Source organism: Microtus oregoni, unplaced genomic scaffold (assembly GCF_018167655.1).
Source record: "Microtus oregoni isolate MIOR12 unplaced genomic scaffold, Mior012 000026F_ref0000081, whole genome shotgun sequence".
Classification (NCBI taxonomy): Eukaryota; Metazoa; Chordata; class Mammalia; order Rodentia; family Cricetidae; genus Microtus; species Microtus oregoni.
Window position 1 is genome coordinate 11,080,207 of NW_024543085.1, and position 144,179 is coordinate 11,224,385.

General features: G+C 36.9%; 1 pseudogene; it reads left to right on the plus strand.

Moving 5' to 3' along the window:
* The first annotated feature begins 130,860 nt into the window (after positions 1-130,860).
* LOC121463262 lies at positions 130,861-131,618 on the plus strand (annotated as a pseudogene).
* The last annotated feature ends 12,561 nt before the right edge of the window (positions 131,619-144,179 follow it).

Sequence of the window (144,179 nt, forward strand, 5' to 3'; positions counted from 1 at the left end):
CAGGAGTAGCATAAGCCTTCTGGAACAGTGGAACATTGTTCTTTTTTTGTATTGATTTTTATTGAGCTCTACATTTTTCTCTGCTCTGCTCCCTGCCTCTCCCCGACCCTCTGCAATCCTCCTCCAAGGTCCCCATGCTCCAAATTTACTCAGGAAATCTTGTCTTTTTCTACTTCCCATGTACATTAGATCTATGTAAGTCTCTCTTAGTGCCCTCATTGTTATCAAATAAATAATTTCATTTTTTTGCGGGGCGGGGGGGGGATGTGGTGTTTCGAGACAGGGTTTCTCTGTAGCTTTGGGGCCTATCCTGGTACTAGCTCTTTTAGAACAGGCTGGCCTTGAACTCACAAAAATCCGCCTGCCTCTGCCTCCCAGTGCTGGGATTAAAGGCATGCACCATCACTACCCAGCTGGAACATTGTTCTTTTGCCTTCAATCATGAGCTAGAATGTGTATGGTATTATACTTCTAGTGTTGTACATTTATAGATTATATGCACCATTGCTAGGACTTATCTCATTGTACTAATAGTCATTTTATATACCTGTTGCTCACCATGGCCCCACTACCAACCTAGCACCAAGAGAAGTTACAGGCCTCTCAAATGAGTTGAAGTCATGTATTGATCTTTGTAGTGTCATACGCTAAGTACTGACTTTAGCATGGTGAGTTCAATGCAGTGTAGAATTAATCAGATAGGCCAAAAGATAAAGATATTTTTGGTAAAAAAAATAGTCAAGTTTTAAGTGTAATGCAACTTATTTTGTACACTAGCCATCCATATTTATCTGACCTCTGAGCAAACAAAAACTCAACCTTCAACAAGAATAATAAACTTGCTTTTATCAAGCTAAAATCAGTTTTAGCCCTTTGATGTCAGGCTGAGGGAAGGAAAAAGCTTCTGCATAATAATAAGCACAACATACAACCTAGCTAGATACTTCCTGAATAGCTTGAAAATTAACAATATTTGGCAGTTTTGAATGGGCAAATGCAAGAGTTAGACTTGGGGCACAGAAAAAGAAAATGTCTCCCTGAGAGACTGGCTAACTGGCAGACAGTTGAATTCCTTAGTTCCCGGGCTGATATGAGCTAAAAGAAAATGAAACAAGAAAAAAGATCAGCTACCAAAGAAATAACCCTAAGGTCACTAAGAGCAGGTGGGAAGTTGACCCTTAGGCCACGTTGGGACTAACCAAAGGCTTTTCTGAAAAGCAGTATCAATAAGCAGATAAGCAACATTGGGCCCAGACAGACAACTTTCCAATCCCATCTTCTGGTTGTTTATGATCTCCAGAGAAAGGAGAGCCTGCTATTACAATAGCGATTTCTAATCTTGATCTCAATACCCATTCTTATCACTTCCCTCAAACTGTTTGTCTACTGAAATAACTTCACTATAACAAAAGTCATGTAATTAGTCATTGTGAACTATGGTAATATCTGCTACATCAGAGGGACTCCATGCTTGATACTGTAAATTTAACCAACTACCCAGGGGTAGAGAGGCCTTAGAGGAGATCCCACTATTGTTCTTTTTCTTACACAATATAATGTAACTATTTTCTTAATACTTAACTTAGTACTGATAGATACGTGTAGCTGCATCCTCTCATCAAAGAAGCTTCTTTTTGCAGTAGACAGACTGCTAGAGAGTCCACAACTCACAACAATTCAAAATGCAAAAAGTAAGTGACTACTGTTTCCAGTTCCAACAGGTAAATTTGCAATGCTAAGGCTTAGGGATTATCACAGAAGAGGGGACATAAAACTGTTGTCAGAATCAGAATTCTAGAATGCCTGCCTCCAGATACTAGCTTCTGGACATAATAAGGGTGAGGAGCCTATGAATTTCAACAATATGATTGCCTAGACAAGATTGGCATATTAACTTCATGTGGCAAGCCAACGTGGATCAGGGAAATGTCACAAGAGACCACTCCTAGATGAAGATCTATAGGTAATCATTGGCTGCTAAAGGAGAGAATCAGTCTTCTCCTAGAAGGAACCTCTTGATAATTTTCCAATCCCAAGTGATAAGTCATTAAAAAGAAATGAACACAAGAACAACTCTAAATAGAGTCAGTCAGGTATGTCCATATACATATACAACTGAATATATGTACAATGATAATTATTATAGAAAAAGATGTCATAAACTTGTCAGGAGTCAGGGAGGAAAGGGAGAATCTGAAAGGGAGGGAGATAGGGAGGAAAGAAGAGAGGGAGGTAAGGTGGGAGGGAGGGAGTGGTAGAGATGATGTGAACAGTGTTCAAGAATAAATTCTCAAAAATATTAAATTAAAAAGCATTTTAAATTATCTATGCCATTACATTCCTTAAATTCTTAAGAGTTGAGAAAGTAACAGCCCTTGCTAAGAAATCTGAATCCAAGAACACATGGTAGAAGGGAGAGCTGGCTCCCAAAAGTCGTACTCTGACCTCCACGTGTGCCACGGCATGACACCCCCAAAGTTGGCCAATCAATCCATAAGTTATAAAATAGCCCAAATTATAAAGAATTCATGTTATTAGTCAATTTGAAAAACGATCAATTTTTATATTTCTTCTCTTTCATCTCTTTATGGTTTGTATTTATTTATTTTTTGGTATGGTGAGTTTCAGTCAGATTTCCCTATATTTGTATTTCACTCATAGGTCCTTTACTACCTATCTTCACTACATACAAATGTACTTTTCAATTACACTTTTATTTTATTTATGGTAAGGGGATACAAGTGCCAGGGAATTGGTGGAAGTCAGAAGACAATTTGAAAGAGTTGTTTTTCTATTTCCTTCATTGGGTTTCAAGGAGTGAACCCTTGAAATAAGCATTGGCAACAACCCACCTTACTTGCTGAGCTACCTCCGAAATCCCTAAGAAAAATCTGGGGTTTGACCTTGTTCTTGTGTAATATAACAGCAGGGTATGGGGAGATGGCTCAGCATTGAAGAGGCCTATTGCTCCTTCAGGTTTGGCTCCCAGCATACACATGGTGGCTAACAACAGTGACTCCAGTTCTGGAGGATACCGCACAACCCACTCTGGTCTCAGCGAGCGCCTGCATGCATGCAGTGTGCACAAACACACACTTAAAAGGCAAGCAATAGTTTTTAAAACTTAAAAAGTCTAACAACATTGTTGTGTCCAGTCAAATGAAGTAATAAGGTTTATTATGTAATAGTTCTTCCTAAACTTTTCCCAGTTAAATTCATCTTTCGTAGTTATTTTGTTTGACAAAATTCCGCAAGATAGTAACTACATTTGCCTTATACTACTCTTTTGTTTGGTTTTGTTTTAAGACTTCGTTTCTGTGTATAACCACTCCATCTATCCTAGAACTAGCTTTGTAGACCAGGCTAGCCTTGAACTCACAGAGATTCTCCTGCCTCTGCCTGCTGAGTTCTGGGATTAAAGGCATGTGCCCAGCTTTATATGACTCTTAATATGTCTTTAAAAAGAATAGCATGAGCCGGGCGGTGGTGGCGCACGCCTTTAATCCCAGCACTTGGGAGGCAGAGGCAGGTGGATCTCTGTTAGTTCGAGGCCAGCCTGGTCTACAAGAGCTAGTTCCAGGACAGGAACCAAAAGGCTACGGAGAAACCCTGTCTCAAAAATCCAATGAATAGATAAATAAATAAATAAATAAAATAAAAAGAATAGCATGGTACCCACCCCCTTTTAAAAGCATATTTTAAATCCTACAATACAGCAACATAAACTCTAGTTATCATTTTGTATAGTAGATTTCTAGAACATATTCAACTTGTATAATTAAAACTTCTTACTAATGAACAGCAATTCCCTATTTCCCCTTCCTCTCCAGCAAACACTATTGTTCTACCTTGTTCTGTGTGTTTGACTCTCAAATACATAATAGAAATGGAGCTGTATAATATTTATTCTTTTATGGATAACTTTTATGAAGTTAGACTGAATTAGAAGTTCAACCATGTTATCGCACCTGCCAAGATTTGCCTCTTTCCCTGAAATGAATAATATCTCATATGTATGCCTCTCTTATTTATCAGTTGGTTAACTGGTTGAATGATTGTGCTGCTAGTCATTGTACCCAGAGCCTCTTTCAGGCTGTACACACGCTTTGCTATGAGCAGAATCACCGTCCTATCCTTCCCTCTAATTTAATGACATATATCTCTCAAAGTAACTGGCTTATTTTGTGTGTCTGAATCGTGAGTTTGATTAGCGGTGTTCCTTGTGTGTTATTTAATGTTTGCCTTTTCTATCTCCTCCATTTATTTTTAGTGTCTTCTACAGATTGTTTCAGAGTCTAACTCATGACCTTCAGTGGGACTTCCTCATGGTGGTTGTCTGGAAGATGCTGAAGTCCTGCTCCATAAATTGGGCCTCTGAAACAGAAAGAACTCAGAGCATTTGAAGCTCACTGAGAAATTAACTGTGAAAATGGAGTCCTGAGAGCCTATTTCAAAATATACTCACTGTAAGAAGACATTAGTCCTGCAGGTTTAATTTCTCCTTCATTCATAAGATTTTTCACAGTTCCAGAAAAAAACTGGATTCAGATACCACTACTGTTTTAACAAGTGTCCCACTCACGCTCCTCAGCCACTGCCCGATCTTGTACTTCAAGCATGGATTTGTTCCCTTACATGGTGACTGCAATGGACAGAGGCATTAAAACGTTAGCAGTTTTACTTTACATACTATAGCCTCATTAACATTTACAGACTCTCCTATAAATAGGACACTAGTGATTTTTTGAATTATACACAAGACAACATGTACAAGAAGCCTAGGAGTGGACTACCATTAACTCTGGACAAATGGACAAACTGAAGTACAAAGTTTTAAGACTTGCTTGGTCCTGGGGAAATGGCTCTGTCACTGAAGTTTTGGCCTTGTAGCATGAGAACCTGTGTTTAATTGCTAAAATGATGTGAAGTAAAGTTTTTAAAAAGCCATTCTTAGTGGTTTATACACTTATAATCCCAGACTGAGATAACAATAAAGACAGATTGTTGAGGCTCACTGGCTAGCCAGCACAGCAAGTTCTAAGCCAGTGATAAACTGTCTTTTAAAAAAGGGGGGGGGGGGACGGGGAGGGTAAGGTTGAGATGGCTCATCATGTATAGGTACTTGCTGTCAAGTCTTGTTGTCTGTGCTGATCCCTGATCCCTGAGACCTACATGGTGAAAGGAAAGAGCCTGACTCCATGAAGCTGGCTTCCAATATCCATACCCAACCATAGCTAGTATGTGTGCCCATAAATACACACACACACAATCTCTCTCTCACACACACACACAATCACACACACTGTCTCTCTGTCACACACAGACATGTGCACACACACACACGCTCTCTCTCTCTCATACACACACACTATCTCTCTCACACACACAAGCACACACACACTATCTCTCACACACACAAGCACACACACTATCTTTCTCTTTCTCTCTCACACACACACTATCTCTCTCTCTATCTCTCACACACACACACTATCTCTCTCTCTCTATCTCTCTCTCACACACACAATCACACACACTCTCTCTCACACACACATACACAATCACACACACACACACTATCTATCTCTCTCTCTCTCACACACACACATACATGAATATAAGCAATTTCTTTATGAAAGGAGAAAACGAAAGTGGACATCACTCAGAATTGTCCTCTGCCCACTGTCACGCATGCACACATCTAAAGGTTCCCTAGGTAAACATCGTGGAATCACCATGTTGAGGTTTACACTCACGGACTCCAAATAGTGTTGCCTGTGCTGATGATGGTTTTTAAATTCTGTGTGTGTGAGAATTGCCTTAGTACTTTCTTAGCCACACATTGTCAGGCAGTCCTCACTCCCAGTCTCTAAACCAGTAGTTCTGATTTGCTGCTCACAAAATTGCCTTTCTAAGGGTCATCCGGGATGTGATGATCTGAGACTCCCTTGTGAACCACAGCGACATCGCTGTGAAGATGAGCTTGTGTCACATGTGTGAGTGGGGGAAACTCAGTAGTGGTCTATCTATCTTCATTAGTTTTTACAACTGAACTTACCACAACTATCTATGGTATTATATTGATTATATCATAGTACAAACTCATTCCAAAACTGGGACTTGTTATAACCTGACTGCTAAAATCTTGTCATGAGGAATACTTGAATTCCCTCTCTGACTCACCTATAGAACAGCAATGGAACATTGCACAGGTTGATCTTTTCTGACTCCACTGCCCTCCTGTAAAATAGGGAAGTGATAGTATCAGTACTAGGACTGCTTCAAAGATTAAGGAGATAAAGTATGGGAAATATCTTGAAAGTATTTTAGCACCTTAACACCACATGATAGACCAATATGTGTCATGACCTTAAGAGCCCAGACTGAGTTTTAAACATCTCTTGCCCTTGGTTGGCTTCCAGACAGTACTGAAGTGCAAAAAGTTTTACAAACTTTTCAAAAATTATCAACAAGTTTGCTTTAATAATTTGGTGTGGGTGGAGGCAACTCAGGTTTGAAAAGGGTTTTGAAGATCTATATGCAAGGAAAAAAATTACTAAAAAGTCCTTTAACCTTCCATTGGGTGGGGAAACAGAACCAAAGCACACTTTTGCAGAATCACAGACATGTTTTTGTCACCTGAAATCTTATAATCTACTGCCGCTGCATCTGACCAATGGAAGATCATTACAGTATTTGCGTTTTAAAATGACTTTAAGCAACATGTAAAAAAAATTATTGAATGGTTGGTATCACCAAGAGTTTTAGCATTTTGGCCGACTATGGGCACTTTCCTATGCTGTCTTACTATTAGAATGAAATAATAATGCAGTATTTTTGTGCATTCTGCGCCTCTGAGTTTGTATTACACTGCCCTCTGGAGGAGAGAACATGCCATAGCATATGTATTGTAAATTTAGGAAAAATTTATACTCTAGTGAGACAAATTATACGAATGTATGATTCTTGATGCTAGCATAAAATGCACAATAAAACTACTGTATTTGATTACATTATTTAACTTAAATTATTGAGAATGAATGATTAGCATTCACACCGAGGACTTTTGTTTTAAATGTTTTTGCATATTTTCTTGGTTGCCATTTAAAATAAGTCTAAGTATTTTATGTATCTTATAATAATAATAAGCCAAAGTGTGAATTTGTAACATTTATTTCACTAATGTTGCATTTTGTCATTTTATGGTGAATGTATATTAGATTATCCATTTAGAGAACAATCATTTTTTTAAATTCACTTGTTTTTTCATACATGCTCAAAGATTGATCTTTTACCACAAATATTATTTCAGTTACACAGTGTATACGTCTCTTTTACAATGGACACATGGACATTGATTAGGTTATAAAAATAATCTGCTAGAATACTTCTTCAGGAAATAAATGTATTGAATTTGACTGATAAAATGAAAGTAGGACAGAAAATTGGGAGGTGCATTAGAAACATCTGAATATCATGTCCCTGTTACTCATTAAACATTAATTTCAATGACCATTACAGAAATGGACTTCTTGACACAGAACTTACGAAAATGGCAGTGTACGTGACCTATCTCCTGTACAGTCTGCATTGTTTGCTTGTGAACTTACCGTATCAGGACAATTTATTTTGTGCTTTTTCTTTTGTATTTCAGTCTAGAACTCCTAGATTTCTTTGGTGAGTACCAGTGGGCTAAGAACTAGACTATTGCCAAGAGAGCAATGAAATAATTGAATGAAATAATGAGTAATTAAAACTGTAATGAACAAATCTTTAGGGATTCTTCTGTTTTCCTCCCGTGTTTGCTTAGATTTTTCAACCATTTTTATATGTTCTGATTTCCAGCTAAAATCTCATCTACACAAATGCTGATTTAGGACTTGTGTACTAGCAGAACGACTAAAGATGAGATACCAAAACCAAATAAGTGAAGTGATATTGCTTCTCTATTGTAGGTTTTATAGAGCATTTTTTTAAAGTTTGAAATTATAATTTAATTACGTTTCTCTGTTCCTTTCTTGTATTTCTTCCCTTCAAACCTTCCAAATTACCCCTATCATTCTCCTTCAAATTCTTGGGCTCTTATTAAACTAATTGAAATTGCACACATATATGTATATACATTCCTAAATGTAACCTACTCAATCTGTATGATATAACTTGTATGTGTCTTTTCAGGATAGACCATTTGGCGTTGGGAAACCAATTAATGTGCCCTTCCCTGGGAAGGACCATCTCTTTTCCTCCCAGAATTACTTAGTTGCCTATAGCTTTGGGGTAGGTTTAAGGCCTCAGAGGGTTTCCAAGTGCAGTTTGGCAAGTTCATTGGTGTCTTTCTTGTTCAGCTCACATTTGGGCAGTCATGTTGGTGGTACTTTATGGCTGTAGTGTCTGATATTACTAAGAAACCCAGTCTCACAGCCAGCTCCCTGATCTTCTCTCTGGCTTTCACAAACTTTCAGCCCCTTCTTCCGCAGTGCTAACTGAACTCATAGATTCTATATGCTATCCATTCAAAACTGTGCCACACCATCCATTGTCAAAGCATACAAGCAAACAAGATGTAGAGATACGGGTCACATGGCTAACTAGGAGAAACAACTAAGAGCTTGAGGATGGATTTTTGAATGTCACCTACTATGGGGCTTAAGCTGTAAGAGAAAACAAGGAAAAAGGCAGAAAAGAGAAAGGCAGGGATACTGTTTCTAGTAGTACATTTTTTACTAGAATAAGGAGATATTAAAATGTATGTTAATATATAAACCAATAAATGAAAGTCTACAGAAGTCCTAAAAAAGAAGGATCACAGACTTTTTCGCTTGCTGTGTTTGTTATATGCAGCTGGGTGTAAGCTGTGGTGCTGGTCCCTTTGACTGTAATGTAATTAAAATGTTGAAATGGGTAATGCTTGATTTTAATTACATGACATTATGTTTCTCACCATTACTTCTCTTTCAACTTCAACTTTAAATAGCCTTCTAAAATGTGTATCTCAAGCATCCTACAGAAATTACCATGTTTATCAGAAACAGATACAAAACTGTGTGCCATTTAGATTTAATTTTATATTCCATACAACTATTGCTTGGTCAACTTTGTGGTCACATTTACTGTTTTTATTCTGGTTATAGGCCTTTCATATAAATGTTCATTCTACTGATCCAATTTATCCTAGTATATTTACTATGTGAGGGAATCCTGGGGTCACTATTCGATCATATAAATTAACTTTTGAGTACATTTTAGCCTTCTGAGAACAAAATTCTGAACCTAGCGTCAACTGCAAATTTGCTTCATCCTATTCTGATTATTGGGATAGTTTAATAGGAGTGGTGACGATAATTTTTATAACTGATACTCATGTTTATTACCATAACCTAGCTACATGTGTTTTAGTGCTAATATTTAAATAGTATTTGCCTTCTGACAATTACATGCAAGTGTATAGCATAGCATTTACTGTTTCCTCTTGCTTCCTACTGTCTCTGATCTCTCTCTCTCTCATTTCCTCCTCAACATAAATACCCATCCCACTTTCATGCCTTTGTGTTTGGCTTTGTAGCACACTGATGTGATCCAGGGCTGTCTGTGTGCCAGCTACCCTGAAACTATATCTCAGAGCTGGAAAAGCTCACTGTTTGGTATACAACTAAATTCAAGAAATACATCTCCTTCAGAATCTGTCAGTTGCCAACAATTTAGTAAAAAGTTAGGGCCTCCCAAAACCCTCTTAGATTCATGATTGACATTGACCGATCCAGTTTTGTGTGGTACCAGAGCATGTAACCACTGTTGCTGTTTGTACTTTATTTTCAACAATGTTCCCTGTTCCTTAAGTGGGTAGAGTGTATAAATGTTTTGTTAATGGAAATCTCTTCAATTATCATCTTGGGCAGACAGGGGTCTCTACAATCACTGCTGGTTATGATAAAGAGAAGTTTTCCTGGGTAAAGATGAGAAGAGCCTTTGTCAATGGGTATTAACATAGACACTTAGATTGCTGTGTTTGTTTGTTTTTTAACAGCAATAGTGAGTTCTCTCAAGCAGTCTATGACCTCCCCAGCCATGAGTTTTTCATTGGTTCACAATATCAGGTCTGCTTTCCCCCCTGTTCTAAGGTCCATGGTCAGATATCACCATTCATTTCTTATCTTCTCTAGGAGCCTGCACAAAATCTTTTGCCATCAAGAAAACCAACCAGCAAGGAGAAAAGCCTGTATCTGTATGTTATATCCAAGGTTTATGGTGTCTTTAGAAGGAAGGTCTTATTTTCTAGTTCTGGTGGGCAAGCAAAACCAATGGTAATGGCTTCTAATATTATTTCTTGAACCAAAAGAAGTTGCAGAATGTTTCTGGGTATTATCAAGGTCTGCATGAAGTTTTTCTTTTGCTTAGAATTGTGAATATAATTTAACTTTCTAAGCTTAATTTTTAAAAGAATTTATGTTTATTGTATTTAAATTATGTGTATGTATGTGTGTCTGTGTGTGAGTATGTATACGTGAGTGCAGATGCCCAAGGAGTCCAAAAGAGGATGTTGTATCCCTTGGAACTGGAGTTACAGTAGTTGTGGGTCACCTGACAAGGGTGCTGGAATTAACCTTGTTGCTTTGGAAAAGCAGCACAAGCTCTTAACTGCTGAATCATGTGTCCACTCTCAGAGATTAACTTTTAAAAAAGAATTTCGAAGAGGCGTCTAAACCATCATTTTATTGCATAGCGAATTAGTTTACAAACAGCTGCATATGTGGTAAAATTTTTCTTATTTTTCTAGTATCATAGAGTTCCAAGCAGCTATCTGCATACCAAATCCATTTACATCCTGACATACAAAGACTTTTGACACATGAGTTTTAATTCTAAGTGCATTGATATAATTTCAAGGTGTTTTCTTGTATGACAGCATTTAATTAGCAGTCTTCTATTTCTGACAGCTGATCTTGTCATCTCATTGAAGGTTAGATACGTTCGTATGCGTCTGCCTTCTAGTTCTCTAAACTAAATGTAAAAAACTTTTCATTAGTTGAGTTTTTCTTTATTTTTTTCACTTAATATAGGGTCTTACTATGTAGGCTCAGTGTCTTTGTTAGGGTGTCTATTATTGCAAGGAAACATCATTACCAATAGCCAGTTGGAAAGGAAAGGGTTTATTTGGACTACACTTCCAAATCACTATTCATCAATGAAAAAAGTTAGGACATGCACTCAAAGAAGGCAGAAACCTGGAGGCAGGAGCTGAAGTAGAGACCTTGGAGGAGTGCTGTCTACTGGCTTGCTGTGGCTACTTTTTTTTAAAATAGAACCAGCCCAGGGTGGGCTACTCCCGCAATGGGCTGGGCCTTCTCCTACTAATCATTAATTTTTTTAATGCCCCAAATCTTATGGAGGCATTTTCTTGAGGCTCCCTCCTTTCAGAAAACTTTCTTCTGTCAAGTTGTCGCACAACTATCCAGCACACCCACCCAGCCTGAAATTTGCTACGTAGCTCACAGTGACCTGAAATCACAGTCTTCATGCCTAAGCATCTAGAGTGTTTGCATTATAGCCACATGCCATCGCACCTATCAATTAATTATCATATTAAAGATTGTTATGAAAATACAAATATAAGTAGATTGTACTGAAGTGAGCTTGAAGTGATCTGCATAGAAGATTATTCAATGCATATTTTAAAATCTAAGCCTCTGAAATGAAATGCAGGATTTTCCTTCACAGTATTTTTTTTTCCCGCTGTATTCAAATACTATAGCATCAACAGGTATAGAAAAGAAGAAAAGTGTTGTGGCACCATTTTTAAATTTTATAAATCATAATACAATTTTCTTTTTAGCAGTCAAGCAGATAAGTGTGTCCTTTAAGAACAGAATTATGTATCTACAGACCAGAGTCTGTGGAGAATAAAATTTATGTGAAATTTTGTTGCAGTTCCATACCCTAAATTTGACTGATAGATTAATATCTAAGAAGTTAATTTATTTAATTAATCTTACTTCTTTAATGCTCACATTTGGATCAACCTCAGATTTTTAATAGCTTTGCTAGTACAGTCAGTACAGAGGGCTGGGGCATCCATTACCTGTAGCAATTGTCCATCTCTTAAACTAATGATCTTTAAGGACTTTACTAATTGTCCTCATGAGAGAGTATAACCTACTGCTGCATTATTGTGGATTATGTAATGAACAGTAGGCGTTCCAGTGTACATCAGTTACAACAAGAAAATATTCTAGTTGACCTTGAAAAATAACAGGATGGATTTCATAGAAAAGCTTATGTTTAAGAACTCTAAACTATGACCTTATGCATTTTAGTTTGAAATTATCAATAGTGATTTTAGAAAATATGTATAGAAAATTATCCATAAGTATTTAAAAAACTGTGAATATAATAATTCAATACACAATTGCAACAACATAAATTATATACATGGTTGCTATTTATATGTATATATATTCAGTGCATGTATACTGATTTTCATAAACTTATTTTTTATAAAACTATATAATTTATATTTACAATTATTCCCCCTAATCTTATAAAGTACCCTTTTTTTCTCACTTCCTACTTTTTGTCTAAGATATTTTGTTTACTGTTGTGCCATATATACAAACATAATTAATGCATATATATTTTTTATTTAGCAAAGTAATTGATAGACTACTGTAGTTAGTTCATTCTTCTATAAGTCAAGAAATAGTCTGTTTTAACTAACTTAGTTGTTTTTCTCCTTGAATTTCTAACTTCTCACAACTACTTCTACAAAAGGAGACTTTTCAACAACAGTGCTAAGGAAACTACACATCGCATACAAAATAAATCTCAAACTAAACCAAACAAACAAGAAATGGATGAATCGCCACATCGCACCACATTTTACAAAATTTAGAATGAATCAAATAATCAAATACAAAATTTTAAATTAAAAAAGGTTTTATTATAAAGACTTCATGATATTTAACAATTATTTTTATGACATTAAAAATTAGATAACATAAGAAACAGATAATTGGACTCCCTCAAAACTTGAAATGTTTATTTGCCAAAAAAAAACTTTTAAAAGAACAATAAGACAACTTACAAAAAGTACTTACAAATAATACAGTTGGCGAACTTAGTATCTAGGATACTAATAATTGGAAAAATTCAATGGCAACAAAGACCTTCTTGGATTTTTAAATGGTCCAAGGTCTAAGTAGGCATATCTCCACAGATGGTAGATGACTGTTCAAGAATAAGGGCTAACATTACAGATTCTTAAAAAAATTTAATGGAACCACTATGAGAGATTCCTTCATGGCCACTAAAATGACTATTATCAGACCAAAGAACAAAGGTAACAAGAATTGGTAAGTACAATGGTTAGCATTGCCAATTTCACATAACCTAGACACTCTTGAACGATAGAGCTCTGGTCATGACTGTGGAAGATTTTCTGTAGTGATATTTCATTTGTATTTTAATAAATAAAGCTGGCCTGAAGTTCAGAGAGTGAAAGAGATGCACTAATCAGTCTTATAGAACAGGCAGTGGTAACACACACCCTTAATCCCAGTAACCGCACTAGGTTTTCATAGAAAGTGGACAGTAGCAGGGTAGGCCTTTAATTCCACCATTAGAGAAGAATATAAAATAAGAGGAGACAGCTCTCAGACACAGTCTCATTCTTAGGTTTCCTGGAGACAGGAACACCATTTTGAACTGAGATAGAGCTAAGAGCCAGTGGCTGGTTGTTTTGCTTTTCTGACTTTCAGGTTGAACCCAATATCTGTTTCTGGATTTTTATTCATTGTGTTTAAATTGTCTTCATTAGTAATAGGTGTAGGAAGAGTAAATCACAGTTGTGGTCATGACCTGAGTTGTAGAAGAGAAGAAAACAAACTCAAAACTAGAATGCATGTATTTACTGCTTCCTTCTCTGAGTGCAGAGGTAATTTCACCAGCTGCTTCAAGAACCTTGATTTCTCCTCCAGGATGGATGCTTGTGGTTAAAATAATGCTTTGTCCTTTTTATTCTTTTGTCAGAGTAGTTTTTCCATAGCAAGAAGAAAAGAAACTAAGGTAGCAAGCATACATAGGGAATTGAAACCTTTTTGCAACTTTCACGGGGATTTAAACAAATCAGACAGCAGCTGCTGAAAACAGTATGGCACATTGTCAAGAATTAAGCAGAAGGTTCAATATGCCCTCTCTTTTCTAAAGTGTATACAAAAGAATTGAAGGCATAGACATACACATATTATGCAATGCTCTTAGCAGCTAAGTTATTAATAGAAAAATAGTTACAGCCAAAATGTTCATAGATGGTTGGATGAACACAATGTAGAGTATTCTTGCCACGTTGATTAACTTTGTGTATCACTATGGAGAATGTTTTGGTTGAGATTAATATTAAAGTGATGGACCTTTAATTAGCAGATAATCCTTAATAATGGAGATTGGTTTCATCCAATTAGTCAAAGGACAAAATGAAACAAAAAGACTGGCTTTTTAGATTAAGTGAATTCAGCAGACTCTCTCCCGGCTCTCTTTATGTATGCCACCAGCACACCTGGGAATTCAATTTGGTGTGTATTGAATGTATGAATGTAACTGCTTTGCTGTTATCTTTCTTAAGTTTCAAATCCCCAGCCATCACTAGATTTTGTATCTACATTGTGATCATGTAAGTTAATTCTTTATAATAAATACTTTTTGCATAGAGAATTGTTTTGTCTCTGCAGGACCCTGACCAACAAAAAATATTAGTAAACCTTTAAAAAGGAATGGACTACCTGCTAAAATACAAAAGAACCTTTAAAAACCATTTAAAACAAATCAGTAGCTAGATGCTAGTGGTGTATGCTTTTAGTACCAGTACTCAGGAGGCAGAGGCAGGCAATCTCTGTGAAGGCCAGTCTTGTCTACAAAGTGAGTTCTAGGGCAGTCAAAACTGTTACACAGAGGAACCCAGACTCAAAAAAAAAAAAAGAAAAAGAAAAACATTAGCCCAGACACAAAGATAAATATTGTACTGTATCCTAATGTTATATAAGTTAGCAAGAGTAGTGACACTCATAGTCACATAGTAAAGGAGCAGTCATCTATGACATGGATTAGAGGAGTATGTTACATTGTTTAATTTGTACAAAACTTCAATATGTACAGATATATATATATATATATATATATGCTGGATATGTATATCCTAACAAGTTCTAAAGATAGTTACAGGGTAGTTTAACAATAAGGTGAAAATATATTTAATGTCATTGAACCATACAATAAAAATTATTTAAGTAGTAGTGTACACTTTAATATATATGATGCTGCATTTTGCCTGAGTCATTGAAAAGTCAAAGGAAGGCAATAACTTTCTGTTTCAATGAACTATAAATCTATCTAAAGAAAATCATAGTGGAATAACACATTTTTAAAAGTGTTCTTAGAATCGACAACACCCATTTCCTAATCTGTACTCAAATCCCTACGATTCTGTTTCAAAGATTCAGTTGAAATAATAACAGAAGAAAGGTCTGTTATTAGACTGCATGGATTTGTGCTAGTTGGAATTCTCAAATACAAATCATATTTGGCATGCTCAATGGCCCTTACCTTTGCATGTTGCTAGTCTCTCCACTAGCACCATGAGCAAGACCAAAGTATCACTTGGCCTATAGGTGTTCATGAATGTAACCAGCCATTAGGTATCAGATATCTTTTCTGCTCTGCCAATAAGCTCCTGGGTACTTTTTGTCACCCAAGGCTACAAACATCATACAACAGGCTCTGGTTTCCTTTGTCACTTCCCCACACCCGCTCTGATCTCATTCTTAAGAGTGATTCTCTTGCCAGGCAGTGGTGGTGCACACTTTTTACCTCAGCACTTGAGAGGCAGAGGTAGGTGTACCTCTGTGAGCTGGAAGCCAATCTGGTCTACAAAGCAAGTTCCAGAGCAGCAAGGTCAGTTACACAGGAAAACGCTGTCTTGAAAAAACAAAGACAAAACGAACAACAACAACAAAAGTATTATACTCCTTAGGCATCCACACCACCTTGTCCAGAGAATCCTTACCCACAGTGTTCATAAGGTCATACCCTTACTGTGCTGGTTTGAAAGAAGATGACCTCCAAAGGGAGTGGGATTATTAGGAGGTTTGACCTTGGTGGAGGAACTGTGTGATTGTGGGGGCGAGTTTTGAGGATCCCAATGGTTGGAATATTGGCAAATAAGTCAGTTGACTTCCTGTTGCCTCTGACTCTTAGCTCCAGCACCAAGACTACATGCTGCCATGCTTCCTGCCATGTTAATATTGGACTGAACCTCTGAACTGGAAGCTGGCCCACTCAATTAAATGTTTTCATTTGTAAGAGTTGCTGTGGTCATGGTGTCTCTTCACAGCAATAAAAATCCAAACTAAGACTCTTACTTCAGTCTTTACCTAAATATCATTTTTATCAAAGCCAGTTTTACCTCCCTGTGATAAAGGATAGTGTGTCCTCATCTACTCTGCTAACTTCAGCCTTTTTAATGCTACTGAATTTTCACCATACTCCTAATGCTTAAAAGTCTCTACTCAATTACATAATACACTGCATAATAAATTATTTTATTTAACATATCACAGTATCTCAACACCAAATATCAATACAAGCTCACCAGGGCAGAAGTTTTACCTAACTTCTTCACAGATGTGTCACAGGTATATAAAAAGACCCTGGATATAATACACTTATTATAGTTCATGTTTTTACATATTTAAAATATATATGAGGGAGGAAAGATGGCTCAAAGGTTAAAAGAACTTGTTCTTGTAGAGGACGTGGGCTAAGTTCGCAGATCCCAAATGGGGATTCACAACCATTTGTACATACATGCAGGCAAAACACTCATACACATAGAATAAGTAAATCTTTTAAAAAGTAAATATAAACATAAAATAAAAAGTGTTTTTTAAAGAAAGGTAATTATTTAAGAGTATAGATATGGGGTTGCATTAAGAAAATTATCAGATATTTGACCTTCAATTTGCAACTTTAAAACTATGGATGAAGAAAACTCACCTGTGTTTTTTTTCTCTCTCTCTCTCAAAATAATGTATATTTTCTTCTAAAATACTTTTTGGTAGTCTTTTTTGCAACTGCAGAATTTTCAGCTCAATAATAACATTCTACAGAATAATCCACACATAATTCTCCTGCATATACACAGAACATTTGCTCTCTGAGGCAACTGGATGTAACACCTAGACAAAGTCAAGGCATTGAAGAATTCTGATAAATACAGGAATGAACCAAGTCAAATCCATTTCTTTACAAACCTTTAGCAGTTCTCAAAGATTTAATAGGGCAATGGACAATTTAATAATCCTCTAAGTACCATATGTCACATTTCCCAAACTTAATTTAGAATCTCGTTTGCTTCACTGAGCTCATAAAAGAGTAGTCCTCTAGAGAGATACCTAGACACTTGTATCACTATGCTGAGGGTAAGCATGGCTGCAAACAGCAGCTCAGTACCAGGTACTTGTGCATTGTTGTGTCTTGCATGCCCCTGACTGCATACTTCCTCACTTTCTAATAGCTAAAGAATCCTCAGGAGATCCAAAATGCTGTTGCTGATATATAACAACTAGCTCTCTGCCCAAGACCATGCCAGAGAAGCAGCAGTTGGCAATTGAAATTCCAAGTGTCAGCTCACCAGGAAGAAACTCTCTAATGGGCCAGTCTCATATCAAGGCCACAGGACTGAAGACCCCAGAATGTTTGTTGCTTCTGCTGTGCCTTTACATGTTTGCTGTGGCTCTCTTTCTCTGGTATCTCGTGTGGTGTGAGTGGATGCAGGGAGATATTCACTGCCTGTAACATAGTGTGTTTGTCTCTTGGAAACATCCTGTTCTACTGAGCATCATCTGGGGATTGTCAAGAGGATGACCCCTCCCTAAACTATACTGTCTAACTGATGTGGGAGGGTCTTCTGTTTTGTGTTGATTTCATTGGTTAATAAAGAAACTGCCTTGGCCATTTGATAGGCCAGCCCTTAGGTGGGTGGAGTAGACAGAACAGAATGCTGGGAGGAAGAGGGAAGTGAAGCAATTGCCATACCTCTCTTTTCTGGGTCAGACGCGATGGAGCCAGCCGCCAGGTCAGACATGTTGAATCTTTCCCGGTAAGCCTCGGGTGTAAAGCTAACCATGTGGGAGCCGGGCAGGACAAAAAGCAGACCTGCCCACAGCTCATCACTACATCTAACTGATAATAATAATGATAGTCTATACAGAGATTTTATAAATAAAAGTAAATACATGTATATGTATTACATCAAAGGTCTATGAGTTCCAACTTAGGAGCTGCTCATGTTAAGTCAAGAAGCCAGTCTGGCTCTAATTCTCTTAATAATAAAAAGAGGCAGTCATGTACCAGTAGCTAATACAAAGCTTCAAAATAACTTAAGATTAAGCCAGATGCCTTGCTAATAGTTTTAAGATAAACACTCCCACAAAATAAGCCAAAGTTCACAAGGACACATAGCCAAGCTGTCTGACTCATTAGACTAGGATCAAAAATATAATATAGCCCCATTGTTGCTAGCTCTCCTTGCTAGGTCTGGTTAATAATCAAAGGCAGTGATTAATTCCTTATATCCATTTATGCCCTCAATCTCCTAATGTAAAAAGCTGTTAATGAGTGGATATGTGTCATAAAGATTTAAGGTTGAGCTGACTGATGCTTTTTCATATCTGAAAGTTTAGGTTTGTGATTTCTTTAACATCCCTTACAAGATTACCTTTCCAGATAAGTAATAAAGTAATTATCCCTTTCATTTTTAACTGCAAAATGTAGCCTGCCAGCAAAAGCCCTAACTGACAAGAAATCTTGCTTGCCCACACAGTTAATCTATAACAAATTGCTTGGGTTCTTGGGATAATTTGTTTTTCACCTATGAAAAGTTTCTGCACCCAATAAGCCTCTCTGCTGATGCAATAATCCACATCAGATCAAATCAAACCAAATTAGAAAAAGCCCAAGTTTAATGAATACCAGTGCTCCCAGTTGGCCATCCAGCTCCTTGGAGAGGAAAGAGGGAATAAATACCAGAAAAACCACGTGTTTGTTCTTTGGAGTACAATTTAAACACCCCAGTGGCAGTGGTCTTGAGCATCTCTGGGGAGGGGTCATCATTTCCTCAGAGGTGAAGTCTGGATTGAGGCAACTCCCAGAGGATAAGGCTTGGGATGGAACTCAAACATTCCAACTTCTTTGGATATATGGATGACAGGGGCTGGGGTGAAGCTTGAAGAAAAAAACACACTGTTTTTCTGTTTATTTTGTAATCATTCCCTTGAAAAACAGAATGAAGCCACATTGTAATTCCTATCTTGCCTGAAAAACTTTGTTGGGATATATAAACTGTAGGGAGAAAACCTTATACACTAGAATGAACATGGAAAGAACATAAGAGAACATAGAATAATGAAAGAAGCCATCAAGAGAGTGTGAGAATGTCAGTTTTTTCTAAACCCCCTCAGAAAGAAAATCCTAGTTTTTTCTTAAAACCTTGTGCTTCATAGAGGCTAACACCCCAGACATCAATCAGTAGCTGTTAGTCTCCTAAAGCTGAATTTCAAACTCTGTTGCTCTGATATCCCACCACTCCACACTTCCATTAACCTCAACGTGAGTATATGCATCAGTATAATTCTAATTTGAGGTACCCAACTCATTATATTTACCTTCAATGGGTGACTATAACATCACACTCCTTCTTTCCTGCGTCCATGCTTTCATTCCAGAACAGGGCACTCATCGGAACCCATAACTTTTTCAACAATTGGTGTACACCTGCAACAACTTGAGGACTTCCAAATTTTCTCTAAAAAATGGAAGTAGTGAGTCTTCAGCTGTCACATAAGCAGAGTTACAGCTGGAGAGGAGCAGGAGAGAGTAGAGTCCCTATATGCTATTTCCCGAAATGTGTTCATAAAAACCTTAGAGGGGTGGAAGGCACAGAGGTGTCCATCTGAGAAAGATTATAGTCCCCAGAATCTGTTCAACCGAGGTTTAGAAGTTATGACAATAATGTTACTCAAAATTGGGGACTTGCCATTGATTTTTAATTTATGAGATCTGATGATCATCATCAAAATAAGCTGGGATGGGTTAGGAAGAGAGAGGTTGTAGCTGAGGGGAGCAGCCCCTGCAGAATGACTAGAGAATTAAATGGTTTGGGGAATGTCTGTGCTCCCTTTCCGGGCTCCTGCCACAGTTCAAGAACACACTCACCCCTCTGATGGATCTTCTGGTACAGGATCAGGGCCCCTTGCTGGCCAGGGACCTCACTGACAAAAGGCCTACTTTGCTGCCAGGAGGCTATTGAAACAAAGAAACTCCTGCCCCCCCAGCTGCAATCACCACCTGGTCTCAGCGCCCAAGCAGGCTGAGCTGGGGATCTTAAGGCCCCTAAGAAGGAAGGAAGAAGGGAGGGGATTCCTGGGTGCTGGAATGGGTTAGGAAGAGAGAGGCTGTAGTAGAGGGGAGCAACCCCTGCAGAATGACCAGGGAGTTAAGGGGGTTGGGGAATGTCTGTGCTTTCTTTCCGGGCTCCTGCTGTGGGTCAAGAACACACTCACCCCTCTGATGGATCTTCTGGTACAGGATTTTGCTGGCCAGGGACCTCGTGTTTGTGGGCTCATTTTGTTGTTAATTCATCCAATCCTTCACTGGCATTGGAGCCTACTTCTTTAGGATTTCTTCATATACTGAAGATCAGCTGAGACCTCCATCCTTCCTCAGCAAGGCAGGTCACATCTTGCCTCTTCAGTGGTCTGGGCAGAAATCAAGCAGTAAAAAACAATGACATCTTGAATTTTGTATGCAAATGGATGGAAATAGAAAACACTATCCTGAGTGAGGTATCCCAGACCCAAAAAGAGGAACATGGGATGTACTCACTCATAATAGGTTTCTAGCCATAAATAAAGGACATTGAGCCTATAATTCGTGATCCTGGAGAAGCTAAATAAGAAGGTGAACCCAAAGAAAAACATATAGTTATCCTGCTGGATTGATGGAGGAAGGTCATTGGTTAAATAAAAAGAAACTGCTTGGCCCTCATTGGTTAGAAGATAGGTGGAAGGAGTAAATAGAACAAAATGCTGTGAGGAAGAGGAAGTGAGCTCAGACTCCACAGCTCTCCTCTCAGGAGCAGATGCCTCAGAGAGATGCCATGCTCTGCTCTCCCCGGACAGATGCACGCGATGAAGCAAGCCGCCAGGTTAGACATGCTGAATCTTTCCCGGTAAGACCTGTGCTCACAGATTATTAGAGATGGGTTGATCGGGATGTGAGAATTAGCCTGTAAGGGCTAGAGCTAAAGGGCCAAGCAGTGTTTAAATGAATACAGTTTGTGTGTTGTTATTTCGGGGCATAAGCTAGCCATGTGGGCAGCTGGGGTGCTGGGGACGCAGCCCCGCCACTCTTATTACTACACTGGATATTGGAAGTGGACAAGATTTCCGGGCAAAAATTGGAAACTTGGAGGTGGGGGTGGGATGGCGGTATGGGGAGATGGGGAGAGGAAAGTGAGAAGGAAGACGGGGAGAGCTTGGGGGAATGGGATAGTTGGGATGGAGGAAGGGTGAATATGGGAGCAGGGAGGTATATTAATTAAGAGAGCCATTTTAGGGTTGGCAAGAGATTTGACACTAGAGGAGTTCCCAGGTGTTCATGGAGATGTCCCCAGCTAGTTCCTTGGGCAGCTGAGAATAAGGAACCTGAAATGGCCCGATCTTATAGCCATACTGATGAATATCTTGCATATCACCATAGAAACTTCATCTGGCGATGGATGGAGATGGAGACAGAGACCCACATTGCAGCACCAGACTGAGCTCCCAAGGTCCAAATGAGGAGCAGAAGGAGGGAGAACATGAGCAAGGAAGTCAGGACCATGAGGGGTGCACCCACCCACTGAGACACTAGGGCTGATCTAATGGGAACTCACCAAGGACAACTGGACTGGGACTGAAAAAAACATGTGATCAAATCGGACTCTCTGAACGTGGCGGACAATGAGGGCTGACTGAGAAGCCAAGGACAATGGTACTGGGTTTAGTTCCTGCTGCATGTATTGGCTTTGTGGGTGCCTAGTCTGTTTGGATGCACACCCACCTAGAGCTGAATGGAGGGGGGGGGACTTTAGACTTCCCACAGGGCAGGGAACCCTGACTGCTCTTTGGATCAGAGAGGAAGGGGGAGAGGAGTGGGGGGAGGGGGAGGGAAATTTTTAATAAAAAATAAATAAATAAAAACAAAAAATTAAATTAAAAAATGAATTGAATACTAGGATGCTTACTCTTCTTCAATAATGCTCTCATTAACTCACTTCTGAAAGTACTGTTACTGGGTCTTCTGCCTAGTGAACAGAGATTTGCTTTTCACATTCTGAGTTTGGCAAACAAAAGTATAGGCTAGGCATTTGAATTTGAATTTCAGGTAAATAAAATGTATTATTTTACTGCAAGTATGATCCATGAAACTGCAGTATTAGCCATTATTGATCAGAAATACAATTTAGCTCAGTGTCTTCATCTTATTTAGCAACCTTTTATTTGCCTTTCAGTTTTGTCCACTGATCCTATCTGAGACTCTCAAGTACCTAACTATTGTCACAAATAACCTTTGCCTCTCTAACATCAATTATCCTGAGCCTTCTGTCTTTGATTCATCCAAGTGACAGGCATTTATGAATCCAAGAAAACATTTGATACCTCTTACTACTGGAACTAAATACAGTGCTCTGCTTGAGATGGGACCTGAACTAAACAAAATGGCAGACAGTATTTCTGTTTCTAGGACCTAAAGATAAAGATATTGTCAGACTGCTTGTTGCTTCAGCACATCAATCACTGGTATGAATTGTTGCATAATTAATATGCTTGGCATATATATATATATATATATATCAGAATATTTTACTCATGATCTTCCTACTGAGTCCAGCCTTTTCATTTGTCTCCTGTTAGAGATCACAGAAATGCTGGGTTAAACCTCCTTAATTTCTCCTAATCAGATTTAAATGAGATTGTGTCATCAGAATTTAAAGGTCTCAGCCTGTCATTGCATGTTAGCCCGTGACTCTGAATCAGGTGTTTTGTTCTGTGAATTCTCACAGAACCTCAGATCCTTGTAAAGGTTTAATTATTTTTTGTATTTCCTCAAAGAGAATTATGTAACTATAGCAGTGGATATATTTCTTTGAACTCAGTTCTTTGTTTTATAAGATATGTAAGATCCAAATGTCACATGGTTTATCTATAATCATAGAGACAACAGCAAAATCCAAGAACCTGCATTTTTACATCCAATATTAAATAATTAGACTACCTTAGTTTCATTTTAGAACTAATTTTTTTTTCAAGATTTAATTTATTTTTTTATGAATACAGTGTTTTGCTTGCAAGTATGCTTGTATGCCAGGAGAGAGCACCAGATCTCCTTATAAATGATTTGTGAGCCACCATGTGGTTGCTGGGACTTGAACTCAGAACCTCTGGAAGAGCAGCCAGTGCTCTTAACATCTGAGCCATCTCTCCAGCTCTTACAGTTAGTTTTTACTTGAAGAGAATAACTGATAATTTAATTCATTTTCTAAGCATTTAGATGTGTATTATCTATAATCTCTCTGTTTCTCATCTATCTACCTGTCTATCTATATCTATATCTATCTATCTATCTATCTATCTATCTATCTATCTATCATCTATCTATCTATCTATCTATCTATCTATCCTTATAGCTACTTTCATGTATATTTAGCCACATGACTTTTAATTTTAAAATTTTCAGATTGTATTTTTGTAATATTTTTTGATGTCCCCCAACTCCTTCCAGATCCTCCATACCTGTCTCCCCACACATCTTCATGTTCTTTCTCACTCTTAAAAAAATAAATGAAAATAAAAAAAAAACACTTGAAGGGCAAAACCTAACAAAACAAAACACACACACACACACACACACACAGAGAGAGAGAGAGAGAGAGAGAGAGAGAGAGAGAGAGAGAGAGAGCTAAAGTTGGGGGAAAGAGGTGAGAGACAGGAAGAGAGAGAGAAAAAGTTTTGTTTTAGCCAGCCTTTCTAATTTTTAAAACATATATGCTTACTCATTCTTTAATACTTACAGACAATGTGTTTTGATGGTTTTCACACACCCCTCCCTTGTTTCTAATGGACTATGAACTTATATGATGAATTTGTGTTATTCTGCTTTTGGCAAACAAACACCATGCCATCTAGTGTTCTATCACCTGAACTGCAGTCAGAAATCCTAGGCATAGAAAAATTGACAACCAGTTTGTCTCAGACATATGAGCTGTGTATTCCTCTACCAAAAACAAAAGAAAAACATAAAAGTAATGAAAAAGAGAGACCTCAGTTTGTTCTTTACTTTTACATTTTAATCATACACTGAACACTTAATTTTCCAAATTAAATAGTAAATAGCATCTCCTAGAAGCCAAAATGGAAAAGTCATAAAGTAATGGAGATCATCAAAACACATCGTGCACCTCTAGAATAACTCCTGTCTGGGCAGTAACACAAGACTGATTAGGAGCACAATGAGTTTCTGAAACAGTTTCTGCAGAATTGTTCATAATGTCCGGAGGTTTTCTGCTCAAATTCAGTTACTAGTTCTCTTCCACTTAGGGTACCACGTGTGCACTAAATACAATAAGATGATCAAAGGGGCTGGTTACCTTTCACCTTAAAGTTGACTTCAACTGAATTAACACAGAAACATAAGCTTTCAGTTGGTTAAGATGTCCCAGTAAATTTGCGGTTTCATTGTTTTCAGCTTTTCAGTTATAATATGTAGGCTCTCTCCCAGAGCAAAGCTAGACAAAAACCAAATTCCTCTGATGATCTGTATTTTTCAGTCCAATTTAATTCCAGTAATTATTAGTATATATTAGGCCTTATTTCTAACACATTTTTCTACTATTTTTATCAATATTTTGCTTAGTTGTCTACTTAAGAGATAATGAAAATTAGTTTCATTATCTTCTACTGGTTTAGGAATAATTTTGTTTATTGTTTTTGGCATTCATCTTTCTTGTTCTTAAAGTCTATTTTTGCCATAACAGCCAAACATTAATGTCTATAATCTTAATATATAGGAGTAATTTTTATCAGTTCCTCTCTTTGAAGATAGTAATATTTTAGGCATATGATATACAATTTTCATCATTCTAGTTTATTTTTATTAAATATTATAATTTTCCGTAGGGACAACTGCTTTCCATATCATAATTCTGCACTTGGCATATTCTTCTGTTTGCTTTATTGTACTGTTAAATGTGTCTTTGAGAAAAAAAATTCACAAAGTTTGAAAAATGATACCACTCTCACTCAATTGGCTAATTATTTAGCTGGGTATAAAAGTTCGTTTTGTTTATTAATGTCTCTTGATGCTTTTGGAAACATTCTTCCAAGACTATGGAGCATATGATTTTGTTTCTTTATTTTGTTTTGCCTGTAGTGACCATGTCTCACTCTGCGATTAAGGCTCACCTTGAATTCATGAACCTGTGCCTCATCCTATAAAGAACTGTGATTACCATTGTGGTCTTTCCACATTGTGATCTGCCACACCCACTTTGTAGAAGTTCTCAGGAATTAAAAATAATTAGTGAATGACATTGAATGGTTTGTTACATGAAGATTTGATAGATTTGAGCCAAATTTCTTAGACGTTGACCATTCTAACTTTTCCCAAGCTGCTTCTGTACTGCTCATTGAAATTACCCACTATGATGGGTAATATTGATTGTTGAGTTGAAAACCCACATACTCACCTAGGAGACACATTTCTCCTCATGTCTGCCAGAAACTTTCTAAATTAAATGGATTGAATTTGGAAGCTCTAACCTAAATATGACCAACATTTTCCTTGGGGTTGGATCCTGGACTAAATAAGTAGAAAAGCAAATTGAGTATCAGCATTCAATTCTTTCTGCTTTCTGATCATGGACTCAAAGCCTCAAGGCCCCATAGCCTTGATATTCCTGTCATGATAGATTGTATTCTTGAACTGCAAGTCAAATAAAACTTTAAGTTGCTTCCTTTCAGTTATTTGCTTAAATCAAGAAATAAACTCAGTAGTGCTAACAATACCTTCATAAGTAAGATATATTCTCATTAAGATTTTAGAGTGTATTGTTTGATATTAGTTGTTTCATCTCATAACCATACATAAGTTATATATAACTGAAATTATTTGACAAAAATATGTCATCCCATATTGATACCTTCTATGAATATATATAGGTATAGGTACACACACATCACTGTTTATTCTATTAACATACTGTCAGACACATAGTTGTCATCCATCAAATTAAACGCCCATTCTGTTTTAAAAAATGAATGTAAAAGTAAATCACTCTTTTATCCTGCTTCTCCCAAGTAACTTTCATGTGGAAGTATTTCATTTAGTTACTAAGTGGATCAGATTTACTGAAAGTATCTTTTCATCTTATGACTAGGATTATGGATGCTGCCTTGACTAAGACTTCTGAATGACTGAAATGCATTAATCTAGATACCTGAATGTTTATGAAATTTCTAAGGACTTGAAATTTTAAATTTGGAATTAAAGATTTCCATTCTAAGTTCACAGCGAAAGCCATCCTTTACACACGGAAATGCTTGATCAGAAAAAATAGTATGAAGCAATCACCAAGCAGAATGCAGGTCCAAAACCATAGACAGTTTTCAGTGTGGTAGACTGCAGCCCAAGACACTTGTAGTACTTGAGGACATTGTTGGGTTCTAGGAAACTTTTGAGTTTTAAAGAATTAGTGTAAGAACTTTTTCTTTAAAATGAATTGATAGTCTTTTTATTAGACAGTTTTATGGGATTCTTAACTTTAGCATTCAAGTGAAATTTTAACTCCTTTTTCTTGTATTCTTTTTTTTGGTGGGGGTTGTTCAAAATCTTTATATATATATTTGAAAAAATTTCTGTCTCCTCCTCGCCTCCCATTTCCCTCCCCCCCCCCCCACTCCTCTTTCCCTCCCTCTTCAGTCCAAAGAACAGTCAGGGTTCCCTGCCCTGTGCAAAGTCCAAGGTCTTCCCCCCTCCATCCAGGTCTAGGAAGGTGAGCATCCAAACAGACTAGGTTCCCACAAAGTCAGTACATGCAGTAGGATCAAAACCCAGTGCCATTGTCCTTGGCTTCTCATCAGCCCTCATTGTCCGCCATGTTCAGATAGTCTGGTTTTTATCATAGCAGCATTATTTGTAATAGCCATAACCTGAAAACAACCTAGATGTCCCTCAATCGAAGAATGGATAAAGAAAGTGTGGAATATATACTCATTATGACATCTTGAATTTTGCATGCAAATGGATGGAATTAGAAAACACTATCCTGAGTGAGGTAACCCAGACCCAAAAAGATGAATATGGTATATACTCACTCATAAGTGGATTCTAGCCATAAATAAAGGACATTGAACCTATAATTCGTGATCCTAGAGAAGCTAAATAAAAAGGTGAACCCACAGAAATCCTCCTGGATATTGGAAGTAGACAAGATTGCCGGGCAAAAATTTTCTTGTATTCTTTAACATAACGGTTCACTACAAAAGTCACAAAGGGGTATAAACTTAGCCATCTAACTCTAGAGTGATTACATGGTCCTCAGTAGTGAAAAAAATTACTCAAGTAACCTGCCAGGTTCCGCTGAGTATCAGTGTGTGTGTGTGTGTGTGTGTGTGTGTGTCTGTGTGTGTGTGTGTGTGTGTGTGTGTGTGTACTCTCATCTGTACTTCTTCATGTGTGTATTTGTACCTGCATTTGTAACCGCTGACCCCATTATTTGGGTCTATCAAGTTTTCCATAATATTCACTCTTGGACTATTTGGACACTCCTTCTTAATAAATGGTATCATTTCTAAGTTAGTGACTAAATCACTCGGTTGTGAATGTTTTTGCTTATATGTGGCAATATGAGTGTGTGAGTGAATGGATAAATGGGTAGGTAAACACTTGTTGCACAGATACATTGGAAGTAGTTAGTTTTTATGTAGGTGCATGTGAGTAGCTCCTGAGCAATAAGTAGATATTTTTAAATATTCAGACTTTGACATTAAAATAACCAGGTCTATAGACCCCGTTATATAGTTTCACTTGTGGAGAACCTGAATTAATTTTTATTTTATAAATTTATAGCTTACCTATTTTAATTTATCATAAGTACTACGCATAGCTTTAATCAAAAGTGTAATTTAACTATTTCAAATTTAATGGTTGTTCAATTGCAAATGGTCAGTAAATCTCTCTTTCTTTTATTTTTTTTTCTTTTAGCCTCATAAATAGTCATCTGGCATTAAATATTTGTGATCTAGGCCAGTAACCTTTTTCAATCTCACAGGACCTTTTTTAATTAAACTATATCTTTGTCCCATGTCTGTAATCCGCTCACTGACATTTTCTATACAAGACACCTTGCTGAAAAAGGTCAAGCAGTACAGTTATAAGTGGAAAAGAGATTAAAAGAATTCTCAAGCCATGGGGTGATCTAACCGTGAGTTAAATATGGAGCAGTTCTTAGTAGGCATGCTCAATAGAGAAGGTGAAATCCTACGGGTAGATTTTAATGATTGGGAAAACAAAGCAAATGAAAATTATTTTAATGGCAAAAAATGAAAAATGCACCACCTTTTCAAGATGCCACAGCAATTAATATGAACGAGCACCATGAGGCTGTCACGGTCAAAAAATGTGCAGGAAAACGATTGCAAAACACATTCGTGGTGTTTGTCCATTTCTTGCCTACAAAGACACTTTTGTTGCTCCAGTAAACCTCGCAAATGTCAGGTTAAGGTTAATTAACTATAAGTAAAAGAAACACATTGAAACTTATATGCCTGAATGAAGAGTAAGAAAGGAATGTGAAACCGAATCAGAAGAAGAGAATACGAGATCAGCACATTGCTGGCAATTCTATTTTAGCACCTATGTACTGAGCAGGAGTGCATCACTTGGGAGGTAAATATCTTCACAGATGTGACTAAGATTATTTTCACCAGAACATTAAACAGAAATTGAAACCGGATTTCCCCCCGTGATATTCTCCAGCTGGCATGTTATGACCAAATCTTGCTGAATTGCTGCCACACTGTGATGCATTTAATGGGGTGCGTGGGTGCAACTAAACAACACATTACTTGTAATGTCTGAAATAACCCAACAAAGCATGGTGCTCAAGTACTGAAGCACACTGTCTGTTTCCCAGGGGTCATTTAGTTAGACCCAAGTGGCCACCCTTTGCTGAAAAGTCTTTACTGTTAATTTCTCCCTGCCACTTTTATGTGGTCCAGTCATAAAAAGGGTCCCCTTCCATCTCCATGTCATCAGAATGCTGTTGCTTAGATGTTAATGCAGGTGGCAAAAACAGTTGACTTGGAGTTTTAATCTTAGGATCGTTCAGGTTGTTAGTGCCTGTAAACAATGTGCTTGATGCAGCCAGCTATCTTTTAATTATCGTGTAAACGCAAAGTTTGAAGCATTTAAATAAAACCAGATCTGAAAGTTGGACTCAATTGTAACCACTTTTGGTGTTGCCCACTTTGGGTTTCAGGCAATTGTTTTCAATGATAAATGAAAAGGTTACCGCTTGAATCCTTTAGCTCTTATGAGATTCCTGCCAGTGATGGAGCTGTCAACATCTAATAGACCGTCCCTGCCCAGAGTAACCTGATGCTGTACTTGAGAAATGCAATAGTTGACAGGCTGACGTTGTGATGCCTGTGACCCAGCAGCATCCTAAGCCTCAAGTCAGCTAGCAAGCCAGACAGTTAAGGCCACCTCTGCATCGAAAAAAAAAAAATCTTTGTTTTTGTTCGTACATTTACTTTATGGGGAAATCTTTCATTTGAATAAAGCTGGTTGTATATCTAAAAACAAGGCAACTCAAAGTCATCAAATTTTTTCTGGGTATTTTCACCAGATACTGTTTGAATTCAGCTTCTTTTCCTCTTAATAAGGTTTGTTTTAGTTGTCATTGTCGACTTAGAAAAGTTGAAAAATTTAAAAAGTCAGTTAATAAGATATCTGTTTTTTTCTGAATAGCAACTAATTTTCTGAAATGACAGAAATGACTGCTTTGTCATGGATTATGCTAGAGTACTGGAATGCAAAATGTGATCATTTTTACAGAAACCAGACAAAATGAACCAGGTGAATCTCTACCGAGTATTTTAAAATTATTATTTTAAGTAGTTTTCTTAAAATTCTTACCTATCAGAAAGAAAACAAGTTGAGTGACAATGAGATTATGAAAATTATTTATCGAATCATATTCTGAACTAAGTAAGCATCTCTTCATAATGACCCTGTTGCTGCTGTCGCAGTTGCTGACATGTTCATGCCCAGGAAGCGAAATTCAGGGACATTATAGAATTTGCCTAGAGGTATAAATATAGTAAGTTGATTTATCTCCAAACTCGTGGTTCTCTACATACAATACTCTTCCATTTAATAAGCTGTCTGCCCTGCTATCAGAAATAGTGTTATAGAATAAGAAGTTGCCAGGCACGGTAGCATGTGCCTGTAAACCTGTCTATCACTCAAGGGGCAGGGAGGAAAGCACACAAATTTGGGGTCAGTTTGAACCACATAGTAAAAGTCTATCTGGAAAAAACTACTTTTTAAAAAATTTATAAGTTGTTTGATAGTTTCCCATTTTATCACACTGCTTAGATTTAAAAAAAACAGCTATAAGCAAATTTTGCTCATAAGTCAATAAAAAACAGCCGGGAATATCAAATTCTACTACACAATATTAAAATGCTACTCGAGGAGCTTTGTTAAAAAGAAAACCTTGCAGTTTTTCTGATATGCATAGGGATATAGAAATAAGTTGAGTTTAACCGTATAAATATAGAATTATATCTTATTAGCTACCTTTAGGAGATTTCCTCGCTGCTTTATAAACTGTAGTTTTTCATGACTAGATAAATTCTACAAAACGTATTTATTCCTAGAAACAGTACAAACTATGATGTAAATACACTAGGCATTTGCTAGATGGTGCTACAACATACTTTTGAAAAGCTCTCAAAAGTGTGTTTTCTAGAAGGAAATTTTCTTACAGTTAAGAATATTCAGATCTGCCTTAATGTATGAGGGAGACTTCTGATATATTTATTATTTTTTTTAAAAAGTAAAGTTCTTGTATGTCCTTTGCCTCTATCTAGATTTCAATTAACATTTCTTGAATTTGGTCTATATTGTGAAATATGGCTTAGTATCCTCATAGACCTTTTAAACATGTGGATAAAAATGAAGAGATCAGTGAAAATGCAAATCATAATTTCTTTTGTGTTTCCACGAATAAGTTTTATTTTCCACAAAAGCAAGAATAGAGAAATGAGATTATAATAATGTAAGAGGCCTTTTAAACAGAGAGAAAAGACTACATCATGGGAGAAAGTATCTGTAGAACCTCTGGCAAGGGGTTGAATCTTACAATATTTGAAAAACCTAGTGCAATAACAAATAATAAAAAAGAATAAAGTGGAAGTGACATGTAAATATTAGGAGGTGTCTTTCTGAAGAAGACATTGACACTGCGTAAGCTTGTAAAAAATGTCCAACATCAATAGCCATCAAAGAAATGAAAACCAAAACCATAGGAGCTAAAACGTTCCAGTTCAAATGACTACCATCCAAAATACCCAAACCCAAATGTGCCAGTGAGATACAGAAAACCAGAAAAACCTCAAAAATTAAATTACCTCAGACACTATGGGAAAATAGTACATAATTCCTTTAAAATTTAGGAACAAAACCACCATATAAGCCAGTATCCGACTAGTAGGTAGGTACATCTTTGAAAAAAAAATGAAAACAGTATGTCAAGGAGATATTTGTATTTTCATGTTTTATAATACCACTGTAAATAATGCAAAGAAGTAAAATCTTCCCATGTGATGAATACATAAAGAATATGTGATGGAGTATCCAATACTATTCAACCATCAAAAAAATAATTATGACAATGTGAATGAATTGGATATTGACAAATACTATGTGATATCACCCATTTGTAAACAATGTCACAGAAGTTAAAATAGTTGTTGTCCCAGCACTCTGGAGGCAGAGGAAGGTGGATCTCTCTGAGTTCAAGGTCAGCCTGGACTATTTAGAGCTAGTTCCAGGACAGGCTTCAAAGCTACCGAGAAACCCTGTCTTGAAAGACGAAAAAAAAAAAAAATAAAAGTACTTGTTACCAAAAAAATATCAGAGTGGGAAAAACTTGATTAATAGGTATTAAGTTACACCTAAATATTAAAATTAAGTTCTGCTATTTTTATTTATTCTAGGGTAACTATTAACACATTAACAATATGCTGTATGTTTTATTAAAGTAAAAAACATTCTTTGTTGTTTCTACTACCATGAAATGAGAAATGGAAATGGGAAGATTAAAACCTTTTCAATTTTAATAATAGTCAATATAACCCTAAGGAAAAAATAATTTTTCTATTTGATGCTTTTATTTGCATATTTTATCATGAAGTTTACAAAATTAAAAACCAACAAAAAAGTGTGAAGATAGTATATATGTTCAATATTTTCATTTACAATGTTCAAATGCATTACAAATTAAACTATTACACTGTACCTAAAAATTGCATATAGATATTATTGTAGTAATAAGGTCGGTGGGGCTGCGTCCCCAGCACCCCGGCTGCCTGGCTAGCTTATGCCCGAAATAACAACACACAAACTGTATTCATTTAAACACTGCTTGGCCCTTTAGCTCTAGCCCTTATAGGCTAATTCTCACATCCCGATCAACCCATCTCTAATAATCTGTGAGCACCGGTCTTACCGGGAAGATTCTAGCCTACATCCATCCTGGGTAGGAGCTTCATGGTGTGTGTCTGCCCAGGAGCCAGGAGCATGGCGTCTCTCTGAGGCGTCTGCTCCCGAGAGGAGAGCTGTGGAGTCTGAGCTCACTTCTACTTCCTCCCAGCGTTCTGTTCTGTTTACTCCTCCCACCTATCTTCTAACCAATGAGGGCCAAGCAGTTTCTTTTTATTTAACCAATGACCTTCCTCCATCATATTATAGCAAGCAAAATTTAATTAACAGAAGTAGAGATGACTCTGACTGCTTATTTATGATTCTTGAGATCCTACACAAGGTTTTCAAATATGAGGCAAAGACTCTCTCCCACTCAGTGGGAGTTCTTAGTAGAACTAGTGTCTCATTGTTTAAAATCCTAATTTTAAGAATATTGATAATATCTATGCCACAATTATTAGCTTTGTTTATTGATGAGGTACAGCCTATATCTTAGACAATGTCCTACAAAATTATCTTTTCACAGGGAGAAAGACGCCATATAAAGGTAAGGAAATAATGACAGCATGTTATTTGCTAACCCAAATTAACTGTAGATATCAAAATTATAACTTTTCAGAACTTTAAAGCACTTGGGATCTGTATGACCTAAAATAAGAGTCTGAAAGTAATGAATTTCTTTCTTAAGAGCCCAAGGCTCTGAGAGTCATCACTCAGAAAATCTTGCCAACCTGGATAACAGCTCTTGCTTTATCTCAAATTCAAGGTTTCTTTATCAATACAAATTGCTCAGCCCTTATAATACCATTGGGATGTATGTAACCTTAGGACTGACCACTTACTATTGAAAAACCAATAGGGGCAAGAGTCTCTTCTCTGGGAGAGACTACCTCTCCTCCTCTTAGCATTTCTTAACTCCCTGTTGTCCTTGGTCTAAAGACTGGTTTTCTTGATGTTTTTCCCTTCCCTTTTAACATGTCTATTGGTTTAGTCCTTGTCCATGTCTTGTTTAGTCATGCTATTGAGGCTCCCTTCTTGAAATTTCTAGGAATGCAATTTAGAAGCAGATCCCCTAGTCTTCTGGCTCTTAGAGTCTTTTTACCTCCACTTCTGTGTTGTTCTCTGGGTCTTAGAGGCAGGGGTTGTGCCATAGATGTACCAACTGAGGCTGCGCCAACAATCATGTTTTTCACTACATTTTGATTGTTTGTGGGTTTTTGTAATCATTTTCATTTGTTGCAAGACGTTTCTTTCATGAGGTGTCAGAGCTACACTTACCTTTGGATATAAAAATAAATGTTTATGCTCTACTTCAAGTTCCATCATCTCACCAGTCCCAGGTGGTTGGCTGAGCTCAAGTACCAGAAAAGATTTCCTTCGTGTTGAAAGGGGCTTAATCCAATTAGAGAGCTATTGGTCAAAGGCAAGACATGGGGATCACTACTGCATCCTTATGATTGCTGTACCATGCTGGTAGATGTGGTAGTTCACTAATCAGAACTGGGTAGGATTGCTTTCCTTGCTTAGAAGCTTACAGGACACCTTATTGTACTATGAAAACTAGCTCAAGAAAGAGGCTTTTAGGTCAAATTCAGTTTAGATCCTCTTAGACCCATGTTCTCTGAACAAAATTTCAGACAGGAGCTTCTCATGCCTGATGTGCGGTATTTTTTATTGGATACCCTATTGCTCTTGTATTCAGGGGAGATTATCAGCTCATGTTTGAAAATTTCATTTAAACTACACACACACACACACACACACACACACACACACACACACACACCATGACCACCAAGACCACTGAGAGACGGAAACAGAGACTATATGCACTATATGTAATTTTAGATAAATAAATAGTAACAGCATTCCTTATCACCTTCCAACTTCCTTAGTGTTATTTTACCATTCTCCCTCCTCTATTTCTGTGAAACTGTTACACTCTTGTGATGTTTGTGCTGGTCTACAATTGTTGAAAATAAATGTTTATTACATATGGATACTATGTAAAATTCTGGGAATCAATAGCACTGAGGTGGTAAGGAATTGGTGAGATCAAAGTTTTAAGCCCTGGCCTATTCTGACAAGTGGTAATAATTCATACAAAAAAAACCCCAAAAAGTTAAGAGGAATTTCTAGGCTAGCCATTAAAATGAGACTAAAAATAAAACAAGCTGTTTTCTTGTGTCTTCTACTACTATGATGTAATAATAATCCTGAATTTGTAGGTGCTTGATAATAGTTTCAAAAATATGAAATACAAAATAATTGGTTTAAAGCAAAAGAAGTCAAATATGCAGTCACATAAGGACAAATTCTAGAATATTCCCTACTAGTTGAAAAAAAAACATATTAATAGAAACATTATCAAATATGATAGAAAAACCTGACACTGATGAACATGTAGAGATCACAAAATGTAGTGGCAGAATACTTTACATTGTATAAAAATTACATACTAAAGTTTACCATAATCAGAATATCAACTCTAAAAAACTAAGAACTAAATTACAGAGAGAAATAAAATTGAATAACTAATGACAAAAGGACAATCAAAAATCAAAGGCAAAGGTGGACATTGAGCTCTCCCTTCTGTATAATTACCAGATTAAAAAAAGAAAATATGTATGATAGCAGATGTTTTACTGAATAATATAAACATAGTATGGTATATATATGGGATATATCTAAAATGACAATTAGTATGTATTTATATTAATAAGCATGAGAATTTGCAAATGAAGAACCCATGAGTATATAGTTTGTAAAAACTGATACAAAGACATAGGAAATATGAACAGTTCCATACCCACTTTTAATTTTTAATTGAGATTATAGTATAATTCCATAACTTCTTCCATCTCTTTCTCCATACAAATGTTTCAATATATCCCCTCGTGCTCTTTTTAAAATTCATGGCTGTAAATGGAGACTGTACTTTTGTTCCCAGCTACCCAGACCCAAATTGTTACCCAGAAACTATATGAATTACAGCACTGTTTGGCCAATAGCTTATGCATATTCACAGCTAGCTCTTACATCTTAAATTAATCCATTTCAATTAATCTATGGTGTATCAGTAAGATTCTAGCATCTTTCTCCTTCAGCAGCTACATGGCATCTCCCTGATTCTGTCTTCTTTCCTCCTTTATTTATTGTTGGATTTCCAGCCTTGCCATATTCTGCCCTGCCATAGGCCAAAGCAGCTTCTTTATTAACCAATGGTAGTAAAATATATTCAAGACACACAGAGGGGAATATCACATCACATGGTCTCTTTTTCATTAATTTTATTGCATGCCATATATCTGTGTATGTATGTGTATTGAGTGCATGTGTGTATTCTTAAATATAACCTGCTCAGTCTATGTATTGTTACTTTCATGAATGTTCTCAGGGCTATCCTAGTGACACCGGACAACTAATTGGCGTGCTCTTTCCTAAAGAAGACTACCTCTCCTTTCTCCCACCTTTCATCATTTGCCTACAACTTTTGTGTAGGATTGAGACCTTGTGGGCTTTCCCTCATGCAGTTTGGCACACTAATTGATTTTTATACTTGTTTGACTCACATTGCAACCATCGCTCTGGTGTAGCTTCTGACACTATGAAGAGACACAGTCTCATAGCAAAGTTCCTGATCTGTAGTGATGAGGAGTGGCGGGATGCAGCCTGGCTCCCGGCTACCTTTACCCGAAATAATTACATGGAAACTGTATTCATTTAAATATTGCCTGGCCTATTAGTTCTAGCCTCTTATTGGCTAACTCTCACATCTTGATTAACCCATTTCTAATAATCTGTGTACTACCACAAAGTGGTGGCTTACCAGGAAGTTTCTAACCACCATCCATCTTGGGTAGGAGAAGCATGGTGACTAACTCACTTCCCTTCTTCCCAGCATTCCGTTCTGTCTAATCCATCCACCTATGTTCTGACCTATCAGGCCAAGCAGTTTCTTTATTAATTAACCAATGAAAGCAACAGATAGATAGAAGACCCTGCTGCATCACTGATCCTCTGGTGCCTGTAAATTTTACCCTCACTTCCAAAACGATCTTTGAGCTTTAGTGTCAAAATATACTGTAGAAATATCCACTGAGAACAAGCACCAAAATTCTGCATTTTCATTGGTTGTGGTTTTCAGTAATGGTCTTTGCTGCAAAAAGAAGTTTCCATCATGAGACTATCACACTTACTCATAGGTATGAGCCTAGAACCGTAGATTGTTGTTAGGAATTATATTTATCTATCCTTTTAAATATGTAATTAGAAACCTTTCTTAAAATATAATTTAACCACTGAGTCTTCTCTTCAGGCTCAGGTTATAATTTTCTGTTCTTTAGAAACTCTTTTTCTGACAAGATTAAAATTAAATTATTAGCACAAAGTTGAGAGTAGATATAAAAATATTAGTTGCTGTCCTTTAAATGAATGAACCGTAAGTGTATTTTGAAGTTTAAAAGATATGTTATTTATATTTCATCTTACAAAATGAAACACTAGACATAAATCCATCAAATGCATACAAGAACTATATGATGTAAACCACAAAATTTTGATCAAGGACATTTAAAAAGCTGAATAAATCAATATATTCTATCTGTATATTCTATGTTCCTGGACAAGAAAACTCAAGTTGTAGAAATGTCAGTTTTAACAATGCGATCTAAAGATTTAGTTCATTCGCACCATTTGGAATATTCAAATCAGGGTTCCACAGTTATTTTGCCAATCTTTAAAAAATTGGTGGAGCATGTGATCAAACCGGACTCCCTGAACATGGCTGGCAAGGAGGGCTGACTGAGAAGCCAAGGACAATGGCACTGGGTTTTGATCCTACTGCATGTAATGACTTTGTGGGAACCTAGTCTGTTTGGATGCTCACCTTCCTAGTCCTGGATGGAGCAGGGAGGACCTTGGACTTCCCACAGGGCAGGGAACCCTGACTGCTCTTTGGACTGGAGAGGGAGGGGAAGGGGAGTGGGGGCAGCAGGAGGGAAATGGGAGGAGGTGGAAATTTTTAATTAAATAATAAAAAAATAAAAATAAAATAAAATAAATTGATTCTGAAGTAAGTATTAACTTGTAAAAGACTTGGAAATGGGTCTATTCAGTATGGAAATGGAACATATTCAGATTAATGATATAGTTGTACTTCAAGACTTACTATAGAGCTATGCTCAAGTCAATGGTGCAAGGGAAAGAGGAGATGGATGGGTGGATGAACAGAATAGAATAGCTAGCTTGACCAGAAGGAGACCAACACAAGATCAGTCAAGTAATTTTTGGTATAGGAATGATGGAACTACAAGTTTAAAATATTTTTCCATTGTCCGCTATGTTCAGAGAGTCCGGTTTTATCCCAGGCTTTTCCAGACCCAGGCCAGCTGGTCTTGGTGAGTTCCCAGTAGAACATCCCCATTGTCTCGGTGTGTGGGTGCACCCCTCGTGGTCCTGAGTTCCTTGCTCGTGCTCTCTCTCCTTCTGCTCCTGATTTGGACCTTGAGATTTCAGTCCTGTGCTTCAATGTGGGTCTCTGTCTCTGTCTCCTTTCATCGTTTGTTGAACGTTAATATTCACTACTGAAAACTCAAGAACAATGGCAATGGGTTTCTGATCCTACTGCACACACTGGCTTTGTGGGAGCCTAGGCAGTTTGGATGCTCAACTTACTAGACCTGGATGGAGGTGGGGGTTCCTTGGACTTCCCACAGGACAGGGAACCCTGATTGCTTTTCTGGCTGGGGGGGGAGGGACTTAATTGGGGGGGGGGGGGAGGGAGATGGGAGGCGGTGGCGGGGAAGAGACAGAAATCTTTAATAAATAAATAAATTAAAATAAAATATTTTTCCAGGTGGTGGAATAGGTAGAGATTGTTACTTATGATTGTAACATAAGATGTGCAACACGGCAAGCAATATTGAGACACCACAAACAGAAATTAGAGCTCTGCCTATTCTATGTGCAACCTTATACAGACTCACCTCAGTAATGTGCAAACAAATAAAATTCCAGAACCTTTTCTGTCGGTTTCATTTCTTGTAAGCTTAGAAGTTAGACTGACTTTACATCTGTTTAGTTAGATTTGATGATGGCCATTCTGATACAAGTTAAAGAGCTTCCCTAACTCATTTAAGAGATTATTCACCCATGTTATTTTCCCCTTTCTGATCATCACAACAAATGCAAAGCGGGATTTAGTTTGGAGCTCTGGTTGGCTTGCAATGTGTTCTAGTAAGATGCGGTGAGACAGAGGACAGGGAAGGGGAGCTGCCAACAAGGGTAGCAGCTCACAGAGGACTGTTTCACAGAAGTGCTGCACAATCCAGCTGAGCTGTGCATGTCTCCCTTCACATATTAAAGTACCTCCATTCATTTCAAAGTTCTCGAAGTAAGAAATCCATGGTTTCCTTAGTAAGCTCAAATTCAAAAGAAAAACAGGCAACTGTGGAGGTCTATTTCTTTTATTTGGTCTTCCCAAAGCCAACTCCGTATTCTTCTCTGATCCCATCCTATGAAACCTTTTTTTTCATATATATTGATCATATTCTTTCCTCTCTCTCCCAATTTATCCCTTGTTCCTTCACCTCCCTACCCACTCAACTCTGTGTTATTTCTCTCTCCTCCTTTAAAAAAATAAATAAATGAAAGTCCCAGGAATTAATTAAAACAAATAAACAAAAAATAACAAAACACAACAACAACAAAAAGCATGCAAGCACATACACAGACAAAACAACAACAACAAAATACAAAGACAAAAAAAAGCATTGCATCTTCTTTATGTTTGCTAACTACCACTGGGCATAGACAACTCACTGAAAAAAATGATTTCTCTTTTCCAATAAGAAACCATTGCAAACAGCTTCTTTGTTAGGGCTGGGTCTCCATGTCCCTGTTCCATCTTATTGCTGAGATTTTATCTAGTTTCAACTTATGAAGGTCTTGAGCATACTGTCCTAATCTCTGTGAGGTCGTTGATGTGTAATTTCTATTGTTTCTGGAAAACACTGATTTCTTGCAGACATCTACCACCTCGCATTCTTATCATCTTTCAATTGTCTTTTCTGAATAGATTCCTGGGCTCTGAACGCAGTTGTTTGGGGATAAGTGTTCCAAAGTCTGTAACTTTCTGTGTATGGGTCTATCTTGGTTTTGCCATGACCAAGAGGACTTATAAAAGAAAGCATTAAAACAAAAACAAACAAAACAAACAAACCAACCCTGGGCAGTGGTGATGCATGACTTTAATCCCAGCACTAGCGAGGCAGAGACAGGTGGATCTCTGTGAGTTTGACATGCATGAGACCAAGAAAGAATTCAAGCGAGGGGCTGGAGAAATGGCTCAAGAGTTAAGAGCACTGCCTGCTATTCCAGAGGTCCTGAGTTCAAGTCCCAGTCAACATACGGTGGCTCACAACCATCTGTAATGAGATCTTATGTCCTCTTCTGGCATGCAAGCATGCCTGCATCCAGGATACTGTATGTGTGATAAACACATCATAAAAAAAAATAATTCAAACGATTGAACTTATAGGGTCATTCTCTTTCAAACCACCACCCAGTCTCTCCTGCTTAGCATCTAGTGAAGGAAGATTTGTCCAGCATGGTTGAAGGAATATTGACCTACTGAGTAATTCTGCTAGCCCGATTTTTAAATGTCATTCTTCAAAGGTTTTAACTGTCATAAAATTAATCTAGTAACTGAAAACTGTACCTTTTGGTCATATTGTTGAAAGTTCTCAGAGATATTGGTATTCAATCATTAGAAAATAAACTCTGTGTATCAGGTGTGCTCATATCTTAGCACAGATGTGAGGGCAGGGATGCCCTCCTCTTCCTGCACGAAATTGTAAAGGAAAAGCCTAGAATTCCGTCTTGCTGCTCCAATTCTTCAAGTGCTATAATGCTATAAATAATAGCCATTCACTTCCCTCTTGCCTTTGCCAAGTACATATTTCATTATTTGTCTGCGCTGACAACAAATGAAGGCAAAAGAGGCAATACTCAGGAGCACAGTTACTGATAAATAATTACAACAAGGGCATTATAATTATTTAATTAAAATCTGCGCATGGGGGAAGATTATGAGTCTTTCAACTTGCTACCCCATTTAGATGATACTACTCATTAACCAGTTTAGCCCGAGTCAGCACTGAACTGTCCACATGCTCCATTTTATCTCTGAAACCTGTGCAGTCAGCACCATGGCTGCATGCTCTGCATCCCACTACAACTGAACACAGGCACCCTCCCTATTAGCTTTGGAAGACTCGTGGGTGTCTTAACTACCTATAACCCTCTCATAAACCATCCTGGGACTGTGAAAGCTTGTCCATGAAACATAATGCCCAGAAATCACACTTGCCTTTATTCTTATTAAGGTGCATATGCACATCTAAATCAACTAACATAGTAGTGCACAATGCATATGTGTCAAAACATCACATTATTATTATTTAATAATAATTTAAACATCATTATTATTTAAAACAAATTTAAATTTAAAAAGTCACTAAAACCCCTGACCCTTCCAAAAAGAAAAAATACAATCTGAAGATTGAGTTCTGTCTGAAAGTTCTTTCTTTCAGATGTATTAAAGCACATGATGTTGAGTTGGATATTTATTGTGTCAATTCTATGCCTATCAGCCCCAAACCCACCCCACAGCAGAATGTCAGACTACCACCATTAATCATAAATGTAAATTCTCATATCTTCAACTTTTTCCACTGAAATACATGCACATACATATGCATGTGTGTGCTTGTACACACACACACACACACACATACACACACACACACACACACACACACAAATTAGATTCCAATAGAGCCTAAGAAACTAGGAATCATGATCTTAATTTGTCACTTGGTTCCTCTTTCCTTTTTTCTTTGGTGTCCTATTGATAAGTCATTATGTTTTATTATGCTCTGGCCCAATTTTATGATTTACCTAGTTTCTAAAAATGTATGAAATTACTCTGCTTCTAAAATCAGCTTGAAATAGGACATCAACAATCTCCCATGGGCACAGTAGCTATGAAAAATAAGACAATTAGAACTGTGGGAAAGCAGTATTAAAAATAATTTTAAATCATTTTTCCTCAAATCTGGGATACTTTCTTTTTATTTTATAATTTGTTTGTAAAGTTTTTGCATTTTTATATTTCTGATTGCTTTAAATTTTTATTTATTAGCATAGTTTGATTACACAAGACAATAAATTTCACTGTGATATTTTCATATATGCCTTGTGCACATTGCCATCACTTAATTAACTTCACAGGCAACCCAGTGGGCTATTTGGTAGGTCCCTTTTGGGAATAATTTCTGTGCCACATTGCATCATTCTTGAATTTTAATATTTCAGTGTTTCATTAGTATATAATACTTGCACTGATTAAGAAGTTCAGAGTGATATTTCCATATAATTCCTATACTGTGTGGTGACCAAATCCACCTCTCTCCACTTTCAATGACCTTCCCATTTCACATTTACTTTTCATTAGTAGTAACTTTTTCTTCTCTTGCTTTGGTTAGAGTGTGAATTATCTTCCATAGGCTCTTTCATTGGAACCCTCAGTCCTGAGCTGGAGATGTCATTTGGGGAGCCTGTGGAACCCAAAGAAAGGGTTTCCTCACTAGAAGAGAGGGATCCCTTGAGGAGAACCTTGGGGATTTTATATCCTGGCTACACTTTGTGTTCACTCTCTCCCTCCTAGCTGTGGACACACTGTGACTAGCCAACCTCTGGATCCTGTTGTATGCCTTCTCTTCCTCAGGCCATGTCTTATCCGTGATGTGGGAATGAGCCCCTCCACCGATAAGCTAGATAATTCTTCCTTGAATTCCTCTTGACAGGTCGTTGGTTACAGCAATGAGAAAAGTAACTGGAACCCCAACTCTTCACTGTCTCTTTTGTTCCTTTCTCCTTTCTTTAATAATTACCTCTCATGTTGTTTTCCACTTCTCTCTGTACATACATATTTATATATACATACGTGTGTGGGCAGTTGTAGTTATAGTTTATATTAAAAACACAGATTTTACATACAAGAACAAGCATGTTTGTCGTCTATATTTGACTTCTTCCTCTAAATGTTATCCAGTTCCATCAATTTTCTTGCAACTTCATCCTTTCATTCTCCTTTATAGCTGAATAAAGCTCCATGTGTATTTCACCACAATTTCTGTATTCCTCTCCTCACAGGCATTGCAGCTGTTTATATATCATGGCTATAATAAATAATGTAGCAATAAGCTGATGGAGGAGGGTCATCTGTCTATGTGTTACTTTCATTGATTAATAAAGAAACTGCCTTGGCCCTTTGATAGGACAAAAAGTTAGGTAGGTGGATAAACAGAACAGAATTCTGGGAAGAAGGGAAGTGAGGCAGATGCTATAACTCTCCTCTCCAAGATGGACACAGGTTAAGATCCTTCCTGGTAAGCCATCACTTTGTGGTGCTACCCACATTAATAGAAATGGGTTAATCAAGATATGAGAATTAGTCAATAAGAGGCTAGGGCTAATGGGCCAAGCAGTGGTTAAAAAATACAGTTTCCATGTAATTATTTTGGGTAAAGCTAGCCGTGCAGGGCCCGCAGTGCCTAGTCACTACAATAAGTCCAGATCTGAAAATATCTCTGCAGTGTTTGACTTAGAACCTTTTGCATATATGTCTACCAGCATTTTTATAGTTCAATCACATAACATTCCTATTTTTATCTTGTAGAAACCTGCATATTGATTTCAGTAGTTATTAATACCAGTTCATATTGCCAACATAAGTGTATGAGTTTCTTTTTTTCTATATCCTGTTCAGCATTTGTTATTGTTTTCTTCATGGTGGCCCTTCTGATTGGAGTTAGTTGGCATCTCAAAACATTTCCATTTATCTGGTGGTTAAGAATGAGACAAATTTTTCTGTACATTTATCAGTCATTTGTATTTCTTTATTTGTTCATTTATTAATTAGATAACTTGGTTCACAAGATTATCAGTACTTTATATATATTTCTCCTAGCAAATGTGTCATAGGCAGGGATTTTCTCCCAACGCATAGACTTGCTTTTCATTCTGGTAATGTTCGCCTTGCTATGCTAAAGCTTCTTAATATCCTAGATTCATACCTACCATCACTTGTGATTATTTTGCAGCTATTTGTGTCCTTTTCATATTGTCTTGTCTATGGCTGCTTACATATTGAAGTGTTTTCTGTAGTTTTTAAATTTTGTGTTTTACATTCAAATCATTTGCTGTACTTTGAATGGAAAACTTCCTTGAAAGTAGGGTATTTGACTGACATCCAGACTGGTGGGTGATTTATCTCTGAGAAATCTGAGAGAGAACACAAAATTTTTATATTTTATGTAATGTGAAGGATTTATAAAAAAGTTTGTATGGGTGTTGGAGAGCACTTACTGGTTTTGGAGAAGACCACAGTTGAATCAGCACTCAGATGACAGCTCATATCTCTCTGTACTTCCAATTCTAGGGGATCCACCAATTCTGGTGTCCACAGGCATCATACATGCTCATAATGCAGACATACATGGAATAGCATTGCAGATAAAAATAATAATAAAATAAAATTGAATTGATCAAAGTAGCTTTTATAATTTAAAAAAAAATAGAATAGGGTGTCTTTTGTCTGCTAATAGAGTCATTCTTCATTAGGGGTGTGCTACTGGTAAATTGTTAATGTTCCAGGAGATACCCATACATACACATACATTTATTGGCAGTGCCAGTTGGATTTAGTAGATTTTTTTTTAAATAAAGAAGGCATGAGATTGGGAAGAAGTGATGGCTATCTCAAATAAATATTTTTTCCTAAATCATATTTACATCCTTGAAATTATGTATATTACCTTGGGTTCATAATTACTTGCTTAGTAGCTGTTGAAAAGAATTGAGATAAAATCCCCTGCATTATAAATGGTGGACTTTATGAAACATTTACAATTAAACTAATTGAAATTCTTAAAAAGAAAATCTCATGAAAGCACTTGAGATTTTATGTATATGTATATATTTACACAAAAATGTAAAGTTTGTTTTATAAAAACATCCAAACTTGTGTGCACACAATCTAACCCAACTGCATGATTTAAAAAAAGCTTTCCTCTTCAGACAACAAACTACCAGAACCTGACTTGTTTTGAAACAACACAACTGTGAAAATCTGTTAGACCCAATAGCATATAAGATATTAAGGGAGCTAGAGAGAGCCCACATATTCTTAAAGCAGTTAAAACTAATAAGCAGGAAAAACAATGCGAAGTGCGGCTAATAACAAAGGAGATCTCTTACATAATGGTCTGGCATTACAGCTTCTGAGATATCTCAGCTATGGGGTTGACTCTTTATAAATGTAACCTGAAAATGACATTACTATATCATCTTCTACGTGCAGATATGCACACGGTTGTTAAAGACCTTTAAATCTGCTGTGCACTGACCCCTTGAACATTTGCTCTCACTGGTGGTTTCCAATTTCTTCTATGTCAAGTGGTGACCTTAACATTCTATCTCAGTGATACAGCTATTAGAATACAGCCAACATGATGAATGCCTTTTCGTGTAATCCTGGGTCATGGTTCATACTTTTCAGATACTTCGTTGTTATTTTAGCTTTTTCATGTTTCTTTTTTTTCTTTATGAATGATCATTTCATTTTAATTTTCTTGCTTCCTCATAGGAAAGGAAACATGCAAATAACTTAATGAGCAAATGCAACTTCTGTGTTACGTGGCTCAATACTACTGACCAACTTCTTTGGTATTTTTTCAATTTATTTGAAGACAAACACATGACAAGCTTTCTATTCTTATAATCTGAAAACTTATCATATACATTGAAATGTTAATGGTTCAACATTTCCTAACCAATTCTCCCCTTACTTCTAACCGTTTCAAAATGGTTTTATTATTAGGTCATTGGATTTTTCTCCTGACTTGAGCCACAGGCTGGCTTTCCCAGCTCATATTTATTACCCTAACATGAGGTGTGAAGTGTAAAACCAAGGTATTCTCTCCCAGCATTGCTATCCTCAAGTTGACCTTGATTGACAGCGATGGCAGAACAAGCCGTACAAATCTCAGGGCATTAAAAAGACCAAGGATCATATCTAAATTTTGTCCACATAAATTGCATACATGCCTAAGGGATCATTTTTATTTACCGAGATTTTAGCAGTTCTAACATTTGATATTTGTTCTTGCTATCCGTTATTTGGCTTTTGTAAAGTTATGTTTACCTAAAGAAATTTTATGTGCATCTGGAAGACACTCAAATAAGAGTTTCTAATGTTAATGAGAATTTACTTCATGGCCACTAAAATTTCATTATTTGAACACTAAAAGGATAAGCAGTATAGTCAGAGTGGAAGCTAAGCCATTTCCTAAATTATTAAACTGTGTCTATTTTGGTGTCCTCTGTTGAATATTTTCGAAACCAAAACAACTAGGAATGTCAAATTATCATTAATTTTACTAAGTTAAGGTACCATCTATGTGTCTAATACACATCTGAAACTTAGTTTGTTCAATGTGACAAACACTCATCTAAGTAACTTGCAAACGAAAATGGGAAAATTCTATTAAGCAATATTTTCTCTTGTGAGGTGTGGCTAATAGCAATTTAGGGCAGGTAAGAGCTAAGCAATTTAACAATCCCCTTGTGGATTTCCTTGACCTACTATCTTGGAGGTCTTATAACATCCTTGATAAAAAGTAACGGTTGCTAAGATTTCCAAAAAGGTTCTATATTTCTCTAAGTGTATGCCTTCATCTCCTTTCAATTATTTATTTTTATAATATTCTTGTCTCACAGAAAAGAAAAAAATAGAGAGAGACTGATGACACAGATACGGATATATAGCTGTATACACATTACTTTGTTGCTTAATTGACTTACATAGAAATTACTTGGATAACCGGATTTGGCAGATATTCATGTCTGATAACAAAACAGTATATTGCATTTCTCTTAAAATCTATGTCCATGGCTTTGAATCTCCATTATAAAACAGCACCTACATCAAAACCATCCTTGTCGCCTTCCCATCATTCTCTATCACTGGACTACTAGACTATACCCATGTAAGAAAATTTTTAAAGAAATCAAATAAATATCTACTGCAAGTCGTTAACCTGAGGTTAAGAATTAGCTTTCCTCTAGACTTTCTGAAGGTTTTGCTGTTCTAGATTTGTGCTTGGATATTTTCATGACTCAAATCTAAACCAAATTAAAATACAGTTCAGTAAATGTTGCTTTTAGCTAGAATTGGCAAACATGGATGCAATTTTAGCTCTATTATTGTCTAACTGGGAATTTATATAATCCCTGGAATTTTCTGGACTTCAATTTCCTTATCTGTATAAGTAACAAGTGACATGATTAGATTAGGTTCTTAAAGAATGTCTCCTGTCCAAGAAGCCTTATGATTGAAAAAATTCTCAGCAGAACTGAGAAAAATAGCTTGATCTCGGTAAGTTTCCATTTTCATCTTTATTACTCTCTGAAGCTCCAGATTAATTCATAGCAGCTAAGGCCAATAGGACACATAAATTATCCACATTCCTCCTTACATGATCAAGCTGTTGAGTGCTGACTCTAGGCAGTGCATGATTTGTTTTTCAATAAGCACACTTGTCATTAAGTGCAACCTTTAACTTATCTTATAGTCTCTAATCTTCCTTATTGTCATATTGTCTTTTGGATCTCTTTCACTACATTTAGAGTGTGTTGTTATGGGTAGAGTAGTGTTTCCCTGTTATCCCAACTTTCTGAAGTTAGAGGCAAGAGGATCATGAGTTGGAGGTCAGTCTAGACTATACAGTGAGACAGCTTCTAAAGACAGAGAGAATTCTATTTTTGTAATATAAAAGTAGACATTAGTATCTGAAACTCTCAGTTTTATATTTTTCAATTATCTAACACTTTCTTTCTTTCTTTTTTTGTTATTCACTAGTAAGACTAGTTGGTCTTCTTAGCACAGATACAAGAACAAAATGATTAGTATACAGTTTAAAAATCATCAACTTTGCTAGTTATGATCCTAATGTTTTACAAAATGGTGATAACAACACTACTTTCATGAGCAAATGTGAAAATATTTCAGATTTTTGCCATGTCTACAAATGGTAGATATTTAGTTTTTAGAAATCTTGAGTGTGAAATCTTCTATTTAAATATTTCCATTCCTCTGAATAGTGGCATTTGAGTGTATTTAAGGAGCACCCTCCTTTCCCATCTCTTCTTCTTCTTCTTCTTCTTCTTCTTCTTCTTCTTTTTTTTTTTTTTTTTTTTTTTTTTGGTTTTTCGAGACAGGGTTTCTCTGTGGTTTTGGAGCCTGTCCTGGAACTAGCTCTTTTAGACCAGTCTGGTCTCAAACTCACAGAGATCCTCCTGCCTCTGCCTCCCCATCTCTACTTTTGTAACTTGCCTTTCTGTAAAGTCCCAACCTAAACTATACTGTTTGCCTTTTTCTTAGTGATAACAGATTTTCTTTTAGCAATCTTCTTATTCCTTTTACCCTTCATTTTTTTCCTCTTAATATAAGGACATTCTTAACTTTAATGTAGTTCAATTGTCAAGTCTTTCCATTTCAAGTTTATACTGTGGGTATGTTCTCAAGGAAATATGTCCTGCTTTCTCTCTAAAATGGAAACAATGCAGCATGGAAGTTTAAAACTGTCTTAGACTGACTTTAAATTATAGCTTTTATACTTTATAGTTTTTTTTGTGATCTGAGATGATGCGACTCACCTCAGATTCCTTGTCTATAAAATGGGGATAGCCTTAACACTGCATATTTCAGAGGGTTGTTACAAGCTTAACATGGTTCCTAACATATATTTTATAAGGAAGCATTTGGAGCTGCATGACAGACTTTAAGGTATTATAAATCACATGCCATGAGCTATTTTGGTGGGAGTTTGAAAAATGAGAGATGTTGAGAAGCATGCTAACAGTAAAAGCCTGCCTCATGAGATTTTGGGAGGGAAGGGAACTGTATTGTGGACTGTATTAGAGGTTAATTCTGTTGTATCCTGTCAAAGATTCTCAAAGCATTCTGCCTATGTGCTAAAAGTTTGACTGAAGCCAACCTCAAAAGAAACAGACTAAGTAATTTCACAAATTACAAGACTGCTTATCATCCAGGCTGTGTCCTGACTGCTGCTTACTGCTCTTCATTGGCTTTCTGGTGAGAGATCACAGAAATATATAAAAATGTGGAGTTTGAACAAATGTAAACAGGAACATGAGTTTTTTTTTCAAAGGGATGAGCCCCATTAAAGACAAAACTGTGTTCTGCACTAGGACAGTAGAAAAGTTGACATGAGGCAGTGACTACACCCATATGAGTTGTGAAATAATGAGATTGCCTTTCAAGGAGTTCCAAGTTGAAAATAATCATCAATGAAAATGTCTTTTCTGGTTCAGCCAAAGTAAAGAGACAGAAGTCACCAAAGCTGTGGTAGAGTCAACCCAAACTACATTTGTAGCCAGAAGTAGAAATTGACGATATTGTCCACACTAAATGCAAAAATTCTGGGCTTATGGATGTTTATGCCGAGGATCCAGAAAGCAACGGAGGCCAAAGAATCTAAGACTGGATGAAATGCCTTGCAAGGAGGTTCGAGAAGGAAATTGACTAAAACTGTGAAAGCGATACCTAGTTTTCAGTGGAGACACCAGGGTGCTGGGTGTGCCAGCATACTGTGTAGTGTCTGCCGGTGAAATGTACAGTCGTATAGTTGGGTACAGGAGAGAAGCTACATGCTCCACAAGCGGCAGAACTAGAGGCACGAGCTTCAAATGTTGTTGAATTCCAGATAATGGCATCAGTCTTTGGGACTGGGCTTTTGCTGTGTTTCATTCTTGCGTTGACCTGATTTTTTCTTACTATGCACCTATTTTTCCCCTCTGAACTGAATATGTATTCGGTGTTTACTAGAAGTGTGCAACCTTAAAAAATATATTTGACTTATTCTTTGAAAATTTCACACATTTATATAATTTATTTTCATCACATTCATCTCCTTTTCCAACAAACCTTACAATTATGTCACTTTTAACCATGGGTCATACACTATTGACCTCATAGGCCAGTAGTGTAGCATACGGGATCTACATCTGAGTAAGACCACTGATTACCACCATCCCCACCACTCTTTCCCAGCAACCTGCAGAGCACCTTCCACCACTTCAAATTCTAGCCAGCAGAATGAAGCTTCCAGATCAAATCCAGCTTGGTTCTCTACATATTGTAACAAAATCATGGTATTTCTTGAACAATAGAGCGGCACCTTCTAGTCTGTACTATTTTGGCACCTTCTAGTCTGTACTATTTTGGCACCCTCAGGGAGCTTCATAAAAAGGTAGCTCACCCATGACACTGAAATTTTTATTTAATAACTTCTGACATCTAGGGTCCCTTTTATCCACCTACACAAGGGACTTTATTCAGTCTCTATTTGTATTTCATTTTCTAATCAGTTTCTAAAATATTGGGTTTTCTTAAGGATTTTAAGGATATATTTAGTTTTGGTTTTCCTGACTCCTATCCTTTCATTCTTTAATTTTATATTTTTTCCACTGGGCCTATGGTTGAAATTTCTTTAATTCACAGAAACGATTTCTTGTACAATATTGAAAATTTTAAGACTACGGGGTTTCTTGAAGTTAGACTAGATTTATTTTTCATTGTGAAATGAACTCAAGACGGTTAGTACAAGAAAGAAAATAGTATGACTTTGTAATGTTTCATTTAAAATGGTGCATTTGGTTGTCAAGTTGACAAGGAGTGAACCTGTGATAATCAGTCTTGATTGTGAACTGGAATGGCCTTAGATTTACTTACAAGAGATAGATCTGGGTGTGTCTGTTAGGATGTTTGTAGAGATGTTTGACTAAGGAAGGAAGACCTACTCCAAATATAGGCAATGCCAGCCAATGGGTCAAGGTCCAAGACTAAGTTAAAAGAGAAAATAGAATGTGAGTAATGCAACAATGTTCAACTTCTTTTCTTAGCTACTGTGGATATGCTATCATTGCCTTCATCTTCCTAGTATCATGCTATCCCGGTGAGTTTTAATTGTCAACTGGACCTAGTACCACCTGTAAAAGTAAATTTAGTGAGCGATTACTTAGATCAGGTTAACTGGCTGGAATATCTGTAAGGAATTGCCAGGATTGTTCATTGATGTAAAGAAACCGAGTCCAGAGCTGAAGAGACAGCTCAGAGGTTAAGAGTATTGCCTGCTCTTCCAAAGGTCCTGAATTCAATTGCCAGCAACCACATGGTGGCTCACAACCATCTGTAATGGGGTCTAATGCCCTCTTCTGGCCTTTAGGCATACACACAGACAGAATATTGTATACATAATAAATAAATAAATATTAAAAAAAAAGAAACCGAGTCCTCAGAGGGCAGCACCATTCCTTGGTTTGGCCCCTGAATTGTATAAGATTGAAGAAATGTATCAAGCACATAAGGATACAGATATTTATTCTTTATCTACTCTTGAGTATGGAAGTAATGTTTGAAGTTCTTGCTTTGGCTTACCCTAAATAATACATTTTCAATACAAGATTAAAAGTATTCAAATGTCATTAGATTCAAGAAGCAGACTATTAGGGTTGCTTCAGCAGTTTGTATTTTTTACTCTGGTCATTGCCCTGCCTCCTTGTCCCTGAGGGCAATTCCCACTGTGTTCACTCTTAAGCCCTAATACCCTGGGACTGATATATAATAGAGTGAATGCAAAGTTGTTTTATTCACTATAAAACATTAAAAGCTTGGAGCGTATGCAGTTAAGAATAACTATAGTGACACTCTTTTAACTTGGTGCCACAGTTTACTGTGTGATCATGTGATAATAAAAGAAAAGGGGATCATCTTAATTTTTGTTTACTTTGAGTGGTGGAAATTGAAAGTTAGCCAAAGTCTCAGCATTAATAGAGCAGACCTAAAGCCATGGCACAAAGAAGGCTAGTTCTAAAGCATTATTCTGATTTTGCACCTCTCCTACCAATACATGTGATGCTGAACAAATGTTTTCTCCCTTTACCCCGCAACAGCTTCATGTTCAGTGATTCACATCAATAATTTACCAGTCATTTGGTTCTGAAGTTAATGCAGAAGGAAACAGACTTGAAAGTTGTTAGATACTATAGTCTCAGGAAGGACAAACATTCTAGAAAAAGTCATGCAGAACTTTGAAGATCCAGTGCTGGAATCTATCTGTGACCTTTGTTTGTATAACCCATATAAATCTGGAGTTATTTCAAGAGTTGTTTGTGTATGGAGGCTTCTGATTTTCTTTTCCAGTATGTGGTCAGCTGTACTCAGAGCTTCTACTATAACAGAGATGCTCCTGACGTTCTGAGGCATATCCTTGATCTACTCTGGAATCTCTTTAGAAATGAAGTTCATATGCAGTTAGGTTATTAAGTTTTACGGTATATGTTGATTGTGTTCAATATTAACTTCAAATTTCTTTCAAGATGTCCTCATTTATTAGCCTATAAATTAGGGTATTTCAAACATTTATTTATTATTGAAATCAGAATAAAATGCTATCTAAACTAGTAAATAAATGTATATCGTTGGCAATTAATTTAGGATTTCATAAAAGATTACCTGGTGCTGTGCTTCTATGAGATATAACACATGATTGTTCTAGGAAATACCCCATTATCCCTCCTACAGTTCAAGTCCAGGATAAGTACAGGATGATGCTCAAATAGATTTTTTCACAGTATCAAACTCTTATATTACTACTGATTCATTAATATACCATTCTTTGTGCCTTCAATTGATAAAGACTTTAAGCAAGAAGAAAAGCTTATTAATTTTTCCCTTAGGACTTATTCTGGGATTTCACACACATTACACAAGCAAATGGCTTTTTAAAACTCTTGCTTTTGTCGTCCTAATTGTATTACACATCCTGGCAACTTTCACACCCTGGATAATACAGGGGTTCATTAGGAGTTATTGAAAGAAAATATTTTTCTTAGAAGTGTACTAGAGCATTTGCATGTAGCTTTTCGCCATTTTCAAAAATGAGATGTCAGTTGTGAGTAACCATGAAGCAAAAAAGTCATTTAATGATAATACAAGGCTTTCTCAGTGACAGCATTCTAGAAATAAGAATTTGATGGAACTGGAAATTAAATCATTATTCCCCTATAATAATTGTTTAGCATCATACTTTATTTTATTGATTTCAGTTGTTAAGTGATTAGTAAATACTTGTATTTATTTTTAAATATCAAAAAAACAAAATGAGTAATAATATCAATGGTGAAAATTTAATATTCCTAGTTTATTCTTGTTAAGTGACTCTTATACAAATAACACAGATGTGAATGGAATGGGAGTAATAGTGGAGAAACACAACACAAATTCTATAAAAGTTTATGGTTATTTGATGTATTGTTTAAGGATGCAAAATGACAGGCCTGTGTAAGTCATAAGAAAGCAAATAGCTCATTGATTGTATAGCTACATCACAAATACTGATTAAGCACCATTAGAACCCTAAGAAGACTAATGAAATCATGCACAAATATAAAAAGCAAATGAAAATCATTTCTTAATTTTTCTTTTCAAACTAGAATATTTTGAAATCAGTACAGTTACACATTCATTAGGTGCTAAATTTATTATTAGATAAGGTCATACTATGTGTATATATATACATAGTATGTATATATATGTATATATATACATACTATATATATACATACTATATATACATATATATGTATATACATACATACATAGTATGTATATATATGTGTATATGTATATATATATATACACACACTGAGCTATGAACTGTAAGATCACCAGATAAATTGTCTAATCTCAACATATAAAAGTGCCAATACTTACTTCTTTTTGCTTCCAAACTATATTTTAATTATACTAAATGTATCTGAGTGACACAAGGAACAAACACTGGAGACATTCTTCTGACTGAATTTTAAAAAAAAATAGCTCCAAGAATGATTATTCTATCTTACACACTTTCAAATAAAAATTTAATGAAGTTTAATGTAGTCTAAATTTTGAAAATAATGTGTAAATGTGATTCTGAGTGTGTGAATGAGTGGGTCTGATTCTTACACCTTCTGTGGTTACTCTTTTCCTTCTTTGGGATTACCTTGTTCAGCTTTTATGTCATGGTTTTTTGTTTTATCTTATTATTCTTTATCTTGTTATTTTTTTTTCTCTTAGAAGCTTGTTCGTTTCTAGTGAGAGACAGAAAAGGAATATATTCAGAGGAAAGATGGGGTGGGAAGGAACAGGGAGGAGTAGAGGGAGGGAAAATTGTTATCAGAATAAAATGTGTGAGAAAAGAATCTATTTTCAACAAGAGGGAGAAATAAAAGAGGAAATGAAAATAAAAGAAGAAAGAAATAAAAGAAGACATGAATTAGAACCCCTGGGGGAACTCTGCAAGGCATTAAAATTTTTGCAGAAATGCAGAAAAAAAACATCAAAAATCAGCAGAAAACCTGAATATGGGAAAAAGAAAGACTTCAGTTAAATAATCCACTACCTTCATTTTTATAGAGTGTAAAATAATCATTCCCAATCATTGTATGTGAGCTAAAGTAACAGGAGACACTTCAAGTGTTTATGGACATCATCAATCTTAATCCTTACTGGTTGGAGAGAAAGATATTAGGGATATATTTATTTATCCGCTAATGATATATTCATTATTATAGTATTTCTTTTGCAGAAGAGTATTTAGGTTCAAATAAATGTTGCCAACATAGTATATAGCACCAATTAAACTTTCTCTGTTTAAACTCAATTGGCATGAAAATTGTATGTGTATGTGTTATAGACTTATGAGTACTAAAACCATAGTGATATGTTTGTTTTTTCTTAAACTCATGAAAACAACTGAAGACTTATATGAGTTTACAGATGAGGGCAAAACAATTTGTGGTCTAAATAGAGATTAATATGGCCTAAAAAAAAAGTCTGAATATTGTTTTCTAGAGAGCCAGAGTAATTTTCAACTGTGTTACTTGAAACTCTCTATTCTAAATTGGCATCTTGTAAATTTTTCAGTCCAAGTAAGAATTAATGGAATCAATAATCACTACATTTTATCTCTATTTATAGACTCTCCAGATTCTATTTATAGGCTCCCCAGATTCAAAGGGAATTCTAAGATAGAATTTGCCTCAAGAGCAAGCTAATGAGTAAGTAAATGTTTGTTAAGCATGGCCTGATAAGTAGAAAGCAGATCACATATAAAAACACATTTATATTGTACAACATTGGATAAAAATATGCTTTAATTTATTTTGTTGTTTCAAAATCAGTGTTGAGTTTACCTGACTAGGTTAATGGGTATGTTTTGGATCCAGAGTGCTTTATGGGTTCAAATTTTGTATCTCTTCTTTAACTATCAAGACACTTTTCCTGGTGTAGTTCCCCTTTTTCTTTGGCATAAAATTAGCTTGGTACAATGTACATAAAATCCCAGAAAACAGTTGTTGTCTCATGGTAAATACTCAGTAATGTATAATCACTGTTTTACAAAACTACAAGTCCTTGTCAGTAATACTTTTATTATATTCTAGTGTAAGCAAAGTACAGGACTATTTCTAGATGGAGAAATATAATTTTTTAAAAATACTCTTACAACTTCTCATAGTCTTTTAATTATATGTATTTCTCTGTATTTCAAAATCAAATATTTGGTTTCCTTTTTGAATGATTATTAATTATTGTATGTGTTTTTATATGTATGTTAACACACATGCATCCCACATCCAGCATGTGGTCAGAACAACTTTTTGGAGACAGTTCTCATAGTTTTATCTCCTATACAGATGAAACTGATGTCATCAAGTTATTACCAGCTGGATTTGCTTGTACTTATTTCATGATACTGAATTTATATTTACTTTTCACAATATATCTTTTTTAGTTCTATTTTATTCTGTATCCTGTTTTAGTTTTATGTTATTTTACTAATATCAACTCTTTCTTTGCATTGCTTGCATTTCAGATATCAAGCCTCTTGCCACCTACACTGTCCCTTAATAATGGCTTTTCAGAGGTTGCTTCAGAAACTGGAAAATTTTACGCTTGTTCTGGAAGTTCATAGCAGTCCAAATCATTGTTTAGTAACTTTAAAGAATCAATTTATCATTGTTCTCTAAAAAATGAGAAATCAAAACATTGTAAATGGATTTATTAAGATTTCAGAATGGATTATCAAAGATTGTTTATCTAGACAAGAGATGCTTGTGTGACAGTTTAAGTGGTTGGATTTGTCTGAATTTTGCATGTGTAGGAGAAGGCTTTCCATTATTTGTCTATGAAGCAAGGCATCCAAAAGTTTGTACACAATGGTCCTATCATCAATGCACTTCCATCTAAGTCCAGCTTCCCACTTCCCAATTCCCACCAAGAAACGATATCTGCTCTGTGATATGAACACTGCTTAAATGCAAGGATTCTTTGATACTTATCTGCTTTCTTAGTTATGACCAGAGGAATGAGAGGAAGAATGATTTTAAAGTCCTTATAAAAACAATGGGAAACAGTTGGGGCTCCTTACGGTGGGGAGGGCGGAGATAAATACTGAAGATGTGAGGAGGGTAAAGGGAAAAACAGAGTACAAATTATCTGACAGGGGAGTTAGAATGTGTTGGTGGAGGCTGCTCATTCGTTTCTCTTCTGCAGAGACCTGAAATAACCACACAATACTGTGTTAATTTCAATACTCTTTGGCCAATACTTTACGCATATTTTTTAGCTATCTCTTACATCTTAAATTAACCCTTTTCTCCTATTTTATATTCTACCACAAGGTGCATAGTTTACTGGCAAGATCCATGTACTTTACTGGCAAGATTCCAGCATGTCTGTCTCCTGTGGCCCCGTTGACTCCACCTTTTCTCTCCCTGCATTCAGTTTAGTTTTCCCACCTAGCTTTATTCTGCTAAGCCACTGGCCAACATGCTTTATTAATTAACCAAGAGAAGCAACAGATATACAGAAGGACTTCCCACATCAAAAATGGGCTCTTTGAGAAAGAGAAAGGGAGTCAAACAAAAAAAGAAAGGGGAAACAAAATAATATTATGTGGTGGTTTGAAAGAAAATGACCACCAAGGCAGTGGAACAATTAGGATTTGTAGCTTTGTTGAAGTATGGCTTTGTTAGAAGTGTGTTAGTGTGGAAGTGGGCTTTGATTCATACATGCTAAAGATACTGCCCAGTGCCTCACACTACTTCCTATTGCCTGTGAATCAAGATGGAAGAACACTCAGTTCTTTCTCTTGCACCATGTCTGCCTGCATCCGCCTTGCCTCCCACCCTGATGATAATTGACTAAATGTCTGAACTGTAAGCAAACCACCAAAATATGAGTTACCATCGTAGTAGTGTCTTTTTATAGCAATAGAAATCCAAACAGACAGACTTGGTACCAGGTCTGGGGTGTTGCTATGAAAGATCTGACCATAACTTTGAAAAAATATGGGCTTTGGGACTTTGGGTTAGGAATGCAGTGGAATGTTTTAACCGCTGCTTAATGGTCCATTCCAGTAGACATGTAGAAGACAGTGGGGCTAAGAGTGATTTGAACTTTAGGGAAACTGGATCAACAGGTTTCTGAAGAGAAGAATGTTAGCATATTGCCTAGAAATCTTTCTTGTAATATTTTGGTGAATAATTTGTAGCTGCTTTTTGCTATTGTCCAAAAAGTTTACCTGAAGCTAATGAGAAGAGCTTTGGATTAATCACATTGGCAAAGTGAATCTCAAAACAGCCTCATAGAACCTATTGTGTAGTTATTAGTGTTAACTCTAATGAAGATACATAATGAAAAAGAGTAAACTGAGCAAGGAAAAATGTTTGAGGAAAAAAGCGGCACCAGAAAATTGAATGGAGCTAAATTCTTTGTTCAAAGAGATAAGTCTATTAAGAAATGGAATAAAGGTAGTGATGACCTCAGGGCTAGCTCCCACTCAGCTGTTTCCAACTTGTGGAAAGGAATTATAGAAAAGCTTTGAGCCAGGAATAATGGCTCTTGCCTTTAATCCCAGCACTCAAAGAAAGAAGCTGGTAGATCTCTGAGTTTGAGGCCAGTCTGGTCACAGAGCGACTTCCAGGACAGCCAAGCTTAGGTAATGAAAGAAATGGTGGAAAACAGAAAACTGTAAAGTGTAGTTGAAGGAGGGGCTGTGTTCCAGGTCCATCAAGCAACAGAGCTTGACAGCTTTGTCCATGTGGTTTTGAAATTAAGGATTGCTGTGGGAACTTCTTCCGCTCCTTCAGCCAATAGCTAAAGACCATTTGGGCATGGTCTCTTATACTGTTAATGCAGCTGTAAAGCATGTGTTCACTCTCTTTGCTTCCAGCCCTTGCTTCCAGCTGCTAGACTCTCTTGTTGTTCATGCAGAGAACTGTGATCTAGGGCAGTGTTCTGTGAGTCTCCCCTAAATAAATAACACTTTATTATATGTAATTCTGAACCAGTGTGGGATTATTTTGTATCTTCTACAGTCAGGGTATAGAAAAATAATTATGGAATTTGCATTCAAGACTAAGGAAAGTTGCTGAGGCCAGGCCTGTGTCAGAGGTGTCCTTGAATGTAGGCCTAGAGAGGCAGTTGTGTGAAGCAGTGAAGTTGAAGCCTTGATTGCTTTGGAGACATAAAGATGTTTGAAGATACCAGAACAATGAGATACCTGCCAAGAAAAGCTAACAGGGCGTAGAACTATCCCAACTGAAAGCAGTGTGTTTCAATCAACAAAGCTGAAAGGAGCAGGATATCTGACAAGCATTTTGACATCAGACACAGAGATGCAGAATTTGAAGTTTGTTCAGCTGGTTTTCTGTATTGTTTTGGTTCAATATTTCCCCAGTATCCCTTCCCTATGTTTTGAAATGATAATGTATATCTTGTGTCATTATATGATGGAAGTATATGGTCTGCTTTGTGCTTTTAACTTTACAGGGGATTACAGTTAAGAGATGACATGAACCTCAGAAGAGACTAACTTTAGATTTTAAAGGAACTCAGTTTGAAACTGTTACAGACTATTGGGACTTTTGAAGTTGAACTAAATGCATTTTCACATTTTGATATGACTACAAGCCTTTGTGGGCCAGGGAGTAGAATTTGGTGGTTTGAAAGAATATAGCCCCCAAAGGGACTTGCCACTATTAGGAAGTTTGACTTTGTTGGGGGAGGTGCGACCTCTTTGGAGGAAGTGTGTTACTTTGGAGGCAGAATTTGAGATCTCATATAGCTTAAAGATACCTCCATGGCCTTAGACAACTTCCTGCTGCCTGTGAGTCAAGATGTAAGAAAACTCAGTTTTTTTTGCTAGTACCATGTCTGCCTGCAGGCAGTCTTGCTTCCCACCCTGATGATAATAGACTAAACCTTTTTTCTATAAGTGAACTACCCCAACTAAATATTTTCTTTTATAAGAGTTACCATAATCATGGTGTCTCTTCACAACCAGAGAAATCCTAAGACAGTGAAGATACACAAAAATTTATTAAGAATCATAGTATTAACTATTTGCTAAAAAATAAAACAGATATCTGTGATACGCATAATTTTGTGTATATACATGTATAGCGTAAAAAAATTTTCCCATCTGGGCTGATGATCCAGATCAACTACTAGCATGCCACAACAACCTCAAGGGTACAGTAGTCTCAGGCATACTGTAGCTATAACCAACAGCTTTATAACTGAACTCAAGATCCACTCAATAAGAGGAAAATCATGCCTAGCACTAGAAACTTAGCTAACTACTGAGTGCTAGTGAAATTATGATTATTTTAAGAGAATCTACAGCCTTTAATTTATTAAGCCAGGATAATCCCTAACAACAACCTAAAATATTTGTCCTTATGTTACAGATATCGGCAGTCTGCGCCTCTCATCAAGGTAACTACTCTTTGCAACAGAAACAGCCTACTACAGAAAACCACAACCAATAAAATGCTGAATTGTTGAGCTCAAACTTAAAGGACACATCAAAGTTTCAGGGAACATTGCAGAAAGAGGCAGGAAGACTGTAAGAGCCAGAGGGTCAGGGTTTTGTTATGTGATTGTGTATATGAGTAATATTAGAAAAAAACACCCATAAAGTCTCACGAACATGGGTACACAAGCATGAGTTCAACAAGGATAACACTAACGCACATGCCAAACGGGATTTGGGAAAGCCCATGACACCTCAACCCTACACAAAATGCTATAGGAAACTGAAGAAAGCTAGGGACCATAAAGGTGGTCTTCCTCAGTGCCAAATAGCCTTGAAAACAAACCTACAGGCAGCATAATACACACAGAGCAGATTATATTTATTAACAAATATATATATATATATATATATATATATATATATATATATATATGAGGGTCCATGAGTTTGAAGAAGAGTGAGGTGTGGTATATGGGAGGGTTCGGAGGAAGAAAGAAGAAAAGAAAACTATTGTGATTAAACTATAATCTCACAAAAAAAAACCATTAAAAACAAAGAAAATTGAGACGTGTTCTCAGAAATCTCTACAAAATTCCCCACAAAATCATATGGTCTCCAATTGAGTTGTATGCCCATTCTTGGCTCAATGACCAATGAGACGACCACTTGAAACATTGTCCCAAATTTATCTGGCAAAATTATTAAAAAAAATTATCAAAGGAAAGAAACATCCAATGAGTTATGTTAAAGAGAAGGAAGATCACTATTAGACATTATATATATATATATATATATATATATATATATATATGATGAATTAGGCATAAATAATGAAACATTCATATGATTATAGAGCAGTGCCTTACACAAAATAAATAGTATGGGGTTATAATAAATGTAAATAATAGATTTCCAAATTGTAGAGAATTAATTGAATATCTAAACAATTCAAAACATCTCTGCTTCATTTTGACCTTGAATGTCCTCCAAAGTCCCAAATGGGAAGAGTTTGATCCCTGGGGCAGTGCTGTTTGTAGGTGTGAAACCTTTGAGATGTAAGACCTACTGGGGAACTTCAGGTTGGTTAGAATTTGTCCATAAATAAGATGGGGCACCAAGCTAGTCCATTATTTTCTTTATTCTTTCTTTTGCTTCTCAGCCACAGGACTTAAGTTTTGACATGGCATATGCTGTCATCAGGCTCAAAGCAATACAACCAACAAACCATATAATAAACTGAAACAAAAGTCAATTTTGTTTCTTTCAAAGTAGATTGTTTCAGGTATCTGTTATAATAATTTAAAGATGATAAAAATATTTTTTTGCCACAAATTGTGGGTCTATTTACACATGCATCTATACCTATTCTATAATGCATCATTTACTAATTTTAGACAACCACATCATTAAATTATAAACAAAACTTTACAAGGTTACAGTAAGGAAGATAGGCATTACTGCCAGGGTTCTGAAGTATTCTGAATATCAAGATTGGCCAGGTAGCACTTTAAATGAAAAACTTTGTAATGGCCTAGTCCCCAAGTTTGTGGTAACTGCATTCATTCCACAGTCCCAGCTGTCAGCTCCATCCTCCTCCTGCATAAAAATAAACACTTTCCCACAATAAAGATCTTTATGAAAGCAATGGAGCAACTCAAGGAAGCATTGTTATCATGAGCTAATCATACCCCTGGGGAATTAGAGATACTTAGCTGCACCCAGTGTCTCCCAGCACCTGAGGGCTATGATTATTTCCTGGTAATCTCCCAGGCTGTCAGGCCTTGAAGGTTAATTAGATAATGTCCCACTTGGTAATTCTATGTTTGGAGATTATTTTGGAAGTTGCATCAGCAAGCATGGTTTATAAACATACATAGACACAAGCACACACACACTACCAACACACATTTATTGATGAGCATTTTCTCCAGATGATGTTGGGTTTTAATAACTAAAAATATAAAAAAAGTAGAGTCCAAGAACTAAAGCCTGGGGCATTACTTTAACAATGGGAAATTTTGATGAATTTGACCCAGGAAATGTCGTGAGAAAGTGGCAAAAATTACGCAGTGTACTTTATTTTCATCCAATAACTGATTGTGATATGTCAATCTTTCATATGACATTCCTGTTGTTTAAAGAAGAAAAACATAATTATAAAGCACAAAGGATAAATCAACAAGGCCAGAAGAAAAATATATATTAGTTTGGAAAACTTTATCATTATAAAACTTGTAATAAGATAAAACAGAAAAATCTTATAAACACACTTGAAAATGGAGGCTTTTTTGGCAGTTCAACATTTTGAATTATTTTAAATATTTAAATCAATAAAATATTGCCCTCTTATTTATATTCCATATTCCAAACACAATTTATTGTAACGGGTAAATTTACTTACCAATAGATTGAATGTAATGTCTAGAATCTCATGAATAAGAATTATTTTAGTACAAGATTGAATGTTTAATAAAAAATTCTGGAAAGCTGAAAATATTCAGAACCATCATTTTCACAAATACTAGAAAATTAAGAGACATGGTTTGAATGGATTTCTTTGTTTTCTTTCTTATGGCAACAAATATGAACAAATTAGATTCACCTGGCTGATAATTAATTCTAGTGGATTTTAAAGTTTGAAATTTTAGTTTATAGTGCAATATGCTAAACAATATCCTAGTAAGGAGGTGGGACTATAAATAAATGATTCAGAATTTATATCAATGAACAAAGTGTAAGTAAAAAGACTAAAGAATTTGAATTGCTTTCTCAGAAAAAGAATACAGACTTTTATTCTTGTTAACATTGTCAAATGCCAACAAACAAAGAAGGATTTCTTGAGTAGCCATCATATGTACAGATATATACAAACACACAGTCTCAGATCCAAAGAGGTTCTAATGTAGTAGATCTGTGTAGGGTATGGTTTTTAAAGTCATATTTCTTGCCACATAATAAAAAGTAGGAAAATATTGTTTCTTTGTTTGAGAATTATAATAAAAAATAAAATCTTCAGAGCCCAGAAATCTTCCCAGAGGTAGGAAAGAAAGAAAAGAAGTTTGTTATTTGATTAACACTAATTCTGAATGGGATGCCTCTCAGAATACCCCTTAGAATGTGGGAAAGACCAAAAGAAATGTCTCTGCTTCCACAGTCAAGGACAAATATCCCATTCTTTTCACATACTCAAGGTAAACAATGGTACTTAAGAAAACTTGACAGTACCATTTATCACATGAAGTTTATTATAAATTTCCCTAGTAATTGGAGTCATAAAAGTTAAAGCAAACATATCTTTATGACAGGAGGGAGTGTTGAACTTGGCGTGATGTGCCCACTGAGTAGTCTCCCAGCCTCCCACAGAATCTGTGAGGAGGTTTGCTATCTCTCTTGATGTTTACATGCCAAAGAAATCTTCCCAAGACTTGAAGAAATACATTTCTGGTTGTAAAAACTAGCGGGAGGCTTTTAAAATGATTTGAACAGATCTCAAAGGAAGAGAGAATGAATTACAAATCAAGCTTGCATGAGAAAATTTTCTAAGAAGTGGTAGGGGGAAATGTCTCCCCTTATTTTTCATAGGAAAAAATATTCTTAGTTTAAAAATGTTTATTCTTGAAATAGCATACTGTAAACTCATAATATAATACTGTTTGCAAAGAGCATAACCAGTAAGGTCCCTGACCTGTTTAAATGTCCTTGTAAATATATACTATAAAATACAGAGGAAAAAAAAAAAGAAGAGAATGAGTGAATGAATGTCTCTCTCAATGAGCAATCTGAAATATGTCCACTCCACTATTCTTCCATAAACTCTTAATGTAAAGATGTGTACAGGCTCCTTTCAGGGATGAGATGCTTGCACTCATAGTGAGCTCTTTTCCAGTATGTAATGCTAGTTGCCAGACAAAAACTACTTCAGTTTTTAAGATAGAACGCTACTGCATTGAAGTGGGATATGATGCTATTAGTATGGAATAAGTCAGCTTTCAAGATACGGGCAACTAGACTACAGTCATTCAGTTCACTCTTAATTAACAGAAATGCAAAGTAGCCATACATGTAAATGGTAAACTGTAGGGCTCATGGGTCTACCCCTGCTCCTGGGGTTCATTTTGAGGACAGTTTCTGGCCAGCCAGCGTTTCCTGTTTGTGCCTATGCTCCCTCTACCCCATCTGATGATTAGTTATAGGGCATTGTTGACTCCACCTTGGGTGTGGTAATTTCCCACCTTCCTGGAGAGGTATTCCTCGTGTAAAGCCTAGGTATTTAAGGTTTTTCCTAAATTTGTATAAACGGCATTCGTTTGATCTCCTTTCCGATGACCCAGGTCTCTTGTGTGTTCTTTCAATCTTCAGGCCCTTGCGCGTGTACTGTACTGTACAAAGAGAGTATTGCAGGTGTTACAGTTGGAGGCACCGCGGGGAGATCAGGAGTTACAGTAAATTAGTGCCAGATTGTTTTAAAATCCAATCATACACACTGTGAAATTACTGAATAATGTAACACTCTAGAAAACAAACCCCCACAAGTGTTCTTTCTCGGTTCCAAGGGACAACATTAAGCTATGCATTAAACATTTTGATATTCTTCAGAGAACTTACAAAATATCTTGTTAAAACATACTTCTAAGGTGAGTGTTTTGAACCTATTATCAAGATTAAACCATTTTTAATACCAATTTTTTTGGGGTATGTTAACCACAATACAACATACTAGCTCAATAAATAATTTCCAAGTTCTTTTTAAATAATAGTTTTTAAAAAGGAATTTATTGGAATATAATAATTTTACTAAACAAGCTATTTAACAGGATACTTTTATAGATGTACATACAGTAATTGGATCATATTCCCCTTCCGCCATCCACACTTATTGTCACTTCCTCCAAGTAGTAGGAATATTTCTTAATCTTTCTAAGTAGACCCGTGCCCTATTTTATCCTTCCAAAAAACTGTAGGCTTTTTTTTAATGACTTAGCGCTTTCTTCTCTACATAGGAGTATGGGATTAGGGGCGCTAGCCACCACCTACTAGCTTATGCATTACTTGAATGAGAAAGGTCTCACATATTCCCTGATATTTTAACACTTGGTTCTCATTTGCTGTTTCTATTTGGGTAAGTTTAAGAGGTGTGGCCTTATTATAGGGAGGCTTTGAGAATTTAAAGCCTTATGCCACATCCAGCCATCCATTTCTGCTTCCTACTGACTGGCATTTGAAGATGTGAACTCTCAGATTCTTGCTCCTGCCTCCATTCCTGCTGCTTGCTGCTCTGCTTCTTCATTGTTGTAGTCCTATCCCTTGGGGATGATACTGCTTTTAAAAATTGTTATGCTTGGCCGGGCGGTGGTGGCGCACGCCTTTAATCCCAGCACTCGGGAGGCAGAGGCAGGCGGATCTCTGTGAGTTCGAGACCAGTCTGGTCTACAAGAGCTAGTTCCAGGACAGGCTCCAAAACCACAGAGAAACCCTGTCTCGAAAAACAAAAAACCACAACAACAAAAAAAAAAACAAAAACAAAAAAAACTTGTTATGCTTATGGTCTTTTATAGCAACAACAGTGAATGGAAGCCATAGGTAGTACTTAGGCATCTGTATTGGCCTGCCCTTGGGGTTCTGACAGGATACGTCCTCAGTTGAAGCCACTAAGAACACCTCCTGTGCACCGTTGCTAGGTTTCTTTTCAAAAAATGGACTTGTCCACCTCCCATCTCTTTCTTGTTTTCTCTCTCTCCCTCCTCTCTCTCTTTATCTTCCTCTGTTCTTGTCCCTAAGGACCTGTCTCTGCCTCCCTCTCTTCCCTCCTCTTTGCCCCTCTTTCTGTCCTTTTTCTCTCCTCTTCCAATAAACTTCCTATGTGAGCTTGTTGCTTTGTGTGACTTCTGTTTGTCGCACATTTTAAAATTACAGCAGGTAGAAGAATGTGGCCCTGTTTTTGAATGACTGGAAGATTTTGGAACTATGGGTTAGAAAGAGAGTGGAATGGTGTAAGCAGAGCTTAAAAGGCTATTCTAGTAGGAGCCTGGAAGAAAGCAGTATTGAAAGAAAGGTGGACTATAGAGGTGCAACTCAAGAGGCTGCTGTTGTCTACAGTATTAGCAACTAGGCTAGATAGAGCCCATTCCTGTGATAATTTAGCAAAGAATCTGGCTTCATTCTGCACAAGTCCTGAGAAATTGCCCAAGACTGTATTTATATGTTAGCCGGGCTGTGGTGGTGATCGCCTTTGGGAGGTGGGTGGATCTCTGTGAGTTTGACGTCAGCCTGATCTTCAGAGCTAGCTCCAGGTCAGCTAGGACTGTTGCACAGAGAAAATAAAACAAAAATGAAAAAAAAATAAGTAACACATTCATTTCTTCAGCAGAGAAATTTTCAAGATCGTATAACTTGAGTCTCTAGAATTTTTATTATTGATAATGTTTGGGCAGGTCTACAATGAAAAAGAGCAAGCAAAGCAGAAAAATACAAAATTTAGGAATACTGGGCAGCATAATATTACAACCAACACATGTTCTAAAAAAGGATTATAATTTTAAAGTGCTGCTTCCCACCATTAAAAAGAGGCTTACTCTGCAAGGGAACAAAGAGGCCTTTTCTGCTCCTAGAAAGTCACTGTAAAAAAATAAAATAAAATAACCTGTTGTGGTGATGGCTCCTAGCAGGCCAGGGTCCAATGTAAGCTGACAGTGGAACCCTGCCAGTGTTTTCCATGCGGTACTGACTTTAGAGGAATGAAGACTGCAAGAGAAAGGGGTTCATGGATTCTCATTCTATGGTTTTACAGAGCTGGTAAGGCCAGGAAGCATGTGGCAGAGGAGTCTGTAGATTGCAAGAGCTAGGAGAGGACAATTCCTAAAGATGTGACACAAAGCTTGAGTTGCAAGATGTTGGAATGCCACAATCATGAGACGTCAGACAAGGAAGTCACATATGAGGAGTAGAACCAGCCCAAAAGAAAGGTGTATGTTTTAGGCAGCAAGCCTAGAGTGACAAAGTCCTATAAACCTTCTGAAAATAAAGTCCCAGTCTCCGAGCAAGGAGTTATGTTATCGGATGTCTGCTCTGCTGTGTTTTGGTCTTGCTTTGGTTCAGTATTTTCTCACTATACCTCTACTTAACCATGTGTAAATTGTAATGCATAATTTGTGTCGTTATGTGTTGTAAATATCTAAATTGCCTTTGAACTCTCAAGGGGTTTACATTAAGTTATTATCTTGAGTCTCATAAACAACATTGGATATTTAAACAGTATTAGGATTGAGAAAGACGGTAGAGACATCATGGGTTTAACAAAATGTACTTTACATCATCAGATGTGACAGTTTGAGTGAGAAATGTCCCATACCCCCAAAGGCCCTGATATCTGAATATTTGGTCCTTCGTTGGTAGAGTAACTTGTGAAAGCATGAGAGACTGGAGGCAGGCACCACTCCCAGTTCACTCTCTCTTTCACACTTGGTTTGAAGATGTACACTCTTAGTTTCCTGCTCCCACCTCCATTACTACTGCTTGTTGTCATGCTTCCTGTCCTAACGAACTCTCTTAACCTTCTGGGACAATAAACCCAGAGAAAATCTCTCTTTTATAAGTTGTCTTGGTCATAGTGTTTAATCACAACCAAAGAGATTAAACTAATACTCTGACTTTGATATAAGACAAGGAGGTGTGAAATCACAAAGATTTATCAGATACTTAGAAGAGTTAGTATAACATGAGCAGGGCCTTCTTGTTTGGGGTTTCTGTCCTCCCAACAGGTCCCCCACATCTGTTTAGCCCCAAAGAAAATCACACATAGGTCTCCATAAATTATAAGCTGGTTGGCCCATTAGCTCTAGCCCTCCCTCTGGCTAACTCTCACATCTTGATTAACCCATTTTTTTCTGATCTATGATAGCCATGTGGCTCAGCCCCTTTTCCAGTGGGGCAGGTCACATCCTGCTGCTTCAGAGGTCTGGGCAGGAGTGGGAGGAATCAACTTCCTCCTTCCCAGAATTCTCCTGTTCTCATTACATCATTTCTACTTCCTGTCTGGTTTTCTCGCCTATATCTCCTGCCTGGCCAATCAGCATTGATTTATAACATGATTGGCAGAATACAGACAATTCTCCCGCACCACTTCCCCCTCTTTTTTTTTTAAAAGGAAAATATTCATAGTCCATTTTTGGGGGGAATGTGGGTGTAGTATTTCAGGCTACTTCTAGCTGGTTGGGGGTGCTGATAACCTTATGGGGACCTAAAGAAAATTTAGAGTTATGATCAAGTCCTGACTGAAGTATCCTGTGAGTCTTGATCATTTTAGTCAGCAGTCCCGAACCTGTTCTGGATGAAGAACTCAGACATCTGGACCATCTATTCCTGTTGGAGACTTCTCAGGTGGTCTTCCTTGATCAAAGTGGATTTTTCTTAACTCTGAATAAATCCACAGCCTCTCATTTTCTGTGGAAACAAAAGCAAAATCTCTTCTCCAAAGTAACATACCTTTTGACTTCAACTGTGAAGTCAAGGTATTTTCAAAATACCTATCTTGTATTAATTCTGCAGCATTTATAAGCAAATGTGTTTTAGCAGCTGTTGCTTCTTCCTCAGCATTCAAACAATTCAAAGAGAGCATAATAGCATACAGTATCAAGATTCTCTGTGTATTTTCCATCTTTACGTGGCTTTATTTTAACCTCTATTTCGTTTATTTTTACTTTTACTTTTTGGCTTTTTGAGACAGGTTCTCTTTATATCTTTGTGTTGGAATTCCCTCTGTAAACCAGGCTATCTTTGAACTCAGATCAGTCTGTCTCTGCCTCCCAGGCTACTCTTTCTTTTCTTTGTTTGTTTCTCTTTTTTTTTTTAACTCTGAGAACTTTAACCTTTAGCCTGTATATATTTTTAACATAGTGTAAACCATTTAGAGGTTTTCTTCCACTTTGAATCTCTCTTTACTGTATATGTCTCTTTTTCTGACCACATGAGCTTTTTTTTTGTTTTTTTTTTTTGTTTTTTTTTTTTTTTGTTTTTCGAGACAGCATTTCTCTGTAGCTTTGGAGCCTGTCCTAGCACTAGCTCTTGTAGACCAGGCTGGCCTAGAACTCACAGAGATCCACCTGCCTCTGCCTCCCGAGTGCTGGGATTAAAGGCGAGCTCCAACACCACCGGGCTCACATGAGCCTTTAATTCACTAAGCAACCATGGCTGAGGTACTGGCAGGAGCCATGTTTATTGTGTTTAAAGGTCCTTGCCAGAAAGCAAGCTGCAACAGTGTATCCATTGGGACCTCCTGCTTGAAAAGAATCAAAGTTTTCCCTGGCAGGACAACCCAGAAAGCCTGCATTTTAAATCAGCTTAGCTTTTTTCCTGCTATGGCTGGAAACCGAAATGCTTTACTCTAGTCTTTTAAGCTTTTTCGGGCTTTCTGTGGATGTAGTTATCCATGTAGGGCACCATTCTGTAACATTAGCGGGACCTGCTTGTTTGGGATTTCTGTCCTCCTACCAGGTCCCCCACAACTGTTTAGCCCCAAAGAAAATCACACATGGGTCTCCATAAATTATAAGCTGATTGGCCCATTAGCTCTAGCCCTCCCTCTGGCTAACTCTCACATCTTGATTAACCCATTTTTTCTGATCTATGATAGCCATGTGGCTCAGTACCTTTTCCGTGGAGCAGGTCATATCCTGCTGCTTCAGAGGTCTGGGCAGGAATGGGAGAAATCAACTTCCTTCTTCCCAGAATTCTACTGTTCTCATTACATCATTTCTACTTCCTGTCTGGTTTTCCCACCTATAAATCCTGCCTGGCCAATCAGTGTTTATTTATAACATGATTGACAGAATACAGACAATTCCTCTGCACCAAGTTAGCATGCAATTTAACTTTTGTGTTTCTGTAATTTCCTATCTAATATTGCATGAGTGAAGTAGGTCATAAATAATAAAAAGTATAGGAAACAAATCTGTACATTAGGGTAATATTGTATGCTGAATATATTTTGGAATATATGCAAAGCAAAATGTTCGCTACAATATAACAAATTAATATTTCTCATCACGTAGGTACTTTTTGTCGTAAAAGCAACTAACATCTACCCTTTAATCTCATTTGAGGTATACATAAGATTTTATTATTTATGGCCACATGCTGTGCCTTAAGTCTTTAGATTTATCATGCAAAACTGCAATATTATATTCTTTCATTTGCAGCTTTCTAATTTCCACCCAACTTCATTTTAATAAACTTTATGATTCTAAGCATTTGAATTTCATTAGACTCTGTTAATATTGCAGAATCCCTTTTTCTGACTTCTTTTCCTTACCATAGTTAAGGTGGGAGGATCTCATTTTTGAAAGCTAGGTAACATTTGATTTTACTCATAAACATTTCTTAATCATTCATTCATCAATTCATCTTAGAGACAATATCTCTCTATGTAGGCTAAATTGGATTAAAACCTACATAGACCCACAGGTCTCTGTCTCACAAGTGCTAGGATTAAACACATGTGCCACCACACTTTGTTAAATTCATTGTTTAACATTTTATTTGCTTTATTGATTCATCCATTGACAAACACTTGGGTTGATTCTTAATCTTGGTACTATAATGTATAATATTGCAATTAGTATGGGAAAGATGTTTCTACAAATTGTCTATTTCTTTTCACTGTATACAGAGAAGAGATGCATCTCATGACAGCACTTCCTATTTTGATAAAAATACATATTTCAATATAATTCTTTTTGGTTTGCATGCCAAGTCTTCCTAGTCTCATTTATTAACTAGATTATCTATTTCTGTTGTGTCTTTTGATGCCCTGGTGGAAAATATTTATGTATGCCATAGTTTACTTCTGGAATCTCTGATCAGTTTCACTTGCCTTTGTGCTAATTTTGTTAATGCCAGCATTAGATTGCTCTAATATGGCTTGGAGCAGAAAGTTGATGCCTCTAACTTGCTTTATCTAAAGATGCTTTAGCAACTCAGTTTCTTTTATGGTTTCATATGAATTTTAGAATTTTTCTCATTTCTTGAAAAGGAAAGCAAATGAAAAACGAAAAACCTACAGTTAATAGTTCTAAGCCCATAGTCACACATATGACTCTAGCTAAATTCTGTGGGACATAAAACAAAAGACAAAACTTGTGAATATGAGAAAGAGATTTGTGAGAAAAAAAATTAGAAGGGAAATAGCAGACGGTGGAAGAAAGACTAGAGTGTATTATACACATGTTTAAATTTGCAAAGAACAAAATTTATCAATAGAATAAAGCAAAATATGCCACTGAAATTTTGAATTATTTTAATTAGTTAGTGTATCACTTTGGGTTTATATGAGTGTTTAAGCAATATTGGTTTTTCTAATTCATCTGCAACTGATATCATGTCATTGATTTATGTCCTTTTCAACTATTTCCATCAGTCTTTTAATTCTCTGAGCACAGACCTTCAACATTTTGTTGTTTTTGTTTAAAATGCTTAAGACATTTATTGATTTTGTTTTGTTTTGGTTTAATTTGGTTTGGTTTTTCAAGACAAGGTTTCTCTGTGTAACAGCATTAATTGTCTTGGAACCAGGCTATCCTTGAACTCACAGAGATCCACCTGCCTCTGCCTCCAGAGTGCTGTGATTAAAGTCAGTACAACCACTGCCCAGACAAAATTTATTGTTTTTATGTTACAGTAAATAAGATGCTCTTTAATTTCTTTTTCAATTAGCTCTTTATTTATATTTAAAGAATGTTGCTCAGGTTGATGTATGGATTTTGAATCCTCTGAATTTCCTGAATTGGGGGGGGGTTACGAGTGTGTGTGTAAGTGTGTGCATTCATGAGACACACACATACAGAGAGAGAGAGAGAGGGAGAGAAAGAGAGAGAATTGCTAACTAGGAAAAATTAACTCCTTCCTGCCTAACTTAGCACTTTGAGGAATATATTGAAAAGAAATGACTAATGTAGGCATTCTTGCCTTATACTAAAAATTGATCTAATGACAGTGCTTTGTCTTTTGGTGGTCATCAATGGTATTTTCACACAGGGCATATTTATCTTGATAGCAATTTTTCAGAATTTTTACAATGAAAGGTTGCTGGACTTATTAGACATATTTATTCATTTATTTAAATAGTTATGTGGCCTCTGTCCTCCATTTTTCAAGTAAGGAACATATTGATTGATTTGCCTGGGATAAGACAAATTTGCATCTCAGGGTCAAAAGCCTTCTGATTATGATATACAGTGATTCTCATGTGTGATTCAGTTTATAAGGATTTCATTGAGCTCCATAGCTTTCCTTCGTGGTGATTTAATTTAGCTGTGCTAACCATGACAGTGATTTCACAAAATAAGTTTGGAAGTCATGTCTGTCACTTATTCAAAGACTTTAAAGAGAATTTGTGTCAGTTTTTCTTTGAATATTTTTTTAAAACCATATTATACTGTGCTTTTCTTTGTTGGCATGTTTTTAGTTAGTACTTCAATCTTGCGTTGGTATTAATCTATTTTTTATTGATTCAATCATGGTGCATTGTATATTATGAGAATTTGTCAGATTTTAGCTAGATTAATTAAGAAGATAAAAGAAAGATTTCAAACAGCTTCTTTGTCAGGGGTAAGGTTTTGTGTGCATTTCCTCTTCCCAGTGCTGGGGTTTGGTCTGGTTTGAGCCAGTGGTGCAGGTGTTGCAAATGCTGTCACAGTCTCTGTGAGTGCAAATGTTTATCTCAAATGAGCAAAATGAGAAATACAGCTAGACACATTATTGCAAATTCTGGAGAAACTAAAAAGCAAATCAAAGGACCTATTGTGAATAATTATATACCAATATGAAGAATGTAAAAAAATATAAATTTATTTATTAAATGTAAGCTACCTGAAGCACACTTTATTTTTCTAATATTTATTTATTTTTATTGTTTTTTATTATTTATTTATTCATTCATTTATTTATTTATTAAAGATTTCTGCCTCCTCCCTGCCACCACCTCCCAATTCCCTCCCCCTCCCCCAGTCAACTACCCCTCCTTCATCAGCCCAAAAAGCAGTCAGGGTTCCCTGCCCTGTGGGAAGTCCAAGGACCTCCCACCTTTTTCCAGGTCTAGTAAGGTGATCATTCAAACAGCCTATGCTCCCACAAAGCCAATTCGAGCAGTAGGATCAAAACCCAGTGCCATTGTTCTTGACTTCTCAGCAGTCCTCATTGTCCGCTATGCTCAGCTAGTTAGGTTTTATCCCATGCTTTTTCAGACCCAATACAGATGGCCTTGGTGAGTTCCCTATAGAACATCCCCATTGTCTCAGTGTGTGGGTGCACCCCCCCCCCCCCCCGCTGTCCTGAGTTCTTTGTTTGTGCTCTCTCTCCTTCTGCTCCTGATTTGGACCTTGATTTCAGTCTGGTGCTCCAATGTGGGACTCTATCTCTGTCTCCTTTCATCACCTGATGAAGGTTAATATCCAGGAGGATGACTATATGTTTTTCTTTGGGTTCACCTTCTTATTTAGCTTCTCTAGGATCACGAATTATAGGCTCAATGTCCTTTATTTATGGCTAGAAACCAATTATGAGTGAGTACAACCCATGTTTCTCTTTTTGGGACTGGCTTACCTCACTCAGGATAGTGTTTTTTATTTCCATCCATTTGCATGCAAAATTCAAGAAGTCATTGTTTTTTTTTACTGCTGAGCAGTACTCTAATATGTATACATTCCATACTTTCTTCAACACATGGGCACAGGAGACCATTTCCTACGTATAACCCCAGCAGCACAGACATTAAGGGCAACATTGAATAAATGGGACCTCCTGAGACTGAGAAGCTTCTGCAAAGCAAAGGACACTGTCACTAAGACAAAAAGGCAACCCACTGACTGGGAGAAGATCTTCACCAGCCCCGCAACTGACAAAGGTCTGATCTCCAAAATATATAAAGAACTCAAGAAACTAGACTGTAAAAAGCTAATCAACCCAATTATAAAATGGGGCACTGAGCTGAATAGAGAATTCTCAACAGAAGAAGTTCAAATGGCCAAAAGACACTTAAGGCCATGCTTAACGATCAGGGAAATGCAAATCAAGACAACTTTAAGATACCATCTTACACCTATCAGAATGGCTAAAATCAAAGGCACCAATGATAGCCTTTGCTGGAGAGGTTGTGGAGTAAGGGATACACTCATCCATTGCTGGTGGGAATGCAAACTTGTGCAACCACTTTGGAAAGCAGTGTGGCAGTTTCTCAGGAAATTCGGGATCAACCTACCCTTGGACCCAGCAATACCACTCTTGGGAATATACCCAAGAGATGCCCTGTCACACAACACAAATATACGCTCAACTATGTTCATAGCAGCATTGTTTGTAATAGCCAGAACCTGGAAACAACCTAGATGCCCTTCACTGAAGCACACTTTAAAGTGACTGAGGAAGCACTGACTACCGGTGGAGGACTTCATCCACATTTGCTGAGCCAACACTTAGAGATCAAGAGTATATTAGATCTTCAAAGTGTAGAATGTGAAGAGTTGTTAGGAATCTGAGGGAGGAAGTGTCAAGCATTTCTTTCTTCTTACAGTCAGGTCTTTGTATCCTTCCTGTAATCATAGGTATAGATAAAAAATCTCAGAACTTAGACGATAAGACTTGTGATAAAGTTCCCATTTTCATGTGAAGTTAAATGCAAGAATAGCTCCTTTCTATTGCAGAACCTCCCCAGAAACAGAAAAAGCATCCTAGCCACATGAATATACTGAACTTAAGATCTCAGCAAGGTGCTCCTTGGCATAGTTTAAATATGTATGATTCCTAAGATGGAAACTGTCAACAAATAATCTATTTAATTTGTGATTGAAGTAATTCAAAATGGACAAATTTACATCAATAATTGTAATTTTTAAATACCATTCTATACATTTTATTTTTGAAGAGTATACAGAGTTCAACAATGTATCTACAAAACTAAACCATTTGTATCCATAAACTTTTATTTTCTTACTCAATTGTTTTATTACTACCACTATGTACTATGATTCAAAGGCAGAATTTTCCAAGTGTCTTAACTATTTCCTCTGAAATGAAGTTTAGTATACCTAAGTAAATATTTAGATCAATTTTTTTAGTATAATTAGATTTGATCTTAGCAGTTTGCTATGGTTTTGACATGGTTCATCTTCTGCCCTCCCAAGGATCCAGGCTCCGTTCTCAGTGTGTTCATATCAGAGTTTGTAAAGCCGTTAGGACTTTGATATGTCTAGAGTCCAGGACTAAGACCATAAACCAACTTGAGAGGATTGGGGTGATTGTAAAGAGAACTTGGCTTAATTACCCTGTGGGTTAGTTGTATAAAAGCTTGCAGTAGACCCCTTTATTGCTCTGTCTGCCAGTGGCATGTTCCTCTCATATATGTTTAGTCTGATTTGACACCGTCAGTAGAGGAGAGCTTGCACTGTGTCTTGCTCTGGAACTTGAGGAACAGTTGAATAAGTATCTTTGCTTGTTTCAGTTACTAAGCTTCAGGTATTTTGTTTTAGTAATAAAATGGGCTAATTCACAATAATACCATTTTTTATGAATTTCACACAAGTGACTGGCCCTGAATAGATCCAACCATCTTTATTTATACATCAAAAAACAAGTGTGTTTTTCCACGCTAACAAAAAAGTCTTTCCCATTCTCCAATGTCCATCTTAACTAAAAACGAATATGCCAAATAGTATTTTTCCCAACTTTTACATCAAAACATCTTTAAATCAAAAACAACACTTATCATTTTGCTTGCTTGGTGAAACATCAAGCCAGTAAGATCCTGCCTTTATAAAACTAAAAGTTGATTGACATAGGCACACATTTTGAAGAATAACAATCCCATTCAAAACAAACTTACAGAAATGGGGGTAATCAGCTTCCAATTCTGTCAGCACGAAATCAAAACAGCTCCCAGGTTCTGCAGTAACAGCTGGAATCTATAGGCAAGACACCTGAGAACCATGAGTTTCTAAAGAATTTTATGAGAAGATAAAGAAAAACTGGGGTTTCAAGGAATGATCATATCTGTCCAACATGAGTGACAAAAAGCCATTAAAACTATGAAGGGAAGTTCCAGTATCACCAGAGAGAAGAGAGCATGCAAGGTGTGCAGTCCCAGCAGTATTCCATGCTGTCTCCAAGTCCACAGGTCCTTGTCGAGTGAGACTGTCCCCATGGGCTTTTACCTCATCTGCAGATACATTGGACAAATTCTCATATACTGGTCCAAAACTGGGCCACAAAGCTCCCAACAAATAGTCACTCTTCTCAATGCTGGCACATGCTTCCATTCATGCCTGGACATGGAAGCTGTTGCAGGTGCCTTTGCAGGTTCTGCCCTGTTCTGCCATAGTCCACAGCACTACCATGGGCCTGTGCTCTGGACACAGCTGATGTTATCCCAGACATTGTTCTATGTACCTGCCAGCTTCCTTCCATGCAGCCTCTGTATGTCCTCTATCAGAACTTCTTATAAGAACATATAATTTATACCTACTTCTCCCTTTTCCTGTATCACTATGAGAAACACTATTTTCCAAGATAACACAATAATACTTAGCCTCATCCTCTATTTGTAGCTCAGAGATGTGTAAAGTTGCAGCATTTTGAGGTATCTTTGAATTCAGAAAATGTAATAAGACTCTTGCCCCATCTTTTTCTCTGAGACTTAGTACAGGAAAAAAAAAAAGGAGAGCTTCGCTGCATCTGCTGCTGTTAGGGTTCAAGAGGAGGTCCCAATAAAAGACTAACAGTCATGTATCCAATAAACAAGAGTGATTTATTAATTCCAATGTTGTACCTCAGATCTGCTGTTCACTGTAGTGTCTGCTTTGTCAGGTTCCTTTTATAAGATTAAATTAAGAGCACTTTCTCTGTACCTCTTGGATCCACACCCAGGCTCCCCTGCACTCCGAGGAGTGGTATCAGTGTTAGTGTTAAAAACATTAACTGATAGCAGTGGGAAGGCAGGAGACGGGCCCAACTAGAGCCTTGACAGGCTCTCTTAGAAGCCCTCATATAGATCAGAGCCATGACAAGCTTCTGATAGTGACTCCCAGTGATTAGACCTTAGTTTCCATTTAGTGGAAGTGGCTGGAGCTGAGCAAACAGTTCTCAGAGGAAACCACATCTCAGGAGCATTCAATCAACAGGCACCCCTTGGTCTTCTGCTGTCATAGTAGATGACCACAGTCTTTTGATAACTAAAGATAGCTTTGCCTACTATGCTGCTAAAGGTCCCTAACTGCTAGGATTTTTCCTCCACCAATCAGCCCCAGATTAATACCTCCTCCCTGGAATTTCCCTCACTCTTCTTCAAATGAGCTTACAATACCAAAAATTTATATGGGGTTGATTAGTTACCTACCCACCTGCCTCAAGCCACTATATACACCCATTTTCATCCACCTTCCCTTTTGTTTTCTGTATATCTGCTTAAATACTTGTGTTCAAATTAAGTCTGAGTATTTTTTGTTGTTGTTGTTTGTTTTGAGACAGGGTTTCTCTGAATAACAGCTCTGGCTGTGCTGGTACTCACTTTGTATACCTGACTGGCCTGGAACTAACAAAGATCCACCTGTCTCTGCCTCCTGAATGCTGGGATTAAAGGTAAGCACCAACGTCCAAGCATGGTGTGTGTGTCATTTAAAGTTGAACTGAGCCGAGGAGTACATACAGTTTCTTTGTTACAAATAATATTTATTTGTTCATTTGTCTAATTATCTGAAGAAATTTCCATTAACTTTAGCAATCAATGACATGCAAACATTAGAAAGCTTGCATTGATTTCTCCATAAGCCTAAAATTAAGACTTTAATCACAGTGTTTTCCTTTGCCAAGTTCTTATGTTGGATCAGTTACTCCTACATCCTAGGTTTTCCTTTTTCTTGCTTAATTATTCTTTTACTTTTAAAGATTATGTATTTGCTTTTGTCCCCAAGTATAGTCACCACTTGTGTGCTAATGCCCATGGAGGCCAGAAGAGGACATAGGAGACCCAGGGACTGTACTTACAGCTCTTATGAGATGCCTGATGTAAGTTTGGGTACCGAACCTAGGTCCTCTGCAAGAGATGTATGTACTTTTAACCACTTAACCACTTCTCAAAGCTTCTGTTCTCAATGTTTTCTTGTTTTGCAAGTATTTATATGTTGTACATCTCTAATGAAAACGTTTGCAAATGTATATGTTGTACATCTCTAAGGAAAACATTTGCAAATGTATAGTTGCGATCCTAAACATCAGAAATTGTCTTTCTTCCCAGATACTTGACTAATATTTTGACTATATGATAAAAGAAATTTGGTCTTAGAAATATGGAAATATTGCTATATTGTATTTTAATGGATTTTTTATTCTTATGACAATTAATTACCTTTCTAATTTCTGATTGCTATTTATGACCACCTGTGTTTGTTACTTTGGGAATCTTTATTCAGCAGAATACTATACTTTTCTTATTTGGGGGCGTTCGAGACAGGGATTTTCTTTGTAATGGGTCTGGCTGTCCTGGAACTCACTTCATAGACGAGGCTGGTTCAAATTCACAATGATCCACCTGTCTCTGCCCCCAAGTGCTGGGATTAAAGGTGTGTGCCACTACTGCATGCTTTCTGAAATGTTTTAACAATGTATTTTGTTGTCTGATTTCATTTGTTGTTTGGGTCAGTCATAGAGGCCTTTTAATATGCAATGTATCATAGTGAGATTTCTAAGAAGAACAAAGAACCCAAGGATGTAATTTCATTGAGTAGGAGCTGAGTTTCTTGTCATAATTGGTATTTCTAATCAATATACTTCCTATTTATTTATTTATTTTACTTAGATATCATTTGTTTCATTTATTTTATTTACCGACTGCAGTTTCCTCTCCCTTCTCCCCCCCTCCCAATGCTCTCCCTCTGTCTCTACTTTCATGGGTTTGAAAAAAGCATGGCACATCAAGTTGAGGCAGGATTGAGCTCCTCCCCTGCAGAAATAAGGGTGGCGGGGCTGCGTCCCCAGCACCCCGGCTGCCTGGCTAGCTCATGCCCAAAATAACAACACACAAACTGTATTCATTTAATCACTGCTTGGCCCATTTCTATCTAGCCTCTTCTAGGCTAATTCTCACATATTAATTTAGCCCATTTCTAATCATCTGTGTAGCACCCCTAGGTGTGCTTACCGGGAAGATTCTAGCCTATGTCCATCCTGGGTCGGAGCTTCATCCCGTGCGTCTGCCTGGGAGCTGGGAGCATGGCGTCTCTCTGAGGTGTCTGCTCCCGAGAGGAGAGCTGTGGAGACTGAGCTCACTTCCTCTTCCTCCCAGTGTTCTGTTCTGTTTACTCCTCCCACCTATCTTCTAACCAATGAGGGCCAAGCAGTTTCTTTTTATTTAACCAATGACCTTCCTCCATCATTTCCCCTTTATCGGTTTAAACAACAACAAAAAAAAGGCTTTAACTTTAACATAGCAAAATTACATATAACAAAACAGTTATCAAGTAAAAGTTACAATAGTCTTTATCATAATTAAGGAAAACTATAACTATAACTAACTATTCTTAACTCCATCAAAGACTCCAGAAAGATACAATACTACCTAAGCAAACCAGAAAAAAGCAACTTTTAAAACTCTAGAAATGACAGAGACATCTCGCTGCCTGGACAGTCACCCAAAGTTCCTCTGTACTGTTGGGGCATCCATCTTCAGCCTTCAGGCCCATGGTATCCAGCAGACATTTCCATAAAGCAGGAAAATTCAAAGTCAGTTCAGTCACTGTCTGTTGTGTCCTGCAGAATGTCTCGCAGACTCTTTCATGAATCAGGAACCCCGAAAGATCATCTCACCTTAGGCAAGTTCAGTAGTCCTCTCTCTGTGGGTTCTCTGTGTCCAGTTTATGCAATAGTCCAGGCAAGAGCAGTTTCTTGCCCAAATGGCTATCAAACTCCATAACGAGCCTCTTCGATGCCCATCTTCCTCTTGAAGTAGATTGGTGCTGCCAGAAGCAGAGTGTCTCATTGTCATGAAAAGTCCTAAGTTATTAAAACATTTAAAATGCCATATTCTATAATCTTTGAAAAATATGAAGAATGCCTATCTAAAATATATCTACGCACATCTAGAAAATATTAACTAACATGACTACAAACTTGACTATTATTTATGATTATCCATCAACAACCTATATTTCCTAATTATACATTACATTTTAATAATGAACTACACAATCACAATACCTTAATCAATATCAGAAATACATATACATATAACAAAATTGACCGTAAATCTCTATCAATAAAGCAAAATCTATACTAATGCAAATTATTCATACCTATATCACTCCCCTTGTGTCAAGGCTGGTTGAGGTAATCCAACATGAGGAACAAGTTCCCAAAAGTCAGCTAAGCACAAGGGACAGGTTCTAATCTCATTGCTAGGAGCCTTACTAGTGCCTGAAGTGGCCATTTGCTGTAATCGGATTGGTGATTATTCTCATTGTCATCAGAGATATCTGTCCAGTAACTGATAGAACTAATGCAGAGATCAATATGCTCCAAGTGGCCTCCTGAGCAAACCCACATTTTGCTTTCTTTCTTCTCTGTAGCTATTATTATTATTATACCAAACAGGTCTCAACCTGAGTAACCATAAAATTTACTTTTCTCCCGGTGATGTCAAAATATCTGACAAAAATGGACTAAAGGTAGAGTTACTGGAGGCATTGTGTACCTCATGATACCATGGCCAATTTCTCTCTGTGTTAAAGAATTGAGCAAGAGACATGCTATTGGGGAATCAGGATCTGTTCATTAGAATCTTTGTCTTATTGATGGACAAATTTAAAAATGGACTCATAAGGAACCATGGAACTATTTTATTTCAATTTGAAAGAAAAATAAAAAGGCAGACAATTTGTACATCACAACAAATGTTGAAAGAAGAGAAATGGAAAAGAGAAAAATCATGCCTTTTGTGTTGAGATCAACAGTAGCTGCTAGTAATGGTAGAACATACTTTAGAAGGAAAAATGGGATTTTCATAGAAAAGATTGAGCATGCTAGCAAAAGCATCTTTAGGAATTTAGGCAGCATCTAAAGAAAATAAAAAAAAGGTGACAAAAAGAAATTGCACTTTCGAGTTAGAACTGAGAAAACAGGCTGACTTAGCAGTAAAGACTTTCAAAAACTGATCCAAGAAAGGAGTTTATGGGATATACAATCACATTTGCTAGCTAAGGAGTAATTATTCCTCCCATCTCCTTAGCATATATTCTTGTGAATCAATGTTCCTGAAGGGTAATCTGGCTAAGTAACTGGAAGGCCTACTTGGATTAACTCTTTATGGAGTGGACAATAATAGTATGGACTGTTCTAATACTGTGGACAGATAAGAATATCACAACTCCACCTAGAACCAGATGTAGAAGTCAGATCTCAGATTCCATCCATTTTGACCATGAGAAATTTTCCATGAAGAGTATTAAAAGAAATTAAACAAATACCCTATCTTTGTATTTCCACACTTTCATATGGTAAATAAGAGGTGGGGTCCAAAGCTAATTATGTTATGAAAATAGTCCATCTTCACTGGCTTCCAAACCTACCAGTGCCTATGCAGCTTCCTGAATTAGTCAGGGTTCTCTAGAGGAACCTATAAAACCTCTATAGTATATTTCCTGTACAATTATCATCATTAACTTTTTTAGTAGTTATTTTTCTAATAGATTAAAGTATATTTTTATATCAGACAGTGTCATGGTATTGTAGCATGAATAATAAAAACCCAGAAACAGATATTGGGGTTCAAGCTGAAGATCAGAAAAATAAAATAGCCTGTCTATCCAGTTGGTAGAGCATGAGACTCTTAATCTCAGGGTCATGGGTTCAAGCCCCACATTTGGGTGCCATTTGTAGATGGGAGCTTCTGTCATGCCTGTCCCAAAGCTGTTTAGTCCCAAATAAACACACACAGGCTTATATTAATTATGAACTGTTGGGCTATTGCTCAACTTATTACTAACTAGTTTTCAGAAATTAAATTAACCCATAATTCATATGTATGTATAGTCATGTGACGTAGTGCCTTTTCTGAGTAAGGCATTTTTATCTTGCTTCCTCTGTATCTGGCTGTTGACTGACTCTATGCCTTTCCTCTTCCCAGAATTCTCCTACACTGGTTGCCCCACCTATACTTTCCTGCCTGGTTTCTGATCAACCAGTGTTTTCTTAAACCAATACAAGTGACAAATCTTTACAATGTACAATAGCATTGTCCTACAGCATTGTATTTCCTTTTCAATTCCAAGGATGTACTTTCCACTTTCCCTATGTTCTCTTAACAGCTTTACTGTTACATTGAAATGTTGTGATATTTACCTATTAGTGATGAGAACAAAAATGTACATGCCTTACCAAAAAAATAAAAATAAAAAAACAAAAAAAACAAAGAACACTCATAGTCTCATCTGCACATGATCATTTTTGTCAAAAAATTATAAAAGTAAAGATAATTGAACAAAGCTGACATTCATTGCAGTCAAACCTTTTCTTAGCATCTCTTCTCTTAGAATGTTATCCCCACCATGAAATCTCATGCTACTAGAGAGTCAATTGTGCTAAAAATATGAGGATTATACAAATATAACTGAGTCATGTGGACATCTGTAATAATAATATAACTTTCTGTTTATAGGATGACATTCAGTAAGGTACTGAAAGAACAGAGTTTCAGCATGCCTGTCATATTTCACTTTTACAACAGGCAAGAATGAAAGGACAATTGTATAATTTCAAAGAGTATATTTAGTAAATGTTTAGCCTCTTCAGTAAAGAAATGATTTTTACAACAAAAATAGAAATCCCATAGATGATTTTATTGTACCTAAAGAGAGATTTACATACATTATTGTGTTTCAAATAACTAGCTACCAATAACCTTGTGGCATGCTGAAATTTTTGCCTGAATCCAACAATCTATTTTTTCATTTATTCGTCCTTTGTGTCTTCAAGCTTGGAAAAGAGATGCAGTGTTACCAGGTCAGACTTAAAACTATACTATTCATTCTGTATTTTATTATCTAAGCTATACAGAATTCCTATAAGGATTAAGAATGTTGCAGGGGGGCATAGTATATTCTCATCATAATTAGGCAGATTTATGCATAACACATGGTCCACCATAAAATGAGCCCACCACTGTTCTCTTAATTTTTGAGTGTTTGATATTTAAATTTGAACTCTACTGTGTTCTAAATTCAACAACTGCCTTTTTCACGTTTATATTTAGTGTTTGATACGACAAGGATTCAGCAACTTCTCTTGATTAAATGAATGCAGGTAGAGAAAACTGACCTTAAATTGCCTTAACAAGATTTTAGCAACAAGATGCTATGATGGATGCCTCCAGAGTTAAAGTTATATTCTGTAACTGGAGACGATCTGGACAAGACTGATTTGTCACAGGTGTGAGACTGCTGGCCATGCCCTGGAAGAAGGCCGAGGTAGAGCATTTTCCCTCCAGTGTTGTCCAGTGGCTCTCTGGGAAAGCATCTTGCCAACTGAGCACTCAGTCACATGTTCATCCAGGGTGAAAGATTTGTGCTCTTTTTCCATAACCATGGCTCGCTGACCTCAATATTATAAAGTTAAAATTAGAATCAGGACAAGTGCAGCAAACATGTTGCCTCTGTTTTTCATCCAAGCTTATAGCTTGGAGACACAAAGCAGGAGAATGAATGTGACTTGAACAATTGAGTGTCACTAGAAAGCTCAAAAATCCTGTCCAGAAGTTCTTAAAAGACCCGAGACCCATCCAGAAAGTAAGATTCATTGTAACACTTGGTAAAACAATAAAATAAGTTTGTTACATTTTTTTACTAAGCTAATGTTTCCAGACCTAGTTACACAAATCTCTTCCAACGTTTGGGTATGGAGGCTCTGGGTTATACTGATGGGACAATACTTTCCTTAGCATTTGACTTTTACAATTTGGAGACAGGTGTTATCTCATGACAGCAGCATGGGATCAGCTATTGTCTGAATGTCACTAGTAAGTAACTTTGGAGGTGTTTGCATAGCAGCTTTTTCAACATTTTCAAATTGTCAAAAAAGTTATTAAGTACTCCTTTAATTGTCTGTCTGTTTTATACAGATCACTCATTATCTACCCTACCATGGCTTTACATTATTTGCTCGCAGAAGTTTATTTTAGATGACTTTTATTTGTCAATCTATTGGTCTGTTGTGAAGGTATCACTAACATGCAATGCTTTTAAAGGTGGAAACATTGCATGTAGTGTCACAAATACATCCCTGCTTTCATTTGTATAGTGTATAGTCAATAAATTCTTGTTGATTGGAAATGTAACTTTCAGCTATGCATATTATATAAGTCAGTTCTGAAAGATAAGTCCTAGATATTTCATTTTGTTTGTGTTCACCTGTTCTGCTATAAACACACAGTGTCCTTCTGGACTAAATTAGAGAAACTGCATGGAGTTTTAACTTTATCATGTAAGTGATGTACAAGCTTCTAAATAGAACATGACTCCTCAAGAGAAATGACTAATGAACTATTGCTAAAGTAACGAACTTGCAATGTGTCTTAATGGTGCAAAAGGGTATATGAATGTAAGGGGTCCTGATGCCGAGGAAAGTGATGGTCTTTTTCAGTTTTATACTTTCATTTAGCACAATAAGATGTCATTTCATTTGTTTTTTTTCTTTATATACTTTTGTTACTATTAGAGTATCAGTAGCGAATATATCACAAAATTAGTAAGCTTATTAAAAATATATCAGAAAAACTATAACTTACTAAGCTGTACCTTTCAACAAGTTTTAGGAATCAGGATTACTTACTATAGAACTTGAAAGTTTTAAGTTTCTTAATAGATCTAAATTTGTCCTGTTTAAGAATTCCACCCATGCTGAAGATTCTCAGAAAACTTTGTCATCTATACAAACCAAAAGTTATATGTTTTCTACATTAAACATGACTAACTATAGCAGTTATTATTGTTTTTCAAATTCTTCTAGTTAACTATTTTGGAAGGATTCTCTAGGTCCTCAGTAATTTAGAGAAGAAAAGTAGAATATAAATTTAAGCCCACCAAAAATAAATGTATTTTTCCAGAGTCCATTTTAATTGAGGAAGTACAGATGCATAAACATTCTTTATTGTAAAATTGAGTAAGAAAATGTCTTGGTCCAAACTTGCAGGTTCAACCTAAATAACACATTAACCCAGACAGCAATGATCATGAAGTATATTTTCTATTTGTCTGGATATAAACGTAAATATTTTAAAGATAGAAATAAATACATAGTTTCATTCAGAATATGATAAATGTAATTACTACAATGTCAGCATATACATGCAAATATATCTGTATATTCATTTGTGCATTCATTTTTGTGTTTATGGAAGAAACAAAACCCTTGAAATCTTCTCAATGTTCATTTTAACTGTCAATGACCAGTAGATGGCGCCTAGTATTTGGCAACCTTCATGTTCCTTTATTTCTAGCGCTTAAAATAGTTATAGCATCAGGTCAGTTCTGACAGAGCAAACATTAATCTTGCCTCAGACATGCAACTGTGCCCTGTCAGATATCTAAATTTAAAATGCATGTCGTTTCCTGGTCAACCAAAAAATACACAGCATCAACAAAAAAAATACACAGCATTATTTTATTGCTTCTGTTACATTCTTAAATTGTACTAAGAGAATTGTGAGGTTTAATTTTTTAAAAAATCATTGGACATGCATATTTTTCAAGTGTGGATTTGGAGCATTTTGAACTAAGAGTGCCCGTTCTTGAAACATGGGTTTCATTCTACCAAGGCTATGTTAAAGCAACCTTAAAGCAGATGCTCAAAACTTAAATGACCAAACTGTTACCAACACTATTTAGAATAATACAGCCCTTTATTTTATAAATGAAATAATTCTTTAATAATTTTAGTAATATATTTTGACAACATCCTACACTATAGCATCTGAATGCATTGTTGTTTATCTTTCCAGAACATTTTACGTGAACTTAAAAAGAAAAGGAAATACTTATTTAAATATAAAACAAACATCTAAGAACTTGTCTAGAAAAATAGAAGTATCAAAAAAATTACTCCATCGTCAATGAATTCAAAGTAATGAGAATTGGACTAAAACAAATAGCTCTTATGAGAGATAAAAGAATGCATTTCCCAGACATTTTTACTACCACGATAGGTATTTCTCTTTCATTTGGTTGTATATTTCATGCCCACAGTCATTTAAGTGTGGTCTGTCTGAGACAAGTGTCATCTTCTTGCTTTTAAAACACCACCCTTCTCTTGGTTTTTCACTTTTCTCTCGTCCACGATTCTTTTCTACTCCCATTGATTTTGTTATCGCTACCCCTTTGCCATCTGTCCTCATTCTGTTCAGTCTCTCCGCTTCTGCTTGAGCAGATGGCTTCCCACGATTCCATGTACTACCAAGCATTTGACAGTATCTACACTCTTTTATTGCTCTTTTCTGTCCAACTTTCTTTTCTGAGCCCCAGATTGGAATATATGTGTGTTTGGGGGGCTTGAGCACATTTATGGTTGAAAAAATAATTCAAAATTACCATATCTCAAGCTGAAATCTTTGTCTTTCTCTCTAGCCTCCTCACCCCTTTAAATGATGCACACACCCATCTAACCCAGGAGCTGGAAATTTCTCAGATCTCACCCTTTCCCTTGCTACTTAACAACAGTAATCTCTGCATCTTCTAACTGTCCCTGGAATTCAATCCCTTCTCTTTACACCATTCAAATACTTAATATTTTCTTTACTATTCTCACCATCTATCTGCTCCTTCTATCTCCTTTATAAAAATGTGTACTTGACAATTACAATTCTCATCCTTATTCCCCTCTGTCTTTAAAATGATGTTCCTTTCCCTAACCATGGCTTCAATCCTTTGCCTGAGGATCAACTATTTTGTTTTAAGGTTTACCCATTAGTGAAAATGGCTCTAATTTAATGAGGTAGAGCCTGCCACACTATGAAATCAATACTGTGAGACAATGGGCATTCAGTAAAGTATTCATGTATATGAGAAAATACTCATTATAATCATTGCACACCCACAAACAATAAATAAGTAAGAAAAATGTCAAATGCTGATCTATGCAAAGCAGCCTTCATTGTGAGACATTTTTATATGGTCACTACTACTACTGTTACTCTGATTAAAAGTTCTTAGTGTGATGAGTCATAACTGATTTCTAGATGTGTTCAATAAATGTATATTATTTGAATGCCTACCCTCTTATAGATACTAGAATCTTAGAGATTAGACATGGAATTCTATTTAACTTTGAATTACAATGCCTGGTATCATTTCTGATATAAATTATATCTAAGCAATGTAAGAAAGGTACATTAATGTGTTCAATTTCCTTATTACTTATACACCCGGTTTGAATTTCAATCTTTATAATATATTCTCTACTGTGAATATGGAAAAAGTGAGGAATGTATATTAACGTGAGGCTAAATATGCAGTTCACAACTGAATGGAAGCTAGATTTTATCAGTACATTTTTCTATAAGAATATTGACAAGTCACACTGAATTTCATAAACATAAACAATTATTAATACATTAACCAAAGTGGAACATTTTTTTTTTTAGTGTTTAGATTTTTTATAGCTGATTCTTTGGAAATTTCACATCATGTACCCCAATTCTGCTCATCTCCCAGTCCATCCATATCTGTCCCTTGCTCTTGTTGTCCCCCAAAAGAAAGTTAGAAAGTAATAAAAACAGATAAAATAAATGGTTTAAAAAATAAATGAAAAAGAAAAACACTTCACTCCTCTCTTGTGCTTGCATTCATCTTAGCACTGGGAGCTGCTGTGTATCATGCAGTATACCCTGTTGTCCAAACAGTGTTACTTGCTAATAATGTTCCTTGTGTAATGAGTTGTTGTATAACATGAGGGCCAGGCTGCTTGTTTGTTGGGGTTTCTGACTCGCCCGGTACCTCACAACTGTTTTAGCCCCCCAAAAACTCACACATAATTCTCCATAAATCATAAACTGATTGGCCCATTAGTGCTAGCCTCTCACTGGCTAACTCTCACATCTTGATTAACCCATTTTTCTGATCTATGTTAGAAATGTGGCTCAGTACCTTTTTCAGTGGGGCAGATCACATCCTGCTGCTTCGCTGATCTGGGCAGGAGTGGAAGGAATCAACTTCCTCCTTCCCAGAATTCCCCTGTTCTCATTGCATTTCTACTTACTGTTTGGTTTTCCCACCTATACTTCCTGCCTGGCTAATCAGCATTTATTTAAAACATGATTGACAGAATACAGACAATTCTCCTGCATTGTTGGTTTGGTTCAAGGCCTCTGGCTTTAGTACACCATCAATTACTAGACCCTCAAGGGCATTCCTGATATTCTGCTATTGCCTCGAATCATGAAGATCCTACAGCTATAGTCTCACAACATCGATTCCTTCAACCACTACATCAGATTATAGATGAGGCAGATATAGGTGTGTGTCCAGTTGTCAGCTGAATTCAGATAAATGGGGTAGCTGGATTGAAAAGTGGAGAAGGTGAGGGGAAATGGGGATGATAAAGAAAATTAAGGAATGACAGTTAAAATTATGGGTCATTTTAGAAGTAGTAGAGAAACCTAACAGAGTAGTAACTTCCTAAAATAAACACATATGTAAAGCCAATCTAAATGAAATTGCCAAATAATGGAGAAGACAGTCCCAGTTGGCCATCTCTTTTCACCAAATGAAGTTTCCAGTACTGGGATTCAATTACATATAATTGAGTTATTAGTCAAAGGGGTCCCATGGGTGTCCACAGACAACCCAAGCCATTGCCAAGACTATGAAGGTTGCTCTCCACAAAGGGACAGCAAGGTATTGCTGAAGACCACACCTACAGAACACATTGAAAATGGAGAAGGCGAACTTGTGCCTACATAGAATCTTCAACCCTAAGTGCTGGAATGTCTGGTATTCAAAAGGTATTTGGGACACTACCAAAGGAGAAACATACACACCAAAACAGCAACAAACTTTAGATCTACAGTATTGTCCTGTCTACAAGATATGCTAGGACAAGGAGTGGCATAAAGAATATGGGAGAACCAAGTAATGACTGATTTGACTTGAGGCCCTGTCCACAAGATGCAACCAATACCCAAAGCTGCTTGGGTGACCAAGAACCATAGATTAGAGAGTCCAGATATGTAAGGTAAAACCAAATACTGCTATTCAGGAAAAAAAAAATGTACCAATAAAGTGACTCCTAAGAACAGATAGATAAATAGATAGATGATAGATAGATAGATAGATAGAAGATACATAGAAGATAGATAGATAGATAGATAGATAGATAGATAGATAGATAGATAGATCAGTGCCTTCTCAGCCATCAAACTGAAAGCATCTTCCTGCAGCAGATGGGAGCAAATACAGAATCCCAGAGCTAGACATTAGGAAGAGAATAAGAGACCTTGGAACACTGAATCATAAATGAGATTTCTCTATAAAATTCACTGCCCTCAGAGATCAGGGAACTTTGCAGAAGAGGAGGCTGAAAGAGTATGAGAATCAGAAGTGCTGGAGGTCTCTAAATCTACAGGATAAACTCACATGTGAGCTCACAGAGCCTGCATGGGTCCGCACTAGATGGGGTCCCAGAGTTGAAAGAAGTGGCAACATACTCCCATCACTAACCCAGAAGAAATCTTCAGTTGATAAATACTTGAAGATGAAAACACAGGTTCCTCCAAGAGAGTCTCAATATGGAAACAAACTACTCTTAAGGATAGGCTACATGTCTAACACTAGCTGGACATTGCTGTCTTTTCAGGTTCATATCTCCTAATGTAGTGTCAGGGATGTGTATGCATGTGTGTTTACCCTGTAGGTCCTTTGTGTACATGTTATGGCTTCAAATTTTCTGTTTTTGATGGGATTCCTAAGTATGTGAACCATTGGTTCTCTAGATCTGTATCTGTTTTTTTAAGCCTTCTCTTGGACCATTTCCCTTCTGTTTGTTTACTCTGCCTTATTCCAATGTGTTATTTTTGTTTTATCTTTACAATAATATATTATTATTTGTAAGCTTATTTGTTTTAGAATGAGATACACATTGTGGGTAGATCCTGATGGGAGGGGACGCGGAGAAGAGATGAGAGTGGTAGAGAAAAGATAAACTGTAATCAGGATGTGTGGAAAATACATTTTCAATTAAAGGAAAAAAGAAAAATTTCCAGTTAATTTAAAGGAAAACAAAAATAAAGCAAGAATAAGCAAACAAACAAAACAATGGGAAAAGGAGATAGAAAAATAGAAAACTCAAAAGTATAGAAGATGAGAGACTTACTTGAACTCATCAATAATCAGATAATATCTGATAAAGAAAATATCTTAATCACCTCAATTAAAAATCAAAACAATTTCTGCCTATAAGGAATAAGCTAGAAGTAGAAGACAAAATAGATTATAAATAAGTGTGGCTCCTCTTATCTACAACGATTATAAAAGATCAAAACGGTTTTATGAGCACCAAGATAGACTTCAAATATATCATGATTTTTGTATCTCTGTGTGTATCCATCTTTGTGGTTATGTGTGTGCATAAGTGTGGGCACACATGGATCATGGTACAAATTTGAAGGTCAAAGAACAAGTATGAGGTATCAATTCTCTTCTTTTGTACTGGATTCCAGGACCAAACTCAAATCATCAGACTCATGCAACAGCAGCTTTAAAAAAAACCATTTATTTATTATGTATACAATATTCTGTCTGCAGGCCAGAAGAGGGCACCAGACCTCATTACAGATAGTTGTGAGCCACCATATGGTTGCTGGGATTTGAACTCAGGACCTTTGGAAGAACAGACAATGCTCTTAACCACTGAGCCCTCTCTCCAGCAGCAACAGCAGCTTTTACTCATTGAGCCATCTTGACAGTCCTCAAAGTACATTTCCAGGACAAAAACAAATGAACAAACAAAAAGGGTAGTTAAGTTAAGAAAAATAATTTGTGATAATAAAATAACAATCCATGAATAATGCACAAGAACCCTAAATATTTGATGCATCTAAAGTTCAAAATACACTAAAAAAATATATATGATAGAGATACATGATGTTGCTTGCAAATTCACAAGTGAGGACAGAAGATTAAATACCATAGTCAGGAATTGCTGAAATAAGTAGTAGACATTCAGCATGAATGTAAATATCTTTAACCATACCTCCAACTAATTTGACACTGATAGAATGTTCTACCCAACATCTGCACAATGCAAGCTCTTTTCACATATGAATAGAACAAAGACAGTCCAGAAAGCAGATCATGACACACAATTCAGGAAACCTGAAAGGATTGAAGTTGTAGGAAGTATGGCATCTGATAACAATTGCCAGAAAGCAATTATTAGCAACTTATTAGACTTTTTAACTAAAATGAGTGAAAACTCAGCTGCCAGATTTTTTTGAGATTATATTAAATCCATACTTTATGGCATTCAAATGTTTATGACATCAAGTACACAGTTATAAAAAAATAAATTCACAGCTCAATATCCTCAGGCTCCATCTTAGGAAACTACATAAATTAAACTCAATTAAACTAAAACCAAAGTTAACAAAAGAACCAAGATATTAAAGATTATGACAGAAATAAATGAAAAATAAAACAGAAAACATTATTAATGAGGAAATCAATTCACTTTAATTTTCTAAATTTATTTGTGTAATGGCAATAGAATCAAATTTTGCTTTTAAGAACCAAACAAGATAATTGATGATCATTGTCTAGCCAAGACTTAGTTCATGGGAGCTACTTAAAGTTTGGAACCATCATGACCATGATTGCTGTTTCATCTTCAAGATGTTCTCTTCTAATGGAAGAAAGAGGAAATTGTACTTGCTGTTTTCTTCATGGTCATCACCAAGATGCTGGATGAAAAGTACTCTTTCTGTGTTGACTGAAGTTTTCTCTCCTGCCCAGTCCTTGTTCTGCCCAGTTTCTGCAGTCATTAAGTCTCAAAGAAATCCCATGGAGGTCTACATTAATTATAAACTGACTGGCCCATTAGCTCAGGCTTTTTATATTAGCTCTTATAATTTCTATTAGCCCATTATTCTTATCTGTTTTAACCACATGGCTAATTACTTTTTTCAGCAGTATAGTCCTATCTTGCCTCTTCTATGTCTAGACAGAACTGCAGAGGAATGGGCTTCCTTCTTCCCAGAATTTCCTATTCTCATTGACCCTCCTCTACTTTCTGTCTCGTTGTCCCACATATACTTCCTGCCTAGCTACTGGCCAATCAGCGTTTATTTAAAATATAATTGACACTCAGGATAGTGTTTTCTATTTCTGTCCATTTGTATGCAAAATTCAAGAAGTCATTGTTTTTTACTGCTGAGTAATACTCTAATATGTATATATTCCATAATTTCTTCATCCATTCTTCCATTGAAGGGCATCTAGGTTGTTTCCAGGTTCTGGCTATTACAAACAATGCTGCTATGAACATAGTTGAGCATATACTTTTGTTGTATGATAGGGCATCTCTTGGGTATATTCCCAAGAGTGGTATTGCTGGGTCCAAAGGTAGGTTGATCCCGAATTTCCTGAGAAACCGCCACACTGCTTTCCAAAGTACTTTCACATGTTTGCATTCCCACCAGCAATGGATGAGTGTACCCCTTTCTACACAACCTCTCCAGCAAAGGCTATCATTGGTGTTTTTGATTTTAGCCATTCTGGCAGGTGTAAGATGGTATCTTAAAGTTGTCTTGATTTGCATATCCCAAATGCCGACCCAAAAAGAGGAACATGGGATGTACTCACTCATAATTGGTTTCTAGCCATAAATAAAGGACATTGAGCCTATAATTCGTGATCCTAGAGAAGCTAAATAAGAAGGTGAATCCAAAGAAAAACATATAATCATCCTGGACATTAACCTTCATCAGGCGATGAAAGAAGACAGAGACAGAGTCCCATATTGGAGCACCAGACTGAAACCCCAAGGTCCAAATCAGGAGCAGAAGGAGAGAGAGCACGAGCAAGGAACTCAGGACCGTGAGGGGTGCACCCACACACTGAGACAATGGGGATGTTTTATGGGGAACTCATCAAGGCCAGCTGGGATAAAACCGGACTCGCTGAGCATAGCGGATATTGAGGACTGCTGAGAAGTCAAGAACAATGACACTGGGTTTTGTTCCTACTGCACATATTGGCTTTGTGGGAGCCTAGGCTGTTTGGATGCTCACCTTACTAAACCTGGAAGGAAGTGGGAGGTCCTTGGACTCCCCACAGGGTAGGAAACCCTGACTGCTCTTTGGACTGGAGAAAGACGGGCAGAGGAGTGGGGGGAGGGGGAGGAAAATGGGAGGCGGCGGGGAGGAGACAGAAATCTTTATATATATATTTGACAGAATACAGACCATGTCCCACACAACTTTCTGTCCACTCCACTCTCATAGGTTCAGCAAACATCACTTGCAAGGTTTAAATGACTTGAGAGCTCATGACAGTCACAACAGGGAAATCCAGTCAGAGTCACTCCTGTTACTCTCTGGCAGTTCACCAGAGCTCTGCTGTTCTTAATAGACCTCATACAAGTCTCCTGAAGAATTAGCCTTTCTTACTTTCTGTTTGGTATTTTACTTTTAATAGTATTGTGGTCTTTCTGTTAGAATTTACTCTTCCCATCAAAATGATTAATTTAAAAAAAAAATCCATCTATATACATCACAGCCTAGAGAAGGAAATAACCATAGCAACAGTAGGCAACAAAATAATAACACTAATTTTGTCTTGATACAATGTTCTGATAACTGGTGAATATCATCATCCTACAGTGGCCATGGGTGTGCCAGAGTGGTACAGTTCTTTCACCCTCTACCCTGAGGATGAGATCCCATGCTACTAGGCACAACCACAGGAATTTGAGAAATTTCTTACCACACTCTTATCTCATGTTCTTTATTGACAGCAGCAGTAAGGAGATACACCCCTTTGCTTCAGAAGAATGTGTCTCAGATAACTTTCAGAACAGCCGACTCATCAGAAAAAAAATCTTTCTATGTCCATTAGAAATTCATACTTGAAGGCAAACTTTACTATGCTTACTTGCTACTGAAATTAAAAGTTTGTTTTCTCTAGAAAAGAGCAGTTCTCAAAAAAGATAAAGAAAGGAAGGAAACAGAAAAGACTCCAAAGTTTCCTATGCCCTTTTATTCTTCTTCTCAACCTATTGTCTCTTTACTGAAATCTTTTCTTCCATACTTGAAGAAGATTTTTGGTTTTGTTGTAATTTCAGGTTTCCTTTATTTTATTTTTAGATTAAAGCTGTATCGCTAACATTCTGTTCTTCATGCTAGCAATTCTGCTAGTGTCTGGCCACAAAGGGACAGTAGAAGGATTGTGACAGAGGAAGGAAGAGCAGTGGGTTTGATCTCTCCTATCTTGCTTTGTCTCTTTACTGTTTCTTTTGGTGTCCTCCTACCAGTGAAGTTTCATAGATAAGGTAATGATGGCTTCCCATAAAAACAGCTGAATCTAGTTTATAGCTTTCAAACATTTGCAAAACTGTCTTCATCACCATACATCCTTCTGTCTTCTCCCGTCCCACTAGCAGCAGACAGTGTTTCTGGCATTCATCTCTCAGAAGTCTGAATCTTCTCTGTCCTTTGTAGTCTGTCCCTCTCCTAGAAGGGACTTCTAGTTTTAATGATTTCAGCCATTTTCCCTTGGTCTCTTTTAGAGACTCACCCAACAGTTGCCAGCTCATTGACACCCTACAAGTCTTTGTTACACTATAGTTAAGACTGAGTTAACAGCCTTTATATTAAATGATTATGCTTAAATAACTAGTATGGTTTATTTTTTTTTGCTTACCATTATTAGTCTATCTGTTTTGGTGAAAGATCATTTAGGGAGGTGATTGATGGGTAGTGGCACAAAGACAATTGAGCGATTGGAAAGTTTCACTCCCACATAAGGTTTCCAGTCAAGAATTCCCTCCTTCCAGAGAATTCCCACCTGCAGCGAATCAAATCTTCTGTATAGTCTACCCACCCTGAGACAATGGATAGCTGCAGCAGGAGAGTAGGCCAGGTAAGTGAACTCTCAGAGGAGGGTTTCATGAGCCTATGAGGAGATGTTTAATGACTCCATTATTAGTAGAATAGACAAACACTTAATTGTTCTGCTTATTTCATTGCCAGGACTATAACAACTAATAAAGTAGGCACAAAAGAAATAAATATTAAGTAGTTATTGTTGTGGAACAATCTTTTTACTCCGTAAATATGTATTACTCTCATTGGTAAATAAAAGAGCTGGCTGGCCAATAGCTGGACAGGTAGAGGTTAGGTGGGACTTGCAGACAAAAAGACAGCATAGGGGAAGAAGGTAGGAGTCTCAGGAGTTGCTAAAGGCACATAGAAAAGCAAGATGAAGATGCTGTGTTGAGGAAATATACCACCACATAGCAGAGCATAAATAAGAGACATGTTTTAATTTGAGATGTAAGAGCTAGGTAGTAACAAGCCTAAGCTATTGGTCAAGTATTTATAATTAATAATAAGTCTCTGTGGTAGCAGATGTCAGAACAGAGCTGACAGAGGATACCAATGAAAAACTCCACTACAGTTTATAACATGACATAGTAAACACCAGTGAGAGTACATAAATGAATGAGAAAGAGTGGACAGCAAAAAATAAAGTGTAAGAAAGGGTTCAGTGAAACCACCAAATGGAACCACTTCATAGGCAGAAGACAGGTTTCCTAGATCATACTGCCAAGCCTGTCTCTCTGGGGCTGGGGGCGGGGGGTAGAAAGAAGCAAAATGGTAGGAAAGCAAGTTCATGTTATATGACAGTCATCAGGGTGAGGTCTTTGAGCTGACACAGGCTGTTTGGATAAACTGGGAACTAGAGGCCCTTCCCCAAAGTAATTAACTTTTCGGAGCACTTTAAGGGAGGTTCTAGTAGACAGAAACTCATGAAGTTACTAAGGAATGATTTTTATACAAAAGCAATCCTTCTGTTTACCCATTAGAAACCCTCTATTAGGGGCATTGTCATCAGTACTGCCATTTTGGTGGTCTATTTTGCACAAAGGGGTTGAAAAATTATGGTCAATATTGGGTATTAAGATTTCTTTAAACCTGCTAGAACAGAAGAATAAAATTGAAGTCTGTCTACTTATTTACTTCTCTACTTTTTGTTCCTGTTTTTAGAGAATCTACTCTCTTTATGCTTCATGATGGCAATGACCTGAGCTGGAAAAGGTAATATTCCATAGGTATTTGACAGAAGAAAGGCCGGATAAAAAAATGGAAAGTGTGAAAGTCAGTGAAAAGAGAAGGAAGAGTTGTGCAAAAATAAATATCTTGATTCAGCAAAGCATTCCAAGCAGATGTAAACAGTTATGTTAACCAATGGGGGGTGTGTATGGCGTAAGAGCAAGAGAGCTCAAGATGAAGGCAGATGAAGTCAGATGACCAGCAGTTATGCTTACAGTGTTGAGGAAGTGTAAAACCAAATGAAGAATTGAATTAAATTTATTGCCCTTTGTCATAAGGGAGTACAAGTCTTTGTGATTATCACACTCAGCAGTTTGGTTTCCTTTGTAGGAAAACTATTGTTTCCAGTTCATTGTGAATGGGTGGCTTAGTTCAAAACAATAGGCCTCACCTAGAAGTAGAATACATTACTTGAAGATCTCATGATCTAGTGTGGAGCTAGCATGTTTTATCATTCTCTGTTTTCTGATGTCCTGTGACCAACTGCCTCAAATTCTAGCTGCCCTGACTGGAAACCATGAAAGATTCTTCTCAAACTATAGCTCTCAAATAAGCCCTTTGGGCCTAGTCCTAGACACTCTTCTGTTGCTCCGAAGTGATTGCATGGTCATGGAAACTCTTACAAAGGCAAGCCTTTAATTGTGGCCCTGCTTACAGTTTCAAAGGTTTAATTCATTATCATCATGATGGGGAGCATGGTGACAGTCATGTTTGGCATGTTGCTGGAGAAATAGTTGAGAAATACATCTTTATCTGCAGTCAAACAGAAAGAGAGAGAGAAAAACAGAACCTAGAATGGATTTTAAAACCTCAAGTCCACCTCCAGTAACATACTTTCTCCATACCTCCTAATCCCTGTAATCTCTTCAAAGAGTTCCATTCCCTGGTGACCATGCAATTCAGTAGATGAGCCCATGAGGACCACTCTCATCTAGACCACCCAACTTTTAAGCTGTCAGAGTATTTTATCCCAACAATAAGAAAAGTAGAAGAGGGAGGAGTTATAGAATGATGCCCACTAATTTTCATTTTATAGATATTTATTCATTTGTTTTTGCTTGCTTCTTTCCCCCTTATTAATGTTAGTATTGTTGGCTTTCCTGTGGTAGAAAGGATAGATTCCCTGAAACTGTCTTTTGTCTATCTAGTCCTCTTACAATATTTAGTCTTTCCTATGTTCTGTGGTCAAAACTGTTAGTTATACTTATTGCGATGTATTATTTTCTTCTGTGCTTAGCTTTGTTTCTAGACTTGCCAGCTACTTCAGATGAAAGAAAAGGTTACTTTAGCGTCATCACTTGGAGAATACAGCTCTTTTAAGGGGTGATATACAACATCTTCCAAATATTTAAGCATACAGATGGTAGACAGAACCAGTACCATGAATGATACCAAATGAAAAAACTCTCAAGAAACATCACAAACATAAGTATACAGCATCTTGTAGAGTAGGAAAGTGAAGTCTTCTGTGGGATGAAAACTGTAGTATATCAGAGTAAAAACTGTAACCACTTAAACTATAAAAGAGAGTAAAAGTAGAAACCTTTAAATATTTACTTATTTTCCTTTTTTTCTTCCTTGTTCATGTCCCAATCATATTAAAGAGATATTTTTTCTGCCATTGCCCACTCAAAGTCATTATGTAGAATTATTATATCCATTCATCAGAGGGGATGGATAGAAAAGCCCACGACATTTTTTTAGTTTCTCATAGGTAGTAATAATAATATAGAATGTCTCTGTTTACACCTAGTCGGTCACAAGGAAAAAGTTTCACATCAGGGATGGAAATGTGCAGGCCATGTAATTCTCAAACTTCCTTTACAATCAGAATAGCCTTTTGGCCCCAGTTGAAGTGCTGTAGGTTGTTACCTGCAAAGGAAAAGTAGAATTGTGGGTTTTTCCTCTATGCCCTGTAATTTTTTTTTTTTTCATAGCCGACTAGGTGGTCTAACTCTAGAGCATGGAAAAGTTGGCAAATATTGTCTTGGGTCCTTTGCCAAGGCAAAGACAGAAATAGTTCAGCTTTAACATCCTGTTGCATATCCGTGGTAGGACAACTAAAACACATGAGTTTCATACAGCTTTCAACTCCATGTGTTGTAAACTGAGAAGAGGAATTCAAGGGCAGGGGCAAGAAAAATAAAGTGGGCACATTTGGGCGCTTTACAGGAAATACCTAACCACACATGTCACAAGCAGCTACAGTGCTTCCTCAGCTTTCCTACCTCCTTGCCCAGAATCACTGTAAAAGAAGAAAGAGCCCTGTAGATATGAAATATTAGTCTAAGAGACATTTTCATTTTTGTTTTTCTATCATTTTATGTCTTGCTAATTAAACCACACACAGTTTGTGTTTTAAATCATAATGCCTCTGTTTATTTTTGACACATAAATTATGAGTTTTCCCTAAGTTTTTTTCTTAATACTCTTGCTCCCGGGATATATACTTTTAGCTCCTGTTATACACGTGCAAAACACCCTCATTTAATCACAAGAATCTACAAAAATCATGATGCTTATGTAATTCTCAATAATGGAAGCTTAATAACTTGGTTTTCTTCTATGTTCCTTCCTTGATAGGATATCATTTAAGCAGATTTTGTTTAGCAGAGAATTTTTAATTATGACTCAAGGGAAAGAAAATATTTTTTTCAGGAAAAAGTACATCATCCAAATAGTTACCTAAAACTACTTTCCACATTCCCCCTTTTCTTCTCTTACCATATCCCCTTAAAAGTCTTCAAGTTTAAAGGAAAAGTCAGCTTCAACAAGAATCAGCAATGCATTTGGACAGAGAAATACAACGTTTTAACTCATTTTGAAAGAAATTGGTCCTGCAAGAGAACCACGATAACAGTCTTGCTGAGTTGAGAGCACATTTAACAAATTTATTTCATGCTAGCTATTCTGCTACACCTGTTGGGAATCCACTTACCTTTAGAGTCTATCTATAGTTTCTCTACCTATAACTCCTGCAGTAATGGGAATTGCAGCTCCTTGCACAACTCTATAAACTCAGTTCTGAGATTCTAGTGAGACAGGTACTCAAGGATAAGTGGAAGCTATTCAGCTCTATTTCAACTCAAAAAGCTACGTTCTACCATTCCAGGATAAACATCCCTGAAGAGTTATTGGTGAAGTTAATATCACTGTGAGACAAATGGTTTTACGGCCTAACTGTAAAAGTGGACAAGATAAGAAACTGGGAGCAAGATAAGTTTGTTAACTAGTTTTAATTTTTAGAAATCACAACAGCAACAAGAAATTAAACCCTCAAAGTCCATACTTAACCCTGGATCTAAGACTATTAACGATCTACCATAGTGACAAGTCATATCATAGTCTTAATATCTTTACATTCTGAACCCTAAGACTTTGTGCATCAGAATCAAAGGTAAGTGTGGCATCTTCTGAGCTTGTAGAAAATGCAGACTCATGTCATACCCTAAGCCTCTTAAGTAAGGAATTATTTGAGAGTTGAATACAGCCACATAGAAATCCATTATTGATGTTGAAGTTCGTGAACTACTGGATAAAGACGTCATAGACCCATAATATAAGGAAGGGATTACAAATCTTATATACAAGAATCTTTTAATAGTGCAACAGATAAAGATTTCTTTACTACCACTCTCACAATTGTAAAAGCCACAAAGTAGTGAAACCCATTGCAATGAAAACATATTTAGTCACGCACTAAGAAGCAATTCTAAATCTGAAAACAAACATGTACTGGGAAAATAATCTATATTTTTGTTTGACTCGGCACAATCTTGATGTATCCTATTTCTGAACATGTTTGAGCATCATTCATTGTCCCTATGTGATGGCCCAAACTGATTAGTGTGTGGTAAATGATAGAGGCACCAGTTTTTGCATTCAGGAATGTGTTTCAGATAAGTGAATGATTACCTGAAATTGTTTATTAAGACTTTATTGGCAAGAAAACAGTGCAAGCAAATCAACCTGAAACTACAGAATATTTCAGGGAAACTGAGATCACAGAAAAGTCAAGGAGTGAGTGAAGTGGGTTGATCCTTTCAACCACACTTGCAGTTGAGGAGCAAGGGTTGGCAGGACTGGGAAACCTGGGCTGCAAACTGCGGAGTTCTCTTCAAAGTCTCACCCAAGCCAACAGAAAATTCCTGGACATGATTTCTCATGAGAGGGGTCTTGCTTCACGTAGTAATGGCCTGCTTCAGTTGTCCTATTGAGTCAGTTGCCCAAAAGCAGGCTGAGGGCTATAGGGGCTAAACCAGTGTTGACAGACCCAAAGGTACACAAGTTACCCTGACAGCCCCTGAGACAGCCTGAGCTATTCATGGCCTGACTTCCCACCAAAAGTGAAGTAGCTCAGAAGCCAGAAGAGTCACTTTGGAATGACCTACTATAGCAAAAGACACTTCTTGGCTTCACAAACTTCCGTTTTCCCAAATATCTTTCTTAGAGTTACTGACCCTTGTTCTAGCAAGTACACATCACATTTCTAACTGTTTCTTCCCCATCTAACAAAGCATATTATCCAAGTTATCAGTTAAGTGATCAGAAAATATGATCACTACAGCTAAAATAAGGGATAAGTTCATGGCTTGGTTAGCTTAGCCTGTTGCAAGGGCACGAGATTAAAATTGCCTTGATTGACAAGATCAGAGTCACTGCCTCTAGTCTTTGTTGTCCAGCTGTCCTGAATGGATTTTTATCTTGAGGCGTATTTCTTTGAAGAAGATTGGTTCTAAAAAAAATCTACTTGGCTATTATAAGACAAGATAAGATACAAGAAAAGAGGGTTTATGAACCATTTATAAATCCTACCAACTTGGACACCTTTGCATATTCAAACACACCAGAGCCTTTTCTTTTTCTTTCTTTTCTTTTTATTTTTACCAGATAATGCAGACTAATTTTTCCAGATTAATTTTATAAAGTACTGACAAAGAGCATTGCTTGATAAAACCAAATTGGTAAGTTGAAACTCTGTGTTATCTCTGTTACTATGTCATAAATAAGGTCTGGGGTGGTCTTGTCAGGTCGTTTTTATAACAGAGACAGGTACAGAATTAGTTTTGTTGTACTTGGATTTCATAATCTTTAAAACTATTTAGATGTAGCTCTTTTTTTTTCTTTGTATCATTTAGTGTTCCAAATTGGGTAAGCCATGAAAATGGAGTTTTCAAAAATTCACAAAGGAAACTTCATGATCCATCTTTTTCTGGTTCTTGTGGGTACTTCCTAAGTTTCAGGTGCAAGACAAGGTAAAAAAGTGTTCACTAGTCGGTGCCCTTGCCTCAGAGATCAATACCAGTTTTTCTCAGAGAATTTTAGCATCAGCCTCATTACTTATTTATATTTTCTCTCTTTTTTCCACTTTGCAGATAATTGCTACTTAATTGATACTGCTTCTATGCAAACCTAGTCACAAGACACACAGCTAAACAGTGGAATCATTAATCTGTGTGTACGCTGCAGATCTCCTTAAAAGGGTAGCTGGAATAAGCAGAGTCATTAGCAGTTTATTTGCAGCCGAGCACTTAGGGGAAGCTCTGTGGAAAACACATCAACAGTCAGGGTGTAACCGGGCAATTAACACAGGACTCCTGTACTTTAGAATGTGAGCATGGGAGCAAACAGCAGCAGCTGTGCAGTGTTTGTGCTGCTGGCTTCCTTGGTCTGTTCTAAGAAATGCAAATACTTCTCAGGGCACAGGCCTTGCAAGCCCTATTGTGCTTTGACCTCACTGACAAAGCCCTATGATAGAAGTGCTTCATTTGCATTGGGTGTTTTTCTTTCTTTCTTTCTTTCTTTCTTTCTTTCTTTCCTTCCTTATTTATTTATTTATTTATTTATTTTTTTATTTTTTGCAAGCCAGGACCACCTCTTTTTGCTACAAGAGCATTACAGAAAGCCAGGTAGAGCATACACAAAGAAGTGGATGATTCTCAGGTTCTCAATTTGACTTGACTACTGCTCTGTTGCCAGAGGACTCCCGGGAAACAGAGAAGAATCAATGCCAGAGAAAGCAAAAGCTGCATGGGAAGAGTGACAGATGGTATCACCTGTGAAACTTAGACATACGCTCGGGTACTTGTTGTCCATGGCACTCAGTAAACCCTGTGATAACCCAGGGGTTTCCTGTAAGAAATAGTGAATGCTGGTCTTGAGATAGATTTGTACTTAAGATCTCCTTTTATGGTTATCACCAATCCTTGACATGGAATTAGGAAACGAGTGCTCACTACAGCTACTGCAGTTAGAAATAAACTGCAAGGTCTTCATTCATGTATCATTCAAGGATAGAGCGTAGATCCTACCGTATACAGCCCTTGCTTTTTGGAAAAGAGTAAGACTTCATGGTTGAAAGTATCAACACCTTCTTTTCACTGTCAAGAAATGCTATGATTTCTCTCTATTAACCAGATGGCTTTAAAATATCTCAGGTCCTCTAGCTAAGGTTGGCATGGAACTCACTAGGTAGCCCAGATTGTCTTTAAATTCTTTAACTTCCTGCCTCAGTCACGTTGTTATGGAATTATGGGCCAGTGTCCTGATGCCTTTTTGTCTAACCCTGACAAGGATGGTATCTCTTCATGCAGGCAGCTGACACATCAGCTATTCTGAAGCTCTACACTGTAAATACACAGGCTACTTGTGGATGATTTGCCAAAAGGCCAGTAGGTGATGATACTTAGGTTTTTTTAATTCTTTAAACAACAATAAAACATGATTTTAGGATGAGAGAAGGAACAGTTATAAATTCCTTATTTTATAAAGAATACACTTTGCGTATTTTGTGTAGATTTTTTAAATGTTATAGACTTCTTATATTTTTCACTATGAAGTAGACAATTTTCAGTCCTCCCCAGTTAAATGACTTCATGTGAGCCATTAGTATGTTTTCTTATGGGGATTCTAAAGTTTATTTTAACTCTTAGGGAACCCCAGAGTTTTCACCTTTCTTTGGATGCATGTTGTATATAGGATTTAACCAAAGCTTGCAAGGGACTGGAAAATGCCTCAGAAAGTGACTGCTTGGAAATTCTAACTCCTTAGTAAAATAATAATCAACTGTACAGGATATGAAGCAGGGTTGTCACACTCTGCTCTTTATGTAATTTGGTGTAAATGGTATATTTACTACATCCTGTACAAGGTGGAAACCCCAATTTATTCATAATCCTAACAGTATTTTCATCCATGAACATAGGCTTCTGTTTTGTTGTTTTGTTTTGAAATTGTCTGGAAAAAGGGTTTCAAATTTCCCATCATATTGTGACCAGGAATGCCTAGCCAGCAGCTCACTCTTTGCAGGAGCCCATGATGGCTATGGATGTAGCCTAACCCATTTGTAGATGACCTCAAACTGTAATGTCCAGAGGTCACATATCCCTTCAACATCAACATACTGAGTATAATGCTTAATAAATTAAGAGTACACAGGTTTCATCTATTGAAACAGAAATTACATTTTAAGAGTCTAATTTGTCAAGGAATTGATATAGTTTATAAAAATTAAATTAAAGGCGATGGAAAGATGGAAAGGGAATAAGGATTGATGCTGAGCACCATGATTTATTTTGCTTTGAATTGTGAGATGACCTGTGTTTCAGTAGAATAGCAATTCTCAAAGACTATCTAAGTGTCCTGTTGGCTCCAGGAGAGTGAGATAAATCTACCCACCCCACACCAGTACCAATGAAATTTAGGTAACTATGAAGTAACACATGATGCAAGCAATGCAAGTAGGTTTTGTGTTTGCCCAAAGTTTCATATGGAGAACAGTCAACCACAGCAGGAATGATCAGCCAAGTGTCTCTTCTCTCCTCAGAAAATCAAGAGAAATACAGATCACAAGACTTCAACCGTGGATAGGTAGGTTTCAGATCCTGAATCCTGGGTACTAGACTACATTGCAGCAGAAAGGAAAACAAGGGGAGAAGAAATCATGATGAGTCATCTTTCATATTTCTGCATGACTTTGAGCAGAGTTATTTGTTCCATATTATCTTTTTAAGGATTATTCTACTAGAGACAACTCATTAATACTGAAGTAACCACTTCCTCCCTGGAAAGAATATGATTTGCTCATTGTCTGACAAAACAGTGTCACCTTCTGGGTAGTAATTATAGCTGCCGACTATAAAGAGTTGTATTGCCACTACCAGAACTTCACTGCCTAGAATACAACACACAGCATTCGTGGTTGTTTTTGTTTTTCCTTTTAAACTAAGTTTCACAGACCCAAAAAATATATAGTGATGTTTGTGTTATGAGAAGTAAAGATCTCTGTAACAAAGTACTTTCATATTGACTACGTTTATCTGTAACCTCTTTTATGCTATCTTGCTAATTCCCAGGTAAAGCCTTAGACTGTTTATAGTGCATAGGATTTTGGTGATGGAAACAAGAGGTTCTATTTGTGAATTTCACTGAAAACCTATGATTCCAAGTAATATCAGTAATTTTAGTGGAGTATAGCAATCATCATTAATACATTTTGCCCAGAGATTCTGTATACTCCTAATCTATATCATCGTGTAGGATCCACAGTCATCCCTTCACCATTAACACATTTTGTTGAGTGACTCTGTATACCCCTAGTCTATATCATCACGTGGGATCCACAATCACCTCAACCCTTTCTCCCAAATGCAGCAGTTTTCATCTGAGAAGTAGTTCCATACACCTTCTCAACATTAAAAGACATTCTATCAGTACATCATTTTTCAGTCAGACATATGTGGGATACTTTCCAAAATGAAAGCACTCTAGGATTTCTGGGAGAAAGTTCCCAAAATAAAATTACTTAGTTATTTACGTTTAGTGTAATTTCTAAACTTTGGTGGAAATTATCTAACTACAAAACAGCATGAAATTTATACCAACTGAAATGATTAATGACTCAACTACTCAGTATTGTCAAGGTTGACAGAATTTGACCTAGATTTTATCTGTGTATCAAAATACATGAATCGATTCTTCAAGACTTTCAAAAGGCCAAAACAAACTCTCAAGAGAAAAGACACAGGACTTAAGTACATGGCATAGGTGATGGTGGTTTGTAGGCTGTAGGACTGTGGTGAAAGGATTTTGCATATGATGCTCTGACCCATCAGAAAACCTGATGGTATCCTATACTCTGGAGGTCAAGGTATCTTAGAAACACAATATTTAGGAAATAAATACCCACAGGTCTTATATTTACAAGTATGTTCAGTACACTTTGCTCCAGATAATCTTCAAGGCCGTGCATGTAGAGGTCAGATTTGAAAGTCAAAATGAATGGCTCCACATGAAGGAAACAGCAGTTTATGCACAACTACTTAGAGAGAAATAATATCTTCCTCCTAAAGAATGGTAGGCCTGCCTACTGTCTACTATTTCAAAGACAATGCCAAGAGAAAGAAGGATTCTCACTCCACAAGAGTTGGTTTCCAAAATTTCCATGTTACCCCTCTCTAATATAATCCTTTGTGTGTGTAGATTTTACTATACTTGTTTTCTATCTATAGACTTATGGCAAAGACCTAGGTATTTATAAATGAGGACCTTTGTAACATGGCGTGAAATTATATAATTGCAAAATGATATATTTTAAAACAATGTAGAGGGTTCCCATAGTTTATTGTGGTTTATATATGCAATGAATATTAAGTGCTATTTATAAGAAGTGTTTAAACCTGTTTTGGGCACTTAACTATATCTAGTTAGTTAATTTGAGTGATGCATAGGAAGAGAGTAAACCGTAAAAATAAGCAAGAGCCAGAACTAAAGTGAACATACAAAGCTGTATCTATCAGAAATCTTCACTGAACAGAAGAATCATATTTTCCTTTTAAGATATAAAATCTGGAAACATATACAAATTGGATTTAAATGACAGACACCATTTGAAATGTACTTTACCAACTGCAGACAAGTAACGTGAAGACACTGTACTGGAATGTACTATGGATGGAAAGAGAGAGGCAAATTTGAGAGACATAGTTGGTAGAATCAGCAGGATTGGATGAATTAATAGCGCACCTAAATCGAATATAGATTAAACAGAAAAGTAAAACAGCAGATACTCTTTAAAATTGTGAGTCAATTGTGTAGAATCTGCGAACAAGTTTGGATGACATTACCAGGGAGTATTGGTGACCTCCTGGAAGAATGTGTGGAACGTATCTCAACTCTCCAAAATCCCCCAAATTGTCTTTGGCTAGAAGTAATCAAAGATTTTTTTTTCTGTGAGAAAAGGAAGATATGAATGTTTACCTTTCAAAGAGAATAGAAATCAAAGTAGGAGAGGGGAAATTAAGAGGGCCCAGATTTTTAAATATTTTTAACACCTGTTTTTCACAGACAGGTCCTCTGCACTCTGGTGAATTACTGACAGTTGGAAAACAACTCTTAACAACTTGATGTCTTATGCCTGCTACAGACGCCTAAGCATTTTTATAGGACAATATTTTAAAAAATTAATATCCTAGAATCCTGGCCAGTCTTATAAAAGTTACATTTGCCAAATGCTGTTCATTGAAATAAATGAAACTGGAAAACCGCGGTAGGTATGGAACAACACACTTTAAAGCTGCCTCTTTAACTGAAGTGTTTCACAATGCCGAGGAAATGAGTATCAATAACCCAGCAAAACAATGCCCTGAGAACTATTTGCAAATTGCTGTCCCTCTCACTCCAGTTTTCTGTCTCTGACTCCCTTCTATGTCTTTGGAAATCAAAAGCCTGGGCTAACACCACATTCACATATCACAGGGTCTGACACATTGTGAGTATGGCATCAGGTACAACAGTGGACTGTATTGTTTGGAGGCACACTACCAGTGGTAGCAATTACAAATTATTACTCTACTGGGAAATTTGATGAAGCAGAACCTACAGTTCTTCTGAATTATTTTATAGTCTACTAAGAAATTTTACTCTCTCCCGTGCCCTTCTGACAATTTGTGCAACAATCCCAGATAACCTTCTCATCAATTTTCTTGGTTATTTTTTTGAAAGAGAAAAACCCAAGTCATTTTCCATACCTAGTATTTTGTGCTTACTGTTGCAGAATGCCTTAAAAAATGTCTGACATGAAACTATGTACGACGGACAAGGGAGGTTCATCGTGTACTCTACCCATTATTTGAGGGATTTATAAAATAAAGGACTATTTATAGATTGTGATTTAAACTCTCAGCACATTCATCTCTTTCCTAGAGAATCCCACTTGGATTCCTTTCTTTTTCCCTTTCCTTCCTAATTGAATCCTTTCCTTTCAATATTTCAGTCTATTGTATTGTTTTTGCTTTCACCGAAGAGAAAGGTTTTTAAATTCTCAAAGTATTCCTGTTCATTTCTGTTCTCTTGAATTAACGGTTCGTTGTTTTGTAGTTCACCACTATGCTTGAAAAGCCCCCACATCTTCTATTAAATTAACTAATAATGGTTCTCTTTACTATAATTTGGCCAATTACAATTTGTGTTTGGTTACCCGGAGTTCTCAGACTGACACAAATTGTGTCATTTCCAGCAGCTACAAATGCCATTGAAAATAAAAAATTTGGTGTCGTTCCAATCAGCCAGCTCTCCCTTCCCCTTTTTAATTATTTATTTTATTTTTAAGGCTCACACTTCTGTCATTATGAAGAGGGTTGTTCATTATTCCAAAAACGGCGAAGAACAGGATTGCTACCCAAGCAGAAGAGAATCCGTTTTAAGTGGTGAGACACTTGGGTTGATTGCAGAAGCAAAGGGTGCTTCATGCCTTCACTTCCCTGGTAGAAATGCTTTGTTTTAGAATTCTTAGACATAGCCCTTATTCACATTATTCCCAAAATAGAATGTAGTGACATTTATAAAAGGAAGAATGAGTTCTACTTTGTTTCTTTATAACCCTGGTGCTTTAAAATTTAAACATTTCATGGGAAAAAAAGGATTAAAAGAGTGTATCTATTAACACTAATATACTTAATTTAGGGGATTTGAGTCTGTAGAATGTTAAAACAATAAGATGAAGTGTTGAAAGAGTCATTCTAAATATTTATTTAGCCCTTTCTACCTATATCACTGTAATTGATGTTTCTCTGAGATACAAAGAAAGCAGGATTCAATTCAATTCAACAAATATTTATTAAATTACTATTATAGCAGGGCAATGTGCCGAGCCTTGCATGGAATACAAATATATGAAAGAAAAGTAGTCTTGTAAGTACTTGTATTTAGTTCAGTTTTTATCCAATGATATTTATTGAACTATATTGTGCTAACTTTTAGGAAAATTCAATACATGTTCTGTATACAAAGAAATGTGCAGTATGATAGACCGGAGTTGAAGAAGCCTTAAAACTATGCCCAATATTGTGAGTTAATATTACATGCAAATAAGTGTTATTTCTGAAAAGAGGATAATCATCATGTTTCGCAAAATGTTATATACCTAAAAGTGTTAAAAGCTCAAGTGTGGCCCAGAAGGATGGTTCAGTAGGTAAAGGTGCATGCATCCAAGCCTAAGAACCCAAGTACCACCATCAGAATTCCCATGGTAGAAGAGAACTTAAAACTGAAAGTTATCCTCTGACCATAATACATATGTCACAGCATACATGTGTGAATGTATACACTCGTGCCATGGCTGTCATAGTAAGTACCACTAAAGATGTAATTCAAAAAATATTTACTTTCCCATAGTTCTGAACTCTGAAAGTTTGAAGAATTCATAGTGTTTACAAAACTGGTTTATTCTGATGCCCAGATTCTTGGGTTTGTAAATGGCAGTCTCTGTCTGCATTTTGACATATGTTTCCTTCTGTCTATGACCTTGTTTTATATACATGAGAATTTATCCTAACGATCTCACTTAGATTTAGTTGTTACTTAAAAAAGTTTTGTGGTCAAATGCAGTCACCTCTTGATGCAATAGAAACAAGAACTGAAAAACCCAGATTTGGAGAAAAGGAAATAATTTGTCCCATTGCATGAATATTCTTTTGGGACTCAACCCATGCTTGTTTATGCACGATCCTTCCCTGGTGCAGGTGTAGCACTGAACAGTTGGTAACTGAGACTTTCTAACCCGCAAAGGGAAAGTTAGATAGTCTCGGGTTCTTCACTGAAGAGATTTGCTTCCTTCTACTCTAGATAGTGGATGAGTGGCTAGTTAGGGATTAGAACTGGTAATAGAAAAGAAATTTTAAAAGGGGAGAAGCAAAGAGTGGGAGGATTGCAAAATAAGACTACAAACAAGTCAGAGAAGAAATAAGAAAGACAGCAAGGACATGAAGGCAGAGGATGAAAGGGTGTCAGAGAAAATGCAAGGAATTGGATATATTTATCTCACAAAAAGATAGTAGAGAATATGGTGAAAAGAGCTACTGGAAAGACTTAAGGCATCTGATGTCTAGGAAAACAGCATTATAGAAGGAGCCATATAATAAGCATTTAAATCACTTTGGAGATAGGGAGATGGCTCAGCAGGTAAAGTCTTTTAAGTGAGAAGACCTGAGCTGAGATGATCAGAATCCCTGGGAAAGGCCACATATAGAGGACAATGCTGAAGGGGCAGAAGCAAGAGAATCCCCAGGGCTTGTTAGTCAGAGTCTGGATGAAGTCCTGCAGCCTCGGATCACCGAAAGAACTCCCAACAATAAAATGGAGGATGACTAAAGAAGAGAGTGGATATTGATATCTGAATTTCACAAGCAGATGTATGTAAATGTACACTCCCCCACACATGAATTGTTACGAACATGTTTAAAGGAAAGGCACCACATCAAAGGCAGGCCGATCTCAGAGTGTAAGGCCAGCCTGGATTATAGAGTGAGTTCCAGGACAGTCAGGGATACACAGAGAAACCCTGTCTCAAACAACATAACAAAACAAACAAAATACTTCTATTATGGACTTATTTATTTTGAGAGAAAATACATGTGCATATTTATACTTATCAATAAATGTATCTTGCATGACAAGTTGTCCTGTCATGTAACTTGCAGCGTGTTCTTCAAGGAAAGCCAACAAAGTGTCTACATTACACATATTCAAATTATGAAAATTGTTCCTTTCAAACTGTGACTATAATAATATTTTATCTACTCAGTAAAAGGAGGTGAAAAGAACAATTACAAATACATTTTAAAGCACTGGGTGCACATTTTAAAAAGTGAAACTTGAAAGTATTTCTGATTTTATATGTCAGATTTAACAGAAAAAAAGGGGGCTGCCAAAATTCCATTTGACTTTTTCTGAGAAAATCATTGTATTTTGTAATTTATTTCTTTAATATTGCTATCAAATTCTTTACTATTCTTTCTAAACGTAAACCACTTTTATGTGAAGAGTATATCCTACTAGATTTTCCACAGTTTGTATTGCTTCATATTAAATTATTAAATTATTCTAAAGAAAACATAAAAGAAAATACCTGCATACTAAAAATGGTCATTTTGATGGGAATGTGATCCATAGTGATCAGTTGGTTCCAATATTATGGCTAGAGAGAAATAGAGCAATATTTCCACTTATTGTCTATCACACAGAGGACATACATATGCCCTTCATCCATACACCTAACATTCAAGAGGAAACAACTGCAAGTTTCACATTCAGAGTAGGAAGATAAGCATATTGGTAGGGAGTAATTGTCACCAAGGTTAAAAGTCGTAGGGATAATCACAATGTGAACCCGAGATAACTAATATTCTTCAGTGTAACTTCAATACTATTAATATATATTCTGCTTCTTATTATTATCTATGAAAACACATTCTACAATACTACAAAGTATATTGTCATCATCAATGATTTTATTATTTAATATTATTTTTGTTATTTGTTAACCTCAAATATGCATTTTGATAGGGTTTGACCGTGGGTGCATTATTTTTCTATTTCCGAGTCATCATTATTTATTTTCTAGCATTTGTTTCTTAACCAAGAGACAATATTTAAAGGCATAGATTAAGTATCATCTAGACAATATCAGTTGGAAGCAAGTGCTTATTTCATGGCATATCTCAATATTTATGTTGCGCTGACCTTTTGATCCCTTTATAGTTTCAGATAACTATAATGACCAATGTGTTGTTTTCTACCACACTCTTCTTGTATTTAATAATTGTCTTCTTCATAGAAAATCATTGTCTTCAAAGAAAGAGCTTTAGATTTCTTGAGTGTTTTCAAATAATGATAATTTTCCCATTTAATGTGTTAGACTAAATCAAACCTAGAAGAAAACTGTCATATCAGTCTTTGAAAATGTTCTCAAAGAAAGCACTTTCCTAGGGAGATCATTTCTTTGATCCTAAATAATTTTGCTAACTGGATATGACATTGATGCAACTTCTAGTTGTATTTTTTCTTTTAAGAAAACAGTGTTCTCAGTGTGTATACAAAGTAATAAAAGAAAAATGGAAGTTAAAGAGGAAAAGTTAAATAATACTCAATTAAAATATTCTTAATGTTGTCCCTTAATTATGTAAGTGCTTTCATGATAAAATTTTCTGTTTTCTGGTGTTTAAAGATTGGATTTTGTTTTTATTTTGCTGATTTTGTTTGTAGAGTTGGAATTTGTCTGTTTCCAAGGCTAGACCTCAACTAGCAAAACTTCTCTTTATGCCTCCCATGTGCTGGGTTACAGGAGTTCACAACCAGACCTCTTAATACAAACTTTAAGACCCTCCCAAAGATAATCAAGTATTTTAAGGATATAGATACTCCTCCCATGACCAATGTTTACACTATGTTTAAATCAGCCTCAACTGTGGAGTATGTTAGTTGTTATAATTTTATGTTCAATAGAAAGAAAAGACATTTAAGTCTAAATCTTGTTCATTCAAAATGTACAGGTAACCACAATTTCACAGTCTTCAGAGGAAAATTGAGGAATACTTATGAATGAATGAGTGGTTTTACATTTTAATAGCGTCTTCATCATTTGTTAATGTTCCAAAAGTAAAATTTATCAGTTTTCTGACTATGTTATTTCTTTTTCTGTTTTCATGTTGGTTTCTATAGCATAAATCAGAAGCAGTGGTTTGTTTGGGTCTTATTATCAACTTGTACTCCATCTTTCAACACTCTTTATACACATAGTCCGTTTAGGCTGCTGAATAGGCAAGTTGAGAGAAAGAGAGCGAGCAAAATAACATTCTTTCCAGTCTAAGAAGCTTATTTCCCAAGCAGTATTTTCAGCATTCCTAAAGATGTTTTCTTTCATCACTTCTGATGAAAAAGCCATATGTCCCCATGGCTCATATAATAGTAACTATAATCATGTACATCTGGGCATCATGAGGATGCTGAGGCTGACCTGCCAGACAAATCAGACAAATTATGCTACCTTAGTCTTCGATGCTTAGTAGAGGGGGAAATGTTAAAATTTAAAATAAATAATATACCCTAGGAACACTAAAATGGCTCCATTTCATAGAATTTTGAGTAACACTTTTGAACCATTTGACAATTTTTTGAAGCAACTAATTAAACTGCTAGTCTGGTGCCTGACCCTAAGTGTGTGTGTGTGTGTGTGTGTGTGTGTGTGTGTGTGTGTGTGTGTGCAGGGTGTGCAGGGTTTGCAGTGTGTGCAGGTGGGCAGACAGCAGAGGTCCTCTGGCACCATCCAGGAATGGCATCCTGTGTTTTAAGAGCAGGATCCTTACTTACCTGAGGCTCATTAATTAGGCTATGCTGCCTGTCCAACTAGCCCTGGGGAGCTGCCAGTTCTGGGATTACAAGCACATGACACCACATTAATTTTTTTTTTTAATATGTGCTCTCTAGGGACCAAATTGAGTTCCTCAAACTTGTGTGGTAACCACTTTAGAGGCTAAGTATGTCCTAGCCTTTTCATGTCTGCCAGCTATCAGGGCACTTTTATTAAGACTGCCAAAGTGCCCCGTTATGATTTTCAAAGTGATTGGGCAACATAATCAGGTCTCTGCTGAGTTCTGTCCTCTCTACAAGGGATTCCCTTAGATGAAACCATGATCACCTTTTTTTTTTTTTTTCCTACTCATTTCTACATTGAGTAAAAAACAATTTGATCACATGCTCATTCAGTCCCCATCCAGCTGGCTTTGGTGAACTCCCATTAGATCAGCCACACTGTCTCAGTGGGTGGACCAACCCCATGAGGTCCTGACTTCCTTGCTTATATTCTCCCTCCTTCTGCTCTTCAACTGGAACTTGGGAGCTCAGTCCAGTGCTCCGATGTGGGTCTCTGTCTCTATCTCCTTTTGTCGCCAGATGAAGGTTCTATGGTGATAATCAAGAGGGTCATCAGTGTGGGAGGGCCTTGGACTTCCCACAGGGCAGGTTATCCTGCCCTCTCTTAGGACTGGAGGGGGAGGAGGGACGGTGAGTGAGGGAGAGGGAGTAATGGGAGGACAGGAGAAAGTGGAAATTTTGAATGGTATTATTTATAAAGCAATAAAAAAATCTCTCCCAGTGCATTTTTTGAAGCTTTCTTTTTTCTATTCTTAAGGAGAAGCAGAATTCAATCACCTAAAGACCAGATGCTTCATAAAAAGCAAAATTTTTCTCTTTAAGAAACACGCAATCTGCGTTTAATTTGTATTCGATTATTAGTTACATCCCTAACATGCTTCTAGAATATGTGACTTTTGGAATTAAGCATTTTAGCTTCCTTGATGCTTGTTATTGATTTATCATTAATGCTTTATCAGGAGATGATTGTTTTCATGTACTCTGCATTTACAATTACTTGTGTAAATAAAATCCAATTATTAAACACTAGGTCCTTGATCTTACATTTTCAATAATAAGTGTCCTTTATCCCTTGGTCTTGCTCATGGTGTGTATAATCACAGACCCCTGTAGTAGTATTAAAAATTATATTTTAAAAGTCATACCTTTTGTTTTCAAGCTATAAATGAAGTGGAGAAGTCTAAAGGACATCTTACCACCTACCATGAGAGACCATCTTATACAGCAGGGTATTTCTGTACAAGTTGCTCCACAGACTGTTTTTGTAAAGTAAGATAAGGGGGTAAGATTAATGCTGAGAAAAATCTATAAATAATTATACAGTTCACCAAGCAAGGTAACACTGTCCCCTGAGCAGTCTGAATCAGACGGCTCAGAATGTGAAGGAAAATATTTGTACTTAACTGGAGTTTAATTTAGTTTTACATCCTTGCAATGGGTTAATCCTCCCTAAAACTGGGTTCCTAAATGGGTAGTGTTTTGAAGTGTTAATTTCTTTTGCCCTGTCTGACAGGCCTGTGGACCAACTTCTGTGGTTTATAATATAAATCTATACTGACCCAGACTAATGTGAGACTTTAATCCCCTGGTGATCCATGAAATGGATGAGATGACGTTCACTGAGGAACTGTAAAAAGGAGGATCTTGAGCAAAGTCCTTTAAAATCCAGTTTAATAAGAATGGATGTACTTGTAATTAGTGCCATGATTTTTAAATAGGTGCTAATAACTACGTCTAAACAAATAGTCTCTAAAGTTAAATATACAAGTCTTAGTTTTTGATTTACTTAATAAAAACATATATTATAGCTATTTAGCAAGAAATCTCCAAATCAGTTTTTATTCAGTTTTCTTAGTCATGAATGGTGTTGGGTTATACAGAAAATGAAGGGTGTTTGTATTCTGTCTCCTCTTGTGCAAACATAACACACAATGAAAGAGATTCCTAAAATACTTTTTAGGAAAATAATTTTCCATTATTTCGGTTATGTATTGTTAAGTCTCCTAGCCGTGTGCCCATGTCAAGACAGGTGCTCTGTTCTTATCCAGAGATGCTGCTAATTCAATGGATGTGTGTTATCTGTAACAGTTTAAAAGCAACAGTTATGCTTTTAAACTAACCTGATAACTCATACTTCCAAAGAGCTGATAAATAGCCTAGTTCATTTTGGCAGCCCAAGGAGGCTTTTTTGTAAACCAGGAAAGGTTAAGAGATAAAGCTCGGGTTCCTGGGGGTAGTGTTTGCCATACACTGACATTATTCAAGGGAAAGAATTTCTTCCCAAGAATATCAAGGAAGCACATGATTCATTCTGTATCAAGTAGTATACCTGCAATAGAAAACTTCTGCCAGAAAAGAGAACTTATGCTTATTAAGCAGTTTTTAGGCAAGACTTGTCCATCAGTTTTCTTCCTTCATATCTGAGAGAGATTATAGCAGTCTACCAACTTTATTAAGCATATAAAACAAAATCCAAACCTTAAGATAAATAAATGAGCTACTTCTCTATATTGTACAGTCTCCAACACATGAAGCTTTAACTAAGCATGGTTGGAATCTTTCACAAGTCTCTGACTTCAGGGATTTACTTTGATTAATTGACAAAGGGAAGAGAGGTAGTTACATGTGGTGAATTGAGATCACATCTTCTCCTTCATGTGCTAGAGTCTTCTAGTAAGTTCTGTTTTGAATCACATGTGCCAGTTAAATCATAAACATTTCTATTATCCAGCACTTGCATGACACAACTTTATGTAAAATTATGAATTCTATTTATTACTCATTTTTATAAGTCTCATTTTTCAATGGAAATTTTTTTCACATCATATTGTATTCTTTTCATGAGAAATGGTTGGGTTTTATTTTATTTATTTATTTATTTTGCTTTTCTATTGTAGACATGCATTTATTTATCTATCTCTATTTTAATTAATTAATTAATGAATTAACATCCTGGCTATCTCTTCCCAATACTTCTCCCACTTCCCTGTTAATTACTTGGAAACGGGATATTTTTTTTTTAATTTTTTTTAGTTGTTGCAAAAAAAAAAATTCCCGCCCCCTCCCCATTTCCCATTTCCCTCCCCCTCTTCCCACTCTATTCCCCCTCCCTCTCAAGAATGAAGAGAAGTCCAGATTCCCTGCCCTGCAGGAAGTCCAAGGTCCTCCCGCTTCTATCCAGGTCTAGGAGGATGAGCATCCAAACAGGCTAGGCTCCCACAAAGCCAGTTCATGTATTAGGATCAAAACCTAGTGCCATTGTCTTTGGCTTCTCATAAGCCTTTAGATACCAAATGTCTGTGTCAACCTAGAGAAAATTCCAAAAGTCTTTCTGAAAACATCACTAATGAATACACTAAGAACCACTAAGGCAGAAGCACTTTTTATCCATAGATCTAACAATATAATTAAAGACAAAAGAAAGAGAAGCCAATAGTCATGGGATTAACCAAGGACTCAGTTTCCTTCATCTCCACCTAAGAAGAGCCTAATTTAAATATCAGGTTACAGAGTGAATATAGCTGGGTTTTTTTCTGTAATCTTTATTGACCTGCCACACAATTCCCAAATAAATACACAGAGATTTATTTTTACTTCAGAATACTCAACCTTAGCTTGACTTACTTCTAGCCAGCTTTCCAAACATAAATTATCCTGTTTCTCTTTAACTACATTTTGCCTCTGGGCTTTTTACCTTTCTTTATTCTATATATCTTTCTTTCCTTCTCACTTACTCTGTGGCTGGCCATATGACTGGGTGACTGGCTCCTGTTGCCGTCTTCGCCTTCCTTTCTTGCTTCTCCCTCTTCTCTCTTTCTTCTCCTCCTATTTATTCTCTCTCCCTGCAAGCCACACCTATTTCTCTCTCCTTAATTATTGACCAGTCAGCTCACTATTTGACCAATCAGGTGTTTTATGCAGGCAAACTAACACAGCTTTACAGAGTTAAACAAATGCAGTATAAAGGAATGCAACCTATCATTGCATCATTAAACAAAAATTCCACAGCATAAATGAATGCAATACATCTTAATCTAATATTCCACATGTGAATGCTTCTACTTTTGAGAAGAAGACTTCCCTTTGTCAAATGTTTCTTCTCTCTTAACATATCAGTATTTACATGCAGGTAAAGTTGTTTACCTAGCAAATAATACTTCAAAGGTAATCCTATTAGTCTATTAAGGACTGTGAATATGTTGTAAGAAACCACATGTAACCTAGCTGTCAACTGCATGAGTAGGTCTCTGGACATAATAGTCAATGAGTACTTCCCACTTTCTCTTCTATCAGGTTCAGTGTGTTCAGATTGATATTGAGGTCTTTAATGCATTTGGACTTGAGTTTTGTGCATGGTGATAGATAGATCTATTTTCATTCTTCTACAGGTTGACATCCAGTTATGCCAGGGAGATGTCCCCAGCTAGTTCCTTAGGCAGCTGAGGATAGGGAACCCGGAATGGCCCTATTCTATAGCCATACTGATGAATATCTTGCATATCACCATAGAACCTTCATCTGGCGATGGATGGAGATAGAGACAGAGACCCACATTGAAGCACCAGACTGAGCTCCCAAGATCCAAATGAGGAGCAGAAGGAGGGAGAACATGAGCAAGGAAGTCAGGACCGGGAGGGGGGCACCCACCCACTGAGGCTGTGGGGCTGATCTATTGGGAGCTCACCAAGGCCAGCTGGACTGTGACTGAAAAAGCATGGGATAAAACCGGACTCTCTGAACATGGCAGACAATGAGGGTTGATGAGAAGCCAAGGATAACGGCACTGAATTTTGATACTACTGCATGTACTGGATTTTTGGGACTCTAGCCTGTTTGGATGTTCACCTTCCTAGACCTGGATGGAGAGGGGAGGACCTTGGACTTTCCACAGGGCAGGAAACCCTGACTGCTCATTGGACTGGAGAGGGAGGGGGAGAGGAGTGGAGGGAGGGGGAGGGAAATGGGAGGCGAGGAGGAGGCAGAAATTTTCTCGATAAAAAATAAATGAAAGAAAGAAAGAAAGAAAGAAAGAAGGCTTGCAAAAATAATAATCAATACAATAAAAGATACATTTTGTTCTAGAAAAAAAAGATGCCCAAACCCCTGTGAACGCATTAAATTGTTGCTTATTCAAAGTGCAGAGCTGTGACATACATGTCAAGATAAACAGATAGAACCATCATTTTTGAGCTAGAAAAAGGCTGATGACTTTTAGAAAGAGTCAACAGTGAGTTGGCTTCAGGGATGCCGTGTCCAGTGAGAAATGGTCACTTGGTAAGTCCTGGAGTTGATTTTCTCTACAGTGCAAAGGGGTTTTCTGCTCTCTGCACTTTAGTTGATTCATTATGAAGTTCCCTGCTGTAACTGAATGGGAAATGGGGGGGAGGGAGTCTAATTCCTTTTTCCTAGAAGCAAGTACGTTTTACAGAAATAGTAGACCATTTTGCTAGTGGGTTTGGAAAATGACTCAGTAACTTTTAATCTGAGCCCTCCCTGACACAATGGCCACATTGTTCCCACAGTTTGGCTTCTTTCGTCCTCCCTTTAATTCTGAAATATCTGATTTAATGCAAAAGCTCATGTCATACATTTTATTCCTGGGGGAAATTATTGTGACCTGTTTTCCGTCTCTCTGTTATTTCTTTCCTTTTTTAGTCCTTGCTTCTTAACTTTCTTGGGAAATTTGTTTTTTTTTTTTTTTTTTTTTTTCTTTCCTGTGCTTCCTGCTTCGCTGGATCACTGGCTATTTCTTACCAGCTTCACGGTGGCTCTAAATCTTCAAGCTGGCAGGAACGGCCAGCTGTCTACTAAGGATGCATCTAATCTTGGCCCCTGTCTGTCATTTGGCCTTTTAAAAACAGTCCCGGTTTAAAGTGTTGTGTAATAAAACTAAATGGGTGTTCCTCTCTGAGTGTTATGACTCACCCTCATTAAAACCCCCATTGCCTTAAAGGACACTGATTTTACTTTCTCTCAGGGTAGAAATGTTACCACGTGCAATTGCCAATGAAGCTAGGACCAGAGGAGTCCTGTATTTAAATAAACCCACATTTATGGGCCATGTGCTAAATGTGTGGGTCAAGGGTGTTACCAAACTGCATGGAAAGGGAAAACTTCTCACCCTCGTCTTTCCTAGCTTTGTGCAGTTGGGTATCAACAATCGAAACTCACCCAGTCTATCTAGAGTTGACATCTCAGGACTTCATTCAACAGCTGTTCATTCTTGACCTTTCTATTCCAGGGCAGAGCAGAGTATACATTAACATTGTTTCTGCTCTCCGAAGATCAAGTTCTACCAGCCCACTTGCACCCCTGCCACACACACAGCTGTTGCTACTTTAACATAAATCCCTATTTGCTACGTGCAACACTAGATTTTAAAATATATGTCCATATTTCCATAAAAAATGCATGTTTGACATTTTATTTTATAAAATAATAAACTCTGATATCCTAGTTCAGATTATAGCTATCTTTTGTGGTCTGCTTGAGATCTTACCCAAGTAGTTTATTCTGTTAAAATTTAATAAAATAAAATAGTATAGTTGTGGGAAGAAAGGGCCTACTAGAAAATTACTATTGCCATAAGTTGTTTCTGTAATATATAATTTACCCAAATAAGTTTTCAAATGCATTATAGAGCTATAATTGTAATTATTATAGCATTATAATTTATATATTTTTCAGTTCAACATTATACAACAACCGTCAACTACTGAAGACACAGTATAGAACTTTTGTTTTAGGAGACAGTTTTTTAATAAGCCATAAGTAAATAGTAGTACATTCTTTTTCCTATTAGTAAATGTCCTTATGTTAAAGTCTGATTCCATTAGTGAATATTATAGATGCAGATAATTTGTTTGAGCATCAGTTTGCCAATTACTAACAGTTAAGATTATTTGTTCCAGACAGGCCTACCTCAAAGCAAAGTGGAGGCTTGGGCAAGTTTACAGGTAGAGGGGAACAAAATTAGAACATTTTAAATATATACACCAGAGAATAGATAAATAAATAGATGGATTTCTAAACTACAACTTTACACATTAAAGGCCAGGGTAATTTAACAGGAAGTCCCCATCTGGGTCGGGCTGCTAACACTGGTCTTTTAAAATAGGAAGTGTAAAATCAAAGTGAGCTCTTCCCACATGCTTTGCATAATAACAAGCAACTCACCAGGAAGACAATTGATTGAGGACTAGAAGAGCCCCTCAAAAATTGTTTCTGAGGGTCCTTGGATAATTTGGAAAGATCACAGCTACATTTTCAGGCTCATGCTGACCACAGATATGTCTTGAATTTATGTTTTAATGATAATTCTTGCAAGCTTTACAGTTATAGAAAGTGTTCTCTTCTGTGAAATGGATCTTCGATGATGTTACCATGTGTTAAAAGGTCGGAGAAGAACTTTATTGTCTTTGCCTCTCTAAAATAAGTATGCTTAGTATTTCAGTTTCATAAAAAGTTTCATTGTAAGAGATAACCAACACTACCCCCATAGCTTGGAGAGAACAAAGATGCTGGCTAAATTTAAAAAAAAAATTAAGAGAGAGGAAGGAAGGAAGGAAGGAAGGAAGGGAGAGAATGTTCCAGAATGACCACTAACCATCAAAGAAAACTTGAAATTTAAGACTATTATGACAGGGGTCTGGAGTACTGCAGTTGGACTGATATGAATATGAATTCACACAGACTTTGGGTACACTTACAAGGCCTGAATACATTCTAGTCAGACAGAGTCCTAGAACTAAGAGGGAGAAGTGGGCATAGGCTTCCACACCTAATCAAGAAGCTATCTTCAGTTGATACCTGTTGGCAAAGGAAAAATTGTTTTTCTTTGGTGGAGTTTCACTAGATGTTCTAACTATATTTCAGAATAGGCACCATGGTTAGAAGCAGGTGACTGATGCAATAAGAACTCAGTGTCATTTTTGTTTTATTTTGCTTCACTTGGGTAGCTTTTGTTTTATTGTGTTTTTTTTTTGTTTGTTTTGTTTTGTTTTTGCTTGAATGCTTTGGTTTCTGTTTGCGTGTGTGTGTGTTTTCTGTTTGCTTTCTTGCTTTTGTTTGTTTCCTAGAGGGAGGAAAAAAAGAACATAATTTTGGTAGGTACGGAGGTGGAAAGAATCTGGGAGGAATTGTCTCAGGTAAAAATTAACCAAACTATTTTGTGAAGTAATAAGGGCGGCGGCGGGGCTGCGTCCCCAACACCCCAGCCGCCTGCCCGGCTAGCTTATGCCCCGAAATAATTACACGGACACTGTATTCTTTTAAACACTGCTTGGCCCATTCTCTTCTAGGCTAATTCTCACATATTAATTTAGCCCATTTCTAATCATCTGTGTGTAGCACCCCAAGGTGCGCTTACCGGGGAGATTCTAGCCTAGTCCATCCTGGGTCGGAGCTTCATCACTTGTGTCTGCCAGGGAACAGGGCATGGCATCTCTGCTGAGGCGTCTGCTCCGGAGAGCAGAGCTGTGGAATCTCTGACCTCACTTCCTCTTCTCCCAGCATTTTGATCTGTTTACTCCACCTACCTATGTCCTAACCAATAAAATGGGCCAGGGCAGTTCCTTTATTAGCCAATGACCTTCCTCCATCAATTTTGTATAAGAAATATATTTTCAATAAAAAAGTCTTTGTAAATGTGTATAATGATTTAATAGGGAAATAATCTGGTAAATGCAAAATAAGATTCATTCTAAGAAAATATAAAGGGCACCATGCCTCTACAATGTAACCCTATGTGATAGAGGAGCATCTATGGCAGATGTCAATAGAAAACTTTATTTGTTTATTTTGGTTCTATAAAGAGTTGGGAAATGGAAAAGTGGTGTTCTTGAGTTCCACAGAGTCTCTCTAGCTTCAGATGCATTTTAATTCAGGAGTTAAGGTCACACAAAATTTTTACTGAGCCAATGTCTTTCAGTTCTCATTCATAGAATTCAAAGAATGAAATTTAAAAACACGAAGAGGATAAGTTTAGAAAAGCTTTATTATCAAATAATAAATGTGAACTTACCAGAAAAAAACAATACTAATGTGTAACAAGACAGGGATCCTAACTATGAGTTAATCTGGCTTTACAAGATGGAGCATAGAAGGGGATAAATTGGTTAGTGCATGTCACCCATTTCCCAGGAGTCTAGAAGCCTCCTAGTTTTGATCATTTCTTATCCTATTTATAGTTTCATCCTGGGGTGCTTACTTACAGGAGAAAGATAAGGACAAAGTAGAACTATCTTTCTCTTCTCATCCCTAGCCCAGTCAAAGGTATTTTGGATCTAATCAAGTCTTAATCTCTTGTCTCTAACAAGGACACAACTGCCAAAAGCACAAAAAATATCTTCAGAGTTAGCCAAGGAAAAACTGGTCTACATTAGGAATGCCTAACTGATTTCTCCCATTTCACCAATGATGAAAATAAAGACAAAAATCTCTAAGTATGTAGTTCAGTACCTGGCAAAGTGAAACGCACTCAAACACAGTTTCTCATCATAGATTCTAAACATATCCTGTGCCAATGTATTCTAAAGATTAAGATGGCTAAATATGACATGGAGTCTGTCTTTTGATAGTGGAGTGCATAGTAGAAAATACTGGAACTTAAAAGAAAGAGTGCCATGAGCGCTGCTTGAGGAAGCATTGAAAAATTTACACTGTCTTACTGTAATGTAGCATTAAAGGTCTATTAGTGGAATGCTGGAACCTGCCGGACAAAAACTAAAATAAAATAAAATCTACCTCTGGTGGAGACTTGGCTTTGCTTGTCTCCTCCCTCTAGAATTAATTCATTTTAGCCAGCCAATCACCTGGTCTAGGGAGCACCCCCTCCTTTAAGAAGACAGGTTTATCTTAAATCAGGCTAAAGAGATAAGAGAACTAATTAGCTTCTTAATGAATAATAATAAACCTTTCCATTCCTGAATTACCACTCCCGAATGTAGTCTGAAAGATGTATATTTTCCTCTTTCTTTTCCTTTGGATTTTTTTTTTCTTTTTGATGCTGGCCAGAACCAGATATTCTTTCTCTGGCATTTTGGACTTCTTTTCCACTTTCTTTAAGCTCAATGCCTGCTACGTGATTGCATGTCATCCATATGGCTGACTTTCATGTTAAGGGCATGGCTTTTTCTCTCTCTGGTCTTCCTTTTTCCTCCAGGTGGTTTACAAGATTTACAACCTGTCTGCCCTGAGGGATTCCTTTAAGTTCCAATAAATAGTCCTTGAATTTCCCTTTGAGTCCATTCTTAAATTCTTTTATTAATGAGGCTAAGAATCCGGAGAGCAAAACCTGATTTCTCTAGTGTCATAAGTTTTGTTCATTCAAAGTATAGTTTTGAACATTTATTATGTTTCAGTTAGTTTACAACTTACTACAGTTTTAAAAGTCAACATGAGAGATAAGATTTTTGTAGAGTTTACTTTGTTTTGACTAGAATGAACAATGAACAAAGCAAATAAGTGACCCACTATCAAGATCTAGCTAGCTTGGTAAAGCATGAAAGCTTGGAAGACAGAGTGGTTATGAGAGACTTTCAGACTGTAGGTCCTCACACATTAAAACATGGCAATGAGGTTGTCTCAGCAGGTGAAGCAAAGTGTTCAAGCTGAGATACCAGCAAGTTCAAAGGTCCTCGCATGAAAGCTAACGTGACTAGGGGTGAGAGGTAAGAGGGCAGGAAGATGAGATGGCCAACAATGGCATATATCATATGAAATATTGTTAAAATGAAACAAAACAAAGGAACAAAAAACCCAGAGTAATGACTCCAGATACTGGCTTAAGATAAATGGGATGATTGTATTTTGAGCAAAGAATCAGTGTAACATGTTCTTGGGAATGTATTTGTTATACAGGAGCTGGTGAGTTTAGAGAGGAATGTTTATTGAAGACAAAACACCAGGGATTCATCCAGAAAGTACAAATGCCAGGTCACTGAGTCCACCTGAGTTTCAGGAACTATGCAGTGGGGACCAATGTCACAGTAGGCAACTGATTTACTACACAAACAAGCAAAGTTATAAGTAAAATGCCCAAAACTCAAGAGCATTCAAAGCCTTTGAGTAAATATATAAAATAAAAATTAAAAAAACTCGTTGAGATTTAAAAATTATGAAGATTTGATGTGGAATTCCCCTCCGTGTGCTGTCAATATGCTTTATTACTGTTGGTAATAAAGAAACTGCTTTGGCCTATGGTAGAGCAGAATATAGCTAGGTGGGAAAACTGAACTGAATGAAGATAGAAAGAAGGCAAAGTCAATCAGACACCATGTACCTGCTGAAGGAGAAAGATGCTAGAAAGGTACTGGTATACCATAGCCTCATGGAGATACACAGATTAATAGAATTGGATTAATTTAAGATATAAGAGCTAGCTAGCTAGCGAAGAATATGTATGTTGTGAATATGTTTATTATCATTAGTTAATAAAAAAGCTGCTTGCACCTATGGCAGGACAGAATACCATTAGGTGTGAAAACTAAACTGTATGCAGGAAGAAAGATGTCAGAATCAGGTAGATGCCAAGAAGCTGCCAAAAGAGAAAGATGCCAGAATCTTATGAGTAAGTCACAGCCTTGTGGTAATACACACATTAATAGAAATGGGTTAATTTAAGATATTAGAGCTAGCTAGAAATCTGCCTGAGCTATTTAGAAAAACACAAAGACTATTTGTGTCTTTGCAGCCAGAAAAAATAAGTGTAGTCTTCATTTTAAAAGATTTTCTTTCGTTTTGTTGTTGTAAATGATAAAAGTTTTAATTCCAATCATTCAGTAACATATCATATTAAAATATAATTGAACATTGAATGCTGACTCCACAAAAGTGGATCTAATATTTGTTCAATGAAGCATTTCACTTGTTAACCTAGAACCTTAGCCTGTAGGGACCACCTAGGGAATACAGAATGAATGAATTTCATTCAAGTCTACAAAATAAAGCATTATACCAAATGGTCAACTACTACTTTTGTGCTGTTAAATTGTTCATCTTACTTATTGTATATGAGTGTTTATCCTGCTATGTCTGTGTACTGTGCATGGGCCAGGAGCCTGCTAAAGCCATAAGTCATCATATCTCCTCGAACTGGAGTTACAAATGATTGTAAATTACTCTATTTACTGGGAGCTAGGAATAGATCCCAGTGGAAGAGCATTCAATGATTTTCTTACCATTCGAGTTGCACATTATTTTTGATTACCAATATGAGTATTTTTTAATTAATTGATAAGATGACATTCTCTAAAAAGAATGTCCCCCCAGGACTTAGAATGTTGCTGAAGGGGGTCTCTAATTTGGAAATCACAAAGTGCTTGCAATGAATATTATGGGTGGATGAAATAGTCAGAAGTGGACTACTGGGGTTAGCAGAAAAAAGGCTTTGCAAGACTTGATGATGTATTCCTAAGAAGCTACAGTTTCATCCTGAATCAATTGGGAGCTATTAAACACTACTGGATATTGGATCCGATTGTTACATGAGGGACAATGCGGTTTATTCTGACAGTTATTATTACTGAGACATAACTATGGTGGTTTGGAAAAAACAGTATCATAGCTTTGAAAATAAAAGGACATAATAAAGATGAGATGATCTGTAAAGCCATGAGAAATGGAAGAAATGAGACAGGAATTTTTTTGTTTGTTGGCTTGCTTGTTTTGGTGTGTATATGATTGCAAGTGTATGTATGCCTGTGCATATATATGGTTGTTGTGGGATATTTGTTTACAGTGCATGAAAATGTTTATATTTTGCCTCATCTGCCAAAGGCACCTGATTAGTTTAATAAAGAGCTGAGTGACCAATAGCTAGGCAGGAGAGAATAGGCTTGACTTTCAAAAAGAGAAACTCAGGGTTTGAATCTAGGTGCTGAGGAGACACCAGTAAGACCCTGAGGAAGTTGAATGTAGGAGTAGGAAAGAGCCACGTGGCAGAACGTAGATTTATAGAAACAGGGTAATTTAAGTTATACAGGTCAGTTGGGAACATACCTAAGCTAAATGCCAAGTTTTCAGAATGAACAAGAAGTCTCCATTTCATTATTTGGGGGCTGGCATTCCAAAGAAAGTATGATAAGAGAGTATGCATATGATATGTGTCTTTACAGTTTCTGTACTTGTGTAGATGTGCTGGTCCATGACACAGGCATGTATCGGCCAAAGTAAGACATTGCGTGTTTTCTTCTAAAACTTCTTACCCCTTTAGTTATATATTTTTGGAACAGAGTTTCTCACTGAACTTGAATCTCACTGTTTCACCTAAGCTGGTTGGTCAGTCAACTCTCAGGATCTGATGTCTCCATGCCCCCAGTGCTGGGGTTACAGGCATAATTGTTCATATCTTGGGTCCATCTTATAGAATAGGACTGTCTTAGAGTTTTTTTAATTGCTGTAAAGAGACTCCATGACCACAGTAACTCCTATGGATAAAATATTTAGTTAATGTCACTCACTTACAGTTTCAGAGATTCAGTGTGCTATCAACAGGCAGCACGCAGGCAAATGTGCTAGAGCTGAGATTCCTACATCTTGTCTCAGAGGCAACAGAAGTCAACTTGGGAAGCTTGAGAAAAAGATACCTCAAAGGCCGTCTCACAGTGACATACTTCTGCCAGCAAGACCAGACCTCCTAATAGTGCCACTACTTTTGGAAATTGTTTTCTTTCAAACCATCACATTCCACTTCCTGGTCTCCAAAGACTTATAGCCATATCATAATGCAAAGTTCTACATTCAGTAGAACTTTAAAACTCCCCATAGTCTATCATAGTTTCAGCAATGTTTAAAAGTAGAAAGTCCAAAATCTTTGCTGAGACACATGGAAATCTCTTAACTGTAATCCCCCTGTAAAAATCAAAATAAAGAGGCAGATCCCAGAATTCCCAAATATTGGCACAGAATATACATCACCATTCCAAAACACAAGGTTGGAGCATAATGAGGAAATGCTGGACCAAAGCAAGACCAAAATCCAGCTGGACAAACTCCAAATTACACCTCTGTGTCTGATGTCAAAACACTATCTACATCTCCAATTCCATTCTACTTTGTTGACTGAAACACACTTCTTTCTCATGGGCTGGTTTAACTCCCTGTTAACAGTTCTTTTCCTAACATCTTGTGTTTTCCAAGGCAATCTAGGCTGCAACTTCACAGCTTTTCAAAATGGATGGCCTCTCTATTCAGCCTACATATAGGGACATCCTGGCACTTCCCTGGCCTCATCAGCTGTCCTTGGACATGGGGGCAACTTCTATAACTCATTTATTTTATCATAAAGTCTAAAGTCAGAACCACGTGGCTGAAGCTGCTAAGTTTTACTGCCTACTAGGGATGGAACATGGCCCCTTGTTTAATTGCATCTTCACAGCTTTCTGTTCCCTTTACTGCTCAATCATGACTCTCTTTGAACTTGGTTTTTAGACCAGGCTGGCCTCAAACTCAGAGATCCAGCCTCTGCCTTCCCAGTGCTGGGATTAAAGGCATGTACCACCACACCAAGCTCTAAAATTTTATAAAACTCCTTTCTGCAATTTAAAAACTTAGCTGGGTAGGATCTTGCCATGAGGTCACCAATCCCTTTATTCCATGTCTTTATCTGTTTATCTCCTTGAACATAGGCTTTAACTCCAGCCCACTTCCCTGTTACTCTTTTTCTGCTCAGTATGTACTTTTTGTAATTTTCCATGCTCAATTTGTTACTTTTCGTTATAAAACTTCATTGGAGTACAGTTTCACAGGTATAGTTCATTATCATCTTGATGGGGAGCATAGGGGCAGGCAGGCAGAGGTGGTGCTGGTCGGCATTGAGAGTGCTACATCTCGTGGGCAATAGGAAGTTAACTGATTGTCATATTGAGGAAAGCTTGAGAATAAGAGCACCCCACAGTGACACACTTGGGGGCTATTTTTTTAAAAGCTCCACAGGGTCTTAAATACAATGAATACTGTTTTTGTTGTTGTTTTGTTTTGTTTGTTTTGTTTTGTTTTGTGTCACCATTGCCCCGAGAATATCTTTAAGGCAGAACAGCATTATAGACAAAAAAGTTTGTGTCTTGCTTAGTGTTTACATTTTTCTTTTCTTTGCTTCTACCGAGTACCTTCCTGTATCAAAAACTCTAGAAAGTAGGGCTGAAAGCTCTATGTACAGCTTGAATTCTCCGTGTTCAGTGAGCTGTGAACGTGTTGTCTCCAGCTATGGGGCCTCGACATCAGGATTTGAAGAGAAAGCTATAGTCTTGCCAATAGCATGGGTTGTTCGGGGATTTCTACAGGACACCCTTGGTCAAAAATTCAAAGATTTGTAACCCAATCCCAACAATGGAAGCTTCTTTTGGGGACAAAAGATGTCCAGTTGGGGCTCTGTTTCCTCCATTTTTTTGGAGGTGTCATTTAGATTACCTTCATAAGTATATATATTTTAGTAAGCTTCTACTCCTCATATGGCTTTTAATTATAGCTGTCCTTCCTTGCATTCCCTTCTTTCCCTTTCCTTCCCTACTTGATCTTCATATTCCACACCCCTCAATCAGTCCATAACTATACTACTTCCCTTTCCTAATGAGATATGTCTACTAATGGTCCCTTATTCCAAACCTACCCTCTGTGGTTATGCATTATAGTCTTGTTATCAGTGACTTATGGCTAATAGCCACATAAAGTCAAACATACTGTCATGGCTCTGTTTCTCCCTCAGGATCATTGGCTGCATTGGTCCATGAGGGTGGAGAGAACAGAAGCAAGGCATAGGGTTCAGAGGGCTGTGGTCATGATGGAGACAGACTTTGGTGAATCAGTTCAACTTTATTCCAGAGTATAAAGAATACAGCAGACTGGGGAGCGTGGGGATAAACCTGGATTTGCATTAAGTGGCATGCTCCTATCACAAGGCTTAGAGTGTGGCAGTTGCTTCCTATAACAGAGCTCCTAGCAAAAGTCTTTTAGCAGGATTCTGTGCCAAATGAAGCTAGTAATAAATCGGGCATTTGGCTTAAAGACAGCTTTTCGATATGGGCAGCCCTCCAGCCCCTGGAATATTCTTCAGATAAGAGCAGGTAAAGACAGGAAGTTCTACTGTGTAGGAAGGAAGTTTCCATGTTGCTGGGCTTTTGAAAAAAGCTTCCAGGTCATGGGAGACTGCAACTTTGAACAGTCAACCATGCCTTCCAATATACTTCTGTCTTTCTAGGTCTGGAACACCTATTCCAGGATAATTTTTTTTCCTTGTCTCAACTATTTACCTTAATTTTTCATGATTTCAATTTCTTAATGGCTGAATTCATATACTCTATCATATTTCTGTATTTCTTCTTCTGTTGGGGGATACCTAACCTTGGTGTGGGATAACTGTCTGTATTCTGTCAATCATGTTTTAAATAAACACCAATTGGCCAGGCAGAAAGTATAAGCGGGAAAACCAGACAGGAAGTAGAGGTGATGCAATGAGAACAGGAGAATTCTGGGAAGGAGAAAGTTGATTCCTCACAGTCCTGAGTAGACCACCAAGGAAGCAGGATGTGACCTGCTAGCTAAAAAAGGTACCAAGCCATATGGCAAAAATAGATCAGAATAATGGGTTAATATAAGCTACAAGAGCTAATGGGCCAATCAGCTTTATAACTTATAGAGATCTCTGTGTGATTTTCTTTGGGGCTAAACAGCTGTGGGAACAGGGCAGGACAGAAAACCCCAACAAGCCGGCCCTGTTCATGTTACATAGGCTGTTTCCAATTTCTGGCTCTTAAGAATAGAGCAGCAATGAACATGGTTAGCAAGTGTCTCTGTGGTTGAATGAAACATTCTTTAGATACATGCCCCAAAGTGGTATAGCTGCATCTTGAGGTTGTTCAATTCCCATCTTCCTGGGGAATAGCCACACTGATTTCCATGACTATGGAAGTTTGCACTTCCAGCAGCAATGCAAGAGTGTTCCCTTACTCCACATTCTTGTCATTTGTTATATTGACTTGATCTTGGCCACTCTGACAGGTGTGAGGTGAAAGTTCAAAGTAGTTTTGATTTGCATTTCCCTGATGCCTAAGGATGTTGAGCACTTCTGTGTTTTTCAGCCATTTGAGTTCCCTGTATTGCGAAATTGCTGTATAGATCTATACCCCATTTTTTAAGTTGGGTTGTTTGTTCTCTTTATATCTATTTTTTGAGTTTTTATATATCTTTGATATTAACCCTATATCCGATTATAGCAGGTAAAAATCATTTACTTGTCTCTAGGCTGTCAGTTTGTCTAAATGACAGTATCTTTTGCCTTACAGAATCTTCTCAGTTTCATGAGGTCCCAGTTATTATTTCTTGACCTTATTACCTATGCTAATAGTGTTCTGTTCAAAAGGTCTTCTCCTGTGCCAATGAGTTCAAGCCTGTCCCCCACTTTCTCTTCTATCAGGTTCACTTTGTCCATTTTATTGCTGAGGCTTTGATCCATTTGGAAGTGAGTTTATGCAGGGTGATAAGTACAGATCTATTTGGATTCTTCTACAAGCAGCTATCCAATTTAACCAGCACCATTTGTTGAAGATGTTGTTTGTCCTTCCAGTTTGTATTTCTGGCTTATCTATCAAAATTCTAGTGTCCCTATGTATGCAGATTTATGTTTCAGTCCTCATTTTAGTTCAAATGATCATATGTCTGATTTTGTGCCAATACCATGTTTAAATCAACTTGAAATCATGGATAGTTATACCTTCAGCGATTATTTTATTATTCAACATTTGAAGCACAGATAATTTGCCAAGCAGGGTATGCTTGCTTTGTGTCTGTTATCTCAGATCTCTGGAAGTCTGAAGAAGGAGAATTTCCGAAAACTCAAAGCCATAATTTCCTTGAGGTTAAACTGGGTCAATGTAAATAGAGATCTTGTTTCAATCAGTTTTCCCACAACCTCTTAATTAAGGCTGAAATACACTTTATAGACCTATGACTTTATCTGACTTTTATAATAGGATTTTATATGACCAGGACTCCCAAGCACAGGCCATCACAGTTACCTGTGAGAAGAGGCTAGAACAGGAAAAAGGGCAGACACAGCATAGTGTGCTTATGTGCAAGGTGTTGGGAGCCCAAGGAGTGGGCAAGTCGGCCTTCTTACAAGCCTTCCTTGGCCACAGCCTGAGGGAAGCCAGGGAGCTCCCTGAGGAACCACCCCCCCCCCATGTACACCATCATACACTACGGGTCAACGGACCTGATTCTGTGTGAAGTAAGTGCAGAAAGCCTGCTGGACACCTCTCTGGATACTACCTGTGATGTCGCCTGCTTAATGTTTGATAGTAGTGACCCCAAGACCTTTGTACACTGTGCTACCATATACAAGCGCCATTACATGGACGGACAGACCCCTGCCTCTTTATCTCCTCCAAAGCTGATCTCCCTGAAGGTGATGCCTCACCAGGCCTGTCACCAGCTTAATCAGTTTAATTCTGCCGTAGATACCGGCTGCCTGTGTCCCCCCACCCCACCCCCCGCCTCATTCTCCTGCTTGTGACCAGCACAGCCCGACACAGCTGTCTTTACCCAACATGCTACCATGGCTACCTTCCCGCACCTGGTACACACAGAGCTGCACCCCCCCCACCACCTCCTTTTGGCTCCGTGGAATGCTGGTGGCGGTCGGGACTGCGGTGGCTGCCATCCTTAGCTTCTCACTGTACAGGGTCCTAGTGAAGAGCCAATGATAAAGGAAGGACCCATGAGCCTCTCCTGACCAAGGCACAGCACACTGCAGTGCCTTGTGGAGGCTTATGTGGCAGAGGAGTATGGGCTTTCAGCTTGGTGGTGTAATGGCTATGTGGCTACAGGGTCCCCGGGACTGATGTGGGGTACCTGCTCAGGGACTTTGTGTCTAAACTTTGACTTCCGAAATCTCTTGCGCCCAACAAGGCTGTGTTTTGCCCTGTCCTACTGAGAGTGAGGGTGCAGGTTGGAGGTGTGAGGCCATGACCTTGGAGGGAATATTGTGTGGTAGAGGCTGGGCTATGGGTAAGGAAGCCAGGGACCAAGACCAGGGGCTCTCAGGGTGCTTCCTGGTTCTGCATGGCCAGTAGGCATGTGGGGGACAAGAGGTGATGGTCAAATTGGGAGGGACCTGATAGTCACCGAGTTCCCACCTTTCTGTACTGTGTGGAGCTTTACACTCTACCAGCTGCAGAGCAAGTGGAATTGGGTTCCTTGATTAAACCTCACCTGTCTTTTCCAGCTCTTGGGGGAAAAGAAAATTAAATGTCTGTAACTAGGAATTCATCTATTTAGCTGAAATTGTTCCCTTACTTTTCTTCAGTGGCTAAGGAATGTACTATTAATAATAAGACTTGTCATTTCAAGAAATATAAAATTTGGCCTTACTCAATCCCTTACAAAAAGCTAAACCTCAATGTTCTCTAAAAGATCAAAGGTGAATTGGTCAACGGTTACATCTCAACATAAGAAGTATGTTTCTTTTCTCAGACATCTTTCAGTGTACGTCTTGAAAGTTGCTACATTTGTCTGTACTTTATGCATCTACCAACATGCACAAAATGCATATCCATCACGACACCCTGCAGGTGGAGTTTTCCTTGTTGATTTAGATAAACAAGTTATTTTTATAATACTCCTTCAGTAAATTATATTCTGTATCTTGTATTTAAAATTTACAGTCTATGAAGTCATTCCTCTCACCTGTCCATATTTTCAAACAATGAAACTGAGACCCATGGAGTTTCAGTTCTGTGATCTGTGTCATACCAATCACAATAGACCCGAGTTCAAACAATAAGCATGGCTCCAATGCTTTCATCTGTATGGCCTCTACTAAGTTGCTTATAAATTAAAGCCACTCATAGCATCTTTAAATAGTTAAGACATTGCCCCAAACCAAAGAAATTATTTTCTGTTTGTTTATGGATTTGAAAATTAATCTTCAAACTTATTTACCTTTATTACAAAAGGAATTTCCCACCCCCACCAACAACACCATTTATGGTTTGAAACCTTCTAACAAATGGAACATCCTTAAATATTTCTGTTATCTGATATTGAGATGTTCTCTCCTTGTCACTTCATCAAACACTCATGAAAAAAATCATGAACAACTGACTTATATAAAAAATAGGTAAATTAAAACAAGTGTTGACATGAAGAGTTTCTTCAGACTGGTTTCATTCTGAGTGAAAAATAAAAATATTTTGCTTAGTTTTCCATAATTTATCCTGAATACAGAAATAATACATTTAAGTGTCTTAGTCTCTTGCTTGTACATTTTAGTCTTGAATTCTCAATTTATTTATGTGATCATTTTAATAAGGACCAAAAACTGAGATTAAAAGCTTCAATAAGGAGTACTCTGATAACAATATAATGTGTCTAGGAGCATATGTTCCAGATTACATTCAGATTATAATACTTTCAACAGATGTTATAGTATCATGAAGTACTGCAATAAAATTTGAAGCTGGCAACATAATTTCCACTGAGAAAAGTATAAGGTCTATGAGATTTTCAAGTAAAAAAATATACTAATCTTTTGTGTTCTTTCATCAAAATAATTAGAATTTGTAAATTTTTCAGTTATTATCACATTACACTTAATATATCATAAATGTAAAAGGAAAAACTAATTCCTACCCTTATTTCCTTGGTGTAAAAGGCTGAGCCCATTGCAACTGAAGTTCTGTTCTGTCACCTAATGTTTATTGAATACTCACAATACAAGGGCACTGTACTAAGTGCTCTATAATAGCTCAGGGCTTGGGCATGATGCTTCAAAGGGCTTCCAACATCCATAAGCATTGTCTTCCTTTGAGTTATGAAATCGGCAACACTAGCATGAAGCTGACTCCCAGCATTGTTAATTATACTCCAAAAAGTCACAGGAATGATTGTAAAACCAGAGCAGTAATAGTAATAATAAAAAGCAGAGAGGTAACAGGCCAGCATGATGCTCATAGAAATAGCCCATCAAAAGGTTCTGCTTCATAAAAGTCTTCATTTTAAAGCAATGTTAAATGGCTTGTTCATACATGGAAGTCACAGCAAACCGACTCTATCATTAAGATTTAAGTTTCTTTTGATTAATACAGAACAAATTTCTACAGTAATAGTGTTTTAAAAAATGGTTGGTATATTCTTATAGCATGCTTTTTTCCCTCTGCTTGCTGAAATTTGATTGAAAAAACAAGTTTCATGAGAGGTACCCTAGGAATAAATAGGGTATGTAATGAGCAGCCATTATACATGATTTCTTCACTCGTGTGGAACCCCTATAACCTACTAATGAGTTCGCCACTTGTAAGGTACTAAGGCCTTTTGTTTCAACTAGGTTAATCATATTTTATGACCAACCATTATGTCTCTTCTCTTCATGTGTACTTCATCGCTAGGTAAAGAATTCATACTTTATGGTCCAGTTTATTATTTAACTGCATTTGAAAATCTAGCCTATATGAATATCTTGTTTGATATGTAAAATGCATTAAAGTCTGTTACCTTTACAAAATGGTATTTAAAATGCATACTTAAGAAAAAGAAGAAAACTGAGTTATGGAGTTGCTCAGATATCACATGCATAATATTAACACTATAAGAGTGCAAACATTCACTTTACCCAATGTAAATTGGAATACTGTCCATTACTATCCCACCTGTGTGCTTCACACACACACACACACACACACACACACACACACACAAACACACACACATCATTCACCTGAGTCTTCACTTTAGACCGCTACAACAGTTAACACCATCCACAGCAGAGTAAACAGGTGTAGAAAGAGTAAATCACTTTGCTATGTGACGGAGCAACAACCCTGAGTGTTGATTCAGCTCACTGTGCACACATCATAGATGATCCTGCTCTCACTCCTGCAACTGGCTCAGACCTGACCTGATGACAAGGATTTCTTCTTACTTCCTGCTCCAATTCATTTCTTCATTTCTTCATGCAAAATGCATCCCTGGGTTCCTACCATAGGCTTTGCCTGGTTTAGAAATCGAGGAATCAAAGCAAATGGGATGAGCTCTCTGCTTGCAAGTATTTACAGTTTCAGAGCAAAGTCAGGCAACAAGAGATAAAAAAAGAAAGGGATAAGTGCTGGGAAGACTAGGGAGTGGAATGGTAAACTAAGGGAGGGAGGGGCTGGTGGAAAGGGGAGTACCTATTTTAAACCGAAGACCTTTCTGAAGATGACATCTGAGCTACAGTGAAGGATGTGAGGAAGATTCCAGTAATCCAGGCTCGGGTGTTGCTGACAGAGAGAACATAATGTGCAAAGGCCTAAGGCGGGAACAAGGTCAGCTAGTGAAGCCGTAACTAGAATGTCACTGCAACTGACTTTGGTGAGCTGAGAGCCAAGAGGTAGGTGGAAACAGGCTTGGAGAATATGCAAGCGATGACCTGAAGAGTCCTTTGATTTTGCGTAAAGAGTTTCACTTTATCTTACTGTTTTATTTCATTGCTCAGGGTATTTTAAAACAGAAATACGCAAGCATACACTTGTTCTTTGTGAGGAGGTAATTACCATGTGTCACTTTGGCATACGATTACATTGTGAAAACAGGTTAAACACATCTACCTAATCAATGTTCAAGGGTGAAAACATTCAAAATGCTTTCTCATGGTACTCTGAGATAAGGTAGTATACAATCTCAATATAGTCACTGTATTGTAGAACACAGGAGAAAGTCTTACTCCTAGTTAACTTCAGCTTGATATTCATTGATCAACTTTCCAGTCTCTTCCACCAACCACTTTCCCAGCCTCTGGCGACCAACACTGCTCTCTCATGTCCACGGGATCACGATTTTTAGATTCCACTTATCCCATTCCATGCAGTTTTTGTTTACTTGAGCTTAGAGTACTTTGAACACTGTGATTTCCAGTTCCATCCTTGTTGCAAATGATGGGATTGCATTTGTTTCATTCCATGCCTGGAGAATGTTCACACATACCACATATATTTTCTTAATCCTTCCATCAGTTGACCAATAGGTTATTTTCATTTCTTGTCTATCTTGAGCAATGTTGCAACAATCATGAATTTGCAGATAATTTAATGTACGGTTTCTATTTACCTTGGAGGTACACCTAATAGTGTAGCTGCTGGATCACATAATAGTTATACTTTGAACTTGGGGGGAAACTCCGTGCTGTTTTCCATAAAGATGGTGTTAATAGACTGCAATCCTTTCCTTCTCTCTGTTATCACCAGTACTTATTATACTCGGTGTTTTATGTAGTAGCTTTTTACTGGGCTGAAATACTACATGATTGGTGTTTGAATTTTCATTTCTTCAGTGATTAGTAAGTAATACTGAGCAAGTTTTCCATGTGATTGTTGGCCCTGTGTATGTTCACTTTAGAGAATGCCTGCTTAGATGTACCACCTCTTTCAAAATGAGGTATTTAGGGATTTTTTGGAAGGGGGTTAAATTTTATGTTTGGTCACTATTACTAAATCTTTGAAATTTCATACTATGTATTTTGATCATATCTCCCTTCTCGCCACCATTCCAGATCCATCCTTTATTTCCCTACCAATCTAACTTCAAGTTCTCTTAAAAAAAAAAACAAAATATGAAGTACAGGTGGTTCTGTTCACAGGCTCTGGTAAGTGTAGTCTTGCACTAGATTGTGGTCAACCAACCAGGGACTACATGTTTACAAACAAGCAAAGAAACAAACAAAATAAAGACTCTGTCCCAGCAGGTATAAATTGCCAATAGCTCCTTAGTTAGGGATGGGGATTTATTCCACTCTCCCTCTCTATTGTGGGACTTTGTCTGGCTTCAGATTTCATGTTTTATGTATACTGTCTCAACTGCTATGAATTCATTAGGGCAATTATAGATATAGTCATGCACCATCTAAGGTTCTTGCCATCTTTCCACCTCCTGTTCTATAATGTTCTACAATGTATGTACTTAAGTCCTACTCTAAGCATTGGAATACATACCTGACACCACCATTAAAGCCAAAAATCTGGCCAGAAAGGTCTAGAACAACACCTACAGTTATGATTGTTTCTATTGAGAAAGTGTTAAACTGAATTCCAATGATTTATCAGATTATACCCGCAGATCATTGCATCAACTCTCATCAAAGAAGACTCTTTTTTACAGAAAAAATGGAAATTAGTACAGAGATTAATAACTAAACCAGCAACCCTCTTTTGCCTTCTTTCCAGAAATTATTGGCATGTTGATACCTAGACTATTCAAATCATTTCTTATCAAAATGTATGGCAGGGGAAGCACAGAAAACAAAGGTAGGAAGAAACAAAGAGGAAGAAAGGATAGAGAAAGGCAAGGAGAGAAGAAGGAAGAGAAAGAAAAAGAGAAAACAAACGCTGTTAAATTTATTATGTTAAGTCCCAAGTTAAGTGTATTGCTTCCTTTTCTTTATACTGGGAAATGATTTTTATTTGAGGTGATCTAGCAAATTAATGGGTCATCAGGAATTCCTGGGCGCAGTAGACAAAATATCTACCCTAAGGATGTAACTCCTTGTGTTGTTATTTTTTCAGATATCTCATCTTGTACAAATGAGTTAATCTCTATGGTTTCATATAAACAGTACTATTAAATTTGGAGTTTATGTGTGACTAATAGAGAGTTTAAAGTAAGGGCTATATCATTGTGCTTGATAGCTATTATTTTCTTTTTCCCAAAAAAATTAGGTATTCAATAATTGGAACTGTTAGCTTGTTGTGTTTCATATGATCAATGAGTTGATACACTAAGATATGTTTTTGGAATTACAAGGTAGCTCATCTTACCTCTGAATATGCCAACGACATTGGAATCTTGAATCTGTAAAATGTGTTCATGATTACAGGTTTTATTTTCAGTTTGGTTACTTTCCAAGTAGGAAGAAATTTTAAGCTAGTTGTGTATAAGAAAAGAGAATTGGACATTTTCACATATAAAGCTTCTTTGGTTTTGACAAGTTGAGAGGTATATTGTATTAAGTTCTTGGGATCATTTTCTTACACTCTAGACAAAAGGTTTTCTGCTGCTAGTCTGTCAGTCTTAAATCTCATGGGATATGCTCTTTTCACCCTCCTCTCTCTTGTTTTTTTGAGTAAATAATTATACAATGTTTTCTTCCTGATGCACACATTGCTGAAATCAAAGCTTTCTAGAAGAAAATTTGCATGGCAATGAGTGACATAGTATGTTTTAGTGATGTTTTGAAATAATAAATAGGCATTATCATGGCTTTTAGCCAAGTCACAGAAAAATAAAATAAAGTACAGGATGCCAGGTTCAGACTAATGCTGATTTTCACATAATTTCTTTTACAGTTAGTATATCTATTAGGAATAACAAAAATATCCTCCCAACTTGAGGCAACAAAACAAGAATAAGACAAAGATACCACACTTCCTAGGTTACTGTCAGGGAGAGTGAAAGGGTAATGCATATAAATCCATTCAATATTCCTGTTTGCCTAGTTTCTTTTAACCCCCAGTATTATATGCTAATGTCTATGGTGTTTATATCTGCATTCCTCACATGAATTACTGAAGGAGATCTTTGCCTCGCATCACATACAGTCTAAACAAGTCAGCAATTATCAAGAGACACTTTTCTGAGTTTAGGTGCTTTTAAGAAAAAAAAAAGTCATTTAAAATTTGAAATTTCCTGAGTATTGTTTGTGTTCAAAGACAGGTTTAAGCAATGTGGAGATGCCAAGCTTGGGTAGGTCTCTGAAAACAAAGACAATCTGAGACTTGTGTACAGAAAAGATATTATTTGGAAAATGCTTCGAGTGGGTGAATGTAATTATAGCAAGCACACCTTGCTCTCCACACCCATCCTACGGCTTCAGTGCCCTGGCTTTAGTGTGCTCAGTTTTCACAACATGGATTTCACAGGGTCCCTAACACACCACCCATACTTTGGTAACAGTGAGCAGCAGGACTAATGAGTGGCTTGCCCCTGCCCCACTTTGGGATGACTATTTATTGATTCTGACAGAGGCAGGGATGGAGAGTAAAGGCACATACTTCCACTGGCACTCTGCCTTAATTTGTTTATGGAAATGGATTAAGATTGATGGAGGATAGGGCTGTTCAGGAAAGATATGAAGGAAGACTATAATGGTCACAGGAGAGAGCATCCACGAAGAATCCAGTTTTCAGTTGGGTGCTATTTTTATAATATAGGAATTTGAACACACATAAGCTATTTTAATGGCATGCATATGGATGTATTCAAAAAATCAAATGCAGTTTACAGTTTAAGAACAAGATTTGCCCAATTTGCAGCACTGTATGCTTGATTTTATGTGTGAGGCCAGAAAATAATTTTTAAAAACATGTTATATCCTTGGTTTCATGTATTATCACTAACAAAGGAGATTTTCTGGTATTGGGCCATAGATGTCACCTTTGCTAAACATATAAAAGTTCAATGGAATATCCCCAAGTTTTTTTTTTTTTGGTTATGTAGACTCTGGAGGTATGGTAATAATAAGCATTTGTCTACCACTTAAGTGTTTCTAAAATGACCCAGGAAAGAAACAGCTGGGTAGGGGTGTTAGCTTGCTGTTACGTTGCACTCTGTTTTTGTTTTGCCAAAGCATCCTGTAGGCCAAACCAAAATTAAAGTTAAGAATAAAATGCTGTTACTGTCATCTCATTTCATGTGCTTCTCATCTTTTCTTGTTTTGAAGGAATAAGACATGGCAGACTGAAGATAATGGAGCAAATTGGGTCACCATGTGCCCTATTCTCTCATATTAATATTTTGACGCTGCTGCAACAAAGAACCACAAACTGGGTAGTTGAAAATAGCATGAATTTGTTGTCCTAGTCCCGAGGTCTAGAAGTGTGGGATTAAGGTACAGCAGGGAGATTTCCCCCATCTGGAATCAGGTGTGGTGATTGCTGTGTTTGCTAGCAATCTGGGACATTCCATGGTTTACAGAAACCTCACTCCAGTCTTGGTCTCATAGTACCATTCACGTCATATCCATGAGAGCCTCTTTCTCTGTGACAAAGCATATTAAAGGCGACTCCAGTCCAGTATCCCCTCATCTGGATTCATTACACCCACAAGCATTCTGTTTCAAACACATGCATAATAAGAGGCACAGAAATTAAGACTTCAGCCTATCATTGGGAAGGAAGGATACAATCTAGCTTACAGTTCATATCAATTGCATCTGCCCACTTTAATAAGCTATTTCCAAGCTTGTTGGAAAACACATCCCTATGAGTTATCTTGCAAATTGCTTAAGCTTAGGTTCCAATTTCAACCACTCAATTTTTTGAGGTAATTTACAATTTTCCTCTATGATATTTTCCAATTTTTGGAATTTTTGAAAACAATGGCCTCAATAAATTCCCCAAACTGACAGCATTTATTTATTATTGTCTTGTAGCTAACTATTAATCTATTAGCATCCTTATCTCAACTGGATGACTACATGATTCCCATTACCTTCATATGAGCTTGCAATTCAGCCTCTAAACCAAATACTTGCTGCGTTGAGACCTTGAAAATGTTTTCCAATGCTGTAAACCCTCCATTAGACATTATCCTATCCATTATAGAGATAAGTCAGCCAAGGAGTTGGAGTCATGTGAGGCCACCAACTTCTACAACATCTTCCAAATAGTAGTTACAGAAAACTCACCTTTGAATGTTTCTTATCAATGACTTGACTGCTTGTCCAAAGCTTTCTTATCTACTTCTTTTAGCATGATAGGCAATTCGACTTGAAATTGTTTTGGACTTGAATTGTATTTACCTTAGAATAGGGAAAGGTAAGCCAGTATGTCTTTACAACAGTATATTTCTCCAATATTCTTTCTAATATTTGCCACTTTCAGTTAAAAAGATACATTTTTTTTCCCAAGCATAGAAGTGCATGTAATTCTGCATCCTGGAGGTAGAGACCAGAAGGGATGTTTTAAAGCTAATAGCCTCAGGGTTGTTTCACTTAACAGGAGCTTTGAGAAACAACTGACTTTCTTCTAAAAACTAGAGTTAATGTTTTAATATCCTCCTTTCTTCTTATTTTCATGCTCTCCCGCTGTGATCTAATCTTCCCCAACAGGATGAGAAGTCACCACCTCTTCAGACCTGAAGTACATTATGCGAAAAATGAGACTCTAATACTGTCTCAGAGCCCCCATGTTCCTTGTTCGAGCCCCGCCCACTCTATACAGCACATTGATGGAATTCTCTTCCCTAGGTTCAGGCAACAGGCACAGGCTTTCCTCATCCTTCCTCTAGGTTTGCATGTCATTTCCTCATCCTTTCATGGTTCCTTCCTAACTACTCAAACCTCAAGTCACGATTAGAACAACTCTGGTTCTCAGATTATCTTCTTTTCCTTTATCCTCACACAGCAGAGAGAGAACGGAGAAATAAAAGAGAGCGCATGAACATTAAATTACCAGTGCTTTAATCCTGGGATTTCAGCATCCAAAATTGTGAGCATAAGTAGTTGCTGTTTAGACAGTCTGAGAATCTCATGGATAGCAGCCCAAGCTAAGCAAAACAGACACTTCCTCTCGCAGGGTCTTTCTTTCTTTCTTTCTTTCTTCTCTTTCTTTCTTTTGTTCTTTCTTTTTTTCGTTCTTCTTTCTCTCCCTCCCTCCCTTCCTCCCTCCTTCCTTCCTTCCCTCCCTTCCTCCCTCCTTCCTTCCTTCCTTCCCTCTCGTCCTTCCTCTCTTTCTTTCTTTCCTTCTTTTTTTTGATAATCAGCTGCCAAATAATGACATGGAGACATTATTAATTATGAAACCTTGATCTTAACTGAGGCTTGTTCCCAATTAGCATTAATAACTTAAATTACCCTCTGTATATTAATCTATCCTATGCCACACGACTTGTACCTCTCCTCAGTACCATGCATCCCACTTCATCTGTGTCTGGCTGGCAAATTCCACTGCCTCTCTTTCTCCCAGAGTTCCTGTCTCTTTGGAAGTCCCACCTATCATTTCCTGCCTAGCTATTGACTGTTTAGCTCTTTATTAATCTGATCAGAAGTTTCCTTGGTGGAGACACTTCTTCACATTGAAAAAAAAAAAAGATTAACCCAAAATTTCCCCTTATATCCCATTATTTGCTACCTTCCTGCTTTGTTTATTTTCTTAAGAGTATTAAAACCCTTAGTACCTTACTAACTGACATCGTAGTAGTTAATAGTTTTTTCTCTATCAGTTCCATGAATGCATACTATTGACTTCAATGACAAGATTATACCAGGCATTTATCTTATTTCACGGTCCCTATTAGATATCCATCAAATATTTGTTGGAAAGAAAGTAATGGATATTCAATACTTCCCTGTAAAGTTTTGTTCACATTGTTTTCATTTGGAAAAATCTTTTTATCACTCAATAACAAAAATAAAGAAATACCAAGATACTGTATTTACTACAATTTGGGGGTTATTTATTATTATTATTTCCATATTAAGATTTAAGATTCATAGTTAATTTATAGCTATTTCAGAGGTCATACTATATTGTAAAAATTACAGGACTAATTATGTTCAGCTCACCAATTTTCTATGAGTTTCTTGGAAACACAAATGACAATGGTAAACTTAGGAATGACCTAAAATAAAGATTTAATCTTGCTAAATAAAACTTTTAATTTACTTATTTGAGACAGGGTTTCACTGTGTAGTCCTAGCCAGCATGGAACTCCCTGTGGAAATAAGGCAGACCAAGAACTCACAAAGACCTGTCTGCTTTTGCCTCCTAGAATGCTAAGATCAAAGAAACCACCTTTCCTGCTCAAAATAATAAATTTTCAAAAGATAACACTTTCCCACTTTTGAAGAAGCAATTTTAGAAACCAGGAAGAAATACGTAAGTATAAAATTATTTATATATCTCATAGTTATTAGAAAACTTCAATGTTGATGTAAGTATTGCAGTCTATGACTCAATTACATATATTTAGACTGGCTAAAGTTTGCTTTAGTACTATCAAGTTAGAGGATTGAAGTGGTTTATCAAAAATACGAATTTGATCATTTTCTATAAAATTTATCCCAAGGCTAATTGCTTATGATTTCAATATATGCCAAATAAATGAATTGGTAATTTTCTTCAATGCATTCTTTTGTGATCTTTATAAATATGATCTTCATCCTTAGGTAGGACAATGCTTAGCAACAAGGACTTTAGGACAGGCCTACTAGCTTTGTCACTTACAGAACCACTTAGACATCTTTTTCTGTTATCCAGAAGATAATACTTATCTCACGGGGAGTTCCTGAGACTCGTTGCCTGTGGAATGGTTTACATCTCATAAGTATCCAGCCAGCTATTACTGAACCTCATTGTAAGATAGATCAATAGATAATATGATAATTGGCTATCCCTTCTGCCTCCTTTATCAAGTAATTTCCAACACCTTTTGAAAGGCTGGACAGTGTTCTCATGAAGCTATAGCACCTATGTAAGATGTAAATGTGTTCAGTATTAGCTAATAACCCAAAGAATTTGCTTATTTATTCTTCAGAGTACAGAGTCTTTATTGGTAATTAGAAAATAATTACAGCAAATTGTAGAGGAGCTCTTGATGACTACTAAAGCCTCTGTATGCTCTATCCACACAGTAACACACAATAGCACCTTTTGTCTTATTACAGAGCACTTCTTTCCCTAATTTTACCTGCAGGGGTCACTGGTGTCACAGGACGATCTCTATCCCTTTTGATGGGCAATTACATGTTGGCAGGTAATGTATTATAGGAATAAGGTAATATATTCGTTCAATTTACTATTCAGTAAGAATTCATTAACATAAAGATTATGACCCAGAATATACCCTTGGGAAACTTTCATGTTGATATGCTTTTATTTGGAAGGTTAGTCACTGTGTTTGCTACGGGAAAATAGTTGACAGTGATTTCATTTTAAACTTTTTCTTGGATGTAACTGTGGGGTTGAATCAAATGACACTGAAACAAAGGAAGGTGAGTAAGTTTAAAAAAAAATTAAGGCATACATTCTTGAATACCATGGAGCTGCTCTGGTTGTCAGAAGAAAAGTGCATTATGTAAACTTGGTTAATAAAATATGTATATTTTATGTTTCTAATAAATTTTAAATAGTAGCCTTCATTCCATCGTGATTGTTTTTTATATTAGAGGAGTAAAAAGACTTACTGTGAGATATTGAAATAAAAATGTGACAATTAAATTTGATTTCGTTCATTATATTTAGTTCAATTTTTATGTCCAATTAAGTTATATACATACACTCTTTGTTCAAGTATCAAAC